Here is a 111,745-nt window from a genome sequence, read left to right on the forward strand (position 1 = left end):
ACGTGCATGCGTAGCTGGTTTTCCGGCTTCTCACAGGAACTCATTTCAGGCATTTCCATCTCCACGCTACACATGGGGAAATAGAGGCTCACAGAGGAGAAAGGACGTGGTCCAGGTCACACCTGTCCCTGGCCCTCCAGGCGGAGGAGCAGAGAGACCACCCACCTTGGAGCTGGGAGGGTTTAACACATAGCTTGAGCTCCCTCTTGTGGCCACAGTGGAGAAACTCCCTGCTTAGCTCATTTTTATTTTTTCCATCTGGCGTTCATTTTTCTCATTCAGTCAGTATTTCTTGGTCCTGTCCTGTGTGCCAACACTGTTTGAGGCTCTAGAGGTTCGTCAATATACAACACAAACACCCTTTCCATGGAAGAGCTTATATTCTTGCAGAAGGAGACGGGCAGTAACCCACGGGCATTACACAGTCACAGTCAGCTAGAAGATGAGAGTGATTTGGATAAAGGAGAAAGTGCAGCGGTGGTCCAAGAGGTCTGGGGGTGCAAAGCTCAGCAGGGGGAACAGTGTGGCAGTTGCAGACAGAGGGATGGGAAGAGGGAAGTGGCAGGAAGAGAATGCAGAGGGGTGAGTGTTGGGGCCACAGGTCCTGTGTAGAGAGCCCTGTTGGTCACCATGATTATGCTGAGTGAACTGGGAAGTAACAGAAATGACCCCAAACAGAATGTGCCTTCATGGAGCATTCTTCTTCCCAAACTTCCACTAGCACGCTGAGCTGCCTCTCACAGCAGGGGACGTGTCTTCCCATTAGACTTCAAACATCCTCAGCAATTCCCTGCCCCCTTCTTTCTAGGAGTCAGGATTCCTCAGCCTTGCTCAAGACCTGGATCTGGTGACCCCTAGAAACCCGTCCTGGAAGTCTCACAAGGCTCTTCACACTCACAGTTTGTGATATGATGACCCCAGAGTTGTGCAGTGCACTACCTACACAGCTGGACATGATGGTCCTGGTGCTCTTCCTCTGTGCTCCCACTGCACTCTGTGCTGACTATGTCATTCCACTGGGTGGTGCCATGTCAACTTCTCTCCTCTCCTCTCAATATCCTGTAAGCTCTTTAAGATAGGATAGGATCAAAGTTCTACCCACGTCCCTGGTACTCAGAAGAGGGGCTGAAACATCGGCCACCACTCATTAGCGCTCTACTTAACAAAACAAATTGCCCAGGTAGTTATGATTAGATTTCTATAAAAGGCTGAATAATTACAGAAAAGCTCTAGAAACTAGTGTATAATTATGTAGAGGCGCTGGCAGTGTGTAGAGACACGGAAATCAGCTAAGGAATCATGGTGCAGTCTCAGGAACCAGCTGGGTAATTGCACCAGGAGCTCCCAGAACCAGCTGGATAATTACAGTGGAGTCCCTGGAACTCAATGGGTGATTACCATGTACTCATGGAATCAGCGGTAATAATAGAAAGGTCCCAAATGCAGACACTGGGGAAAGTCTGGAGACACTTTTGATTGTCACAACCCTGAGGAGAGGGCGATGCTGCTGGCACTGAGGTGGGTGGAGGCTGAGGATGCACAGAACAGCTCCTCCCCCAGGGAATAACCTAGCCCCGAATGTCAACAGTGTTACCCAGAAAAAAACAGTGTTCCTTCGCCTGGTGAGTAGCAAACGACTCTCCTGAGAATGCAGGTGATATGGTTTGGCTCTGTGTCCCCACCCAAATCTCACCTGGTATTGTAATAATCCCCACCTGTCAGTGGGGGGCGGTGGCTCACACCTGTAATCCCACCACTTTGGGAGGCCGAGGCGGGTGGATCACGAGGTCAGGAGATTGAGACCATCCTGGCTAACACGGTGAGACCCCATCTCGACTAAAAATACAAAAAAAAGAAATTAGCCGGGCTTGGTGATGGGCACCTGTAGTCCCAGCTACTCAGGAGGCTGAGGCAGGAGAATGGCGTGAACCCGGGAGGCAGAGCTTGCAGTGAGCCGAGACTGCACCACTGCACTCCAGCCTGGGCGACAGAGCGAGACTCCGTCTCAAAACAAAACAAAAAATAAATAATAATAGTAATAAAAGACTGTTTTTAGAGCAGGTTCGGGTTCATAGTAAAATGAGGAGAAGGTAGAGATTTGCCATGTACTCCCTACCCCGACACCTTCATAGCCTCCCCCACTCCCAGCATTCCCTACCAGAGTGGTACATTTGCTACAATTGATGAGCCTACATCAACAGATCGTAATCACCCGAAGTCATATTAGGGCTCGCTCAGTCTTCCTGTTATACGTCCTATGAGTTCAGGCAAATGTCTCATGACAGGCATCCACCATCACAGTGTTGGACAGAGGAGAGCCATTGCCCTGAAATTCCTCTGCACACCTATTCATCCTTCCTTCACCCGACTCCTGGCAGCCCTGATCTTTTCCTGTCTCCGTACTTTGCCTTTTCCAGAATGTCATACTGTTGGAATCAGACAATACGTAGCCTTTTCAGATGGGCTTCTACTACCTAGTAATATGCATTTAAGTTTCCTCCGTGTCTTTTCATAGCTTGATGGCTTATTTCTATTTATTTATTTATTTATTTATTTGATACATATTTCTTTATGTATTATTTATTTATGAGATAGAGTCTCACTCTGCTGCCCAGGCTGGAGTGCTGTGGCTGTGATCTCAGCTCACTGCAACCTCCGTCTCCCAGGTTCAAGCGATTCTCCTGCCTCAGCCACCCCAGTAGCTGAGATTACAGGCTCGCACCACCACGCCCAGCTAATTTTTGTATTTTTAGTAGAGACAAGGTTTCACCATGTTGGTCAGGCTGGTCTCGAACTACTGACCTCAGGTGATCCGCCCACCTCGACCTCCTAAAGTGCTGGGATTACAGGCATAAGACACTGCACCCGGCATCATTTCTTTTTCTTTTTCTTTTCTTGTTTTTTTTTGAGGCAAAGTTTCACTCTTGTTCCAGGCTGGAGTGCAATGCTGCGATCTCAGCTCACCGTAACATTTGTCTCCCGGGTTCAAGCGATTCTCCAGCCTCAGCCTCCCGAGTAGCTGGGATTACAGGCATGTGCCACCACGCCCGGCTAATTCTGTAGTTTTAATAGAGATGAGGTTTCTCCATGTTGGTCAGGCTGGTCTTGAACTCCCAACCTCAGGTGATCCGCCCACCTCAGCCTCCCAAACTGCTGGGATTACAGGCATGAGCCGCCGCACCAGCCTCATTTCCTTTTAGTGCTGAATTATATTCCATTGTCTGGATGGACCATAGTTTATCTATTCACCTACTTAAGGACATCTCATGGCCTCAAGGAAGTCTGGTCTAGAGGAGTTAGGATGTTGCTCCCTGTCTTCTGACATTGTCTTCTTGTAATCATTCACTCCTAATATCTTTCTCCACTTTGTTCCCCAGTCTGTGGGTCCGGTGTTTGGCACTGGAGACGGAGGTAAATCCACCTGACCCAGGCTCCCTGGCAGCGCCGCTTCTGGTGGGGAGAGGCAGATATAAGAGCAAAGCCCTTCAGCCCAGCAGCAGCCACGCTGGGGCTCACACACCGCAAACACGGTGTTCCTCGGCGCCTTCGTAGGCCAGGCAGGAGCTAGGGAACGGGGATTACAACACAAAGGCTTTGCTCTCACTGAGTTAGGGTGCAGGCAACTTGAACATGGTCCCTGCCAAGACGTGACAATGTGACATGGGCTGGGTGTACTCAAGGGACCCTGAGCAACTGCTTTTGACTAGAGTCTCTGTTTGTTTGTTTGCTTATTTGTTTAAAGACGGAGTTTCGCTCTTGTCGCCCAGTCTGGAGTGCAGTGGCACGATCTCGACTCCCTGCAACCTCCGTCTCCCGGTTTCAAGCTATTCCCCTGCTTCAGCCTCCTGAGTAGCTGGGATTACAGGCATGAGCCACCGTGCCTGGCTAATTTTTGTATTTTTAGTAGAGATGGGTTCTCGCCATGTTGGCCAGGCTGGTCTCAAACTCCTGACCTTGTGATCTGCCAGCCTTGGCCTCCCAAAGTGCTGGGATTACAGGCATGCGCCACCACACCTGGCTAATTTTTGTAGTTTTAGTAGAGACGGGGTTTCACCGTGTTGGCCAGGCTAGTCTTGAACTCCTGACCTTGTGATCTGCCAGCCTTGGCCTCCCAAAGTGCTGGGATTACAGGCGTGCACCACCACACCTGGCTAATTTTTGTATTTTTAGTAGAGACGGGGTTTCACCGTGTTGGCCAGGCTAGTCTTGAACTCCTGACCTTGTGATCTGCTCGCCTCAGCCTCCCAAAGTGCTGGGATTACAGGCGTGAGCCACCACACCTGGCTAATTTTTGTATTTTTAGTAGAGATGGGGTTTCGCCATGTAGGCCAGGCTAGTCTCGAAATTCTGACCTTGTGATCCGCTCGCCTCAGCCTCCCAAAGTGCTGGGATTACAGGCTTGAGCCACTAGAGTCTCTCTGAAAAGGAATGGGAGGATGTGGCGTGATGCAGGACACAGCACCAGGTCCTTGTCATAAATTTGCTTTTGTTGCTACGATTTTTCAGCCTGGGATAAGTTGTTTCAAATCCAGTTGTACTCCCACCACTCAGTTAAAGCTTACCCTCTGACCGGGCGCGGTGGCTCACATCTGTAATCCCACCCAGCAGGTTGGGAGGCTGAGGTGGGCGGATCACCTGAGGTCAGAAGTTCAAGACCAGCCTGGCCAACATGGGGAAACCCTGTCTCTACTAAAAATACAAAAATTAGCCAGGTGTGGTGGTACATGCCTGTAATTCCCAGCGACTTGGGAGGCTGAGGCAGCAGAATCACTTCAACCCGGGAGGCGGAGTTTGCAGTGAGCCAAGAGCATGCCGTTGCACTCCAGCCTAGGCAACAGAGTGAGACTCTGTCTCAAAAAAAAAGAAGTTGAACTCACAGAAGCAGAAAGCAGAATGGTGGCGACCAGGGGCTTGGGAAGGGGAGTAAGGATTGGGAAGATCGTGGTCAAAGGGTACAAAATTTTACATAGAAAAAAATAAATTCAAGAGATCTGTTGTACAACGTGGCGACTAATCAGTGAAAATGTGTTATGTACTTAAACATTGCTAACGGTAGATCATGAGGGCTCTCACCACACTTGCAAAAATGACAACTATGTGGCCACGAACGGTGGCTCACACCTATAATCCCAGCACTTTGGGAGGCTAAGGCAAGTGGATCACTTGAGGTCAGAAGTTTGAGACCAGCCTGAGCAACATGGCCAAACCCCATCTCTACGAAAAATACAAAAATTAGCCAGGTGTGGTGGCACACACCTGTAATCCCAGCTACTCAGGAGGCTGAGGCACAAGAATCGCCTGACCTGGGAGGTGGAGGTTGCCGTGAGCCAAGATAGCGCCACTGAACTCTAGCCTGAGTGACAGAATGAGACCATGTCTCAGAAAAAGTGAGGTGATGGATATGGTAAACATCTTGATTATGGTAATTATTTCACAATGTATACTTATGTCAAAACATGTTGTACACCTTAAATATATCCACTCTTATTTGTCAATCATATCTCAATTAAGCTGGGAAAAAATTGGTAAGGCTACTTTTGGAAATATTTTGACACTATTTCAAAAAATTGAAACTAACAATCCCTATAGCACGATCATTCCATTCCTATATGTATCCTCTAAAAAAATTCTTGCACATATGCACCAAGAAACATGTAAAAAATGTCTGTTACATAATAGGGAAAGTAAAATAAATAGAAATAGAAAAGTAACTAAAAGAAACTCGTGTGTCCATCAACAGGTACAAAAATACAAAAACTGTGATGTAGACCTATATTGGAAAGCTTCAAACGATGGCATTGAAAATGATCTCACGAATCATATCAAAAAAAACTTCATGATTTTTGTTGTCATTTTTACCAAGTTTATTCCAATATGTGGTTTAGAGATACTATTTTAAACAAATAAGAGGCCAGGTACAGTGGCTCACGCCTACAATCCCAGCACTTTTGGGAGGCCAAGGCGGGCAGATCTCCTGAGTTCAGGAGCTTGAGACCAGCCTGGCCAACATGGTGAAGTCCTGTCTCCCTGTCTCTACTAAAAATACAAAAATTAGCTGGGCGTGGTGGTGGGCACCTGTAATCCCAGCTCTTTGGGAGGCTGAGGCAGGAAAATTGCTTGAACCCGGGAGGCAGAGGTCGCAGTGAGCCCAGATCACGCCATTACACTCCAGCCTAGGCTACAGTGTGAGACTCTGTCTTAGAACATAAAATAAAATAAAATAAAATAAAATAAAATAAAATAAAATAAAAAATGAATAAGAGAACGACAAACATAATTACTTCTGCAGAGGAGGAAAGTGGAGGATGAGAATGGAAGGAGATTCTGGGTAGATGAGGTGGTCGAGATAAGATTGTAGCTCTTAATTGGATGGTGGGCTAAGTGAGGCCATGTCATTAATGTTTCATTATTTAAGCTGTTTTATAGATTCTCTTTTATTGATGAAAAATACATAATATGTGTTTGGTAAAGTGATCAAACTTTCTTGATGAAGATATCAAAAGAGAGACCCAAGACTTTATTTTCTCTTTATTTCTATATGTATCAGTTGGCTACTGCTGTGTAACAAATCACCTCAAAGGGAGCAGCTTCAAACAACACACGTTTATTATCTCACGATTTCCATGAGTCAGGGATCTGAGCACAGCCCGGCCGGGTCTTCTTCGGCTTCAAGATCTCTCCTGGGGCTGCAATCAAGGGGCCAGCGGCTTTGTGGTCATCTCAAGGTTCTGTTGACTTCATGGCCTTGTTGGCAGTTCAGTTCCTTGCTGACTGTCGGCCAGAGGCTACCCCTCAGTTCCTTGCCGTGCAGGCTTTCTGCAACAGGGTAGCTTGTTTCATCAAAGTATGCAAACTAAGAAGGCAAAAAGAGTCTGCTAGCAGAATGCAAGTCACACAATCATCTTTAAAAGGACAGGATTACATGACGCTATAAATACCAGGAGGTGAGGATTATTGGGGACCATCTGGGAGGCTCCTACCGCACAAGGCAAACCTTATGAATATGTATGGATTATATATGTTGCTTTCAGGCTTCCACCAAAAATAGGATTGCCTTACAGCTCTACCAGCCTAGGACCCACCCCAGCAGGTGTGGCTTGCTTGTTTTAAGGGAGCAGAGACGGAGGGTTCCTTATATCCCACAGCCAAGCCCTACAGGCACAGCAGGGCAGCTGCTGAAGGTGGAGAGGGAGTCCAACCGGTTTTCTTACCGTGCTTAGGGCAGAAAGCATGATCTCTATTTTGCCATGTAAGACTCACCACTGAGCAGTCCCTCTCTTTCCTCTGTATTACACTGACACTTCACACAATCCTCTAAACCTCATATAACCTCTAAGCAGAGATAGGCTTCATACATATACTTCCAGTATAATTCATACTGGAATTTAGCCAGAATGCCACACTATTTTTCCTTGTTGCAGAGAGTAGCATCTGTCTTATGGGAAGAGTCATAGAAAGCCCTGCAGAGTTTGCTGTAAGAAAATAGGCCGGGCTAGGCGCAGTGGCTCACGCCTGTAATCCCAGCACTTTGAGAGGCCAAGGCGGGTGGATCACGAGGTCAGGAGATCGAGACCATCCTGGCTAACACGGTGAAACCCTGTCTCTACTAAAAATACAAAAAATTAGCTGAGATCGGGCCACTGCACTCCAGCCTGGGCGACAGAGTGAGAATCCCTCTAAAAAAAAAAAAAAAAAAAAAAAAAAAAGATGTGGTGGCTCAGGCTGTAATCCCAGCACTTTAGGAGGCTGAGGCAGGTGGATTATGAGGTCAGGAGTTCGAGACCGGCCTGGCCAACATGGTGAAACCCCCGTCTCTACTAAAAATACAAAAAAAAAAAAAAAGAAAAAAGAAAAATTAGCCAGGTGTGGGGGCAGGCACCTGTAATCCCAGCTACTTGGGAGGCTGAGGCAGGAGAATAGCTTAAACCTGAGAGGTGGAAGTTGCAGTGAGCCAAGACCGCACCACTGCACTCCAGCCTGAACAAGAGTGAGACCCCATTTCAAAAAAAAGAAAAAAAGAAAGAAAAAGAAAATTGTCACAATGGACTCATGTCATGCCTTTTCTCTAGAAGGAAGAATCGCAGTGAGTGTGATGGGATAGGTCTCCGGATCCATCACAGGGCTTTCCGTAGCGTCTCTTAGGACAATGTTCTTAAAGCTTTAATGTGAATACAAGTCACCTGGGGATCTTGTTAAACTGCAGATTCTAAACCAGCAGGACTGGGCTGGGATCTGCCTTTCTGATGTCCTAACAAGCTCCCAGGTGAAGCCAGTGCTGCTGGTCTGTGATCCACACCTGGGTTAGCAATGACCAGGTGAGGGGCATCAGCAGTGGAGTAACCTAGGGAATTGTGTGTCGAGAAAGACCACACTAGGACTAGGCTGGGGGCTCAGGCCTGTAACCCCAGCACTTTGGGTAGGCCAAGGCAGGAAGATCGCTAGAGCTTAGGAGTTCAAGACCAGCCTGGGCCACAGAGTGAGACCTCATCTCTACAATTTTTTGTTGTTGTTGTTAGCTGGGTATGGTGGTGCATGCATGCTAAATTTTTTGTTTTGTTTTTTGAGGCGGAGTCTTACTCTGTTGCCCAGGCTGGAGTGCAGTGGCATGATCTTGGCTCACTGCAACCTCTGCCTCCTGGGTTCAAGCGATTCTCCTGCCTCAGCCTCCTGAGTGGCTGAGAATGCAGGTGCCTGCCATCAGGCCTGGCTAATTTTTTTTTTTTTTTTTGTATTTTTAGTACAGATGCGGTTTCACTATGTTGCCCAGCCTGGTCTGGAACTGCTGACCTCAGGTGATCCACCTGCCTCGGCCTCCCAAAGTATTGGGATTACAGGCGAGAGTCACTATTCCCAGCCTTTTTTTTTTTTTTTTTTTCTCTTTCAGCTACTACTTTTTCTTTTCAGCTACTCAGAAGGCTGAGGTGGGAGGATGGCTTGAACCTGGGAGGTCAAATCTGCAGTGAGCTTGATTGCACCCCTGCACTCCAGCCTGGACAGCAGAGCAAGATCCTGCCCCCGACTCGCTCCACAAAAAGTAAGAGAAAGACCACACTAGTGCAGTGGTTCTGAACCAGGGACTATCTTGCTCCCCAAGGGACACTTGGCTATGTCTGGAGACACTGGTTGTCATAACTTTTGAACGGGGGCTATTCCTGGTATCTAATGAGTAGAGGCCGGGGATGTTTCTTTTTTTTTTTTTTTTTTTTTTGAGACAGAGTCTCGCTCTGTCGCCCAGGCTGGAGTGCAGTGGCCGGATCTCAGCTCACTGCAAGCTCCGCCTCCCGGGTTCCCGCCATTCTCCTGCCTCAGCCTCCCGAGTAGCTGGGACTACAGGCGTCCGCCACCTCGCCCGGCTATTTTTTTTTTTAAATTGAGACAGAGTCTTGCTGTGTCGCCCAGGCTGGGGTGTAGTGGGGAGATCTCGGCTCACTGCAAACTCCGCCTCCTGGGTTTAGACCATTCTCCTGCCTCAGCCTCCCGAGTAGCTGGGACTACAGGCGCCCGCCACCTCGCCCGGCTAGTTTTTTGTATTTTTTAGTAGAGACGGGGTTTCACCGTGTTAGCCAGGATGGTCTCGATCTCCTGACCTCGTGATCCGCCCGTCTCGGCCTCCCAAAGTGCTGGGATTACAGGCGTGAGCCACCGCGCCCGGCCGAGGCCGGGGATGCTTCTAAACAGCCTGTAGTGCCCAGGGCAGCCCCCACACCGCAGAACAATCTGTTCCCGCCAAGCAGAAAAGACACAGGAGTCGGCCAGCCATGGTGGCTCACACCTGTAGTCCCAGCACTTTGGGAGACCGAGGCAGACAGATCACAAGGTCAGGAGTTCGAGACCAGCCTGGCCAATATGGTGAAACCCTGTCTCTACTAAAAATGCAAAAATGAGCCAGGGGTGGTGGCGGGTGCCTGTAGTCTTAGCTACTTGGGAGACTGAGGCATGAGAATCACTTGAACCCAGGATGTGGAGCTTGCAGTGAGCAGAGATGACACCACTGCACTCCAGCCTGGGTGACAGAGTGAGACTCTGTCTTTAAAAAAAAAAAAAAAAAAGAAAGACACAGGAGTGATAATGAACCTCACTAGCGAGATAGAGAAGGAACCTGTTCTCAGAGCTCCTGGTTGTCAGCCTCCCAATTTCAAGCTTCCAAGTTTTGAATCCCAGCTCAGCACCCTACTACCTATGCCAACTCGGTCAAGTAATTTGCCTCCCTGTGCCTCAGTTTCCTCTTCTGTAAAAGGGTTTAATATCAGAATCTGATAGCACTGTTGTTAAGAGCAAATGGATCAGACATGCAGATGTCTTCTATGGAGAGAGACCCTAAGCAAGGTCAGTTAGGAAAAGCAGTAGGTGCTTGTAGGAGTATTAACCTGTATCAGTTCAGGGTCTTGGGTGGCAAGAAACGGAAAATGACTGACTGCTTTGGGCAGAAAAGGAATTGATGGCAAAGATATTGGGTAGCAAGTTATTGTATATAACAAAATAGCCAGAAGACAGGTTTGTGAATGTTCTCACCACAAAGAAATGATAAATGGTGCAGGGCACGGTGGTTCATGCCTGTAATCCCAGCAGTTTGGGAGTCAGAGGCAGGTGGATTGCTTGAGCTCATGAGTTTGAGATCAGCCTGGGCAACACAATGAAACCACATCTCTACTAAAACCACAAAAATTAGCTGGGCTTGGTGGCTCATGCATGTAATCCCAGCACTTTGGGAAGCCGAGGAGGGCAGGTTGTGAGGTCAGGAGTTTGAGACCAGCCTGGCCAACATAGTGAAACCCCTGTCTCTACTAAAAATACAAAAAATTAGCCAGGCGTGGTGGTGGGCACCTGTCATCCCAGCTACTCGGGAGGCTGAGGCACGAAAATCACTTGACCCCGGGAGGCGGAGCTTGCAGTGAGCCGAGATCAGGCCAATGCACTCCAGCCTGGGTGACAATGTGAGACTCCATCTCAAAAAAAAAAAAAAAAATTAGTTGGATGTGGTGGCACATGGCACGTGCCCGTAGTCTTAGCTACTCGGGATGTTGAGGTGGGAGGATCACTTGAGCCTGGGAGGTGGAGGATGCAGTGAGCGGAGATCGCACCACTGCACTCCAGCCTGGGCAACAGAGCCACAGTCTGCCTCAAAAAAAAAAAAAAAAAAGATAAATGCATGAGGTGATGGATATGCTAATTACCATAATTTTATTTTTACTAATAATTTAAACATTTAATTTTTATTTAGAATGGCACTAAATAATAATTAAACTGTGAGAAGTAACGAAAGAAGATGGAAGAAAGGAAGAAGTTTTATATTTTAATAACTTAAAGGGCATTTTTTTTTTTTTTTTTGAGATGGAGTCTCGCTCTGTCGCCCAGGCTGGAGTGCAGTGGCGCGATCTCGGCTCACTGCAAGCTCCGCCTCCCAGGTTCACGCCATTCTCCTGCCTCAGCCTCCTATAAAGGGCTTTTTTTTTTTCTGCTTTTGTGTGTGTTTTTATTTTGCACTGGTCCCAGCAAATTATGTGGTTAGTCTTGCTTTCAGACCAGTATTCCAAGGAACACTACCTTGGAAAATCCTGGAAAGAAGGAATGCAAAACAGTGAGCTGAACCCTTTTAAATTAGCTAATTTCCAGTTGGGTGTGGTGGGGGTGCCTGTAGTCCCAGATACTCGGGAGTGTGAGGCAGGAGAATGGCATGAACCTGGGAAGCGGAGCTTGCAGTGAGCCGAGATTGGGCCACTGCACGCCAGCCTGGGCGACAGAGTGAGAATCCGTCTCAAAAAAAAAAAAAAAAATAGTTAATTTCCTTCCCAGTCACAGGGCAATCAAAGGGCATTGTCAGGAAACCTGGCAAAGTGAGCAGACCTGAGCTCTGCCCTTTGGCTGTGTGGCCTTCTGAAAGTTTCCTAACCTCTCTGAGCCTCAGTCTTCCCATCTGTAAAGCAGGGCAGTAACTCGTATGGGTGTTATGAGGGATGGACATCACTTATACCAAGTGTCTACATAGGGAGCTGTCGGTATATGAAAGCTATTATGACTTCTATAATTAAGTGTTCTGTTTTGGCTGGGCACGACGGCTAACACCTGTAATCCCAGTACTGTGGGAGGCTGAGGCAGGCGGATCACTTGAGGTCATCAGTTCAAGACCAGCCTGGCCAACATGGTGAAACCCTGTCAGTACTAAAAATACAAAAATTAGCTGGGGTATGGTGGTGTGGGCCTGTAGTCTTACTTGGGCCCTTGGGAGTTACTTGGGAGGCTGAGGCATGAGAATTGCTTGAACCAAGGAGGTGGAGGTTGCAGTGAGCTGAGATCGTACCACTGCACTACAGTTTTATCAATAGAAGGAGACTCTGTCTCAAAAAAATAAAGAGTTCTGTTATTTCTGGGACCCTGTATTAGTCAGGGTTCTCCACGGGACAGAACCGATAGGATACATGTATATGCAAAAGGGAGTTTATAGGGAAAATTGGCTCACACGACTACAATGCCACATCCCAGCCCTTTGGGAGGCCAAGGCGGGTGGATCCCCTGAGGTTGGGAGTTCAAGACCAGCCTGACTAACATGGAGACACCCCGTTTCTACTAAAAATACAAAATTAACTGGGCCTGGTGGCGCGCGCCTGTAGTCCCAGCTACTTGGGAGGCTGAGGTGGGAGAATCGCTTGAGCCTGGGAGGCAGAGGTTGTGGCGAGTTGAGATTGCGCCACTGCACTCCAGCCTCCGGCCTGGGTAACAACAGTGAAACTCCGTCCTCAAAAAAAAAAAAAGAAAAGAAAAAACGTTCAGGTGTGGTGGCTCACGTCTGTAATCCCAGCACTTTCGGTGGTCGAGGTGGGCGGATCATGACGTCAAGAGATCGAGACCATTCTGGCCAATGGGATGAAACCCTATCTCTACTAAAAATACAAAAATGAACTGGGTGTGGTGGTGTGTCCCTGTAATCCCAGCTACTTGGGAGGCTGAGGCAGGAGAATCACTTGAACCAGGGAGTCAGAGGTTGCAGTGAGCCGAGATCTTGCCACTGCACTCCAGCCTGGGTGACACAGCCAGACTCCATCTCTTAAAAAAAAAAAAAAAGTCCCACGTGGGGCCGGGGCCGTGTGATGGGGGAACCCAATCTCTACCTCAAAGGATTGGACAGAGAGCACCTTTCCTTCCACAGAGGAAGGCAGAACCAGACTTCCCCTGAGACTCAGACTGACAGGCACCTCTCTCCAAGTGGCAAAAAGGTTCATACACAGAAAGCGGAAAATGACAAATTATGACTTGCCACTGTGCATAGCAGCCAAGGTGGTTCCCAAAATAAAACCTCTTCCCACACACTTTGTGACAGGTGCCCCAAGTCTTTTTTTTTTTTTTTTTTTTTTTTTTGTAATTTAAGGAGATCGACAAACCTGTGGGTGAGGAGGTTGGTAAAGGCTGAGTTCTTCTCCAACATCTTATTATAAAATTTTTTCAAGCATAGAGAGAGTTGAAAGAATCTTAGAATGAATACCCCATCCACACCAACCAGACACCCAGACTCAACCATTCACAATTTTTTTTTTTTTTTTTTTGAGACAGAGTCCTGCTCTGTTGCCCAGGCTGGAGTGCAGTGGCATGATCTTGACTTACTGCAACCTCCGCCTCCCGGATTCAAGCGGTTCTCCTGCCTCAGCCTCCCACATAGCTGGGATTACAGGTGTCTGCCACCATGACCGGCTCAATTTTTTTTTGTATTTTTGGTAGAGACAGGGTTTCATCATGTTGGCCAGGCTACTTTCGAACTCCTGACCTCAAGTGATCTGCCCGCCTCGGCCTCCCAAAGCACTGGGATTACAGGTGTGAGCCAACATGCCCAGCTAATTTTTCTATTTTTAGTAGAGACAGGGTTTCATCATGTTGACCAGGCTGGTCTTGAATTGACCTACTGATCTGCCTGCTTCAGCCTCCCAAAGTGCTGGGATTACAGGTGTGAGCCACCACACCTGGCCATTGCACACATCTTAAGTACACTATTAACTGTGTGTGTGGGGGGTGAGTATTTATTTATTTATTTATTTGTTGAGATGGCGTCTCGCTCTGTCGCCCAGGCTGGAGTGCAGTGGCATGATCTCGGCTCACTGCAACCTCTGCCTCCCCGGTTCAAGCGATTCTCCTGCCTCAGCCTCCCGAGTAGCTGGGACTACAGGCACTCGCCACCACGCCTGGCTACTTTTTTGTATTTTTAGTAGAGACGGCGTTTCACCATGTTAGCCAGGATGGTCTCAATCTCCTGACCTCGTGATATGCCCGCCTCAGCCTCCCAAAGTACTGGGATTACAGGCGTGAGTCACCGCTCCTGGCCTGAGTGTGTTTCAAAATACTGAAGCTCCTATGGAGACATAGAACACGGCATTGTCACAGCAAGCTCCCGAATGCACCTGCCCAGTCACATCCCGCCTTTACTTTCCTGGAGGCCACCACTCCTCTGATATTATTATTATTTTTTCACTATAGTCTAATTTCCACTGTTCCGGGACTTCACACAAGCAGAGTCATAAACTCTCAGAAAGCTAAGCTCTCCTCTCTGACGTCTTCCACTCAGCTCGGTGTCTCTGAGATTCCTCCGTGCCGCTGTGTGTGTTCACAGTCCCTTCGCTTTTACCGCGGCGCAGGATTGCCTTGTACGGGGTTCCGTCGTTTCTTTATCCTTTCTTCTGCTGATGAACACCTGGCCGTTTCCAGTCTTGGGGGTTCTTGTGAACACAGCTACCATTAACATTTTTTTTTTTTTTTGAGACAGTCTCGCTCTCTCGCCCAGGCTAGAGTGCAGTGGCGTCATCTTGGCTCATTGCAACCTCCGCCTCCTGGTGCAGCCGATTCTCCTGCCTCAGCCTCCCGAGTAGCTGGGATTACAGGCATTTGCCACTGCACCCGGCTAATTTTTTTTTTAGTAGAGACAGGGGTTTCACCATGTTGGCCAGGCTGGTCTCCAACTCCTGACCTCAGGTGATCCACCCATCTCAGCCTCCCAAAGTGCTCGATTATAGGCTTGAGCCACCGGCCAAGCCAACAACTCTTTCAATCACACCTTTCACATGCAAACCAACCAGTCCAGAGCCCAGCCCCCAGCCACCTTCCTTTCTGAGCTCTCACACTCAAGGCTGCTGTGCACCTGCCTTCATCACCCAGGGCCAGAAACCATACCGCTAGAGTAGTAGGATGTGGGAAAGTCACTTGACCCGTTAGACCTTGGTTGCCTCTTTTTTTTTTTTTTTTTTTTGAGACAGACTCTTGCTCTATCGCCCAGGCTGGAGTGCAGTGGTGCTATCTCGGCCCACTGCAAGCTCCGCCTCCCGGGTTCCCGCCATTCTCCTGGTTCAGCCTCCCGAGTAGCTGGGACTACAGGCGCCCGCAACCTTGCCTGGCTAATTTTTTGTATTTTTTTAGTAGAGATGGGGTTTCACCGTGTTAGCCAGGATGCTGTGGATCTCCTGACCTCGTGATCCGCCTGCCTCGGGCTCCCAAAGTGCTGGGATTACAGGCTTGAGCCACCGTGCCTGGCCTGAAATGCACAAATCTTAAGTGAGCAACACATGCAGACACTGGTACAAAACAAACCCTCATCAATATACGGAATGATTTCCTTTGTTCCAGAAAGTTCCCCCAGCCCCCTTCCCAGTCACCCTGACCCTGCTCACCCAGAGGCAACCACTGTTCTGATTGTTTTTGCTACCACATGCTAATTCTGTCTGTTTGGAAAATCATCTAACTGAACTTATACAGTACGTCCTTCTTTGTGTCTGACACTCAGCACAATAATTTTGAGACCTACCCGTATTGTGCATGCATTATTAGCTTGTGTCTTTCCATTGCTAAGTGGCATTCCGTTCTGTGGCTATATGACATATCTTGGTCCATTCACCTGTTGACAGGCATGCAGGCTGTTTCCAGCCTGAGGCTATTATGAATAAAGCTGCTGTAAACAGTCTTGCACAATTCTTAGTGTGGATACATATTTTCCTTTCTTTTGGGTAAAAGTAGAATTGTTGACCGGGTGCAGTAGCTCACGCCTGTAATCCCAGCACTTTGGGAGGCCAAGGTGGGCAGATCATGAGGTCAGGAGTTTGAGACCAGTGTGGCCAACGTGGTGAAACCCTGTATCTACTAAAAATAGAAAAATTAGCCGGGCGTGGTGGTGCATGCCTGTAGTCCCAGCTACTCGGGAGGCTGAGGCAGAAGAATCACTTAAATCCGGGAGGCAGAGGTTGCAGCGAGCCAAGATCGCACCACTGCACTCCAGCCTGGGTGACAGAGTGAGACTCCATCTAAAAACAAAAAGCAAAAAACAAAAAAGAGTAGAATTGTTGGGTCATGGGATAGGTGTGGGCTTAGCTTGGTAAGAAGCTGCCAGGCCTTTTCCTAAAGGGTTTGTACCCTTTACTCTCTCATCAATAATGTATAACAGTCGGGTGCTTTATTCCTGGAATCTGTGGATCTCAGGCCTGCTTTGGGCTGTCGGTATTTCACTGCGGTTGAATGCAGCTCTATTAGTCAGATTTGTCCAACGAAAGAAAACCAAAGAGCTATAGAGAGAGATACCAGTGGAGGTTTATTATGAGAACTTTTCTTACACAATTCTGGAGGCTGAGAAGTCCCACGACATGCTGTCTATAAGCTGAAGAACCAGGAAAGCTGGTGGTATCATTCGGTCTGAGGCTAGAGGCATGAGGACCACGAAATTTGTTGTCCTAGGGCAAGAGAAAATGGATGTGCCAGTTAAGAAAACACAGTGAATTCGCCCTTCCTCTGCTTTTTGTTCTATTCAAGCCTCCAGCAGATTGGATGATGCCCGCCCACATTGGTGAGGGAGAACTTCTTTACTCAGTCTACTGATTCAAATGCTCACCTCTTCCAGAAACACCCCCACAGACACATCCAGAAATAATGTCTTACCAGCTATCTGGGCATCCCTTAGGCCAGTCAAGTTGACGCATAAAATTAACCATGACATCAGCTTATTTAATAAACTGGCTATATCTGCATATTTGCTCATTTGCCTAATGAGTTATCTCTATCACGCTCTGTGAAAGCAGAGATTTTCATTCGTTTAGTTCACTGCTGAATTCCCAGGGCCTAGAACAGTGCCTGGCACCTAGTTGCTGTCCAGTAAATACATACTTGGGGAATGAACAAACCAATGAATCTACGGATTCTTTTTTATTATTAATAGATCCCAGGGCTTACTGAACACAGTCTGGCAGCTATTAAACATTTAATTGAAAGAAAAGAGGGGAGAAGGAAGGAAGAAGGAAGGTAGGAATGAAGGAAAGAAGGAAGGAGGGAAGAAAGGAAGGGAGAGAGGAAGGAAGGAAGGAGAAAGGAAGGGAGGAAGGAAAGGAGGAAGGAGGGAAGGAGGAAGGGAGGAAAAAAGGAAGAGAAGGAGGGAAGGAAGGAGGAAGGAAGGAAGGAAAAAAGGAAGAGAGGGAGGAAGAAGGAAGGAAGAAGGGAGGAAGAAGGAAGGAAGAAAGGAGAAAGGGAGGGAGGGACGAAGGAAGGAAGGTAAAAAGGAAGAGAGGGAGGAAGAAGGAAGGAAGGAGAAAGGAAGGGAGGGAAGGATGAAGAAAGGAAGAAAGGGAGGGAGAGAAGAAAGGAAGGAAGGAAGAAGGAGAAAGGAAGGAAGGAAGAAGGAGAAAGGAAGGAAGGAAGGCCAGAAGGCAGGAAGGGGGAGGGAGGGAAGGAGGGAAAGAGGAAGGAAGGAAGAAAGGGAGGGTAGGAGGGAGGGAGGGAGGGAGGGAAAGATCATAAGGATGACTGAACATCTGAAGGCTGAACAGCTTTATCTATTTATGCCTTTTCTGGTCATTTTCTTATCTTCTTGTGAATTCATTCACTTACTTTGCTTTCCTCCTATTTGGGAGATATGCCATCACCACCATAATTCAGTAGCACATGTTAAGCACTAGCTCAGCAAACACTTCCCGCGTGTTCACTCAATCTCACAACAGCCCTGTGGAATTAGTTAAGGTTACTCTCTCTTTTTTTTTTTTCTGAGACAGAGTTTCACTCTTGTTGCCCAGGCTGGAGTGAAGTGGTACGATCTCAGCTCACTGCAACCTCCGTCTCCCGAATTCAAGTGATTCTCCTGCCTCAGCCTCCAGAGTCGCTGGGATTATAGGCGCCCGCCACCACGCTCAGCTAATTTTTGTTATTTTTAGTAGAGACAGGGTTTTGCCATGTTGGCCAGGCTGGTCTCGAACTCCTGGCCTCAGGTGATCCACCCACCTCGGCCTCCCAAAGTGCTGGGATTACAGGCGTGAGCCATTGCGCCTGGCCAAGGTTACTATTTTCATCCTATTTATGTGAACCAAAAGCACAGAGAGTTGAGAAAATTATCTAAGGTCACCGAGCTAATAAAGAGCCGAGAGAGGAGGGTTGAAACCAGATAGTGTGACTGCAAAGCCTGAGCTCTTAGTCATGCCAATCATGAACTAAAGAATGTCCTTCATTTGTGTCTCTGTTCAAATATCACCCAAATGGAGACAGAGACATGCCCCGAGCACCTTCTGTTACATAAGTAGCAACCACCGGGCGTGGTGGCTCATGCCTATAATCCCAGCACTTTGGGAGGCTGAGGCGGGTGGATCACGAGGTCAGGAGTTCAAGACAAGCCTGGCCAAGATGGTGAAACCCCATCTCTACTAAAAATACAAAAAATTACTTGGGTGTGGTGGCGGGCACCTGTAATCCCAGCTACTCGGGAGGCTGAGGCAGAGAATTGCTTGAACTGGGTAGGTGGAGGTTACAGTGAACTGAGATCATGCCACTGCACTCCAGCCTGGGCAACAGAGCAAGACACTATCTCAAAAAAAAAAAACAAAACAAAACAAAGGAGCAACCACCCCATCCCCGCATCCCCACCACATCCACTCACATCTGTGTGTTGCTTCCTCTTACCTGATAGTACAGACTCAGCTCACTGTTCATTCCTCAATTTTCTACCTTCTCTACTCTGGCAGTTTTAGTTGTGCCAATGGGAAACTTTGTCTTTTTTGTTTATCCCTGTTTCTCTAGAACTTGCAGCAGTGCCTGGGACATAGTAGGCATCGATATGTGTGTGGGGGACAGACACATCTGTGGTCCTGATTTCTTGAGGAAGAAAGGAAGGAAGGAAGGAAGGAAAAAAGGAAGAGAAGGAGGAAGGAGGGAAGGAAAGAAGGAGGAAGGAAGGGAGGAAGGGAAGGAAAAAAGGAAGAGAAGGAGGAAGGAGGAAAGGAAGGAAGGAGGAAGGAAGGGAGGGAGGAAGGAAGGGAAAAAGGAAGAGAAGGAGGAAGCAGGGAAGGAAGGAAGGAGGAAGGAAGGAAGGGAGGAAGGGAAGGAAAAAAGGAGAAGGAGGAGGGAGGGAAGGAAGGGAGGAGGAAGGAAGGGAGGGAGGAAGGGAAGGAAGGGAGGAGGAAGGAAGGGAGGGAGGAACGAGGGAAGGAAGGGAGGAGGAAGGAAGGAAGGGAGGGAGGGAGGAAGGAGGGAAGGAAGGGAGGAGGAAGGAAGGGAGGGAGGAACGAGGGAAGGAAGGGAGGAGGAAGGAAGGAAGGGAGGAAGGAAGGGAAAAAGGAAGAGAAGGAGGAAGCAGGGAAGGAAGGAAGGAGGAAGGAAGGAAGGGAGGAAGGGAAGGAAAAAAGGAGAAGGAGGAGGGAGGGAAGGAAGGGAGGAGGAAGGAAGGGAGGGAGGAAGGAGGGAAGGAAGGGAGGAGGAAGGAAGGAAGGGAGGGAGGGAGGAAGGAGGGAAGGAGGGCACAGCACACGTGGTCCTGATTTATTGAGAGCCTACTACATGCTAGGCACAGGGCCGAGCGCTTGGAAATCTCTCCTGGCATTCTTACAGCCACTCAGTTAAGCAGGCAAGTCTCCCAAAGCTTAAGCCATGGGAAGCACATGCTGAATCCTTCAGCCAGGAGCTGCCCTTGCCTTCTGTCAGCAGAAGCTGGTCAGGAGGCCTTCCTGGAGGAGGCAGCATCACCGCCTGCCCCAAGCTTCCCTCCCATCTCTGTGGCTGCTCCTTCTCAGTCTTTTTGTGGGCCCCTCTTTCTCCACTTGTCCCTTTCATGCCTGTGCTACTCCATGCCTGGCTAGACCAGAGCTTACAAACCAGCCAGTCCAACCCACAGACAGGTTTTATTTGGCCCACACAGCATTTTTTTTTTTCATTTGAATTAGTTTTAACATTTAAAAGCTGAGGGATTTTGCTTTTAAAAATATCCAGATTTCTGCCTTCTCTTGGAAATTTGGAACATCTGGTGGTGCCAGGTCCCTCTTCCCATATGGCAAGCGTTGGCTGAAACGAAATAGCAACAACCATGTTCTCTGAGCTCCCCTCTACCAGGGGGTTTGCACACGTCCCAAGCCGTGAATGAACACCTGTAGAGCCTGAGATAGTTTGGGGGTGGTATTTGGCCAAGGGCTCTAGAAATACCCGAAGGCCACCTGGAATGACCGTTTTCCTCAGCAGAAACAGACCCAGGGAACCACAGCCAGAGAAGGTGGAGATAACACATTTCTGTCAGGCAGCAATGCAGATGTCCCATGCAGGAGGATGGATGTCCTAGGTTTAATCCATACAGGCTAAGCCATTCTCTAAAGAGGCTTGCCTTCTGGGGCCCAAAACACATGCGAGGGAGACAGAGAGGTGGGGACAGAAAGAGCTGGAGTAAAAACACAGAGAGAGAGAGAGAGAGACAAAGAGAGAGAGAGATAGAGAGAGAGACAGAGAGATAGAGAGAGAGAGACACAGAGAGAGAGAGAGACACAGAGAGAGAGAGACAGACAGAGAGAGAGAGAGAGAGACTCTATCAATTTAAAGTTTTTTTCTAGGGGAATAGCATATGTGGTGACTATGGGGTATGTGTGTGTGTGTGTGTGTTTCATGTAAGAAAGCAGCATGCTGCGGACATAGCAGTAAGAACAAAGCAATGAGCTCTCCCTGGAAGCTAATATAACTTACTTCTACTTAGTAACAGTTATCCCTTTTCTTTTTTAAGACAGAGTCTCACTCTGTCACCCAGGCTGGAGTACAGTAGCGCAATCTCAGCTCACTGCAACCTCTGCCTCCCAGGTTCAAGCTATTCTCATGCCTTGGCCTCCTGAGTAGCTGGGATTACAGGCACACGTCACCATGTCCAGCTAATTTTTTTGTACTTTTAGTAGAGACAGGGTGTTTGTTTGTTTGTTTGTTTTGAGACAGAGTCTTGCTCTGTCACCCAGGCCAGAGTGCAATGACGCAATCTCGGCTCACTGCAACCTCCGCCTCCCAGGTTCGAGCAATTCTCCTGTCTCAGCCTCCCGAGTAGCTGGCACTACGGGCGCGTGCCACCACGCCGACTAATTTTTGTATTTTTAGTAGAGATGGGGTTTCACCATATCGGCCAGGCTGGTCTCGAACTCCTGACCTCAAGTGATCCACCCACCTTGGCCTTTCAAAGTGCTGGGATTACAGGTATGAGCCACCACGCCCAGCCTGTTTGTTTATTTTTTGAAATGGAGTCCCACTCTGTCATTCAGGCTGGAGAGCAGTGGTGCAATCTTGGTTCACTGCAACCTCCACCTCCTGGATTCAAGCAATTCTCTTGCCTCAGCCTCCCGAGTAGCTGGGATTACAGGCACACACCACCATGCCAGGCTAATTTTTTTGTATGTTTAGTAGAGATGGGGTTTTGCCATGTTGGCCAGGCTGGCCTCAAATTCCTGACCTCAGGTGATCCACTGGCCTCGGCCCCCGGAGGGATTACAGGTGTGAGCCACCGGGCTCGGCCGAGACAGGGTTTTACCATGTTGGCCAAGCTCGTCTTTTTTTTTTTTTTTTTTTTTTTTTTTTGAGACAGAGTCTCGCTCTGTCACCCAGGCTGGAGTGCAGTGGCCGGATCTCAGCTCACTGCAAGCTCCGCCTCCCGGGTTTACGCCATTCTCCTGCCTCAGCCTCCCGAGTAGCTGGGACTACAGGCGCCCGCCACCGCGCCCGGCTAATTTTTTGTATTTTTTAGTAGAGACGGGGTTTCACCGTGTTAGCCAGGATGGTCTCAATCTCCTGACCTCATGATCCGCCTGTCTCGGCCTCCCAAAGTGCTGGGATTACAGGCTTGAGCCACTGCACCCAGCCAACCAAGCTGGTCTTGAACTCCTGACCTCAAGTGATCTACCCACCTCCACCTTTCCAGGTGCTGAGATTACAGGCTTGAGCCACCACGCCTGGCCCCCAGTTACCCCTTTTCTAACACCAACCCAGATTGTTCTCTGCAATTTGGGGTTCATGTTTCTCAGGTGGCAATCCAACATCCATCAGCCAATTTAGAAGGTTGTGACCAGATTTGTGTTATAAAATAGAAGTAACAGAGGATAGAAATTATCCAAGACCATTGCACATAGTGGTCTGAAACTTTTTACTTCGTGTGTGTGTGTGTGTGTGTGTGTGTGTGTACTAGATCATAACGTAAAATGTATTTCTCACTGTGGGTTGTGGCTCTATAAATTGGAAACCACTAATCTAGAATATTATTCTTACGGAAAGGGCTGATGCAGGGCCAAACGATGGAGGGCATAAACTTAGGGCTGAGGGTGTGATTTGATTCTCTGGGCAATATGAAGCCACTGAACTCTATTGGGTTGCAGAGTTACCACCAGCACCTCACTGTCCTGCACTCTGATGTACACACGCCCAAATGTGCACATCATGACATTTGGAATTCTTCCCATTTGCAAATCCTGCTGCTACAACAAACACTGGCTGTGGACATGATGCAAGAGATTGTCAGAACAAGAGTTTTAGAATACACTAATCTTAGCCCTAAAGCGTTAAGCCTTCATTTTACAGACAGAAAAAGAGAGACTCCAAGATGGAAAACTACTTGCCTAGAGTCATTCAGTATACCTCTGACTGCTCGTCTCAGGATCTTCTTCATCCCCAAGCCCCATGTAGAGCACCTGGCTGGGAATGGTGGAGAACATGACTCTAGTCAGAACCACAGGAAGCTGGAGAAGACCTGGGGTAGTGAGGAGAGGGTGTGTCTGTGTGTGTGTGTGTGAGAGAGAGAGAGAGAAAGAGAGATAAGGTGCCTATTCTCACTCTCCTATTTCATCATCAATACCATCACCAATATCACTACTCACCTCTTCACTGTCATCACCTCATCATCCTCCACCACCGCCATCCTCATCATCATTAACATTATCATCATGACATGTCAACATAATCATGTCTTCACCATCATCATCATCATTATCACCATCATCACATCCTCATCTTCACCATCATCACCGTCACCATCACCATCATCACCACCACCATCACCATCATCACCACCATCACCACCATCCTCACCACCACCATCATCATCATCACCATCACAACTATCATCATCACCATCACCATCATCATCACCATCATCACCACCATCATCACCACCACCATCACCATCATCACCACCATCCTCACCACCACCATCATCATCATCACCATCACAACTTTCATCATCACCATCACCATCATCACCACCATCACCATCACCACCACCATCACCATCATCACCATCACCATCATCACCACCACCATCACCATCATCACCATCACTATCATCACCACCACCATCACCATCACCATCATCACCACCACCATCACCATCATCACCATCATCACCACCACCATCATCATCATCACCGTCATCACCGTCACCATCATCACCACCATCCTCACCACCACCATCATCATCATCACCATCATCACCATCACCATCATCACCACCATCACCGTCACCGTCACCATCATCATGACACCGTATCACAAACATAATCACCACCATCATTATCATCATCACCACCACCTCCACTACCACCAGCATTCCTCTTTTCCCTAGTCCTTTCTTGTCAATCTGGAGCAAAATATGGAAATGGAGTAAGTGGAGCACTAGTCTCCCTTCTTTCACTCATCCCAATCCCCACAAGAGAGGCCACGTGTGTGGTTTTCAGATGGCAAAGTCTCATCCTGCCTTACAGCAAGAGGGGACCCCTGGGGCCAGATTCCTGAGCACCTAGTTTTGGCTGCAATAATGACAGTCCGGGTGATGATGTCAGGGTGGCCAAGTCTCCTCCCAGGGCTGGCACTTCCCCATCTATCAGTGTGGCATCGGAGGATTCCAGTGAGACGTAACATGGGGAGTGGCTGGAAAAATACTTTGTAACTGTACCGCGAATGCCAAGGGGCAGGGGTTCTTGTACACACGGAAGTAATCCTGAGTCAGTTTACAGGACGGGAAGGGCCCCTATATAGATGGCCAGGGTCCTTATGCAGGTAGAAGGGATCCTTATGCAGATATGAAAGCTTCTTATACAGGCGTGTGGATTTTTCAGTGCGTTCTGGAGTAGCCTATACACACAGGAGGGTTTGTGCTTAGAAGCTGTGTCCTTATACAGGTTAGGAATAAAAGTGGGACGGAGATTTTACACAAACACGGGCATCTTTTACAGGTGAGAGCACTTTCATACACAGAGGAATTTTTATCCGTGGAACTGGCCGCTCTTTGTAAAACGCTCTGTACTTACTAACGACCTTTACGCAGACATGAAGGTTCTCCATAAGGATAAAGGGATCATTAGGTTTTAGGGTGAAATAACAGTATGAGTGGCCTCTTATGGATAAGGAGGGCTGTTTTCAATCGCGGTGCAAACCAGCTCTCCGGATGCCACCGACGCCAGCAGCGCGGTACCTGCGCGGGCAGCAGGTGGGAGCCGCGACCACGGTGGGGGCGGGTGGGGGGAGCGGAGCGCCGGAGCCTCCTGACTCCCGCAGTCCCCGCCGCGACCACCAGGGGCAGCACCGTCCCCGCCCGGCCCGCGCCTCCCTCCCCCCAATCTCCGCCCCCCACCCCCTGCCTCCCCCCCGCTCCCGCTCCCCTGAGCCCAGCCAGACCCCGCGCCGCCCGCGCCCCGCTCGACTCCGGAGGCTCCCGCAGCCCCGGCGTCCGCCCCGCTGCCCCCTCCCCCGGGGGCCATGGGGGCGCCCCCGGGCTACCGGCCCTCGGCTTGGGTGCATCTCCTCCACCAGCTGCCCCGCGCCGACTTCCAGCTCCGCCCGGTGCCCAGCGGTTTCGCGCCCCAAGAGCAGGAATACCAGCAGGTGGGACCGGGCGCCAGGGCCTGGGGGCCAGGGCTGGGGGCCGGAGCTCCTGGGTCCCGAGGGAGGAGGGGGCTGGGTCACAGATCTCCTGAGCTCCCCCGGAGGCTGGGGGCCGGCCCGGACTTTGGGGTTGCGAAGGGAGGAGGAGCCTGGGGCTTCCATACCTGGAGGTTCTCCCGGGACGCGCGCTCGCTCGGGGTCCAGACCTCGAGCTCTCTCAATAAGGGAAGGCTGGGGGCCTGGACCCCTGAGTTCATGGAGTGGAGGGGAGGGGGGGGCCCGGATTCCCGGGTGTCTGATACCTGCCTGGGAAGCTGGCCTCCGGGGTCATCGGGAGGTTAGGTCTACTCTCCCTGCCCTAAAAGATGACCCAGCCCCACAGGATCAGAGCAGGTGAATATGTCCCAGATAAGGGGGGACCCAGGAGACAGCGGACCTGATAACGGTGGAGGGGAAAACGCTGGCTTCTGGGGTGCTGGGATGGGATTGAAAGTCTGAAATGGGGAAGGGGGCTCAAGGGGCTGAGTGCCAGGGCTGGAAAATGAAGGCGCGCTGGGAGAGAAAGCTTCCTGCCCGTCCCAAGAAAGAAGGGGTGGTCAGGACGCTGCAGGGGTGAGGGCCGAGATGAGGCTGGGTTTGGGGAGCCTCGGGATGACAGACCCGGGTCCCGAGGGTGGGGCCGGTGTGGGAACCTCACAGAAGCCGGGGTCCCTGGGGAAGGGACCCAGCTCGGGGCAGCTCCAACGGGCGAAAGAGCTGTCCTCTGACCCAGTTTAATTCAAGTCCTTGACTTTGAGATTAATGAGGAGAAAGGCTCGGCAGAGCTGGGCACGGGTGGGGGTGCAGGGAGTCCCGATGTGGCCCCAGGACGGGTCCTGGCCCTGCCGATGGGGCCTGAGTCCCTGGGCGCTGTCCTGGGTTGCTCCTGGGAAAAGGGGGCTGGGATTGGAGAGCTCAGGGGGCGTGGAGGGGGTCCCAGAAAAGCGCGGAGGGGATGCGTGCTGTGTTCTGAGCTATTTGGGTCATGGCTGGCACAGCCCTGAGCAGCTCTTCCCCGCCTGCTCCTCGCCCGCCCCCTCTCCCCACACACGGGGACCGCCGTCCCCTCGCCCACAGCCTCGCGATTATACAACGGCCACCTCCAACCCCGCTGCTCCACCGGCTCCGGCCTGGGCCCAGACTCACGCCCGCTCTGGCCCCGAGACCTCCCGAAGCCTTACGCGGGGATCCGCGGCCCCAGTCACCGCCAGAGGCACGGGTTTGGGGGAGCCTCACTCCGCCCCCATGGTCGGGGGTCAGGGTCAGGGTGGCAGGGATGCGCAGGCAGAGCCCCACAGCCGAGGGGGGAGAGGGGGACCCCTCCAGGGACGCGACCACCGTGGGCACAGCTGCAGACACAGCTAGGGCCTCTGGGACACTGGCCCGCGGGGAGGCACACAGCCACACACACACACACTAACCCGCATATGCACAGGCACACACACACGCCCACTTACTGCCAGCACACTCATATGCACACACTCACATATGCACAGGCACACTCAGACACGCCCACTTACTCCCATTACACACACACTCTCTTACTCCCATTACACACTCACATGCACTCACACACATGCACAGGTACACTCAGACATGCCCACACTTACTTTCATTACACACCTGCACACATACATATGCACAGGCACACACACACGTCCACTTAATCTTATTACACACATGCACTCACATATGCACAGGCACACTCAGACACGCCCACTTACTCCCAGTACACACTCACATATGCACAGGCACACACACGCTCCCATTACACACTCACATGCACACACTCCCATTACACACTCACATCTGCACAGGCACACACACGCCCACTTACTCTCATTACGCACATGCACACACACACATCTGCACAGGCACACACACACCCACTTACTCTCATTATACACCACATGCACACACATATGCACACACACATATACCCATTTACTACTCCCACTATGCACTCACACCCACATACAACACGCGCATATAGACACATGCATACACTCACATGGCTAGACCCACTTACACATACACAATCACACATGCACACACACACTGCACACAGTGACTCAACACACGCTCACATACACACATAAGCATTTACTCCCATATACAAGCACCCACTGCACTTATATATATATGTTGACACACTCATGCATGCACAGTTACACATACACGTTTATACTCCCATATACACACACATGCACACACACATTTATACATTTCACATTCACATATACACACACACGCACACATATATTGACTCTAACATTCATGTGCACACACACCCTCACATGCAGTCACGCATCCACACACACTCACCCACACTGTTACACACACACAACTGGACCCACTCACAGACCCAAGGAACTGTGCCCAGAACACGCAAATGCCTACAGATGTTCTCATTTGCAGACACCAGTGCACCCAGTAGGCACACTCAGGTGCATCCTCATCTCATGGAGACAACCCAAAGATAAAAACATCCAGTCTCACACCAGAAACACAAACACTGCACACACTTAGGACACACACACACCACTGTGCCACTGTGTGTGTGTGTGTGTGTGTGTGTGTGGACAAAGGCAGAAACACCATGGTTTAGGGGAAACAGCCTTGGCAAGTCCAGAAGTGTGACTCTGATCCCAATGTTGTCCCTCCAAGCTCCAGGGCTCAGTACAAACCCCCTGGGCCACTGTGGTCCTCTGGGCCTCTGGGACCGCACAGGTCAGCTGTAAAATCCCCGCCACGTGGACACCCTGTTATTCTGCAAGGCTTTCCCCACCGCAGAATGTTTCCACTGCTTGCCTCTGTCTTCCCGGGCCTGAGAGGCTCTCTCAGCCTCTGTCCTTGTGTGTCTCTGCTGTCTCTATAGTGTTCTCACGCTCTCTCTCCCTTACTCTCTTCCTCTCTGATTTGATCTCTTTTGCTCTCTGCCTTTTTCAGACTCATGCCCAAACCTTGTCTTATCTTTGTCTCTTTTTTTGGTTGTGTCTTTCTGCCTGCGCCTCCCTCCATCTCTCTCTCTCTCTCTGTTCTGTCTTCATTCTCCCAGTTTCCATTTCTGAGTCTTGCATACACACACACACACACACACACACACAAACACACACGTTGCCACACAGCCCCTCGCCCTGTCTCTGGGTGACAAGCTCAGGCGTAGTGGGGTGTGGCGCTTAGCAGCAGGGGAGACAGTGAGCAGGGAGGAGAGGGGGAGGAAGCACACCTCCCCCAGCCTGGCCCGAGGCACCAGGAACAGGTGCCCCCACACCCTCACCGGCCCCCTGATCCCACACGATTGTGGAGGGGCCTCGGGAAATGCTCCATTCCAACTGCTGGCTGCAGGAGGAAACCCAGGCTAGGAGAAGGGGTGGTTCCTGCTAAAGGTTGCACAGCCATTGGAGGGCAGAGCAGAACTGCGACCCAAGGCTTGGGGCCCCCAGTTGGAAGCTCCCTCCAGCAAGCTGGCCCTGACACCTGGAACCTCAGCTGCCAGCCTGGGAGGGGCTGGGCCCCAATCTCCCCCAAGATTAGGCCAGGGATGCCTCCCACCTTCACTCTGACGTCCCAGACCCCGACCCCCAAGCCACGCAGGAAGGGGGATCTGAGTGTGGAACACGCTGGTGCCCTCGGAGGCCTGATGTCACCCCCTTCCCCCAGGCCTTGTTGCTGGTGGCGGCCTTGGCGGGCCTGGGCTTGGGCCTGAGCCTCATTTTCATCGCTGTCTACCTCATCCGCTTCTGCTGCTGCCGGCCCCCCGAGCCTCCCGGGTCCAAGACCCCCTCGCCCGGAGGAGGCTGCGTCACCTGGAGCTGCATTGTCGCCCTTCTCGCCGGCTGGTAATGGGGCCCCAGGGTGGGTGGGCGGTGGGGACAGGGCTCCCCAAGCTCTCTGCTGGCCTTCCTGGGGGTGTCCTCCGGGGACGTGGAGGAAGCAGACAGGAAGGAGAAAATTCCCTCATCCCTCTCCCCGCCATTTGCAAGCCCGCTTCAGCGCGCAGCAGGAAGGACTCTTCCATTCGATGGATGGAGAAAGTGAGGTTCTGGAGAGGAAGTGAATCAAGGGCAGCCATCTGGTGAGAAGGTGCAGGGCAGTCAGATGGCTTGGTTTTGGTGGCTCTCCCACTGAATAGCCGTGTGACCTAAGGGAGTGATAGTCTCCCTGGGCCTCAATGTCTACCTCTGTAAAGTGGGTATTACCGTCTCGCCCACCTCCTGCTGGGGTAAGATGGAGAGAAAGCACAGTATCTGGCTTGCAGCTACTCTCAGCCAACGTTAACTGGTGATGTCTGTCATTCCGTCATTCACCAGCTCATTCATTCGACAACTATTTATTGAGTATCTACTATGTGCCAGATACTGACCAAGCCAGGCAAGGAGCCCCTCATGCAGCTTATGTTCTAATCAGGGAGACAGACGATAAATAGATACTCACCCTCCAAGAGCACCTCATCTGTGCCCAGACCTGAGCTGGTCTAATTCCTTCTCACAATAATGCTGCTGGATTCAGGGGTATCAGGCCCAGTTTCCAAAGAGGAAGGCTCAGGGACAGAGGGGAGGTCACCTTTCAAGGCCACGTGGCTTAAGAGGCAGCATGGAGATTCAGACCCAGGTTAGTAGGATCCCGTCACACCCCCCAAAGGGAGCTTAGGGGGCTTCCAATGTGAACACACCACCTACCAAGAGCAAGCTCTGAGCATAGCCCCCTCCCCAGCACAGCAGCACCCACAAGTTACAGACGGCTATCCTCTTCCACAGACGGCGGGGGGGCGGTCCCACAGGGCCAGCGGCCTGCCCCCAGACCCACAGTGGGCAAGGGGAGGGACCTGTATGGGTGCCCTGTATCCAGGACGCTTCCTCCTCTGGCTCTCTGGCGTGGGGGGAGACAGGGGAGGTGGACAAAGGCCCAGTGGGGGAGAGACACGGCCCCAGCCCCCGCAGCCTGGGGGGACCTGGGAACAAGAGGAGCTTTGTAGGACTCCAAACAATGGGGCGGGGACACTGGGCGTCCGACCCGAGGGATGGGGGTGGAGGCCCAGCCGGGGCTGGGAACTGTGAGGGTGTCAGGCTCCCGCCCCCTCCACTGCGGGACACCGGCCGGGGGCGGGGACGGGAGGGGTCTGGGGCCCCACATTCAGGCCCCACAATGGAGCTCTGTGTGTTGGCAGGGCCCGGGCGGGGGCACGGCTTCTGGCCCATCCTCCAGCCTCCCTCCCACATTCCCTTACTTCCCTCCCAGCTGGCCAGACGCTTGGGTCCCGGGTGGGGGAAGGCTGAGAGCTCCAGGCTCAGCGTCCCCCCCAGGAGATGGTGACAGCTGCCCCCTCGTGCCCTTAGGAACCCCCAGCAGGTGGGGGCGGGGGACGTCTCAGCACAAGGGGTTGACGCTGCGGACTCCGAGGACCCTAGGGCACCCTAGGACAGGTGCCAGGAGGGCTGCCTGCCTGGCAAAGGATGCGGGGAAGGGTGTGGGGCAGGCAGTCATCGGGAGGGGAAGACGGCCCATCCCGAAGCTGGGTGTGACTGGGGTTCTGCTCCAGGGAGGTGCGAGTTAAATCGGGGGCTCCCTCCCCCCTACCACTCCACCCACCATTAGCATCACAATGACGTCCCTCCGCTGGGGGAGTGAGGCCTTCCCGTTACCTTGGCAACCGATGGGGGCCAGCCTGAAGTCGCCCTTTTCCCACGGGCTGGACCAATGGGGTGGGGCTGAGAGATGGGAGGGGTGGATAAGAAGGCGGGGTGGAGGGGATGGGGTGGGAGGGGACGGTGGCCCCCGGGGTCCTGGGACCCGCTGAGATTCCTCTCCCTCCTCCTCCGCTCAGCATTGGCATTGGCATCGGTTTCTATGGCAACAGTGAGACCAGTGATGGGGTGTCCCAGCTCAGCTCTGCGCTGCTGCACGCCAACCACACACTCAGCGCCATTGACCACCTGGTGAGGGGCCAGCGACCAGTGGGACCCCAGACCCACACCCGGATGGGCTCCCCACACCCAAGGACAAAGGGATCCAAACTCAGAGCTAAGACCCCAGGCTTGAAGCTTAGGACCCCAGATTCGGAACTTCATCCTGAGACCCACGGACCTCAGACTGTCCACCCAACCCCCTACCCTGGCTGCAAATTGAGGACCTCACACCCGGGCCCAGCCCTGGACCTTACCTGAAACCCCCAAACCACACAGAAACCAACTACCGGGGACGCCAGCCCCTGTCCTCGGGCCAGATCCAGGGCCCCAGATCTGATTGTTGGCCCATAAGCAAGCTCAGGGACCCCCGCCCTGAGGCCCAGGTCCCCGACTTGAGGCTTCAGCTCTGACCTCAGCTCCAGGATTCTGGGCCCTGGGGCTGAGGCCTGGCCCCACCTCCGGCCTTAGATTCCATGTCCAGCTGCAGACCCCAGACCATGGGACCCAGACTTGAGACCCCAGATTCTGGGAGGCAGATGAAAACTTCAGACCTAAAGCTCCAGACTTAATCTCAGTCCTGGGGCTGGACTCACTACCCTGGGCTCAAGCTACCAACCGCCCAGAGCTCTGGATAGAGGCCACAGAACTCCATGAACTTGATGTTGGAGCCCCTCCCCAACCCCTTCCCTTCCTCAATCCTCAGATGTCCCAGACTCCAGATCTCAGACACCCGCTACTGTGCACCCCTCCTTCACCTCTAAAACCCCGGGCCTTGACCATGGGCTCCCCCAAGGATGTCCTTCCCAGACCTCAGCCCCTGTCCTGTCCCCAGGTGTTGGAGACGGTGGAGAGGCTGGGTGAGGCAGTGAGGACAGAGCTGACTACCCTGGAGGAGGTGCTCGAGCCTCGCACAGAGCTGGTGGCTGCTGCCCGAGGGGCTCGGCGGCAGGCAGAGGCGGTGGCCCAGCAGCTACAGGGGCTGGCCTTCTGGCAGGGAGTGCCCCTGAGCCCCCTGCAGGTGGCTGAAGATGTGTCCTTCGTGGAGGAATACAGGTGAGAGGCTGCTGCTGCTGCTCTTGCTCTCAGTGCCAGCAGCTCTCAGACAGAGTCCCCGGGGGCACAGTTGGCCATGTCTGGAGACAGTTTTGGTTGTGACAGCCGGTGGGGGGGGGGGGTGTGCACCTTCTGGCATCCAGTGGGTAGGGCCCAGGGACTGTTCATCACCCTGCAAGGCACAGGACCCCCCTCCCCACCCATCGGCAGGGAATGATCCAGCCACCATGTCAATTATGATGAGGCTGACAAGGCTCAGTGGCTCAGGCCTGCAATCCCAGCACTGTGGGAGGCTGAGGTGGGTGGATCACCTGAGGTCAGGAGTTTGAGACCAACCCGGCCAACAGGGTGAAACCCCGACTCTACTAAAAATACAAAAATTTGCCAGGTGTGGTAGCAGACGTCTGTAATCCCAGCTACTCAAGAGGCTGAGGCAGGAGAATCCCTTGAACCCGGGAGGTGGAGGTTGTGGTGAGCCGAGATTTTGCCATTGCACTCTAGGCTGGGCAATAGAGTGAGACTCCACCTCAAAAAAATAAAAATATGATGAGGTCGATAAACCCTGCTGTGGAGGGACAGATCATAGGACCCCATGGCCATCCTGACACCCATGTCCTCGCCCATTCACTCACCCACCCCCTCCATCATCACTCCACTCACTTATTCACACATGCATTCATTCCTTGACTCACTCATTCAGCAAGTCACTCTTGGACTCAGTCACTCCTGAACTAACCCAGCAGGTCACTCACTCACCCGTTCATCCGTGTGACACGTGCATTTTTTCAGCACTATTTTTTTTTTTTTGAGATGGAGTCTCGCTCTGTTGCCCAGGCTGGAGTGCAACGGCACGATCTCAGCTCACTGCAACCTCCGCCTCCCGGATTCAAGCGATTCTCCTGCCTCAGCCTCGGGAGTAGCTGGCATTACAGGCATGCGCCACCACGCCCGGCTAATTTTTGTATTCTTAGTAGAGATGGGGTTTCACCATGTTGGCCAGGCTGGTCTCGAACTCCTGACCTTGTGATCTGCCCTCCTAGGCCTCCCAAAGTGTTGTTCCGCACCATTTATTTAGCACCCTCTGGCGAAAGAGGCAGCGGACCTACAGGTTAGGAACCTACACTTGAAAGCCAGCCAGCCCCTCCCTAACCACGCGGCTGCAATCAAGTTACTTTGCAGGCCCCATCTGTGAAATGGGAATCGGGGCAGCGTCCCCCTTGTTAAATTGTTGTGAACTGTTGAGTTGGCATCTGAGTGCTGAGAAGGGCGATTGGCACAGGGAGAGCACCGCAGAGGTGCATGGGAAGTGCAGCCGCCCAGGTAGTGGGGCAGGGCAGTGAGCAAGTGGCAGAAATCCCTGCCACGTGGCTGCGTCCTCTAGGGGGCGCCAGCAAGGGACAAATGCAGAGCAAAACCGTCTGTAAGGTGTTGGGCCATGAGAACTTTGGAGAAAATTACAGAGGGGCCCGGGCGCGGTGGCTCACGCCTGTAATCCCAGCACTTTGGGAGGCCGAGGTGGGAGGATCACGAGGTCAAGAGATGGAGACCATCCTGGCTAACACGGTGAAACTCCGTCTCTACTAAAAATACAAAAATTAGCCAAGCGTGGTGGCGGGCACCTGTAGTCCCAGCTACTCAGGAGGCTGAGGCAGGAGAATGGCGTGAACCCGGGAGGCGGAGCTTGCAGTGAGCGGAGATTGTGCCACTGCCCTCCAGCCTGAGTAGTGGAGTGAGACTCTGTCTCAAAAAAAAAAAAAAAAGAGGCCGGGCGCGGTGGCTCACGCCTGTAATCCCAGCACTTTGGGAGGCCGAGGCGGGCGGATCACAAGGTCAGGAGATCGAGACCACGGTGAAACCCCGTCTCTACTAAAAATACAAAAAATTAGCCGGGCGCGGTGGCGGGCGCCTGTAGTCCCAGCTACTCAGGAGGCTGAGGCAGGAGAATGGCGTAAACCCAGGAGGCGGAGCTTGCAGTGAGCCGAGATCGCGCCACTGCACTCCAGCCTGGGCGACAGAGCGAGACTCCGTCTCAAAAAAAAAAAAAAAAGAGAAAGAAAAAAAGAAAATTATAGAGGGAGATGAGGTGGAACAGAGTCTGGCAGTTCATCAGGGGGACTGAGAAGGTGGCATTTGGAGAAGAGGAGGCAGGGGGCTGTGCAGTGTCCAGGCAGCCACCCTTCCCAACGGCCACCATGATGGCATCCTCATCGCTTTGACCATTAGTAATCATTCATTCATTCATTCATTCATTCATTCATTCATTCATGCGACGTCAGCTGGGGGCCCTGCCTGCGGGGCATGGGCTGAGATTCGGGAGACCTTCCGGGAGTGGGGAAGGCAGACTGGGGCTGAAAAAGCTGGAGGTCAAGACACACCTGCAGGGCAGCAGATGCAACAGACAGACAGGCCTAAGTTTGCGGAAATCCAGGTCCTGCACTGTGGTCAGGCCCAGGGGCCACACAAGCCGGGCCTCAGCTCCTCCTCCTGGGGGAGGGCAGGGAAGTGGGGGTAGCCATGAGGGTGACGCCAGGGTATATTCCGGGTGCACCACTGCGAAAGCACCCCACACTTGGGAGTCCCTCGAGAGACAAATCAGGGGCCCTCAAGGGAGTCTTGCAGCAGGCGGCACTTGTGAGGCTGGGGGGGAAGCAGCCAGAGATGAGGGTAAGGAGTGAAGCCCAAGCTTGTGGGGCCTGCAGAGAATGGCAGGATTAACTGGGCACTTACTATGTGCCGGGCACTGCACTGTTGTTCCCAGGGGGGGGTCCTTCCTCCCAGAACTCCATAGATGGTGGTGGGCTCCTTCCAAGGTAGCCGCAAGCCTCTTGTTCTCTGACCTGTGGTTCTTGGCCTCACGGATTCCAAGGAATGGGATCTTGGGCCATGCGGTGAGTGTTATAGCTCTATTAGAAGCCATGGGTCATGGAAGAGAACCGTGGAACCCAGCGACTAGCGTTCAGCTCGATTAGGACGAACCCAGGCACTGAGCAGTGCAGGAACAAAGGCAAGCCTTTAGCCCGATTGGGGGTAGCAATGGGCACCTGGCTGGATCAGGAGCACAGCAGACACCCTGCTGGATCCGGAGGGGTGGAAGTCAGTGGCGGGTCTGCGGCTGCGGCAAATAGCAGTGGTGGACGGCGAGTAAAACTCAGCTCGAGCCATAACAGACATGGACCAGAAGAGTGTGCAGTTGCAAGATTTAATAGAGTGAAAATAGCCCCCATACAAATGGAGGGGATCCAAAGCAGGTAGCCGTTGCAAGCTGGAATGCCGGGGTTTATATCCCGATCACTGTCCCTCCCCCTGTGCCCTCAGGCAATGGATGATTGGCTATTTCTTTACTTCCTGTTTTTGCCTAATTAGCATTTTAGTGAGCTCTCTTTGCTACCTGATTGGTCAGGTGTGAACTAACTTGCAGGCCCCGTGTTTAAAGGTGGAGGCGGTCACCTTCCCAGCTAGGCTTAGGGGTTCTTGATGGGCCTACGAAATCCAGCTGGTCCTGTCTCTCACTGTGGCTTGGGTGCTTGCACCTCCTGAATCGTGGTGGGCGCTTTGCAGATACTTAAGTATTAACTTTTTTTTTTTCGTTTTTGAGGCTGAGTCTCACTCTTGTTGCCCAGGCTGGAGTGCAATGGCGCTATCTTGGCTCACTGCAACCTCCACCTCCTGGATTCAAATGATTCTCCTGCCTCAGCCTCCCAAGTAGCTGGGATTACAGGCATGCACCACTACACCCCGCTAATTGTATTTTTAGTAGACGGGGTTTCACCATGTTGGCCAGGCTGGTCTCAAACTCCTGACCTCAAGTGATCCACCCGCCTCAGCCTCCCAAAGTGCAGGGATTACACTGCGCCCGGCCAAGTATTAACTATTAAATAACATCTCAGTTCCCTCTTTCCTGCTCAGGCTAACCTCTAAGTGTGTCCACGTGCCTGGCACTCTCTTAAGCACTTCTAGTCACGCATCCCACTTGAGGCAACATTCTCAAGCCAGTGGTGCTGTGCTCCCCACGTTGCAGGTGGGGAAACTGAGGAACAAGAGGCTAAGGTTACCCAGACAGAGTTACCCGGCCAGTTAAGCGGAGGGGCTGGGATTGAGACCAGGCAGCCTCTGCCTCCAGATGTCATGCCCTCAGGGGATGCGATGGGATCCTTGGTGCAGTCTGAGAAGGAATATCTCCACTCTGCAGGGCGTGGTCGGGGATGGGGAGCTCGGAGAGGACACATCACATGTCCCTGGTCCAGGGCATGTGTGTGCGGCCCAGCCAGGGGATAGTCCCAGGTGCTCAGGACCTGTATTCTAAACCTCTCCAGTGACCCATCTCCTGATGAGCCCATTTCACAGATGAGCTGGGCTGTGGCCCAGACACAGTAAATAGCAGGAGGCTGAGCTTGGAGGGTAGTGAATATGAGGCTGAGCTGGGGGTGCGGGGTGAACGTTGGTGGCGGGGTTGCTGTTCCGCCAGGGTGCCTGGAGGCAGGTTTGTGGTTTCAGCCCTACCATCTTGGTGAACGTTGGTGGCGGGGTTGCTGTTCCGCCCGGGTGCCTGGAGGCAGGTTTGTGGTTTCAGCCCTACCATCTCCCCTCCCAGGTGGCTGGCCTATGTCCTCTTGCTGCTCCTGGAGCTGCTGGTCTGCCTCTTCACCCTCCTGGGCCTGGCGAAGCAGAGCAAGTGGCTGGTGATCGTGTAAGTGTAGGCAGTAGGGGTTCACCAGTGCGTGCCTGGCACTCTCCTGGCAGGCAGGACCTCAGTCTTACAACTGTCCTACACGGAGGACGGTGGTCCTTCAGGGCTGGGTACACACGAAGAAAAGAGAGTCAGAGTAGCCCAGGAGGGAGGCAGAGACAGACCTGAAAACAGGCAGCCCTCACAGTATGAAGTATGCTGGAATCATGGCAGAAATAATCATTGTGTTTGCAATAAACATGAGGATGAGACCAGGCGCTGTGGCCCACGCCTGTAGTCCCAGCACTTTGGGAGGCCGAGCTGGGTGGATCATGAGGTCAGGAGTTCGAGACCAGCCTGACCAACATGGAGAAACCCCGTCTCTACTAAAAATACAAAAATTAGCCGGGTTTGGTGGTATGTGCGCCTGTAGTCCCAGATATTCAGGAGGCTGAGGCAGGAGAATTGCTTGAACCCGGGGGGTGGAGGTTGCGGTGAGCCGAGATCACACCATTGCACTCCAGCCTGGGCGACAGAGTGCAAAAAAAAAAAAAAAAAAAAAAAAAGATGAGGATGATGATCTATTGAGGGTCATGCATGCTGATTCCTTCAGATAAAGGAGTTACCATAAGACTCCATGTGGCCGGTCAGGGACCTGAGGCAGAGGGTGGTGGCCAAGTCCGAGGCTGAGTGGCCCTTAAGTGTCGTGGCAGAGCCGCAGGACCACGCTTATTTCACAGATCGCTCTACGCGCCCGACACTCTTTTCTGTACTCCCTGGAGTGCCTCATGCCCACCCTGTGAGGAAGGTGCTTCCTCCTCCCTGTTTTTTATTTTTGTTTTTTGTTTTTTTTTTGTTTTTTTTGAGACGGAGTCTCGCTCTGTCGCCCGGGCTGGAGTGCAGTGGCCGGATCTCAGCTCACTGCAAGCTTCGCCTCCCGGGTTCACGCCATTCTCCTGCCTCAGCCTCCCGAGTAGCTGGGACTACAGGCGCCCGCCACCTCGTCTGGCTAGTTTTTTGTGTTTTTTAGTAGAGGCGAGGTTTCACCGTGTTAGCCAGGATGGTCTCGATCTCCTGACCTCGTGATCCGCCCACCTCAGCCTCCCAAAGTGCTGGGATTACAGGCTTGAGCTACCGCGCCTGGCCTATTTTTGTTTTTTATTTTGAGAAGGTCTTGCTTTGTTGCCCAGGCTGGAGTGCAGTGGCACGATCTCGGCTCACTGCGCCTCTGTCCCCTGAGGCTCAAGTGATCCCCCCACCTCAGCCTCCAGAGTAGCTGGGACCATAGGCTCATGCCACCACTCCCGGCTAAGTTCTTTTTTGAGATGGAGTTTAGCTCTTACTGCCCAGGCTGGAGTGCAGTGGTGCGATCTCGGCTCACTGCAACCTCTGCCTCCTGGGTTCAGGCGAGTCTCCTGCCTCTGCCTCCCAAGTAGCTGGGATTACAGGCATGTGCCACCATATCTGGCTAAGTTTGTATTTTTAGTAGAGACGGGGTTTCTCCATGTTGGTCAGGATGGTCTCGAACGCCTGACCTAAGGTGATCCGCCCGCCTCTGCCTACCAAAGTGTTGGGATTACAGGCATGAGCCACCGCGCCTGGCCTAAGTTTTGCATATTTTTGTAGAGATGGAGTCTCGCTATGTTGCCCAGGCTGGTCTCGATCTCCTGGCCTCAAGTGATCTGCCTGCCTCAGCCTTCCAAAGTGCTGGGTTTATAGGCACAAGCTACCACACCCGGCCCTTCTCCCTGTTTAACAGAGGGAGAGACTGAAGATCAGAGAGGCTGGGCCACTTGCTCAGGGCCACACAGCTAGAAGTGCCAGAGCTGGGATTTGAACCAGGCAGGCCATTCCCATTGGAGGAGTCCCTGCATCCTCTCTGGCCCTGGTGGGGTGGGGCGGAGTTGAACTCGTGCCTCCATTGTCCCTGAGAGAGTGGGAGAGACCCTGCGAAGGTTTGCAGACAGGTAAACCTAGCCAACACGGGGCACGTCTGGGACTGGAGGCCAGGCCTTCAGTTTGGGGACCCCTGGGTGCCCTTCCTGCTTGTTGGTCACCCTACCAGTGCTGACACGCCCCCTGCACCCCTCCCCACCTGGAAAGTCCAGAGACTTTCAGATTTCAGCCCTGGAACTGTCTCCCATTCTCAGAGGAGACAGGGCAGAGCCAGAGGCTGACCAGGCTGTGGGTGGACTTGGGAACCTTCAGGGGAAGTGAGCCCAGAGGTGAGCAGTCACCGTCTCAGGGTCCTGGAGCTGGGATCCAAGCCATGACCCCCTAGCCCAGGGCCCTGCTCATACCCCACACCCTGCTCATCTGGGCAGGAGCCAGATGTCCAGCTGGACGTCAGCAGCCACCGGCCCACCCCCCACCACCGAACTTCTGTGTCCCTAATTCTGATCCTCCAGGCTCCAGAGGTGGGTGTGGGGTAGGGGGGGCGGCTGTGATGGGATTTGGGGTGTGGAAAGAGGCTAGGCTAGGAGATTAAGAACCCCAGGCTGATCCTCCCTCCCCCACTCTAGGATGACGGTCATGAGTCTCCTGGTTCTTGTCCTGAGCTGGGGCTCCATGGGCCTGGAGGCAGCCACGGCTGTGGTGAGTGCCGGGGCTGGGCCATTGGGGGCCTGGAGACTTCAACTTCTGGATCCTGGGATGGCATGGCTTAGCAGAGAAAGGAATTGGGGGGCACGATCACAGCTCTGAGGTTTAGGGCTGGTTTTCTGGGTCCTGAGTGGGTACAGGTTGGTGTCCTGGACGCTTAGGCTGTAATGGAGGAGGGGCTGGAAGCCTGGATTCCTAGGAACGAGTGAGGAGGGGCTGGGGGTCTGGACTCCTGGGTGCGAGGGAGGAGAGGCTGGGGGCCTAGACTCCTGGGTCTGAGGGAGAAAGGGCTGGGGAGTCTGGACCCCTGGGTCTGAGGGAGGAGGGGCCTGGGGCCTGGACTCCTGAGTCTGAGGGAGGAGGGGCTGGGACCTGGACTCCTGAGTCTGAGGGAGGAAGGGCTGGGACCTGGACCCCTGGGTGCGGAGGGGAGCCGGGGAGCCAGGCACTGCGTGCTGTGGAAATGTGGAATTGGGGCAGTTTCAGGTTTGAGCCCCTTTTCTGCTGCCTCACACAGGGCCTCAGTGACTTCTGCTCCAATCCAGACCCTTATGTTCTGAACCTGACCCAGGAGGAGACAGGGCTCAGCTCAGGTGATTTCCAAGGGCCCGGTGGGTCGGCCGGTTTGGGCAGTGCAGGCCCTGGCTTCCTGAGGCCTCCTCTGTGCCCGGTCCTGCCCAGGGTGGGGTGGGGGTACAGCCCGCCAGGCGAGACCCAGCCCTCTGGAAGGGAAGCAGGGCTCCTGGCCACTCCCCAGCTCGGAGCCCTCCTGGAGCCCCACCACCGCCCAGACCCTCATCCCTTCCGCTCCAGCTGGCAGCGCCTGTCCTGGTGCGCTGGAAAAGAGGGCGGGATTAATACGCTGGTGCCAGGAAGAGAGAGGAGGGTCAGGAAAGGGTGCTTCTGGGCGTCAGGAATGGGGGCTTTCGCCCCCTGGAGAAAACTGGGGAGCACCAGTAAGTCAGGGTTTCCCAGGGAGTACAGGGATGTGCACCAGCGCCTGCTCTGGCTGTGGCAGGAGCAGAAGGGACGCGGGGCTGGCGGGTCTCTGAAGGTAAGGCCATCTGGCTCCAGGAGGCCTCCAGAGCTGGGCTGAGGCCCCTAACCCTGCTAACCCCCCAGTCCCCGGCCTTCCCCCGGGAGGTCCCTGGGGGCCCAGGCTCATGGCCTCCTCCCCTCTCCTCCTCCCACTTCAGACATCCTGAGCTATTATTTCCTCTGCAACCAGGCCGTCTCCAACCCCTTCCAACAGGTTAGGGCTGCGGGCAAGGGAAAGGGGTGTTGAGGGAACCAGAAATCTGGACTCTGAAGGGAGGGGGAGGGGCTGGGGCTGGGGCCTGGACTCCTGGGTTCCGGGGAGGATGCAGGCCAGGGGCCCGAGTGCTGTGTCCGGAGGAGAGGAAAGAGGGCCGGGGGCGTCGACTCCTGGGTCCTCCTCCCTCCCTTTCTCTTTCTGCAGAGGCTGACTCTGTCCCAGCGAGCTCTGGCCAACATCCACTCCCAGCTGCTGGGCCTGGAGAGAGAAGCTGTGCCTCAGTTCCCTTCAGCGCAGGTCGGTGGGTGGGCGCTCCCCAGACACGTGGACCCCAAGGGGAAGGCGGGAGGGGCGCGGTGGAGCTGTGGGGCATAGGTAGAACCCAGAGAACCGGACCCCTTGGCCGTGTGTGGGCGGGGCTCTGGGTTGTGGGCGGGGCCGCAGAGCTGGGCGGGGCCCTATCTTGTGGGCGGGGCCAGGGCACTGGGCGAGCCTGACGAATGGGTGGGAAAACGACCTGTCCTCGCCCTGCAGAAGCCTCTGCTGTCCTTGGAGGAGACTCTGAATGTGACAGAAGGAAACTTTCACCAGTTGGTGGCACTGCTGCACTGCCGTGGCCTGCACAAGGTGAACCCCCTTCCCCTTCCCGATTTCTTCTCCCACGGGGAGTCTTGGGAGCCTCTGCCTCGACCCACAGAACTAGCTCCTTCCTCTCCTTGGACCCCTGCCATTGCGCCTGAGGATATCTCTGTATCCTGTTTATATGATTTATCTGTCCTATATCTATTCTCTGCCTGTCGTCTACCTACCTATCAAGCATTATCCACATTCCTTCCCTCCTCCCTCCCTTTCCCCCCTCCAACTCCCGCACTCTTCCCTGGGTCCCCATCCCACCCTCCCCGTCCATTCCTGCCACCTTTTCCTTCCTTGTCTTCTCTCCTCTCTCCTTCCTCCTGCCTCTCCCTCCCTCCTAGAGGCTGCCGCTCAGTGAGTTCAGGAATAAGACTGCCTGGGTTCCAGTCCTAGCTCTTGACCAAGGGCAAGTCACCTAACTTCTCTGTACCTCAGTTAGTTCCCTCACTTATAAAACTGGGATTGCAAGAGTGGGCACCTGTCCAGCTCCCCTGGGGCGTATGCTGTTCATACACTGGACAGGCAGGGGCGGGCAGGGTGCCCAGGAGGAAAGATATCTGGTGTCCTGCAGACTCCAGCTTGGGTTTTGCTGTAGGCTGCGTGGCCACAGGCAGGTGAGCCTGGCTGACTCTGCTTCCCACCCCTACCGTGAGGAAGGACGAGTGTTATTTTATTTTATTTTTTTTTACTGGATGGTCGTGAGGATCGAAAAAAAAAAATTCCCTTATAAAACAGTAGGAGCTGACCGGGCGCAGAGGCTCACACCTGTAATCCCAGCACTTTCGGAGGCCGAGGCGGGCGGATCACCTGAGGTCAGGAGTTCAAGACCAGCCTGGCCAACATGGTGAAACCCCGTCTCTACTAAAAATACAAAAAGTTAGCCAGGCGCGGTGGTGGCACGCACCTATAATCCCAACTACTCGGGAGGCTGAGGCAGGAGAATTACTTGAACCCATGAGGCGGAGGTTGCAGTGAGCCGAGATTGCGCCACTGCACTCCAGCCTGGGCGACAAGAGCGAAACTCTGTCACAAACAAACAAACAACACCAGTGAGAGCTGTTCGAAAACACACCCGAGGATGCCTTTCCCCGGCCAGTCTGCCCATCAAAGACCGCACATGTGCATAGCTTCACCAAGTACCTGACCCTGTTGCGTTTCACAGGTGGTAACTCATCGATGACTCATAACAATGCTATGAGGAAGGAACTATGATTATCCCTTATCCCACTGAACAGACTTAGAAGATGAGGTGCAGAGTTGAGGGACTTTCCCAAGGTCCCACGGCCAGCCAGCCCGTGCACACTGAAGAGAGAGGGACCTTCTAGAGGGCCCCACCCTCTGCCCCCCACAGCCAGGCAGTTGCCCAGTCTTGTCCTTTCTGCTTCTGGAATGCCTTTATCCATCTACTCTCAATGCCCAATGCCCCTACTGCAGCTGAGGCCTCGTTCTCTCTCCTGGAGAAGGAAGCATGGTCCCTTCCCCATCTGTCCCCCCATGGACCCTAGAATAGGGCTGCCAGATTCAGCAAACAGCAAACCACTCTGCTATAAGTATGCCCGGTGCAATGCTGGGGAGATACTTACCCTAGAAAATTATGTATCTGTCCTCCTCCTTCCCTTCCCTCCCTCCACAAAGGGGTCCGGGGGGCCTGTATTCCAGCCCAGTTTCTGCCTAGGCCACAGAAAACTGCCTGGACCCCGGTTTATCCTTATGGGCATCTGATATTCAAATTGAAGTGGAAGTCCTGAATTTGATCTGGCAACCCTACCCAAAAGGGATTCATCTACACCATACCTGGACCTGAGCTTTCCCTGGTCTGGCTCAGACGGACCCCTTCTGTGGCTCCCACTGCCCCCCACCCTTCTGAAATTGGCATTCCGTAAAGGGAGTGGGGAGCAAGCACTGAAGCCATGTTCAGAATTGCCGACTATTGAGCTGGGAAAGGTTGGGCCCCCACCCAGCCCAGGGCTGCCCTGATCTTTTGCATAAGGATAAACTGGGGTCCAGGCACTTTTCTGTGGCCTAGGCAGAAACTGGAATACAGGCCCCCAGACTCCTTCGTGGAGGGAGGGAAGGGAAGGAGGAGGACAGATCACTCTACCCTCCCCTACAGCTGCACCATGAGAACCTGGGCCTCCATCTCCCCTGTCAGGGCATCAGGGTCCTCACAGATTAAAAACCAAGAATAAGCAGCCAGGCCGGGCACTGTGGCTCATGCCCCTAATCCCAGCATTTTGGGAGACCAAGGTGGGTGGATCACCTGGAGGTCAGGAGTTTGAGAACCGCCTGGCCAACATGGCGAAATCCCATCTCTACTAAAAATACAGAAAAACTAGCCAGGCGTGGTGGCGCACCCCTGCATTCCCAGCTACTTAGGAGGCTGAGGCACGAGAATTGCTTGAACCGGGGTGGTGGAGGTTGCAGTGAGCTGAGATCATGCCACTGCACTCCAGCCTGGGTGACAGAGCGATCATCCATCTCAAAGAAAAAAAAAAAAAAAATAGAGGGGGCTGGGCATGGGTGCCTTGTGCCTATAATCCCAGCACTTTGGGAGGCCCAGTGGGGCAGATCAGAACTCCTTGAGCTCAGGAGTTCAAGACCAGCCTGGCCAACATGGTGAAACCCCATCTCTATTTTAACATTAAAGAAAAAAAAAAAATCAACAATAAGGGACATCAGGGATGAGGAAGAAGGAGGGTGTGCGCCGGAGCCTAAGTGAATCAGCTCCATCTCACTTCTGCCCTTTCCAGACTGTGTGACTCCGGACAAGTAGCTTGCCCTCTCTGGGCTGCAACTTCTTTCCACCATTGCAAAAGGCAGCAGCGTGTGGGGGTCAGTGTCTGCCTGGCAGGGCTGTTGTGAGGATGAAGGACAGTGTGCATGTACCAATACTCTCAAAACAGAGCCTCCATTGCCGTGACAGGTCCCTACCCCTGCCCTCACTGGCTTAGTAACAGACACCCCACCTCAACCAGGTGTTCCTGCCAGAAACTCAGGCTCATGCCTCCCACAGCCAGCTCCCTGCTCTTACCTCCCACAACCATTCTCGGAACAAGTTCTGTTGGCCCTTCCTCTGAAACCTATCTGGACTCCCACCACTGTTCCTACCTCCACCACTGTGCCCGGGTCCCCGCATCCTAAACGCCATGACTGCAGGGGCCTCTTCCCTGTCCCCCCTCGCCTACCCCCGTCTGTCCTGCATGCAGCAGCCAGCCAGCCGGGTGATCCTTTTAAAACACAATCCGATCAAGTTCTTCCTCTGCTTAAAACCCTTGGTGATTCCCCCTGGACACGGATTAAAATCCCTGCTCCTCGCCCTGACCTACAAGGGCCTGGGTGGTCAGTCCTGGATACGTCTGCCTCTGGCCTCAGCCCTTCCCAGCTTCCTCTGCACAGCCCTCTGCCTGGCTCCTTCCTGGAGGACCCATCCCTGCTGGTGGGGTCACCTGACCTACTCCCACCCTGCACTGACCCTCGCCCTCCTACCTCGTTGCACACACCACCCTCTGAGATGACCTTCTCTGTCCTGTTTACCGAAGTTTCCTGGTACTGGGGGCAGTACCACCATGCCTGGCTAGTTTTTCTGTATTTTTAGTAGAGATGGGATTTCGCCATGTTGGCCAGGCGGTTCTCAAACTCCTGACCTCCAGGTGATCCACCCACCTTGGTCTCCCAAAATGCTGGGATTAGGGGCATGAGCCACAGTGCCCGGCCTGGCTGCTTATTCTTGGTTTTTAATCTGTGAGGACCCTGATGCCCTGACAGGGGAGATGGAGGCCCAGGTTCTCATGGTAGTGGGGGCTCTGTCAACCCCCACTGAGTGCATTAGGCTGTGCAGGTGCTTAGCATTCGGTGAAGGCCGTTTCTGCTGATTTCTTGGGATGACAGTCATCAGAGCCAGCATTTGTTGGCGTGTTGAGTGTGTATTGTGTGTGTGGTGTCATCCTGAGCCACTGGTTGGTTCTTTTACGTGCCGTTCCATGTGCTGTAGCCCCCATGGGCACTTGACTGGGTGCAGAGTTGCTGTCGGTTGCCACACCGCGGGAGGGGGTCCTCCTGGCATCTGGTGGGTGGAACTGAGCGGTGCTGCTCAGCACCCCACAACACACAGGGCAGTGCCGTCACCACAGAGAATGATCTGGCTCAAAACATCAGCAGGGGCCAGGTTATGAAGCCCTCACCCCTGGGCCAAGGCGGAGCTGGCGGTGGCTGGCCTGCGGGCGCCTGGTACAGGAGAGGATGCTTCTGCAGGGGGTGCCGCTGCCGGGACGCAGAAGGGAAACAGGAGGGGCAGTTCTCAGGTTCCGGGGCAGATGAAGATGGAGGAGAGGGCCCAGGGCTGGTGGGAGATGCTGGACTGGTTCTGGATGTGGGGTGCTGGTGGGGAAGGATCCATGTGAAAGGGAGATGGGGACCTGCAATGACACGGGGTTGGGGGGGGTGTGCAGCTCAGGAGACGCCAAGTCTGGAGTCTGTGCAATTAATTCCTGAGTGCCAGGCCTATCACACCAACGACCCCACCGTATTCTCAGAACCGCCCTTTGACAGGGGAAACTGAGTCACAGAGCAGTCGGCTGACGCGTGCAGTACCACAGCTGGGAGGACAGCCAGACTGGTGTGCACAGTGTGTGCTGGTGGGGGAGGGGGTGGGGGCACCGCCCGATGACGCCCTCCCCTCAGGACTACGGCGCAGCCCTGCGGGGCCTGTGCGAAGACGCCCTGGAAGGCCTGCTCTTCCTGCTGCTCTTCTCCCTGCTGTCCGCGGGAGCACTGGCCACCGCGCTCTGCAGCCTGCCCCGCGCCTGGGCCCTCTTCCCACCCAGGTCAGGAGCGGGGGAGGGCAGGGTCCTGGGGAGCGGGGGCAGCACCTGGGGACCGTGGTTGGGGTGGGGGGTGCAGCCTCCTGATGGGTCCCCATCCCGCCTCTCTGCCATGCCCCGCATCAAACCCCAGTGACGACTACGATGACACAGACGATGACGACCCTTTCAACCCGCAGGTACTGGACTCGGGTCTGAGGGAGGAGGGGCTGGGGGCCTGGACTCCCGTGTCTGAGGGAGGAGGGGCCGGGGATCTGGGCTCCCGGGTCTGAGGGAGGAGGGACTGGGATCTGGACTCCCGGGTCTGAGGGAGGAGGGGCTGGGGGCCTGGACTCCTGGGTCTGAGGGAGGAGACGCTGGGGGTCTGGACACCTGGGTCTGAGGGAGGAGGGTCTGGGGTCTGGACTCCCGGGTCTGAGGGAGGAGGGGCCGGGGGCCTGGACTCCCGGGTCTGAGGGAGGAGGGGCCGGGGGTCTGGACTCCCGGGTCTGAGGGAGGAGGGGCCGGGGATCTGGGCTCCCGGGTCTGAGGGAGGAGGGGCCGGGGGCCTGGACTCCCAGGTCTGAGGGAGGAGGGGCCGGGGGCCTGGACTCCCGGGTCTGAGGGAGGAGGGGCCGGGGGCCTGGACTCCCGGGTCTGAGGGAGGAGGGGCCGGGGATCTGGGCTCCCGGGTCTGAGGGAGGAGGGGCCGGGGGCCTGGACTCCCGGGTCTGAGGGAGGAGGGATTGGGGTCTGGACTCCCGGGTCTGAGGGAGGAGGGGCCGGGGGCCTGGACTCCCGGGTCTGAGGGAGGAGGGGCCGGGGGCCTGGACTCCTGGGTCTGAGGGAGGAGGGATTGGGGGGTCTGGACTCCCGGGTCTGAGGGAGGAGGGATTGGGGGGTCTGGACTCCCGGGTCTGAGGGAGGAGGGGCCGGGGGTCTGGACTCCCGGGTCTGAGGGAGGAGGGGCCGGGGGTCTGGACTCCCGGGTCTGAGGGAGGAGGGGCTGGGGACCTGGACTCCCGGGTCTGAGGGAGGAGGGATTGGGGGGTCTGGACTCCCGGGTCTGAGGGAGGAGGGGCCGGGCCTGGACTCCCGGGTCTGAGGGAGGAGGGACCGGGGGCCTGGACTCCCGGGTCTGAGGGAGGAGGGGCCGGGGGCCTGGACTCCCGGGTCTGAGGGAGGAGGGGCCGGGGGCCTGGACTCCCGGGTCTGAGGGAGGAGGGGCCGGGGGCCTGGACTCCCGGGTCTGAGGGAGGAGGGGCCGGGGGCCTGGACTCCCGGGTCTGAGGGAGGAGGGGCCGGGGGCCTGGACTCCCGGGTCTGAGGAAGGAGGGATTGGGGGACCTGGACTCCCGGGTCTGAGGGAGGAGGGATTGGGGGACCTGGACTCCCGGGTCTGAGGGAGGAGGGATTGGGGGACCTGGACTCCCGGGTCTGAGGGAGGAGGGATTGGGGGACCTGGACTCCCGGGTCTGAGGGAGGAGGGATTGGGGGACCTGGACTCCCGGGTCTGAGGGAGGAGGGATTGGGGGACCTGGACTCCCGGGTCTGAGGGAGGAGGGGCCGGGGGTCTGGACTCCCGGGTCTGAGGGAGGAGGGGCCGGGGGTCTGGACTCCCGGGTCTGAGGGAGGAGGGGCCGGGGGCCTGGACTCCCGGGTCTGAGGGAGGAGGGGCAGGGCTCCCACAGTACAAAACCAATTCCCACTCCATTCCCTCCTCTCCCCTGAATCTTCCAGCAGGAATCCAAGCGCTTTGTGCAGTGGCAGTCGTCTATCTGAGCCCCTCCTCCCTGCTGGACTGGACCCTGGCTCCCCTCTTCGGTGAGCTTCCAAGGGACACCCCCAGCTCCTACAGCCTAGCCTCTGCCCTCTCCTCCTGCCCTCTGAGCTGCTCCAGGCATGGGCTGCGTGCTTCCTGCTGGGTGGATCACACGGGGCAGGCCCTCCCACCTGCATCACTGCCCCATCTCTCCCTCTCTCCGCAGTTCCTTCCCTGGCTGCCGGAGGAGACCCCACTAACCCAGCCTGCCTGGGCTCTGACCACTAACACTCTTGGCCACGGACAGCCCGCACAGGACCGCCTCCCTGTCCTTGGCCTTGGGAGTAGCTGAGGGGGCAGACTAGGGAGTAGGGCTGGCAGGGGAGGGGGCAGACAGCCTCACACCCTTCATCCCTGGCTGCCGGTCCCATCCTTGGAGGGACTGAGCTGGGGGCGGGGGACATGAGTCCCCCTGTTGCCCCCGCCACATCCCAGTGGGCTCTGACCCCCTGATCTCAACTCGTGGCACTAACTTGGAAAAGGGTTGATTGAAAATAAAAGGGAAGACTATTTTACAAGCAGCTGAGCCCTCCTTATTTCTCCTCTCCCTTGATTCGGGGCTGTGACATCCTCCCTGCTGTCCTCTCTCCCCTGGCCTCCCAGCCGCCAGGAATTTCTGTGCCTGTCCAGGCTCAGCAGGGGCTCCAAAGACATGGTTTAAAAAAAAAAAAAAAAATCAAAAAACAAAAAGAACCCTTTCTTCTGATTCTAAAAGTAATACATGTGTTCTGACATAGGAAGACACAGACATCTCTGGCACAGAATAGATGGCCTAGAAATAGATCTAAGTGTGTGTGTGTGTGTGTGTGTGTGTGTGTGTGTGTGTGTATATATATATATACACGCATGACAGAAGACAGATTTCAAGTCAGTGTGGAAAGGACGGTTGGTTTAGCAGCAGTAGTGACATATCGGCTCTCCATCTGGCCAAAACCTTCTATAGATAAGATGGGTGGAAGATCTGGATGTGTACAAGTAAAGGCACAGAATTTCAGGAGAAATTAGGAGGGTGGGTATGGTGGTGCATGCCTGTGGTGCCAGCTACGCGGGAGGCTGAGGCTCCTGGCTTGAGCTCGTTTTGAGGCTGCAGTGAGCTGTGATCGTGCCACTGCACTCCAGCCTGGGTAACAGAGCAAGACCCTGTCTCTTAAAAAAAAAAAAAAAAGACAAAAAACAGAGAGAGGCTGCCTGCGGTGGCTCATGACTGTAATCCTAGCAGTTTGGGAGGCCAAGATAGGTGGATCCCTTGAGGCCAGGAGTTTGAAAGCAGAGTGGCCAACACAGTGAAACCCCATCTCTACTTAAAAAAAAAAAAAATTAGCTGGGCGGGGTGGTACAAGCCTGTAACCCCAGCTACTCGGGAGGCTGAGGCAGGAGAATTGCTTGAACCCAGGAGGTGGAAGTTGCACCCACTGCACTCCAGCCTGGGTGACCGAGTGAGACTCCATCTCTGGGGGGGGAAAAAAGGAGAGAAATTAGGAGAATATTTGTATGTTGTCTGCATGTTGTATAACTGGGTAGGGAAAGTGGGGAGGGAGGAGTTTCAGCAAGAGATCATAAAACCAGAAAGGAAAAGATAGCTTATTTGACAAATTATAGATTGAAAAAAATGCCGTAAAGTCAAACGGCAAATTGATAGACTGGGGAACAGTGAGAGAGAGTGTGAGAGTGTGTGTGTGTGTGTGCATGTGTGTTAAAAGTTGTGATGCAGAAATATATTATTCTTAAAAGATATAATCTAAATATATTCTTAACAGATATAATCTACAAAAGCTTTCATAAACTAAGAAAAAGACAACCCATTTAAAAGTAATCGACTGAGATGAATATTCAATAAAGTAAAAATTCCAACATCAGTAAACAGACAAAAAGATTCAAACTCTACTAACTGGGAAATGCAGTTTGAAAGAATGAGAGACTACTCTTTTTCACTACCCAGATACAATAAAATTAACAAGAGTGCTGACGTCCTGGGCGGGCAAGGATCTGGAGGAACAGGCACTCAAAACACTTCTGAGGCTGCAAACTGCCACTATCCCTTAAAAAAAAAAATGTGCTTGTATGTGATCAGATCAAAACTGCATACACCCCATGCCCCAACAATCCTGCTTTTGGGAATTGATTTACAGAAAAAGACACACAGGCCTCTGAAAACTTATATTTAGAGCTGCCTGTTACAACGATACCACTTTGATCAGCTAAACCCTGAAAACAAACATCCAAAAAAAGAGAAGTCCGATAAATCACCTGACAGCAGGGCTCTTTCTGGAAGAAACCAGCTCTTGGCTGAGTTGAGGACGTGAGGGAAAAACCTGGCAGAGAGGAGATATCAGGGCAGGGTGTGGCAGACAGCAGTGGCAGAGTGGACCAACGGAGAGGGGCCTGCATGGTGAAGGGCCCAGCTTATCCTTGAAGACACTGCTGGGCCACCATCCTGGTCCTGCTTCTCATGACCTTCACGGATGTGGAAAGTCACTTGACCCATTAGACCTTGGTTGCCTCTTTTTTTTTTTTTTTTTTTTTTTGAGACGGAGTCTCGCTCTGTTGCCCAGGCTGGAGTGAGTGGCGCAATCTTGGCTCACTGCAAGCTCCGCCTCCCAGGTTCACACCATTCTCCTGCCTCAGACTCCCGAGTAGCTGGGATTACAGGCGCCCGCCACCACGCCCGGCTAATTTTTTTTTTTGTATTTTTAGTAGAGACAGGGTTTCACTGTGTTAGTCAGGATGGTCTCGATCTCCTGACCTCATGATCCTCCCGCCTCGGCCTCCCCAAGTGTTGAGATTACAGGCGTGAGCCACCGCGTCCGGCCTTTGGTTGCCTCTTTGATCAAATGGGTATCACAAATCCAAAATTCCAGAATCCACAGATCCAAAGAGCTTCGAAGTGAAGCCGTCCCCAAGCTCATTGGGCGGGAAAACCTGACTGTGTTGGTGGGAGATGACTCACAGACGTGACTGACCCCGCTCGGCGTGAACGTTCACACACTTCCCTGCAGAAAAGCTCACCAGGCTGCTGCCCACTGCTGTGCTGAGCACTGAGGGTGCCGTGTGCCCTGTGGAGTAGAGATCATACTACCTTTGAAACGGAAAAATCCTGAATCCCAACACACACCTGGCTCCGAGGAGATCAGGTTGGTGCTTGGTGACCCACGGTGCCAGATGCTGGTGTCCAGCGTGGGGCCCGCCGCGGCTCCGTGCCTGTCAATCATTTCTATCTTGTGCACTGCAAGGAGCGTTCAGAGGAAGCTTTGGATATGTGGGCTTGAGGTGGGGAATAAAAATCAACTGCAATTTCAGGGAGGGGTTCTGGGGACAACATCCGTTCACTCACTTTTTCCTGACCATGTGGGCTGTCTGCCCCGGGGCAGGCCCTGCTGCTGTGCTGACTTCTTTCCTCTCAAACACTGCCCTCTAGTGCCCCTGAGCCCATTTCCCAAGCACAGGCAACCGCTGACTGTTACTGTTGGGTGGGTGCAAAGTACCTTGAGATTCAGCTGCTTGATCTCCCATGCCAATGAGCCTGGGGGTGATCTTTTATCAAGAAGTTGGCCCCGGGCGCCGTCGTTCATGCTTGTGATCCCAGCACTACAGGAGGCTGAGGCAGGCGATCACCTGAGGTCAGGAGTTTGAGAGCAGCCTGGCCAACACGGTGAAACCCCGTCTCTACTAAAGATACAAAAATTAGCCAGGCATGGTGGTAGGCGCCTGTAATCCCAGCTCTTCAGGAGGCTGAGGCAGGAGAATCACTTGAACCTGGGAGGTGGAGGTTGCAGTGAGCTGGAATCGCACCTACTGCACTCCAGCCTGGGCAACAGAGTGAGACTCTGTCTCAAAAAAAAAAAAAAAAAAAAAAAAAAAAGAAGGCATTTTACCCAACCTTTACAAAAGGAAAATCCAGTGGTTATTTTTAGAATGTTACCTATGGGGGCTTCCACTCCGACCACGGTGGAGTCACAGAGTCTGGACTTGCTCTCCTTGCTGCAACGGCCCCCCAAAACCAGAGCAAATACAAGAAAACAACAGCAGTCAAGACTCTCACAAGAAAGTGATCCCTGAGGGATGGGAAACATCAAGAAAAGCCCTAAAATTGCCGCAGGGTCCTGTTACAAGTTTCCAGGCCATGGGACAGGGAGGGAACACTGAGGCGGAGCTGGGAGGACTCCGTGAGCAGAGGAGAGAGCAGAGTCTGAGCTTTGTTTTGAGAATGCAGTTATGGGCCGGCCGCGATAGCTCACCCTGCACTTTGGGAGGCTGAGGCAGGCGGATCGCCCGAGGTTAGGAGTTCAAGATCAGCCTGACCAACACGGTGAAACCCCGTCTCTACTAAAAATACAAAAAACTGGCCGGGCGCGGTGGCTCACGCCTGTAATCCCAGCAATCCCAGCACTTTGGGAGCCCGAGGCGGGTAGATCACCTGAGCTCAGGTGTTAAGAGACCAGCTTTGCCAACATGGTGAAACCCTGTCTCTATTAAATATACAAAAAATTCGCCAGGTGTGGTGGTGAGTGCCTGTAGTCCCAGCTCCTTGGGAGGCTGAGTCAGGAGAATCTCTTGAACCCGGGAGGCAGAGGTTGCAGTGAGCCAAGATCATGCCATTGCACTCCAGTCTGGGCAGCACAGCGAGACTCCATCTCAAAAAATAAATAAATAAAAATAAAAATAAATTATCTTGGACTTCCAGCCTCCAGAACTGTGAGAAATAAGTGTTTGTTATTTTTGAGTCACTAGTCCATGGTCCTCCATTACTGCAGCCTGAATGGACTAGAATGCCAGGGAAATAACCACCTGGAGGGACTGAAGGAAATAGTGCCTGAGTTCTGGGGACTCACACAGGGCTTGACAAGGTGTTGTTCCTGCCAGAAAAACCTCATAATTGAAGGAACACTGGGGAGAGCACTGAGAAGGGTCTTACGTCAACTGTGGGGAACAGACGGTTAAACACTGTTCTGGCCCCACCTGAGAAATTTTAAAAGCAAAACCTGAAAGGATCGAGCTGCTTCCACGTAACGTCACTGCATTCTCAAATTTTTGAATATTTACTGGCACACAAAAGTAACGAGCGCCTGACAAGGTAATACTGACATTGTCTAGTATCCAATAACAAAGTCACCAAATATGCAACAAGCAGGAAAATAGGGCACATCGTGAGGATAAAAATCATTCAACTGAAATGGGCCCAGAAGTTAGAATAAGTAGGTAAGAACATTAAAACCACTATTATAATGTACTCCATACGTTCAAAAGTTCTTTACAGATATAGAAGATATTAAAAAAGCCCAAATTGGATATCAAGAGATAGAAATTACAATGTCTGAAAGAAATAATGCACTGGCTAGAACAGCAGGTTAGACATTGCAGGGAAAAAAAGATTCATGAACTGGAAGACAGCATTAGAAACTGTCCAAATGAAACATTTAAAAAAATGATTTATTTATTTATTTTTTAGACAGGGTCTCACTCGGTCACCTAGGCTGGAGTGCACTGGCATGATCATGACTTACTGCAGCCTCAACCTCCCCAGCTCAAGCGATCCTCCCACTTTAGCCTCTCGAGTAGCTGGGACTACAGGCGCATGCCACCATGCTTGGCTAATTTTTTAATTTTAATTTTATTATTATTATTTTTGAGACGGAGTCTCGCTCTGTTGCTCAGGCTAGAGTGCAGTGGCGTGATCTTGGCTCACTGCAAGCTCCGCCTCCTGGGTTCACGCCATTCTCCTGCCTCAGCCTCCCAAGTAGCTGGGACCACAGGCGTCCGCCACCACACCCAGCTAATATTTTTGTATTTTTAGTAGAGATGGGGTTTCACTATGTTAGCCAGGATGGTCTCCATCTCCTGATCTCGTGATCCACCCGCCTTGGCCTCCCAAAGTGCTGGGATTACAGGTGTAAGCCACTGCACCCGGCCCATGGTTGGCTGATGTTTAAACATTTTCTGTAGATGAGGTCTCACCATGTTGCCCAAGATGGTCTCAAACTCTTGGGCTCAAATGATCCTACTGCCTTGGCCTCCCAAAGTGTTGGGATTACAGGCATGAGCCACCATGCCCTGCCACAAAAGGAATGAATATATATATTTTTTAAATGGAAAGAACACTAGTGAGTGGTGGGATATTCTAATATATGTGTAACTGGAGGCCCATAAGGAGAGAGAAAGGAACAGAGAAAGTGTTTAAAGAAATAACAACCCCAAATTTCCCAAATTTGATACAAACTATAAAACCAAAGATCCAAGAAACTCAACACACCCCAAGCAGAAGAAACACAAAAACCAAGACACATCCTAATCAGATTTCTTAAGACCAGTAATAAAGAGAAAATCGTGAGAACAGCCAGATGAAAAACAAAAATATTTTATAAACAGAGGAACAAAAATTAGGATGACACCAGATTTCTCACTGGAAACAATGTGAGAAAGCAGTGTAAGAAAATTCTTAAAGTAGCAAAAGAAAAAAGTAGTCAACCTAGAATTCTATACTCATTGAAACTGTTTTTCAAAAGTGAAGACAAGGCCAGGCGCAGTGGCTCACGCCTGTAATCCCAGCACTTTGGGAGGCCGAGGCAGGCGGATCCCGAGGTCAGGAGTTCGAGACCAGCCTGGCCAACATGGTGAAACCCTGTCTCTACTAAAAATACAAAAAGGAGCTGGGTGTGCTGCTGCACACCTGTAGTCCCGGCTACTTGGGAGGCTGAGGTGGGAGAATTGCTTGAACCTGGGAGGCAGAGGTTGCCGTGAGTCGAGACCACGCCATTGCACTCCAGCCTGCATGACAGAGTGAGACTCCGTCTAAAAAAAAAAAAAAAAGAAAGAAAAAGAACAGTATCATAAAAAATGCTCAAACCTCTCCCCACAAATGGTGCTGGAACAAGTGGACATCAACATGCCAAAAATAAATAAATAAAATCTAGACACAGACCTTAGTCTCTTCACAAAAATTAATTCAAAATGGATCATAGACCTGAATGTTAAATGCAAAACTATAAAACTCCTAGAAGACAACCTAGGAGAAAATCTAGATGACTGGGTTTTGTGAAATTTTTTTTTTTTTTTTGAGACAAGAGTCTCACTCTGTTGCCCAGGCTGGAGTACACTGGTAGAATTTTGGCTCACTGCAAACTCTGCCTCCTGGGTTCAAGTGATTTTCGCGCCTCAGCCTCCTGAGTAGCTGGAATTACAGTTGTGCGCCACCACGCCCGGCTAATTTTTGTATTTTTAGCAGAGATGGGGTTTCACCATGTTGGCCAGGCTGGTCTCAAACTCCTGGCCTCAAGTGATCCGCCCACCTCAGCCTCCCAAAATACCGGGATTATAGCTGTGAGCCACTGTATCCCACCATGATAAATTTTTTGATACATTAAAGGCGTGCTCCATGAAAGAAACTTACAAGCTGGACTTTATTAAAATAATAATAAAAAAACCCTCTGCTCTTTGAAAAACATTTTTAATATGATGAGAAAACAAGCTGCGGCCTGGGATAAACTATTTGCAAGAGACCTATCTCATTAAAGACTGTTATCCAAGATATACAAAGGGCTCTGAAAACTCAGTTAACAGGAAAACAATCTGATTAAAAAACAGGAAAAGAAGCCGGGCACGGTGGCTCACACCTGTAATCCCAGCACTGCGGGAGGCCGAGGTGGGCAAGAATTTGAGACCAGCCTGGCCAATATGGTGAAACCCCGTCTCTACTAAAAACACAAAAATTAGCCGAACCTGCTGGCACGTGTAGTCCCAGCTACTCAGGAGGCTGAGGCAGAAGAATTGCTTGAACCCGGGAAGCGGATGTTGCAGTGAGCCGAGATGGTGCCAGTGCACTCCAGCCGGGGTGAGAGAGTGAGACTTTGTCTTAAAAAAAAAAAAAAGGATTGTTTCTGGGTGTGTCTGTGAGGTGTTGCCAGCGGAGACTGACATTTGAGTCAGTGGAGTGGGAGAGGAAGACCCACTCTCAGTGTGGGTGGACACCATCCCGTTGGCTGCCAGCGTGGCTAGAATAAAACAGGCAGAAGGTGGGAGGGGCTGGCTTGCTGAGTCGTCTGGCTTTCATCTTTCTCCTGTGGTGGATGCTTCCTGTCCTTGGACGTTAGACTCCAGGTTCTTTGGCCTTTGGACTCCTGAACTTCTCCCTGTGGTTTGTTGGGGACTCTTGGGCCTTCTGCCACAGACTGAAGGCTGGCCATTGGCTTCCCAACTTTTGAGGCTTTCGGACTTGGAGACATGACTGGCTTCTTCCTTCCTCAGCTTGTAGACGGCCTGTGGTGGGACTTCGCCTGATGACCGTGTGAGCCAATTCTCCCTAATGAACTCCCTTTCAATATATACATATATCCTGTTAGTTCTGGCCCTCTGGAGAACCCTAATATAGATGGCAAATAAGCATAGGAAAAGATGTTAGTCGTATGTCATTAGGGAACTGCGCATTAAAACAAGACACCACTGGTCGGGTGTGGTGGCTCACGCCTGTAATCCCAGCATTTTGGGAGGCTGAGGCAGGTGGATCACGAGGTCAAGAGATCGAGACCATCCTGGCCAACATGGTGAAACCCCGTTTCTACTAAAAATACAAAAATTAGCCGGGTGTGGTGGCACACGCCTGTAGCCCCAGCTACTTGGGAAGCTGAGGCAGGGGAATCGCTTGAACCCGGGAGGAGGAGGTTGCAGTGAGCTGAGACCACACCACTGCACTGCACTCCAGCCTGGGAGACACAGCGAGACTCTGTCTCAAAAAAAAAAAAAAAACAACAAAAAAACAAGACACCACTACATACCTATTAGAATGCCAAATCCAAAATGCTGGCACCACCAAATGCTGGCAGAAATGTGGAGCAACAGAAACTCTCATTACTTGGTGTTGGCAATGTAGAATGGTACAGCTATTTTGGAGGACAGTGTGGCAGTCTCTCATAATCCTAAACATACTGGTAGAATACAAACCAGCAACAGTGCTCCCCAGTACTGACACAGATGGGCTGAAAACCTGTGCCCACAAAGAACTCTGCACGTACATGTTTATGCAGCTTTATGGATCATTGCCAAAAACTTGGAAGGAACCAAGACATCCTTCAATAAATGTCTTAACTACATGCTGGTTGTTATAACAAAATACCATCACACTGTGTAGCTGAGGCAGGAGGATCACTTGAGCCTGGGAGGTTGAAGCTGCTGCTGGGGGCTGAGATCGAGATCACGCCACTGCACTCCAGCCTGGGTGACAGAATGAGAGACCCTGTCTCCAAAAAAAAAAAAAAAAAAAAAAAAAAGTACAGTTTTAGTTTTTGCTGTAGTTGGGCTCCTGGAGTATGAACTCTGGATCCCAGCTGCAAGATGAGGAATCTGGAGCCAAGAGAAGGGAAATAATGAGTTTTCCAACTCATACGGCTGGTTAAGTAAAAGAGCTGGGATTACAACTCAGGTTTCCTGCCTCCGGAGTAGCTGGGATTACAGGCATGCGCCACCACGCCTGGCTGATTTTTTTGTATTTTTAGTAGAGACGGGGTTTCGCCATGTTGGCCAGGCTGGTCTAGAACTCCTGACCTCAGGTGATCCACCTGCCTCAGTATCCCAAAGTGCTAGGGTTATAGGCGTGAGCCACCGCACCTGGCCCACCCAAGATTATTAAAATAAGTGTTCAGAAGCAACGCCCTACTGGGCAGGCGCAGTGGCTCATGCCTGTAATTCTACCACTTTGGGAGGCGGAGGCGGGCAGGTATCCCAGCTACTGGGAGGCTGAGGCACAAGAATTGCTTGAACCTGGGAGGCAGAGGTTGCAGTGCGCTGACATCGTGCTACTGCACTCCAGCCTGGGCAACATAGCAGTCTCAAAAAAAAAAAATAAATAAAATAATTGATTAAAAAAAAAAGCAACCCCCTAGTGACTTCTTAGAGCAAATCATCAGATAGTTGGGGTAAAATTCTGAAGTGGATTAAGGGAGGGGTGCTGGTTTGCCTGGATGGTACATGAACATAGCCCTGGATTCGACCAAATATGTAACTGGACGACAGAAAAATAAGTACAGAGTGCATTAATCAGAGGCAACAATGTTTTGTACTTAAGTACACAGAAGACACCAAAAGAACAGTACTTTTCATGGTTAGACACATTTCTTAGGTATTTTTTCTATTTTGGGGTTCTTTTGTGATATAATTCGTCCTGTTTTCATAATTTTTTTTTTTTTTTAACTGACATGTAAGATAAATGTATCTAATTGTGGGCTTAATTGTAAAGAGTTTTCACTTTTAAGTTCCAGTCATTTCATTTTATCGCTGTGTCTGTTACAGAATGCTAAAAGAATAAGACATAAAAAATAAAAGTACAGTTATAAACACCTCTTTTAAAAGGCAGAGACTGTTCGCTTGGGCAAAAAAAAAGCAAGATCCAACTACATGCTATCTACAAGAAACCCGCCCTAAACAACAGGTAAAAGAAAGCTAAATGGAGCGTGGGTCCTGGCTTGGACTCTGGCATGTAAAGAAAACATTGGAGGAAAAGGTGAAATCCCAGTAAAGTCTGGGGTTTAGTTACACTAACGTATCCTGTCAGTATCTGTAACAAAGCACTTTTATTGATGCTTCTGATGACAGCATCAGATGAAACTGGGCATAAAATACGCTGGACTGCATTATGATCTTTGCAACTTTTCTTTTTTTTGAGACAAGAGTTTCACTCTTGTCGCCCAGGCTGGAGTGCAATGGCGTAACCCTGGCTCACTGCAACCTCGGCCTCCTGGGTTCAAGCGATTCTCCTGCCTCCACCTCCAGAGCAGATGGGATTACAGGCGCACGCGTCACCACGCCCAGCTAATTTTTGTATTTTTAGTAGAGACAAGACTGCACCATGTCGGCCAGGCCAGGCTGATCTTGAATGCCTGACCTCAGGTGATCCACCCACCTCGGCCTCCCAAAGTGTTGGGATTAGAGGTGTGAGCCACCCCGCCCGGCCTTGGCAAGGTTTTGAATAAATCCAAAATTATTCCGGAACAAAAAGTTTGGACCAAAAAAAAAAAAAAAACCAAAACCAAAACCAAAACCCAAAAACCAAAACCCAAACAAAAACAAAAACAAACAAAAGAAAACGACCCCCCACCACACACAGTAAAATAACGGAAAAAGATCTATGCTAGCATTAACAAAATAATACGTAGTTATGAAAATGGTATGTGCTTTTCAAGCTACAAGTTCATAATGGTACAAAATAAAGGAGGAAAACTGCCTCTTAAATCCTACCACTTACTGTGACACAGTGACCGGTCCCTGCAGCGGACTGGATAATTTGTATCCGAGTCCTGGATGGAAACAGGTGGCGCGGAGTTCAGAGAAATGCCTATGTACAGATTTGGTCCAATGTCTCAGCCTGACCTCAGTGACCTCTGGGGGTCCGCTCCGCGCCCACCCTTACACACCTGTGACCCCACACACTTCCACCCCAGCGCCCCTGCCAACTGCTACACCCATCCTCCTCCAACCGCACCAGCTTCCAGCCTCCATCCATCTGAACTCGCCGCGCCCCCTCCACTGCGCCCTTCCAGATTCATTGACTAGGGAAGCCCGCTCTTCCGGGGGAAGCTGTTCCTCACCCCCTTTCTTTATCATTCTCTCCCCAGGGCTTCCACATCACGGTGCTGTGGACAATCCCGGAACTCTTGTCACGCCAGTGTACATGGAGGAACAGTAATGGCTCCCACTGACTCAGTCAAAACAAGGTTGCGGCCGAGCGCGGTGGCTCACGCCCGTAATCCCAGCACTTGGGAGGCCGAGGCGGACAGATCACGAGGTGAGGAGTTCGAGACCAGCCTGGCCAACATGGTGAAACCCCGTCTTTACTAAAAATACAAAAATTAGCCGGGTATAGTGGCGCGCGCCTGTAATCCCAGCTACTCCGGAGGCTGGGGCAGGAGAATTGCTTGAACCCGGGAGGCGGAGGTTGCAGTAAGCCGAGATTGCACCACTGCACTCCATCCTGGGCGATGACAGAGCAAGAGCAATACCCCGTCTCGGAGGAGAACAACAACAACAACAACAAAACGGGGCTGCGTGGGAGGCAAAACCAGCTAATGCGGCCTCACTTGTCCCCTCGGGGCCACCGTCCCCACCCAGACTTCCGGCCTGCCTTAAAACGCTCATGCGTAAGTGCGTAGGCGGGAGGGCGGGCTCAAGCGTAGCTCGTGGCGGTCATTGGCTGTGCAGGGCCGAGCGAGGCGGGGCGAGGCCGCCGCGTGACGTCAGGACGCCGCGGTCAGGACGTCGAAGCCAAAGAAGACCAGAGCCAGCCGGGTGGCCGAGCTGTGTCGTGGCCGTGTTGGTAATCGCCTGGGTGGTTGTTGGCGTGTCCCTGCAGCGAAGGGTCCTGGTTGGTAAGGGGAGCGGCGGGCGAGCAGGCGGGCGGGGATAGCATCTCCTTTCGGTCTAGCGTCCCGCGAGCCCCGAGGCCTTCTCGGCTGTCGCAGCAGCAGACGCCGCGCGCGAGCGTCGACAGGGTGTGGCGGGGCAGGGGGCAGCCACTGCGCCTGCGCACCGGGCCTGGGGGCGCGCGTTCGGGCACTAGCGCGCGTGCGCCGTAGTCTTCCACTCCCCGTCCCTCTCCCTCGGAGTTCTTGGGGCCCCTCACTCTCCATTGACCGGGTGTTGCCCCGGGCGACGGGCGACTCCAGCGAGTCTTTCTGGGGCGTGGTGCGCAGGCGCGGCCTGGGCAGTGGCTCCGTGGCCAGTCTTGGGGATCCGGGCGGCCTCCTCCACCCGGCGTCCTCCTTTGCCTTCGCCCAGCCTGCGGGACGGCCAGGTGCTCCCGGGACCCCAGGCCTCACGTCTGGTGCCTGTCCCCGTTCTTGAGACCCGTCGGGGAGTCCTCTCCCCAGCCCCCAACTCCTGACCTTATTTCTGATCTCCGTTCTGCCCGGGGGCGCGTTTTCCTGTGTCCCCGCCACGATCCCTCGTCTCCACTCACGCCCTGTGTCCTGTTTAAGTTAAGCCTTTGCGTTTCTAGGGTTTTTCCCCAGCTCCAGACTCCTGTTCCTATCCCGTCAACTGGGGAAAATTCCGGTTCTCCTGCGGGATTCATTATCCTACTTATCGGTTACTCCCTCGCGGGAGTTTAGGCTTCGCCGTCCTCGCCCCGGAGACACTCCACTTTCCTTCCAGTTCTCTCTACCCCACTCTTAATTCCTTGAACATGTTTTGGGTCTTGTTTGGCATTTCCAAAGCTTTATGTCCAGACACCCAACCAAGGTGATCCCTTTTCTCTCCCAGCCCTACCCCTGCTTCCGGGAACCTCCCGTGGAAGCAGGCAGGGGTAGTCCCACTGAGGACTCCCACGTCGGTCTCCTTACTGCCCTTCCGAGACCTGTTTGAAATCAGTCTCTCGGTGCTAAGAACCCATTTCTTCACGTTGGGGTTCACGTCGGCATTGTCTTTTTTAGAGTTCTCGGAAACCTTTCCACCCTCTCAGCCTTAAGGGTTCCCTCAGACTCTTCTCATTATAGCATCTGTTCTCTTGGTTCAGGTTCCTTTCACAACCCGTATTCCCTAGAATTTTTTTTTTTTTGGAGACAAAGTTTCACCCTTGCTGCCCAGGCTGAAGAGCAGTGGTGCGCAATCTCAACTCACTGCCGTCCGCCTCCCATGTTCAAGCGATTCTCCTGCCTCAGCCTCCCTAGTAGCTGGGATTACAAGCATGTGCCACCATGCCCAGCTAATTTTGTATTTTTAGTAGAGACGGGGTTAGTCCATGTTGGTTAGGCTGGTCTCGAACTCCTGACCTCAGGTGACCCGCCTGCCTCGGCCTCCCAAAGTGCTGGGAGTACAGGCGTGAGCCACCACACCTGGCCCCTAGAATTTTTTTTAGAACTTTTCCCCCTTGGTGGAGGCACTCCCACCCTCTCGACCTTTCATCACACCCTCTCCTTGCTCACATGGATTTCAGACCCTTCTCCTTCCCTTTGGGAAGTCTGTTCTGGCTTCCCTGTTTCCAAATCCTTCGTTTTCCACCTGGAGCACTACGAAGTGGCCAGGGGCTTCTCCTCATACTCCAGCCTTTTTAGTCCACACCCAGAACTCTTCAGATCCTTGACCCCAGTGGCTTCTCTGTCAGCCTCCCCTTTTCTACTTGGCTTCTTGTGAGTTCATCTACTTTTCCTCCCCACTTTGTGACATGTTTTTAGCTCCCCCTTAAGTCTCCCTAACTCATTCTTTTTCTCATAGACAGTGAAAAAGCAGTCTGGCTCCCGAGGTCCACCCCTTATACCCCAAGGTCCAGATGGCGGCCAACGTGGGTGATCAACGTAGCACAGATTGGTTAGTGTGGCAAGAGGGATGGAGGCCGGTCGGGAGGGAAAGAGGAAGCAAGACCCAGTGCTATCCTCTGGGGTGGGACCTCACGTGGCCTTAGGGGAAGTGATGCCACAATCCCTGTGATTGGGGGTGGTGGTGAGGCAAACACAGAGGGAAGCATTCGGTTGTGTGGAGAGGGGCAAGCCTTACCTCTTGGAGCTTTCATTTTTCACAGTACAGTGCTTGCTTTGCAGAATTATGATGATTCATTCAAGCAAGTATAATTAGGAGGCAGATTCCCAACACTCAATAGATACTCATTTATTTGTTTTTCTGCAAATTCCTTATTTTTTCTCAAAATAGTGTGATAACCTGCCGACTGGGGTGATGTCAGACGGAATTCATTGATTCATGAAAGACATAGCCCTAGGAGGTGCCAGGGCCTGTGTTCAGTTCTGTGGGTTCTGTTAATTTTTTTGTTTGTTTGGTTTTAACAACTCCTGTGTGCCAGGCTCTGGGATAAGTACCTGAAGTGGGTGATCTCATTTATCCCTCCCAGAAGACTGTGAAGCAGAAACCCTTTATCAGCATAGTACAGATTAGAAAACTTAGGCTTAGATAGGTAGTGACAGTTAGATTTGGGATCCAGGGACTGGAATTTGCCTCCCAACTTGCCCACCTGCGTACAGTGGGGAGAACAGGTGTGACTTGAGGTCCTCTCTCTGCAGGTCTTCTCAGTACAGCATGGTGGCTGGGGCAGGCCGAGAGAATGGCATGGAGACGCCAATGCACGAGAACCCGGAGTGGGAGAAGGCCCGCCAGGCCCTGGCCAGCATCAGCAAGTCAGGAGCCGCCGGCAGCTCTGCCAAGTCCAGCAGCAATGGGCCCGTGGCCAGTGCACAAGTGAGAAGGACATGGGGCTGGGGTACCCTGAGCCAGTGGTCGTGGGAGAGAGACAGTCTGGCGTCCTCTTGTATCATTCGGACGGGGTGCTCTGAGGGGAAACATAAAAAGTTGTTCCAGGGTATCTAAGTCTGAACGGAAGAGTTCTGTTTCCTTGAGGAATCTAGGGTGTGATGTGGTTCTGAAGAGGGAGGCCATGCCCATGTCCCTGGTCTCTAACGTCTGTGAGTCTCATGGTGGAGACGGCGGCTCACTTTGCAGATACATGAACCCAGTTTCATCCATTGGCAATTACCCACCAGTAAACAACAGGCTTGTGCTTTGGGGGCCGCCTGTGGATTTGGGCTGCTGACGGCACGTGTGCCTCTCTGTTTCCACAGTACGTGTCCCAGGCAGAAGCCTCAGCTTTGCAGCAGCAGCAGTACTACCAGTGGTACCAGCAGTACAACTATGCCTACCCCTACAGCTACTACTATCCCATGGTGAGTGCCCAGCCGGCGGGGCGGGGCGGGGCGGAGTCTGCCGGGATGGGGCCCGGTGGTGGATGGACTGGAGATAGCGGTGATGACTGCTGGAAACCCTCTACTTGCCCATGAGGTGCATTCCAAGGTCCCCACCTTGAGCCACAAGGTCCTACGTACCTGGTTCTGGTCCCTTCTCTCCTCATGCTCATTCTGCCATGGCCATCAAAGCGGAGACCTCCTTGATGCTCACCCCCGCCAGGCCCGCTCTTGCTTTGCCCTGGCTGCAGTGCTCCCTGTGTTACCGCCTCTTGGAGGTCTCTGCTCAGATGCCGCCTTCAGAGAGCCTCTACCTGACACACTGATTGAAAGTAGCATTCCTGCCTTGCAGCCTGTCTCTCTCCCTTTCTTTGCCTTTTTATTGTTCATGATTCTTATTGCTGGATATATTATATATTGATGTCTACAGCCGGGCATGTAATTCAAGCACAAGCTTCATTAGTTCATGGGTTTTCCTTCTTACTGTTTGTCGTGGTGCTTAGAAAAGTTGGCACTCAGTATTGTTGATTATATTTTTCTGAGAACTAGCTAAGTGAGATGCGGGATTGATAGAGGTTTTTCTTTTTTTAGTATATGAGAGGGTGTGGTGCATTAATATAGTGGAGAGAGAAAGGGGTGAGGGATCAGTAGAGGGCCATGGCTGGTGTAGTTCCTGAGCGGGCTGGGGAAGTGGAAAGGGCAGGCCTCCCACTAAACCCTCCCTCCCTGCACCTTTGCAGAGCATGTACCAGAGCTACGGCTCCCCTTCCCAGTATGGGATGGCCAGCTCCTATGGCTCAGCCACACCCCAGCAGCCATCCGCACCCCAGCACCAAGGGACTCTGAACCAGGTAACACCCTAGCCCAGCTCCCATGCCGTGCTCAAGCAGAGGAAATGTAGATTTTTGAATGAGCTGTCAATGAGGAATGGCCTGTGCTCCTTAAACTGCTTTTTTCCTTCCAAGCAACTCCTGGTCTGAAAATGAGGAGGACAAAGCGTAGTGTTTGAACCCAGGGTGGGTTTGAGGCCGAGCCAAGGCCAGACCTGAGATGTTGAAAGACGTCTTTTTCCGCAGTGTGGTCACGCACACGGGGTGGGTTTTGCATTTAAGGTGCAGCTTGGAGGGATGGCCGGGCTAGTGCATAGGAGGCAGGTAGGCCTGAGTTTGAATCCCAGCGTGCCCACCCCGGTGTAATTACGTGCGCATCTCGGTCCGCGCTCGGAAGCGGGAAGGATGGCGGCCTCGTCCTCGTGCTCTATGAGTGTGTGCTCACGTGGCAACGCTGGAGTGGGTGTTTGTCGGTGGCTGTTACTCCAGCATCGACGCTGCCAGCTGCTGCTTCGTAGCTCAGGGCCCTGGGAAGTTGCTGAGTCTCTGAGCTGGAGCCTTGTCAGCTGTGAAAAGGATTGTTAACAAACGTTCACCTCAGAGAGCTACTGAGGACTCGGATGAGCACGTGTGGGAAGGTCACAGGAGGGTCGAGTGCTGTGACCACTGTGTCCTCATGGTGAGGGCTGAGTGCCACTCGCCAGCTCCCGAATCTGCCTCCCGTGCTTAGCGCCTGCTTCGTTCTGCAGCCCCCGGTCCCCGGCATGGATGAGAGCATGTCCTACCAGGCTCCCCCTCAGCAGCTGCCGTCGGCTCAGCCCCCTCAGCCCTCAAATCCCCCGCATGGGGCTCACACGCTGAACAGTGGCCCTCAGCCTGGGACGGCTCCAGCCACACAGCACAGCCAGGCGGGGCCCGCCACAGGCCAGGCCTATGGGCCACACAGCTACACTGAACCTGCCAAGCCCAAGAAGGGCCAACAACTGTGGAACCGCATGAAACGTAAGTCGGCAAAGCCGTGTGGAGGCTCGAGGGGTTGGGGCCCTTACAGAGCTCCTAGGTGTGAGGCATATGGTGTGTGCTGCTCCTTATTTCTGGGTGTTGTGATCGCCAGGCTTGGGGTGGGGCTGCTTTGGACCAGCACATGTGTGCTGGAGCCCTCCTCTAGAACCTGACCGCTCCTCCCTGCATTTCCACATCCTGCTGTCTCCTGGGGACCTCTGGATGTGCTGGGGAAGGGCCTAACTCTGGTTTTTGCTGCCCTCACAGCAGCCCCTGGGACTGGAGGTCTCAAGTTCAACATCCAGAAGCGACCGTTTGCTGTCACCACCCAGAGCTTTGGCTCCAACGCAGAGGGCCAGCACGGCGGCTTCGGCCCCCAGCCCAACCCTGAGAAAGCTCAGAACCACAGGTGACGTCTGCCCACTTGCCCCGTCACAGCCCCGCACACTGCACTCAGCGTCTGTGGTCCAGTGCCACTGGCCAGCTGCCCACCCCGAGCCTCAGTGTGCACCTCTGGAAAGGGGAGAAGGACCCTCCCTTGGGGGTTGCTGTGAGCACTGAAGGAGACAGAAGGAGAACATGGGAACGGTGTCTCGCTGTGTGTCGGCTCAGAGTGGTGCTGGGGATGGTCTTCTGAGTTTGGGAATTCTCTACAACCGAACCCCTCATCTGTCCTCCCGCAGTGGGTCCTCTGCCCGGGGGAACCTGTCTGGGAAGCCCGACGACTGGCCCCAGGACATGAAAGAGTATGTGGAGCGCTGCTTCACCGCCTGTGAGTCGGAGGAGGACAAGGACCGCACGGAAAAGCTGCTCAAGGAGGTGCTGCAGGCGCGGCTGCAGGACGGCTCAGCCTATACCATTGACTGGAGCCGGGAGCCCCTGCCAGGGTTAGTGTGGGTGGGGGACATAGGTGGGAGGGTGGTGCTGTGCGAGGCACGGGCCGGGTATGGAAGTAGGAGAGTTGGGGGTCCCAGGTACCAGGAGTTCCAAAGAGAAATGAACTGGAAAGTTGGATCCCAGGGGAATGAAGTCCTGGTTGGAGGGAGGCCAGTGGGGTGGGGTGGGGACCATGGATGCTGGAGAGGTGTGCATTGCTTAGTGGTTAAGCGCACCCTCTGGACACAGAAAACCTGGGTGTGCGTCTCATTTCTGCACTGTGATAGCTGAGCCGCCTGGGATAAGCCCCTTTCCTTTCAGAGATAGGTTGGTAGATTGAGGGAGGTGGTATTGGCCGTCCTGCCGGTGTCTGGCGGGGATGGTAATGCCCTGCCCTGCTGTATCCTCAGGCTGACCCGGGAGCCTGTGGCCGAGAGCCCTAAGAAGAAGCGGTGGGAGGCCCCTAGCAGCCTTCACCCTCCTAGAGGGGCGGGCTCAGCGACTAGGGGCGGGGGTGCTCCGTCCCAGCGAGGGACGCCGGGGGCTGGGGGTGCTGGTCGAGCCCGGGGCAACAGCTTCACCAAGTTTGGCAACCGCAACGTCTTCATGAAGGACAACAGCTCTTCGTCCAGCACAGACTCCCGCTCCCGCTCCTCCTCCAGGTCCCCAACCCGCCACTTCCGCAGAAGGTACTGAGGCTCCGGGCTGGGGTGGGGGTGTGTGGGGGAGGGGGGAGGTGTTTCAGGCCTGATCTTCCTGCTTCTTCCTGCAGTGACTCCCACTCAGACTCCGACAGTTCCTACTCAGGAAACGAGTGTCACCCTGTGGGCCGCAGGAACCCGCCCCCTAAGGGCCGGGGCGGTCGAGGGGCCCATATGGATCGGGGCCGAGGCAGGGCGCAGCGTGGGAAGAGGTGAGACTGGGTAGGGGCTTGAGACACAGGCCAGGGTGGAGGAGGGTACTGGGGACCTGTGGGAGAAGGAGGAAGAGGCTAGACAGGTGGATAGCCAGCTGCCAAAGAGGCGAGGCTGTAGGGTGGCTGGAGACACCCGTCCCGCTCACTGCCCTCACCCCTTCCTAGGCATGATCTGGCTTCCACCAAGCGCAGTCGAAAGAAGATGGCGGCACTGGAGTGCGAGGACCCCGAGCGCGAGCTGAAGAAGCAGAAGCGGGCAGCTCGCTTCCAGCATGGACACTCCCGCCGTCTGCGCCTCGAGCCCCTGGTGCTGCAGATGAGCAGCCTGGAGAGCAGCGGGGCCGACCCTGACTGGCAGGAGCTGCAGATCGTGGGCACCTGCCCTGACATCACCAAGCACTACCTGCGCCTCACCTGTGCCCCCGACCCGTCCACCGTGCGCCCTGTGGCAGTAAGTGCCCGGCTGGGCTGGGCAGTTCTGCTCTGTGAGGCCCTGCTGGCTCAGGACTTGGAGAGCCGAGCCAGGGAGGGTGGCAGAGGCCACATGGGGGCTCTGGTATGGCAGGGGAAGCCCGGCCAGGGAAGCCTCGGCCGGTCTGCGTTCTGAGAGGAGCGCGAAGGCACACTGCTGCCCCGGATCCTGCATGGTGGGTGTGCAGCTTGGCCAGCGAATCGCTTGCCCTCTGGGCCGTGGTCCCTGGCTTAGGTGACAGGGAGCACAGAGCCTTCTCCCAGGCCCATGGGCTGTGGGGCACGGGGGGCTGTGCTTCCCAGGGTTTGCGTCCTCACTGTTCTGCTGCAGAACATGTGAACAGCCGTGTGCTTACGGGGAAATGGGTGTGGGGTGGCCACTCTTAACCCATGTCTGGTGTGTTTTTTCTCTTTTTTTTTTTAATTGGTGGGGGAGAGAGTCTTGCTCTGTTGCCCAAGCTGGAGTACAGTAGTGTGATCTTGGCTCACCGCAACCTCCGTTCCCCGGCTTCACGCGATTCTCCTGCCTCAGCCTCCTCAGTGGCTGGGATTACAGGCGTGCACCACCACACCCGGCTAATTTTTATATTTTCAGTAAAGACGGGGTTTCACCATGTTGGCCAGGCTGGTCTCAAACTCCTGATCTCAGATGATCCACCTGCCTTGGCCTCCCAGAGTGCTGGGATTACAGGCGTGAGCCACTGCGTCCAGCCTTTTTTTGTTGTTTTTTTCCTTAATGTTGCAACTCTCCTACCAAATCAGTGGAAACCCTTGCCTACCGGACCTGAGCTGTACTGCGAGTGCTAATTCAGTTTCCTTTTCCAGGTTTTGAAAAAATCGCTATGCATGGTGAAGTCCCACTGGAAAGAGAAGCAGGACTACGCGTTTGCCTGCGAGCAGATGAAGTCGATCCGGCAGGATCTGACGGTGAGTCTCATGCTGGGAAGGGCCTGGCCCCAGCCAGTCCTGCCTCCCGCTCCTTGTGACTCTTGTTCTCGCCCCGCGGCCCCAGGTGCAGGGCATCCGCACCGAGTTCACGGTGGAGGTGTATGAGACCCACGCCCGGATCGCCTTGGAGAAGGTGAGCTGGCCTCTGCGGGCCTCCCCAGCCCCTTTCCTGCTGCTCTTCTGCCCTCAGCACCCTCACTCTGCTCTCCTCCCTCCATGCCTCTGCCTTGCAGGGTGACCACGAAGAGTTTAACCAGTGCCAGACGCAGCTCAAGTCGCTGTACGCCGAGAACTTGCCTGGCAACGTGGGCGAGTTTACTGCCTACCGAATCCTCTACTACATCTTCACCAAGAACTCGGGAGGTGAGGCCCAGTCCCCGGGACGGAGGCCGTGGTGCCCAGGGTTGAGCCCTGCTGACTTGACCCTCTTTGTCTTGGCGCTAGACATCACCACGGAGCTGGCATACCTCACACGAGAACTGAAGGCAGATCCTTGCGTGGCCCACGCCTTGGCATTAAGGACAGCCTGGGCCCTGGGCAACTACCACCGCTTTTTCCGGCTCTACTGCCATGCACCCTGCATGTCTGGCTACCTCGTGGACAAGTTTGCAGATCGGGAACGCAAGGTCGCCCTCAAAGCCATGATCAAAACGTATGTGGTGCCAAGCTCCCTTCTGCCCTTGCTCTTCCCATCCTTCTGCCTCACACCACCTCTCAGACCAGCTCCTGGCCACAGGCCTCCCCTAGCCCCTGACCCTTCTCCTGGTCCTTGCTCCCCCATCTTTCTCCATTCAGCCCTTCCCTCTCCAGTTCCTCTTGCTTTCCTTCTTGGCCACCTCTGTGTTCCGGGTCACTCCTCCCCGCCTCCCCACTGTTCCCAGCTCACTGCCTCTGGGGCCTCTTTTCCACCCCGTCTGTGCGTCTCTTCCTCCTGTTCTCTCCTGCCTGGATCCCCTAGTTCACTCCTCGCTCTGGGCTTCCTCAGAACCCTGAGGTCTCTGCTTTCTCAGCTTGTCGCTGTGCTCCCACCATAGAGACCATCCAGGCAGTCTCTGGTCTAACAGGACAAGGCCCTGTCCCACGCAGCTCCTTGGAGAGCACCAGAAACACTTAGGGAGACGCCTGCGATGAGGCCACACTGGGTGCGGTGCCAAAGGCCCCTGGTCAGGCCAGGCCCCTGCAGTGTCCTTTGTTCACTAGACATTGCTCTTGGCTCGCTGTGGATAGGGGACAGTTGCTTGACTCACGTTTAGACGCATGGTTCTGTCTGGTGATTGAGGTGCCCAGACGACGCTGGGCAATGTCAAGAGAGGTTTTCGGTTGTCACAGCAAGGGGATGCTCTTGGCATCTAGTGAGTGGAGGCCAGGGGTGCTGAGGCCAGGTATGCAGCCCCACCACTGCCACTGGGGCCCAGAGGTCAGTCTTGCCGAGGTGGAGAAATTCTGGTCGAAGAGGTTGACCTAGACTGGAGAGGCCTTGAGTGCCTGGCCAGGTGGCCCTCTGTTTGAGGTCATAGTCACAGCAGAGTTTGGAGCTAGGGAGGGGTCGTCAGCCTGGAGGGTGGGAGACTCATCCTGGAATCTAGTGTGGATTAAGCCAACTTCAGGGAGAGGCCGAGCCAGGGTAGGAGTCACAGGAGCAGACGAGCATGTGGCATGCCGTGCCCAGAGCTCCATGCCAGCTTGAGAAGTTAGAGGCAGGAGGCTGCCCAGTGTACTGCCATGATGGGCCCCATGAATGGCGGCTCTCAAGCTTCGGACTGCACAGGGTCCTGGTGAATCAATGCCTAATTGGCCTTGGTTGGGAACATAGCCGAGAGGCTCCTCGTGGGTGGGGCCCTAGTCTGTCATTGACCTCATTGTGTCAGCACCTTTCCCCCAAGGAGGCTGACGCTGCCCTGCCAGCTGAGACTGGGAGATGGCGTGGACTCTGATCCCAGGGCCTCCATGAAGCTCTGGCTTTGGAGCAGAAGCGGGTTCCAGGACTTAGTGCCCCTCACTTGGTGCCTTGGTTCCTGTGTGTGTGGAAAGGGTAGGGTGCACCGCCTGTGGAAGAGGGTTCAGGGAGCTCTGAGGACCTGGGTCATGCTAGATGCTTAGTCGTGTGGCTTAGCAGCGGCCAGAAGCGGCTGCTTTCAGTATGTAGTGGTGAGTGCTGGCTGGCACCCCTGTGCCTGGCTTCCCAGAGACACTGTCATGCAGGGCAGGGGAAGCAGCGAGGGCCGGGTCCCCACGGTGGCCCTGGCAGCCCTGCCAGCCCTGCCATCCCCATCCCCTGCCGCGTGTTGCTCCCTCCATCTGGCCCCTGCCCCTCAGCCAGCGGAGGAGCCCGCTGGGCCCTTCCCTGCCTGTCCCCTCTCCTCCCTGGCCCCCTGCACAGGTAAGTGAGGGCGAGGGGGGGCACAGCTGGGGGCTGGGGCCACTAACCCCACCCCGGGCCCCCCCAAGCCCCTGAGGTGGGGAGGCTGGGAGGCGGGTGGGGAAGCCAGCAGGTACTGTGCTGAGGAAATCCTGTGGGTACCCGAATGGGGGGCCTCCCCGCTCATGGGGCCCTCCCCTGCCCTCCCGCCCGCCCGCCTCATCACCTTCTCCTCTTGTCTCCATAGCTTCCGCCCTGCGCTGCCAGTCTCCTACCTGCAGGCCGAGCTGGCCTTCGAGGGCGAGGCCGCCTGCCGGGCCTTCCTAGAGCCCCTGGGCCTGGCCTACACGGGCCCGGACAACTCCAGCATCGACTGCCGCCTCAGCCTGGCGCAGCTGTCAGCCTTCTGAGCACCCAGCGAGGAGGGGGCGGGGGCAGGGGCTGCAGCCCCCAGCGCTGCCTTTGCGGATTCTGTTTTTGAGCCGTGGACTTGGGTTGTAAATTTATCTGTGGGGAGTGGGCTCCAGGAAGAGCCACCATCCCTGCCCCCGTTTTCCCACCGGGGAGTCTGTACAGAGATTTTTCTACGTTTTTATTTTTTGCCTCAGAGGGATGGGATTGGGGAGGAGGGGATGGGCAGCGGAGGGCTGGGGGCATGGTCTGCAGGCTCATCTGTGTCCGCCTTTCACTCCACTAATGCTGTCTCAGTGTTTTCTCTCTCTCTCTTTCGAGCTTGCACTCCGGTACCCGACCCGGCGCCCTGGCCCATCCCATGCCGGGGGGCCAGTGGAAAGAAGACAGGCCGTCCAGCCCGTGCCCGCCTGCGGCGGGGGCATCCAGCAAGCCTGCCCACCGCCTGCTGCCTCACCTGCTTCGCCACAGACTCTTGTTCCCAGCCCTTTGGGGCCTCCGTGTTTGGGGTGAGGGGAGCTGCTTAGAGACTGTGCCCGTCCTTGGCCCCCCACCCTGAAGTGCCAGCACCACCAGCACCAGATCCTCCGCCGCCACACCGCACTGAGGACACGCCGGCCGGGCCGCCTCGTCTCAAGTTGTATAAAGTTGTCTCCGTGTCCCCTCCTTCCTCTGCCCCAATGTCTCTTCTGATTTTTTTTTCCCCTTTCCTTCCCTCCTCGCTGCATTCCTCCCTTGGTTCAGCACAGGTAAAATGGTTCCCCTCCCTCCCTGCCTTCATGGATCACCAGCTCACGTCATGTTGCCTTCTCTTTTCTTTGTGTGTGTGTTTAAGTTATTTTTCTTCCTCCTCTCCCTTTTCTTTTTGGCCCTCCCTCCCTCCCTCTTCTGCCATGTAACTGGAGGATGTGCTATGAGTTTGCAAACAGCTGGACTGTCAGGCTGCTTTTTTTCCAGATGTTCCTCCTCTGCCTTCCCTTCCCCTCCTCTCCCCTCCCTTTCCTTCCTTCCTTCCTTTCCTTGGAGCACTGAGCACCATTTGGAAGCTTGAGAGAAACCAAAATTAAAGAGAGAGAGAGAGAGAGAGCGCACGCTCCCGCTTTGTCCCTCCTGTGTGGGCTGTTTGCATCCATTGTCTCCTCCAGAGGTTTGGGGGTGTCACTCCAGTGGGATCTCAGCCAGGGGCTGGAAAGGCCCCCGTGTCCTCCCCGTCCGGCACAGCCAGAGTGTCAGCAGGGTCTGGCACCCCACTTTCTGGCTGAGGGTGAATTCCAGCTTGGGGAGGTGGGCTTGGGAACCATGGGGCACCTTGCCCACGGTGAGGTGTCGATGCAGCTGCCCTGGAGACTGTAGCACTCTCAGCTCCTCGGCTTCCAGCCTCTGGCTCAGCATTTGTGCCATGCCTTCCAGTGTGGGAGAGGGTGGGCACAGAGCACATGAGGGCCCAGGAGGACCAGCTCCCTAAAGCTCAGCTGAGGGGGTGTGTTTAGCCCCAGGGCCAAGAGGATCGTCTCAGAGACCTGATGGTAGCCGCCGCTTCCCCATCGCCTGCCGGTAGCAGCAGGGCCAGCGGCAGGTGTAGGTTCTGGGTGGGCACAGGAAGTCGGCGCGGTGTGGGGCCACGTGGACCAGGTATTCCTGGGCCTTGGTCACTTCTGCTTGTAGCCCAGGCTGGGTCACCATGACGGCCACAAAATGGGGTGCGGTTGGCGAGGGGCTGCAACACTAAGGCGGGCCCCTTTGTCCTCGGGCCAGGTCCCAGGACCCCACTCGGCTTCTGTCTCCTCAGCGGGGCTCCCCGGGGCTGCCAGGGCCTGTGCTTCCTTGCTTCGCAGCCATGTGATCCTGGCGGCTGCTGTTGGCTTCAGTGCCTCCTCAGTCACTCCTGCGAGGCGTCCCCTTGGGGCCAGTGTTCAAAATCAGCAGCTGCGCCAAGCTCGTGCTCCTGGGCCGCCTCCAGCTCTCCGGCTTCCTCCACGCCTGGCTCTTGGTTCCCTGTGCGGAGCGGCCCTGTGCTCCCCCGCTCGGGGGCAGCCTGGGCCTCCTGCCCTGCCACCGCCGGTGTCCACTCGGCGTCCTCCGCCCCGTGGGCGCCCTCGCTGTCCAGCGCGTCCAGGATGGTGGGCCCGCGTCCCGCCGTCGAGCCAGAGCCGAAGACTAGGTCGGTGCGCGAGGCGCGGTCCCACACTAGGCGGCCGCGGAAGCGGAAGAAGCGCACTCGGTGCTGGGGCACGGCCAGCACGCCGGGCCCGAGCGCCGCCAGCGGCTCGTCCCAGCAGAAGGCGCTGAAGGGCTCCTCGCGCACGCCCAGAAAGCGGTCGACGTAGCCCACCGAGAAGTCGGCGGGGTCGAGGCGCGGGTCCCAGCGGATGCGCTGGATGACATCTGCGGCTGTGCGCAGCGGCGGCTTCTTGGCCCTGGCCTCGGGCTGCGCCTCGCAGTCAGGCGGCGCCGGCGCCCCAGGGTGGGGCTGGCGGCAGCGGGCGCCGAAGCGGCAGCGGCCTTCCAGGAAGAAGCGGCAGGCCGGCGGGGGCGGGGGTTCCGTGGCGGGGGCTTCCTGCGGCAACTCCGGCTGTCCTCTGGCCGCTGCCATGGGTGCGGGGAGCTGGCACGCCCGCCGCGCAGACCAGGTCACCCCGTACGGAAGGCGGCTCCGCTTGGAGGCACCGAGCTTCACCCGACAGTGACGTCAGCGGCCCGCGCTCCGGCCCAGCCCAGGGGACCACGCCCCGGGTCCTCGCGAGGACTCTGGCCCCGTCCTTCCCTCGTGGAGAGCCTGACACCGCTGCTCTGGGACTTCCCAGCTGCGCCCTCCCCCTGCGCCAGGAAAGCGAGCTCCGTAAAGGCTGCGGCCGTCTCGGTCTCCCGGAGCTCTTGGGAGCCTGGCCCCGCCCCTTTCCCGGTGATACGTGTGAACTGCCTCTTTCTGGGTGATTTACATGTAATGCCCCGCCCCTTTCCTGGTGATTACGTGTGCCTCGCCCCTTTTTAGGTGATTTACATGTAGTGCCCCGCCCCTTTCCGGGTGATTTACGTGTGCCCCGACCATTTCAGGTGTGTTACATGGGTGCCTCTCTCTTTCCCAAGTGATTTACATGTGTTCTCCGCTCCTTTCAGGGTAATTTACATGTAATGCCCCGCCCCTTTCCGGGTGATTTACGTGTGCCCCGCTCCTTTTAGGTTATTTACATGTGTGCCTCTCCCCTTCCCAAGTGATTTGTATGTGTGCCCCGTCCCTTTTTAGGTGATTTACATGCGTGCCCTGCCCCTTTCCCGGTGATCCTTTTGTGCTGCCCCTTTCCGGGTGATTTACATGTGTGCCTCTCCCCAAGTAATTTACATGTGGTGCCCCGCCCCTTTCCTGGTGATACATGTGTGCCCCGCCCCTGAGGGGGACGTCTCTAAAGAACCTGGACCCGCCCTCAGTCCAAGCGATTTACATTTGCGGCCGCGTCCCTCAGGGAAACTTAAGAGAACCTGGCCCCTCAGTCCAAATCATTTGCACGTTTCGCCCCATCCTTCTGGGACCTTAAAGAACCAAGATGCCAGCGGACCCTTCCCCCACGGAGACCAGGCCCCGACTGCTCTAAAAGGGTTCCCAGACACTTCCCCCTGCAGCCGCTCCCAGAGTAAAGGGCGGCCCCGCCCGGTCGGAGTCCACCCGAGGCGTGGAGGCCCAGGACTCCCGGGGCTACAGCAATCGGCAGCCCCGCCTCGGCGGGCTCTGCGGTGGCTGAGTCTGGCCCGGCCCCAGGACCAAGTGCAGCCAGCGGTGGCGCTCAGTATTTGACGAACGGGACTGCGGGAGCGGCCGCCTCTGCAAGCGGCACCGCCTGGCCTCGCCCCCGGGCTCTCTTAAAGGAGCCGCACCCCACCCCAGGGCAATCATCCGACCCGGACCAGATCTCCCGGTGACACCTCCGGCTCTCAGAGGCGCCAGGACCCTATCATTCATCCCTTCCCACGTGCAAAGTGAAAAGTCAGAGCCCGGGCACACGCCTTGGACGTTTATGTATACAGAAGTGGGGTGCCGGGCGGGAAAGGCGCAGGGAATGGGGGAACCTAGAGGCCGATGACGTCGTCCAGCTCGAGGTCCCCGCTGGGGCGGCAGCGGGCCTTGGGGGGCTGCGTCCCGGGGCGGGGTTCCGCGTCGGGCTTGGCGGCAGCTGCCTCCGGGCGCGCCGCGTCCATGACGCCCAGCACCGCGTCCAGCATGGAGGGCCCCAGATCCAGGTGGAAGGACAGAAGAGGGTCGGCAGGCGAGGGCGCCGCGGGCTGCGGGACGGCGGGCGGTGGTGGGGAGCGGGGGGCCCCCACGGGGGGCGCCCGGGGCTCTGGGGGCGGCCCGCCGCCGTGGCGGCTCAGGAACGAGGTGTCCCCGAAGGCGTCGCCGCCGCGCCCCACGTGCAGCGTGTGCCGGAAGTCGCCGAGCGGCGCGGAGATGGACAGGGCGCCGCGGTCCGGCCGCTTCTTGGGCTGTGCGGGGCCCAGCTGCTTCAGCACGGGCATCTGCGAGGGGCACGGGAGGGTCAGCGAGGCCCCAGCCCGGGGCTCGCAGCCGCGAGACTGCTCAAAGGACCATGGGGGACAGCTCCCGTTTTTTTTGTTGTTGTTTTGAGACGGAGTCTCGTTCTGTCCTCCAGGTTGGAGTGCAGTGGCACCATCCCGGCTCACCGCAACCCCCCCCCCACCTCCCGGGTTCAGGCGATTCTTCCTCCTCAGCCTCCCGAGTAGCTGAGATTACAGTCACCCTCCACCACACCCAGCCAATGTTTGTATTTTTGTAGAGACGGGTTTCACAATATTGGCCAGGCTGGTCTTGAACTCCTGACCTCAGGTGAGCAGCCCGCCTCGGCCTCCCAAAGTGCTGGGATTACAGGCGTGAGTCACCGCGCCCGGCCTCCCGTGTCACAGATGGGGTAAAATGAGACTCCAGGAGGTCCCATGGGCACAGCTGCTGAACTCACATTTGGATCGAGGTTTTCCTAACCTGACTCCAGAATTCCCATGACCACCACGCTATGCCGATCCTCCTAAGAGCGAATACTCGAGCCTTCCTAGAGGCCAAATAACAAATATTTCACAAACCCTTCAGAGTGCTTCCCAGACTTGACTGATAGAAAACTCCAGCTTGTTGGGCCGGGTGCGGGGGCTCACGCCTGTAATCCCAGCTTGAGAGGCCGAGGCAGGCGGATCGCTTGAGGCCAGGAGCTCCAGACCAGCCTAAACAACATGGCGAAACCCCAACTCTATAAAAAATGCAAAAATTAGCGAGGCATGGTGGCGCACGCGTGTCATCCCAGCTAAAGTAGGAGAATCGCTTGAACCCTGGAGGCAGAGGTTGCAGGGAGCCGAGACTGTGTCACTGCACTGGCCACTGCACTCCAGCCTGGGCAACAGGAGTGAAACCCTGGCTCAATGGAAAGAAAAAGAAAACTCCAGCTTGTCAAAGATGGAAATTCCCAGGCTCCTTTTCTGAAGACAGGGCTGACTTTGTCCATTGAGCAAAGCAGATCCTGCCTAGAGCCCACCAGGCACACAAGGAAGAGGCCCAGGCAGACTTTGCCTAGGGTGCATTTTATGATTTGAATTACAGTCCTTGGTATCTGTGGGTTCCGCATCAACAGATTCAATTGAACTGCTGATCAAAAATACTGGGGAAAAATACAGTAATAAAAAAACGAGTACAAGTTTCAAGCAATATAACACTTATTTGCAAAGCATTTACATTGTATTATGCATTATAAGTAATCTAGAGATGATTTAAAGTGTAGGAAAGGATGTACATAGATTATATGCAAATACTAGGGCATTTATATAAGAGACTTAAACATCTTCAGAGTTTGGTATCCATGGGGATCCCAGAACCAATCCCATCACTGCTACCAAGGGACAACTGTACCTGATCTTGAAAGACTACAACCTAATATTATGATGTCTTATGTTTTCTAAAATAATAATAATACAAATTCCCTAGCCAGGCACGGTGGCTCACACCTGTAATCTGAGCACTTTGGGAGGCTGAAGCAGGTGGATCACCTGAGGTCAGGACTTCTAGACCAGCCTGACCAACATGGTGAAACCCCGTTTCTACTAAAAAAAAATACAAAATTAGCTGGTTGTGGTGGTGCATGCCTGTAATCCCAGCTACTTGAGAGGCTGAGGCAGGAGAATCGCTTGAACTTGGGAGGCGGAGGTTGCAGTGAGCTGAGATTGTGCCACTGCACTCCAGCCAGGGTGACAGAGTATGACTGTCTCAAAAAAAAAAAAAAAAATCCCCTATGTTAAAAGATGGGAAGAATTGCATATATTTGAAACTGCACCAAATTAATTTTTTTTGGAGACGGAGTCTTGTTCCGTTGCCCAGGCTGGGGTTCAAGCAATTCTCCTGCCTCAGCCTCCCAAGTAGCTGGAATTACAGGCGTGTGCTGCCATGCCTGGCAAATTTTTGTATTTTTAGTAGAGACGGGGTTTCACTATGTTGGCCAGGCTGGTCTCAAACTCATGACTTCAGGTGATCCGCCTGCCTTGGCCTCCCAAAGTGTGGGGATTACAGGCATGAGCCACCACGCGTGGCCTAAATTCAATGAGAAATAGAACTGCAATCACAGCCTCTGCCCATATCCTGGTCATTGCATGTTTTGTATGGAACTTCTGGGAGGGACTCTGATGACCTTGTACTTTTGTTTTAACAGTCACTGTTATCGCAACAATAAAAACCTATTTCAGTTGAAGCCCTACCCTTTGCCAGCTGTATGAATTGGAATAAATTACTTTATTTCCCTGTCTATTTTTCTATCTGTAAGATAAATAAAATAACACTACCTTCCTTTCAGGATACATAGAAAAGTCTGATCAGAGAAAACTATACTTGTAATAGTGCTAACCTATTGGTAGTGCTAGCATTGGGGGGAAAATATTTCCCTAACAATAACTGTGGAACAAAAACTAGGTTGGATAGAACACTGATGTTGTTTGCATAGTAACAGGCACCCTGGGAAGTACTGGTGATAATATGGATGAAAATGAAAGCCAAAGGGATTTAAAATAATTGTAGATGGCTAGATTTGGAAGACTGGCCTCTGCCACACACACACACACACACACACACACACACACACACACACACACTTTACATTGATTTCCATGGGGAAACTAGTTTTGATTTACTACCTCTGCAGCATTTATCAAATTTCTCTGACCTCAACCTAGATGAATAAATATATTTTTATCGTTACCTAGCACACAGTGTCCGCTCCCTCCTTACCCATAATGGAAACAAACATTTTGAGAAACAAGATTTGTCTTGTTTTGAGACAGGGTCTCACTCTGTCACCCAGCTGGAGTGTGTGGTGAGATCTTGGCTTAGTGCAACCTCCGCCTCCCGAACTCAAGCGATCCTCCCACCTCAGCCTCCTGAGTAGCTGGGACTACAGGTTCATGCCACCACGTAGTGTTATTTTTGTATTTTTTTTGTAGAGGTGGGGTTTCGCCATGTTGCCCCGACTGGTCTCAAACTCCTGAGCTCAAGCAATCTGCCTGCCTTGGCCTCCCAAAGTGCTAAGATTACAGGTGTGTGCCACCAAGCCTGGCCAATACTTGTCTTACAACGTGGTAGATACTCTGATTTATTTATTTATTCCTTCCTTCCTCTCTCTCTTTCTCTCTCCTTTTTTCCCTTCTTTCTTTTCCCCTTTTTTTTTCTTTCTTCTATTTCTTTCTTTTTCTTTCCTTCTTTCTCTCTTTCTTTCTCTCCCTTTCTTTTTCTTTTTTTCTTCTTTCTCTCTCCCTCTTTCTTTCTTAGTCTTGCTCTGTCGCACAGGCTGGAGTGCAATGGCATGATCTCGGCTCACTGCAACCTCCGCCCCCCAGGTTCAAGTGACTCTGCTGCCTCAGCCTCCCGAGTAGCTGGGATTACAGGTACACACCACCACGCCTGGCTAATTTTTGTATTTTTAGTAGAGATGGGGTTTCACCATGTTGGCCAGGCTGGTTTCGAACTCCTGACCTCGTGATCCGCCCGCCTCAGCCTCCCAAAGTGCTGGGATTGCAGCCGTGAGCCACCGCGCCCGGCCCCTACTCTGATATTTTCTATTGTACTCGATTTTGTTTTTAAATGTTGAACTCAGCTCATGAATGTATCTTCTGGATCCACAGTTAAAAAATCCTCTCCAGCTGCGAACACAGCCTGTGATCTCAGCACTTCCTCTGCAGTGAGTCAGAGGTGAAAAGTGGAATTCCGAAAGCCCAATATGCAGGTTTGAATCTGGCTGTGCTGATTGCTGTGTGGCTCTGAGCAACTTACTTGACCTTTCTGACCTCATTTCCTTATCTTGAAAATGGCATGATAGGAAGATAATACTTCCCAGTCCTTTTGCAAGAATTGGTGGAATGATATACCCATGTGAGTCTTGGCACAGCACCCAGCACACAGGGAACGTTCAATTAGCACGTGCTCAATGGAGTCGCACTTGGGCTCATTCTCCCAGTGTTCCAGAGAAGGAAATGGGTGATCAGAGAGAGGACGTGACTGCCCAAGATCACAAAGCCAGCTCTGGGGAACTCTAGTGTCCAGAGCTGGCTCCCTCCACTCTGCTACCTCTTGACTCCTGGACAGCTCTCAGCTCCTGCCTCTGCTCAAACCCAGCTCCCAGCATGCATCTCGCATCCCCCTTCCATTGCCCTATCAGTGGTCACCATTTTCCAGCACCTGGCAACACACATAAAGTCTTGGTTTCTGACATGAAACACACCTGGGCTCAAATCTTGCCATTTCCTTCTTGCGGGATCCCAAACTGGCTTCCTCAACCTAAAGCTCAGTTTACTCCTCGAAAAACAGGGGTTGGAACTCCTGTTTGTGGCTGGGCGCCGTGGCTCACACCTATAATCCCAGCTCTTTGGGAGGCCGAGACAGGAGGATTGCTTGAGCCCAGAAGTTTGAGACCAGCATGGGCAACAAAGTGAGATGACCTCTCTACAACAATAAAAACAAAACATTAGCCAGGTGCTGTGTCATGCACCTGCAGTTCTAGCTACTTGGGGGGCTGAAAAGGGAAGATGACTTGAGCCCAGGAGTCTGAGGCTGCAGTGAGCTACGATCGTCCCACCACACTTCAGCCTGGGCAACAGAATAAGACCCTGTCTCAAGAAGAAAAGAAAACAAAAGAAAAGGAGAGAGAGAGAGAGAGAGAAGGAAAGGAAGGAAAGGAAAGGAGGGAGGGGAGGGACAGAAAAAAAGGAAGGAAGGAAGGAGAGAAAGAAAGAAGAAAGAAAAGAAAGACTACATTCAGGGGGCCAAAATTTCATTTCCCGAGTGCTTATCCTGCCTGAGTGCCTCCCCATGAATGAACTAATTTATTTAATCTTCAGGACAACCCCATTTTACAGATGCGTGATGGCTGAGACACAGAGAGGTTAGGTAACTTGCCCTGGGTCACTCAGCAGCAAATGCTGGGCACCAGATTCGGAATCCAGATGAACTCTAGCTACCCACAGAAGAGGATGGACAGGCCACCCCATGGGAAAAAAAAAAAAAAAATCATGTTCTGATTTGATGTGAACGCCAGGGATTTCCTCTGACACCCTTGATTGTCTTTTTTCCTTTCCAGTCCAGACCACAACAACGAGTTGGAAGTCGTTTTCGAACGCCACCCCTACGCCCTAGCTCTGAGACCCTGGGTAAGTCACTTCGCTTCTGCCAGCCTGGGTGTCCTCTTAAATAGAAGCCTCCGACCTCCCTCTGGTTGAGTCGTGTTTAAAGCAATGAGGTCATGCTTGGAAAAAGTCCCTCCCGCTGCCAGGCCTCGGGACAGAGGGGCTGTTGTTTGCGACCAACGTGGAACAGGCAGAAAGCGGGGCGCGACCGTGCAGCCCCGGGAGCCCCTGGCCTCGCGTTCTCCCCCGGCCTCCACCCACCCCTCTCCTTCCTGCTGGGGCAGGGCTACGGCTCCAGTTGCAGGGTGGTGGGCACAGCTGGTTCACCTCTGTCCTCTCTCAGTCCCGGCCCCGCCAGGACGGAAATAACAACCCGCTCTAGATCCGGCCCGACTGGTTCTCAGACCCGTGGGAGCTGCGGGGAGGCGGGTGGGGACCCCAGATGGGGAGACCCCCGGCCCGGTAAGGGCTTCACTGCGCGCTTCCTGCAGCCACGTGGCTGTGGCCGGGAATTCAGGGGCCGCCGTCTCCTGCGCTTTCTGCCCCCTCTTCCCTCCCGACCAGGACCCAGGACCCCTGTCCCCCACCGCGCCTTACCTCGCGGTCCTCCCAGAGCGGGGCAGGCGCGCGCTCACCACTGCGGCTCTAGCCTGGACCCCCGGTTCCCTGGCTCCGAGTCCGCCTCCACCTCCCTAATCCTCAGCCCGCGCCTTCTTCCTTCTTCCTCCGGGCGGGATCTCACCTGGTACAGAAAGTGTCATGAGGAACCCGGAGGGGGTTTCAGGGGCCAGGCATCCGGGTCCGCAGAGCCACCTCCTTCTTCGCCCTCAGGTCCCAGGCGTCCTAGCTCTTAGCTTTCTTAATCCCACCCCAGACCCGAAAGTCAGCCCCTTCTTCCTCAGACCCAAAAGCCAAGGGCCCCAGCCCCTCCTCCCTCAGACCTAGGGGTCCAGGCCCCCAGCCCCTCCTCCCTCAGACCCAGGGGTCCAGGCCCCCAGCCCCTCCTCCCTCAGACCCAGGAGTCCAGGCCCCCCAGCCCCTCCTCCCTCAGACCTAGGGGTCCAGACGCCCCAGCACCCTCCTCCCTCAGACCCAGGAGTCCAGACCCTCCAGACCCTCCTCCCTCAGACCCAGGAGTCCAGGCCCCCAGCCCCTCCTCCCTCAGACCCAGGAGTCCAGGCCCCCAGCCCCTCCTCCCTCAGACCCAGGGGTCCAGGCCCCAGCGCCTCCTCCCTCAGACCCAGGAGTCCAGACCCCAGCCCCTCCTCCCTCAGATCCAGGGGTCCAAATCCCCAGTCCCTCCTCCCTCAGACCCAGGGGTCCAGGACCCCAGCCCCTCCTCCCTCAGACCCAGGGGTCCAGACCCCCAGCCCCTCCTCCCTCAGACCCAGGAGTCCAGGCCCCAGTGCCTCCTCCCTCAGACCCAGGGATCCAGACGCCCCAGCGCCCTCCTCCCTCAGCTCCTGGAGTCCAGACCCCAGCCCCTCCTTCCTCAACCCCAGGAGTCCAGACCCCCAGCCCCTCCTCCCTCACGCCTAGGAGTCCAGACCCCACCCCTGGCAAGCCCTGGCATAAGGCCCCTTTACCTGCGCCGGGAACTAAAGTGTCAGCCCCTCTCGGGGGCCATGGTAGGAGCCCAGGCAGAAGCGGAATCACCGCCCAGTCCCCAGGCAGAGCGGGTTTTGGCACAGGCCACTCCCAGCCTTTCTTATCCCCCAAAAGTTTGCCTCTAGGATTTAAAGGACTAGAAAGCAGTGGTGGAAAAGCTGAGGCCCCTCTGGGCGGAGTGTGGGGGCGGGAGGAGGCCAGGACTGAGTGTGCAGGGGGAACTGGCAGAGGGGGTGGGGCTGGACAGGGCGCGCCCCCAGCCTGGCCCCTCCCCTGCCCAGCTTGGAATTTCCTGAAACTGGGGAAGTCTGGCTGTTTAGAAGAGTAATTTCTTCCAGATTGCAGCTGTATGGAGAGAGAGAGAGAGAGAGAGAGAGAGAGAGAGAGAGGGAGAAGGTCAGACAGTGAAAGCAGCAGGAGGATGAAGAGCACGGAGGGTGTCTGAGGCTTTGCGACCGCATCCCCTAGATGAACTTCCCTGCCTGAAGCCACTCATAGAAAGGTCATAGAAAGGTCATATCTCATTCTAAGCACCCGTGTCTACTGATGACAAGAGAGTGAGGTTTGGGTGTCAGGACAATTCCTTCAGGGCAGTGTGGGCAGGGAGAGAGCAGAGGGGGAGAGCAGAGTCCCAAGGCAGGAGGCAGCTCAGTGGGAAGAAGGTGAAAGCCCAGGTGGGAGGCTGGGTCAGTGGAAGGGAGGTGGAGGCCCAGGTGGAAGGCTGGGTCAGTGAGGTGGGAGGTGGAGGCCCAGGTGTGATGCTGGGTCATTGGGAGGGAGGTGGAGGTCCAGGTGGTAGGCAGCTCAGTGAAAGGGGAGGCCCAGGTGAAAGGCTGGGTCAATGGGAGAGAGGCGGAGGCTCAGGGGGAGGTTGGGTCAGTGGGCTGCGTCAGTGGGGGGGGAGGTGGAGGCCCAGGTGGGAGGCTGGGTCAGGGTCAGTGGGGGAGGTAGAGGGACGCCTAGGTAGGAGGCAGCTTGGTGAGAGAAAGGGGAGGCCCCCAGGTGGGAGGCTAAGTCAGTGGTTTTATCCCTAGCTGGGGATGGGGTTGTAGCGCTGGAGAGAAGATAGTCAATTTGCGATAACGAGGAAGCAGGCTTAAGCTGGGTCTTGAAAGATGAGTGAGCATTGATGGAACCCAGGAGAGCAGGATGGATATCGGAGCGGAGTGGGGAAGCTGGGTGGGGCAGAAGGTTCTCAGATGCCAGGTGGAGTTTGATTTGCCTGGAGAAGCCAGCCTGAAAGCCACTGGGAGCCTCACTTTGCCCTGCAGGTGTGGGGGAACCCGGAGGAATGGCAGGGAAACATCCAGGTGTTAGAAAGTTCCCTCTGGGGTCCCTGCAGGGGATGGAGTAAATCAGGTCAGGACTCAGCACCCACAGAAAAATGTAAGGAGGGAGGGGGCAGTGGTCACCAGAAACTCAATAATCAAAGAGAGAGAAATATATATGTATATGTATATGTTACCGACTTTTATGAAGTATTTTCTATTGATGTAAAATTAACCATCTTTTTTTTTTTTTTTTTGAGACGGAGTTTTGTTCTTGTTGCTCGGGCTGGAGTGCAATGGTGTAATCTCGGCTCACCGCAACCGCCGCCTCCCAGGTTCAAGCGATTCTCCTGCCTCAGCCTCTCAAGTAGCTGGGATTACGGGCACGTGCCACGACGCCCAGCTAATTTTGTATTTTTAGTAGAGACGGGGTTTCTCCATGTTGGTCAGGCTGGTCTCGAACTCCTGACCTCAGGTGAGCCGCCTGCCTCGGTTTCCAGAGTGCTGGGATTACCGGTGTGAGCTCCTGCACCCAGCCAAAATTAACCACCTTAGGGTGTACAGTTCAGTGACATTTAGTACATTCCCAATGGAACGCACCTAACTGGTACACTGGTAATTGTGTACCCATCCCTTCTATCAAGTTCCCAAACATTTTCATCACCCCAAAAGAAAACCCTATTAAGCGGTCACTCCCCATGCCCCGCTGTCTGCAGCCCCTGGAAACCACTCTCCTGTTTTCTGATTCTATGGATTACCTCTTCTGGACACTTGCATAAATGGAATCACACATCGCACAGCTTTACCTATCTGACTTCCATCACATAAGCAGGTTCATCCATGTGTAGCATGTGCCAGCGGTTCATTACACGTATTATGTACTTAAGATATATATAAAGGCCGGGTGCAGTGGCTCCTGCCTGTAATCCCAGCACTTTGGGAGGCCACCAAGGCGGGTGAATCACTTGAGGTCAGGAGCTCGAGACCACCTGGCCAACATGGAGAAACGCTGACTCTACTAAAAAAATACAAAAATTAGCTGGGCGCAGTGGTGTGTGCCTGTAGTCTCAGCTACTCAGGAGGCTGAGGCAGGATACTCGCTTGAATGCAGGAGGCAGTGGTTGCAGTGAGCCCAGATCGAGCCACTGCACTCCAGCCTGGACAACAGAGCAAGACTCGCTCTGAAAAAAAGAAAGAAAGAAAGAGAGAGAGAGAGAGAGAGAGAGAGAGACAGGCAGAAAGAAAGAAAGAAAGAAAGAAAGAAAGAAAGAAAGAAAGAAAGAAAAAGAAAGAAAGAAAGAAAGAAAGAAAGAAAGAAAGAAAGAAATGTATATAAGAGATCTATTTGTCACGTGTGTAATCCCAGCACCAGCACTTTGGGAGGCTGAGATGGGCGGATCACGAGGTCAGGAGTCCAAGATCAGCCTGGCCAACGTGGTGAAACCCCATCTCTACTAAAAATACAAAAATTAGCCGGGCATGATGGCAGGTGCCTGTAATCCCAGCTACTTGGGAGGCTGAGGCAGGAGAATCGCTTGAACCGGGGAGGTGGAGGTTGCAGTGAGCTGAGATGGTGCCATTGCACTCCAGCCTGGGCAATAGAGCGAGACTCAGTCTCAAAAGAAAAGAAAGGAGGGAGGGAAGGAGGGAAGGAGGGAAGGAAGGAAAGGGAAGGAAGGAAGAAAGAAAAGAGATCTATTTCACAGAATTGAATTGTGCAAGCCTGGAATCCATAGGGTAGGAGGGAAACTAAGGCGGGAGTTAGTGCTGCCATCTGCTGGCAGAATTTCTTCTTCCTCTGGGAAACCTCCGTTTTGCACAACGCCTTTCAGTGGCTTGGATGAAGCCCACCCACATTACTAAGGGCAATCTTCACTGAGGGCCCATGGACTGTAGATGTTAACGGCGTCTCCGGAATGCCTCCACAGCGACACCCAGACTGGAGCCTGATGGAATAACCGGAGATTAGAGCCCAGTCAAGTGGACACATAAAACTAACCTTCAGCCGGGCGCGGTGGCTCACGCCTGTAATCCCAGCACTTTGGGAGGCCGAGGCAGGTGGATCACGAGGTCAGGAGATCGAGACCATCCTGGCTAACACGGTGAAACCCCATCTCTACTAAAAATACAAAAAACTAGCCGGGCGAGGTGGCGGCGCCTGTAGTCCCAGCTACTCGGGAGGCTGAGGCAGGAGAATGGCGGGAACCCGGGAGGCGGAGCTTGCAGTGAGCTGAGATCCGGCCACTGCACTCCAGCCTGGGCGACAGAGGAGACTCCGTCTCAAAAAACAAAAACAGCAACAATAACAAAACAACTAACCATCACGCTAGGATAATCTCCCTGATGTAAGATCCACAACCTTAACAACCTTAACTGCATCTGCAGACATACTCGCGGGTCCCAGGGATTTGTGCGTGGACACCTTGCATGTAGGGCAGGGTGGGGGTGGGTGGGGCTATTCTGCCTACCACAGTGCCCCTCAGAGCTCAGGTCCTGGGAGCGGGGCGGGGCCAAAGCAGGGCCAGCTTCATGGGTTGCCCAGCGACCCATGTTTGGAGGGCCCTACACGTTTCTTTTTTTGTTTGTTTTTGAGACGAAGCCTTACTCTGTTGCTCAGGCTGGAGTGCCAATGGTGAGATCTCGGCTCACTGCAACCTCCGCCTCCCAGGTTCCAGCAATTCTCCTGCCTCAGCCTCTCCAGTAGCTGGGACTACAGGTGCCTGCCACCACGCCCAGCTACTTTTTGCATTTTTATTTTTATTTATTTATTTATTTATTTATTTATTTTTGAGATGGAGTCTCGGTCTGTCGCCCAGGCTGGAGTGCAGTGGCCGGATCTCAGCTCACTGCAAGCTCCGCCTCCCGGGTTCACGCCATTCTCCTGCCTCAGCCTCCCGAGTAGCTGGGACTACAGGCGCCCGCCGCCTCGCCCGGCTAGTTTTTTGTATTTTTTAGTAGAGACGGGGTTTCACTGGGTTAGCCAGGATGGTCTCGATCTCCTGACCTCGTGATCCGCCGGTCTCGTCCTCCCAAAGTGCTGGGATTACAGGCTTGAGCCACCGCGCCCGGCCAACTTTTTGCATTTTTAGTAGAGACGGGGTTTCATCACGTTGGCCAGGCTGGTCTTGAACTCCTGACCTCAGGTAATCCGCCTGCCTTGGTCTCCCAAAGTGCTGGAATTACAGGCGTGAGCCACTGCGCCTGGCCTTTTTGTTTGTTTTTGAGACGGAGTCTCTATCTGTCACTCAGGCTGGAGTGCCAATGGTGAGATCTTGGCTCACTGCAACCTCCGCCTCCCAGGTTCCAGCAATTCTCCTGCCTCAGCCTCTCCAGTAGCTGGGACTACAGGTGCCTGCCACCACGCCCAGCTACTTTTTGCATTTTTATTTTTATTTATTTATTTATTTATTTATTTATTTTTGAGACGGAGTCTCGGTCTGTCGCCCAGGCTGGAGTGCAGTGGCCGGATCTCAGCTCACTGCAAGCTCCGCCTCCCGGGTTCACGCCATTCTCCTGCCTCAGCCTCCCGAGTAGCTGGGACTACAGGCGCCTGCCGCCTCGCCCGGCTAGTTTTTTGTATTTTTTAGTAGAGACGGGGTTTCACTGGGTTAGCCAGGATGGTCTCGATCTCCTGACCTTGTGATCCGCCGGTCTCGTCCTCCCAAAGTGCTGGGATTACAGGCTTGAGCCACCGCGCCCGGCCAACTTTTTGCATTTTTAGTAGAGACGGGGTTTCATCACGTTGGCCAGGCTGGTCTTGAACTCCTGACCTCAGGTGATCCGCCTGCCTTGGTCTCCCAAAGTGCTGGAATTACAGGCGTGAGCCACCGCGCCTGGCCTTTTTGTTTGTTTTTGAGACGGAGTCTCTATCTGTCACTCAGGCTGGAGTGCCAATGGCGAGATCTTGGCTCACTGCAACCTCTGCCTCCCGGGTTCAAGCGATTCTCCTGCCTCAGCCTCCTGAGTTGCTGGGATTATAGGCACGTACCACCACGCCTGGCTTATTTTTGTGTTTTTAGTAGAGATGGGGTTTCACCATTTGGCCAGGCTGGTCTCAAACTGCTAACCTCAGGTGATCGGCCCACCTTGGCCTCCCAAAGTGCTGGGATTACAGGAATGAGCCACCGTGACAAGCCACCACACTTCTTTTTAATGCTCAGCGTTCACCAATTTGAAATTCCTTATGTTTTGAAGAAGGGACCCCGTGTTCTCATTTGCAATAGACCCCACCAATTATGTGGCTGGTTCTGGAGGGAATAGTGGGAAGGGCAGAGACCTGGGAGGAAGCAGCTGAGAACAGCAACGATGGAGAGATAAAAGGGAAAGGAACTCTGGACGATATCCTGGCAGCAGCCTGATAAAGCAAAGAGGGAGAAGAGAGAGGTGTGTTCCAGAAGCCTGGAGTGGGAGATGCATCGTCCCTTTCTTGTGGTTTCAAAAGCAGGCCAAGTATGATTTAAAAAAAAAAAAAAAAAAATGAGGGAGAGAGAGAGGTCCACTGGACTCAGTAAGAATCCAGAGTTCACTCGGGGCCTGGGTGAGAGCAGACCCAAGTGGGGTGGGCAGGCAGAGGTCAGTCTGCAGTGGAGAAGGCGAGAGAGAGAGAGGAGGCCAGGAAGGGCGGAGGGGTCAGCAGATAACCCTGGGTGTCCTCTATGAAGGGAAAGAGAGAGAGATAAAGTATCTGAAAGAACATGAAAGGTCAAAGAAAGGTTTTAGGTTTTTTGGTTCGTCTGGATACATTCCCAAATTTTTTTTTTTTTTTTTTTTTTTTTAAAGACAGAGTCTCGCTCTGTCGCCAGGCTGGAGTGCAGTGGAGCAATCTCAGTTCACTGCAACCTCTGCCTCCCTAGTTCAAGCAATTCTCCTGCCTCAGCCTCCCCAGTAGCTGGGACTACAGTTGTGTGCCACCATGCCCAGCTAACTTTGTGTAGAGATGGGGTTTCGCCATGTTACCCAGGCTGGTCTTGAACTCCTAGACTCAAGCAATCCACCTGCCTCAGCTTCCCAAAGTCCTGGGATTACAGACCTGAGCCACTGTGCCCAGCTGGTTCCTGAGACTGCACCATGATTCCTTAGCCGATTTCAGCGACTACATACTGCCAGTGCCCCTACATAATTATATGTCAGTTCCTAGAATCTTTTTGTAATTATTCAGACTTTTATAGCAATCTAATCATCACTACCCGGCAATTTGTTTTCTTAAGTCTAGTGCTATTGAGGGATTTCTAACATTTCCCTTTTCAATGTTTCAGCCCCTCTTCTGAGTAGCAGGGACATGGATGGAACTTTGATCCTATCTTATCCTTAAAGAGCTTACAGGATATTGAGAAGAGAGGAGAGAAGTTGACATGGCACCATCTAGTGGAATGACATAGTCAGCACAGAGCGCAGTGGGAGCACAGAGGAAGAGCACCAGGCCCATCATGTCCAGCTGTGCTGGTTGTGCACTGCACAACTCTGGGGTCATCATATCACAAACTGTGAGTGGAAGAGCCTTGTGAGACTTCCAGGACAGATTTTTAGGGGCCACCAGATGCTGGTCTAGATCAGGATGGAGGAATCCTGACTCCTAGAAAGGGGTGGGCAGGGAATTGCTGAGGATGTTGAAGTCTAATGGGATGAGCCATCCCTGTGGTGAGAGGGTTCCTCAGCTTTCGAGAGGAAGTTTGAGAAGAAGAATCCTCGTGAAGGGTGTTCTACTTGGAGTCATTCGTGTTACCTTCCAGCTCACTCACTCAGGGCACTCATGACCACTTCCCTTTCCCTGGCCCTCAGTCTGCACCCACCACACTGTTCCCCCTGCTGACCTTTGCACCCTCCAGACCACTGCTGCACTTTCTCATTTATCCAAATCACTTTCACCTTCTAGCAGGCTGTGAATGTGCTTATTATGCCCAAGGGTTACTGTCTGTCTCCTTCTGCAAGAATATAAGCTCCTCGACTGGGCATGGTGGGTCAGGCCTGTCATCCCAGCACTTTGGGAGGCCGAAGTGGGCAGATCACGAAGTCAGGAGATCGAGACCATCCTGGCTAACACAGTGAAACCCTGTCTCTACTAAAAATACAAAAATTAGCCGGGCGTGGTGGTGGGCACACCTGTAGTCCCAGCTACTCAGGAGGCTGAGGCAGGAGAATCGCTTGAACCCAAGAGGCGGAGGTTGCAGTGAGCCGAGATTGTGCCACTGCACTAGAGCCTGGGTGACAGAGTGAGACTTTGCCTCAATAAATAAATAAATAAGCTCCTCATCTGACTTCAAACTATACTACAAGGCTACAGTAACCAAAACAGCATGATTCTGGTACAAAACAGAGATATAGACCAATGGAATAGAACAGAGCCCTCAGAAATAATATCACACATCTACAACCATCTGATATTTGACAAACCTGACAAAAACAAGAAACGGGGAAAGGATTCCCTATTTAATAAATGGTTCTGGGAAAACTGGCTAGCCATAAGTAGAAAGCTGAAACAGGATCCCTTCCTTACACCTTATATAAAAATTAATTCAAGATGTATTAGAGACTTAAATGTTAGACCTAAAACCATAAAAACCCTAGAAGAAAACCTAGGCAATACCATTCAGGACATAGGCATGGGCAAAGACTTCATGTCTAAAACACCAAAAGCAATGGCAGCAAAAGCCAAAATTGACAAATGGGATCTAATTAAACTAAAGAGCTTCTGCACAGCGAAAGAAACTACCATCAGAGTGAACAGGCAACCTACAGAATGGGAGAAAATTTTTGCAATCTACTCATCTGACAAAGGGCTAATATCCAGAACCTATAAACAACTCAAACAAATTTACAAGAGAAAAGCAAACAACCCTATGAAAAAGTGGGCAAAGGATGTGAACAGATACTTCTCAAAAGAAGACATTTATGCACCCAACAGACGCATGAAAAAATGCTCATCATCACCGGCCATCAGAGAAATGCAAATCAAAACCACAATGAGATACCATCTCACACCAGTTAGAATGACGATCATTAAAAAGTCAGGAAACAACAGGTGCTGGAGAGAATGTGGAGAAATAGGAACACTTTTACACTGTTGGTGGGATTGTAAACTAGCTCAACCATTGTGGAAGATGACAGTGTGGCGATTCCTCAAGGATCTAGAACTAGAAATATCACTTGACCCAGCCATCCCGTTACTGGGTATATACCCAAAGGATTATAAATCATGCTGCTATAAAGACACATGCACACATATGTTTATTGTGGCACTATTCACAATAGCAAAGACTTGGAACCAACCCAAATGTCCATCAATGACAGACTGGATTAAGAAAATGTGGCACATACACACCATGGAATACTATGCAGCCATAAAAAAAGGATGAGTTCATGTCCTTTGTAGGGACATGGATGCAGCTGGAAACCATCATTCTCAGCAAACTGTCGCAAGAACAGAAAACCAAATACCGCATGTTCTCACTCATAGATGGGAATTGAACAACAAGAATACTTGGACACAGGGCGGGGAACATCACACATCGGGACCTGTCGTGGGGTGGGGTTAGGGGGGGAGGGATAGCATTAGGAGATACACCTAATGTAAATGATGAGTTAATGGGTGCAGCACACCAACATGGCACATGTATACATATGTAACAAATTTGCACGTTGTGCACATGACCCTAGAACTTAAAGTATAATAAAAAAGAATAAAAAATAAGCTCCTCAATGGCAAGGATGTTTGTTTTGTATATTGATAGACCGCTAGAGCCTCGAACAGTGTCTGGCACACAGGAGAAGACCAACAAATACGGAATGAGAAAAACCAATGCTCCACGGAAAAGAAATGAACTAAGTAGGGAGTTTCTCAACTGAGACCACAAGAGGGCGCTCAAGATACGTGTGAAACTCTTGCAGCCCCGAGGTGGGCGGTCTCTCCGCTCCTCAGCCTGGAGGACCAGGGACAGGTGTGACCTGGACCACACCCTTTCTCCTTTGTGAGCCTCTATTTCCCCATGTGTAGCGTGGAGATGGAAATGCCTGAAATATGTTCCCGTGAGAAGCAAAAAGCCAACAACGCATGTACTTGAATGTCTTCCAAGGGGTTATTGCATAGGTCGAAATCCATCTAATTGTGTATATTAAGTGAGAGGGTTTTTTAGTAGAACAATATATCTAAATAAACCTGCTAAAATGTAAATAAAATAAAAAATAAAACTTGCGTCCAACAACAACGGAGCCATTAAGCTAGCACAAGAAATCTGAAGGAGAGCAATCCAGATCCCAATAAATCCACAAATATATATACGTGTGTGTATAATGTGTATATATATACACACACATATGTATATAAATATATATACACACATATGTATATAAATATATATACACATATACACATATATACACATATGTAATACATATATACACATATACACATATATACATACACACACACACACACACATATATATATATATTTTTTGAGACAGGGTTTCGCTCTTGTTGCCCAGGCTGGAGTGCGATGGCGCGAACTCGGCTAACCTCAACCTCTGCCTCCCGGGTTCAAGCAAATCTCCTACCTCAGCCTTCCAAGTAGCTGGGATTACAGGCATGTGCCATCACGCTTGGCTAATAGAAATATTAATTACATGAAGTGACCAGTGAGCATAGTAATCCTGTGAAATTATTAAAACATAAAACTAAATGGAAGCTCTGGTTGAAAAGTGCAATATATTTCTAGCAGGATGGGAGACATGTTCACCAAAATCAATCGTGTGTCTGTATACTAACAAAAAAAAATTTAAAAATGAAGTGAGGAGAGGAATTTTATTTACAAAGCCTCCAAAGTAATAAAATGAGTGAGAAGAAATTTAGTAAAATAAATAAAGGATGGGTATACTAAAAATTACAAAAGATGCTGTGGAGAAGTTAAAGATCTAAATAAATGGAGAGGCTGAGCGTGATGGCTCACTCCTGTAATCTCAGCATTTTGGGAGGCCAAGGAAGGCAGGTCACCTGAGGTCAGGAGTTCGAGACCAGCCTGACCTACATGGGGAAACTGGTCTCCACTAAAAAACAAACAGACAAAAAGCAAACAAAAATTAGCCAAATGTGATGGGGTGCACCTGTAATCTCAGTTACTCAGGAGGCTGAGGCAGGAGAATCGCTTGAACCTGGGAGTCGCAGGTTGCAGTGAGCCGAGATCGTGCCACTGCACTCCAGCCTGGGTGACACAGCCAGACTCCATCTCAAAATACATACATACATACATACATACATACATACATACATACATACATATAAAAATGGAGAAACAGTTCATACATTCACAATAGCATCCAAAATAACAAATATAAGAAATAAAAATTAACAAAAAGTGTCATCTTGCAACAGTAACATAATATGAATAAACCTCACTGACCACATCCTTCCTCATTCTTAGAAAGGGAATCATGGTCGTAGTGGTTGACCTGTGGCCATGTAATTCTGTCCAAATATCCCTGAATGGTAAATGTGAAAACAGTAGAATGAATTCCCTTGAAAGTAAGAAAACAAGAAGAAATAAAGTCAGAACTCAAAAGTGTTTTTTAAGGGTTATTGGGATGGAATTTTGTTTGTTGTTTTGAGATGCAGACTTGCTCTGTCACCCAGGCTGGAGTGCAATGGTGTGATCTCAGCTCACTGAGATCTCCGCCTCCCAGGTTGAAGCCATTCTCCTGCCTCAGCCTCCTGAGTAGCTGAGATTATAGGCACCCACCCCTACACCCGGATAAGTTTTGTAGTTTTAGTAGAGACGGGATTTCACCTTATTGGCCAGGCTGGTCTTGAACTCCAACCCCTTGGGTGATCAGCCCACCTTGGCCTCCCAAAGTGCTGGGATCACAGGAATGAGCCACCGCGCCCGGCCACCACACTTCTTTTAATGCTCAACTGCCACCAATTTGAAATCCTTACATTTTGAAGAAGGGACCCCGTGTTCTCATTTGCAATCCACACCACCAATTATGTGGCCGGTTCTGGATGGAACAGCGGGAAGCGCAGAGGTCTGGGAGAAAGCAGCCGAGAACAGCAACGAAGGAGAAATAAAAGGGAAAGGAACTCTGGACGATATGCTGGCAGCATTTTTTTTTTTTAAACGGCCAGGCGCGGTGGCCCAAGTCTGTAATCTCAGCACTTTGGGAGGCTGAGATGGGCGGATCATGAGGTCAGCAGTTCGATACCACCCTGGCCAACGTGGTGAAGCCCCATCTCTACTAAAAATACAATAATTAGCTGGGCGTGGTGGTGCAAGTCTGTAATCCCAGCTACTCGGGAGGCTGAGGCAGGAGAATCGCTTAAACCCGGGAGGCAGAGCTTGTAGTGAGCTGAGATTGCACCAATGCACTCCAGCCCGGGCCACAGAGGGAGACTCCGTTTCAAAAGAAAAAAGAAAAAAAAAAGCTCCTCGATACCAAGGATGTTAGTTTTGTATATTGATGGACCGCTAGGGCCTCGAACAGTGTCTGGCACACAGGAGAGGGCCAACAAATATTGCATGAGAAAAATGAATACCGGATGGTAAAAAAATGAACTAAGCAGGGAGTTTCTCCACTGCGACCACAAGAGGGCGCCCGAGATACGCGTCAAACTCTCGCACCCCCAAAGTGGGTGGTCTCTCTGCTCCTCAGCCTGGAGGACCAGGGACAGGTGTGACCTGGACCACACCCTTTCTCCTTTGTGAGCCTCTATTTCCCCATGTGTAGCGTGGAGATGGAAATGCCTGAAATATGTTCCCGTGAGAAGCAAAAAGCCAACAACGCATGCACGTGAATGTCTTTTAAGGGGTTATTGCATAGGTCGAAATCCATCCAATTGTGTATATTAAGTGAGAGGGTTTTTTTTTTTTTTTAGTAGAACAATAATAGCTAAATAAAGCTGCTAAAAAGTAAACAAAATAAAAATAAAACTTGCAATGAACAACAACAGAGTCATTAGGCTAGAGCAAGAAATCTGAAGGATGGCAATTCAGATCCCAATAAATGCACGAAGTTAGAATTTTTTTTTTTTTTTTTTTTTTGAGACAGAGTTTCGCTCTTGTCGCCCAGGCTGACTTGCAATGGTGCAATCTCGGCTCACCGCAACTGCCGCCTCCTGGGTTTAAGCAATTCTCCTATCTCAGCCTTCCAAGTAGCTGGGATTACAGGCAAGTGCCACCATGCCCGGCTAATAGAAATATTAATTACATGAAATGACCAGTGAGTACAGTGCTATCCTGTGAACTTATTAAAACACAAAACTAAATGGAAGCTCTGGAGTTGGAAAGTACAACACATTCCTAGCAGGATGGGAGATATATTCACCAAAATCAATCATGTGTCTGTATACTAATGAACAATAATTTAAAAATGAAATGAGGAGAGCAATTTCATTTACAAAGCCTCCAAAATAACAAACTGAATGAGATGAAATGCAAAAAAAGAAATGAAAGACGTGGATACTAAAAGTTACAAAAGATGCTGAGAAGTTAAAGATCTAAATAAATGGAGAGACCGAGTGCGGTGGCTCACGCCTGTAATCTCAGCACTTTGGGAGGCCAAGGCAGGTGGATTACCTGAGGTCAGGAGTAGGAGACTAGCTTGGTAAACATGGGGAAACCTGATGTGTACTAAAACAAACAAATAAACCAACAAAAACTTAGCTCCAGCCTGGACGATAGAGCCAGACTCTGTCACAAAATTAATAAATACATACATACATACATGCATAAATGGGGAAATAGTTTATACAGTCACAATAGCATCTGAAATAATAAATGTAAGAAATAAAATGGACAAAAAGTGTTGCAAAGCATAACATAATATGAATAAACCTCACTGACCACATCCTTCCTCATTCTTAGAAAGGGAATCATGGTCACAGTGGTTGACCTGTGGCCGTGTAATTCTGTCCAAATATCCCTGAATGGTAAATGTGAAAACAGTAGAATGAATTCCATTGAAAGTAAGAAAACAAGAAGAAATAAAGTCAGAACTCAAAAGTGTTTTTGAAGGGTTATTGGGATGGATTTTTTTTTTTTTTAAACGGAGACTCGCTCTGTTGCCCAGGCTGGAGTACAGTGGTGCGATCTCAGCTCACTGCAACCTCCGCCTCCTGGGTTGAAGCCATTCTGCTGCTTCAGCCTTCTGAGTAGCTGGTATTATAGGCACGCACCATCATGCCTGGCTAATTTTTGTATTTTTAGTAGAGACAGGGTTTCACCATGTTGGCCAGGCTGGTCTCGAACTCCTAACCTCAGGTGATCCACCCACCTTGGCCTCCCAAAATGCTGGCATTACGGGCATAAGCCACCGTGCCCAGCTTATTTCTTATTATTGGATAATATTTGTATTATCACATATCAATTTATGATGATAAGTGCACTTAACATAAGATCTATCTTCTCAGCAAATTTGTGAGGCTACAAGGTGGTATTGTTCCCTGCACACAGTGAGCTGCACAGGAGACTCTAGGGTTTCCTCATCTTGCATGACTGAAACTCAGGAGGGAAACATGAGGAGGTATCAGTCATAGGAAAGAGATCTTGGTACCTTGCTTGTTCTTTTTTTTCTTTGTTTTTTTTTTTGAGACGGAGTCTCGCTCTGTCGCCCAGGCTGGAGTGCAGTGGCCGGATCTCAGCTCACTGCAAGCTCCGCCTCCCGGGTTCACGCCATTCTCCTGCCTCAGCCTCCCGAGTAGCTGGGACTACAGGCGCCCACCACCTCGCCCGGCTAATTTTTTGTGTTTTTAGTAGAGACGGGGTTTCACCGTGTTAGCCAGGATGGTCTCGATCTCCTGACCTCGTGATCCACCCGCCTCGGTCTCCCAAAGTGTTGGGATTACAGGCGTGAGTTGCCGCGCCCGGCAGCACCATCATTTTTAATGACTACACAGTATTCCATTGCATTGGGTGGGGGGGCATTGTTGAACATTTAAGTGTCTATTAAGTGATGAGCAATATATTTCTAATTCACTGCTCTTCATTCTACAAGTATTTACTAAACATCTATTATGTCCCCGGCCCTAAGTACTGGTGATAGAGTGATGATCAAGACAGAAGAGGTCCCTGGCCAAGTGAAGTCTCCATTCTAACTGCGGGAGGGGGACAGCGTACGAGTCAATGAGTAGATAATTAGAAAGGAGGATGAACGTCAAGAGAGAACGAAGACAAACCTCCTTAGCAAAGGGATGGGTGTCAGGGGAGTGGACTTCTTTCAACAGGGTGGTCTGGGAAGGCCCTTCTTGCTGAGATGGTGCTGAGCAGACCTGGAGGCTGTGGTGCAAAGCAGGAGGTCAGTGCATCCAGGCAGAGAGGAGGAGCCCTGAGGCAGGGAGGGACCTGGTGTCTTCAAGGAACAGCGGGAATGTCATGTGGCCTGAGGGCAGGGAGTGAGGGGCACAGGGACCAATGTGAAATTGGAAAGCTGAGTGAGTGTCCCGTGGGTCACAGAGTTTGGGTTTTGGGCGAAGTGCACTGTGAAGTCACTGGAGATTTCAATGGTAACAAAACATAATCCGATTTATGCTTTTAAAGGATCACTCTGGGGCCAGGTGCAGTGGCTCACACTTGTAATCCCAGCACTTTGGGAGGCCGGGGCGGGCGGATCACGAGGTCAAGAGATCGAGACCATCCTGGCCAACATGGTGAAACCCTGTCTCTACTAAAAATACAAATAAATTAGCTGGGTGTGGTGGTGGGTGCCTGTAATCCCAGCTACTCTGGAAGCTGATGCAGGAGAATTGCTTGAACCTGGGAGACGGAGGTTGCAACGAGCCGAGACTGCACCACTGCACTGCAGCCTGCAGCCTGGTGACAGAGCAAGACTCCGTCTCAAAAAAAAAAAAAAAAAAAAAAGATCACTCTGGCTACAATGTGGAGAGGGGCAACTGAGTAGCAAGAAATGAGCATGGAGAGACCAGCTAGGGGATGTTCCCTGCAGGAGGGGAGAGAGGCTGAACCTGGCATCGTGGTGCTGGCAAGCCGTGGCTGCATGAGGACGGATTCTGAAGGTAGAACAAGGGGAGAGGGTGAGAAAGAGAAGCAGTCAAGGGATTTCTAGGTCTGCAGCTTGTCCAGGTGGGTCGACCGGGAAGAAAACGTGGGAGAGCCACAATTTTAATTTTCTCATGTCAATCCTTCCACTGTTTGTTTCTGGGTGAGTATAAGTCAGTATGAATGTATATTCTGATTTCCCCAGTTCTTGGCACAATACAGACGTCATCCTGATGTTAATATCTAACTATACACTCTGGGATCTCTCCATAGATGTACATCGGCTATTTTCTTTTTCTTTTTTTCTTTTTTTTTTGAGACGAGTCTCACTCTGTCGCCCAGGCTGGAGTGCAGTGGCGCCATCTCGGCTCACTGCAATCTCCACCTCCCAGGTTGAAGCAATTCTCCTACTCAGCCTCCCGAGCTGAAATGATAGGGGCCCGCCACCAGGTCCAGCTATTTTTTTTGTATTTTTAGTAGAAACAGGGTTTTATCATGTTGGTCAGGCTGGTCTGGAACTCCTGGCCTCAGGTGATCTGCCTGCATCCGCCTTCCAAAGTGCTGGGATTACAGTCAGGAGTCACCGCGCCCGGCCCATGGGGTATTTTCAAATGTATTTCTCCCTGGTCGTCTAAATTCCAGAGTGACTGATGAGAAGTCTGATGTAATTATGATAATAGAAACTTAGTGCACCATTGTCTTTTCTCTCTCACCTATGATGTCTTCTTTATTTTCTTTTTCCTTCGTGATAATGCAGCTTGGTGAGTGCGGTGAGCCCTTAGGGTGGTATTTCTTCTCTCTCCCTCGCCTCACTGCTGGCTGGCTTCCTCCTGTCTGACCTTTACTTCTTGTTTTTCATTCCATCTATGTAAGTTGCATGTTCAGTGATTAATTTCCCAAACTTCATAATTTATTTCCTTCCTTCCTCCTTCCTTCCTTCCTTCCTTCCTTCCTTCCTTCCTTCCTTCCTTCCTCTTTCTTTCTTCCTCTTTCTTTCTTTCTCTCTCTCTTTCTCTCTCTCTCCCTTTCTTTCTTTCTTTCTTTCTTTCTTTCTTTCTTTCTTTCTTTCTTTCTTTCTTTCTTTCAGACAGAGTCTCTGTCACCCACACTGGAGCACGGTGGCACGATCTCAGTTCATTGCAACCTCCGTCTCCTGGGTTCAAGCGATTCTCCTGCCTCAGCCTCCCAAGTAGCTGGGACTACAGGTGGGCACCACCATGCCCGGCTAATTTTTTTTAGTAGAGATGGGGTTTGGAGTTTCACCGTGTTCGTCAGGATGGTCTCGATCTCCTGACCTCGTGATCCGCCCGCCTCAGCCTCCCAAAGTGCTGGGATTACAGGCGTGAGCCACCGCGCCCAACCCCAAACTTCATAATTTCTTAAAAAAAAAAAAAAGTGCACTTAAAACAACACACATTTCATTTTAAGTGTGATTTTTATTGCATGTAAGTTTCGATATGAATAACATTGTTCATTTCTAAATATGTCACAGCTTCTGTGTGTGTGTGTTTTTAACAGTCACTCAGAAGTTATGCAGATTTTTGTTGTTTTAAAAATGTGTGTTTTTTAAACGTTTAATTTTTGGTCTCATGTAATTTCTGTAGTCACAAAATGTGGTTTCATTATATCAAATCTTTGGAGTATTTTGAGACCTCCTTGGTGGATTGAGAAGTGGTCAATTTTTGTCGATTTTTCATAAGTTCCTGAAAAGAATGTGGGTTCTCCATGGGTGCTGTTTTGTGCATATAACAACCCACCAATAATGAAAATAACAATTATGATAACAACCATTAATAATCAATATTAGGCTGGGCGCGGTGGCTCATGCCTGTAATCCCAGCACTTTGGGAGGCCGAGGCAGGCAGATCACCTGAGGTCAGGAGTTCGAGACCAGCCTGGCCAACATGGTGAATCCCCATCTCTACTAAAAATACAAAAATTAGCTGGGTGTGGTGGCGGAGGCCTATAATCCCAGCTACTCGGGAGGCTGAGGCAGGAGAATCACTTGAACCTGGGAGGCAGAGATTGCAGGGAGCCAAGATTGTGCCACTGCACTCCAGCCTGGGTGACAAGAGTGAAACTCAATCTCAAAAAATAAATAAGTAAATAACAATAATCAATATTAGAACCCTTAGTAATGTCAGGCTCAGTCTGACTACTTTTCATTTTTAAGAAAGCATGCTTACTTTTGCCTTTCATTTTTCTATTTTTTTAAAAACTTTGTAAACATTTATGACGTACAAGTGTAATTTTGTTGTATGTACAGACTGCATAGTGATGAAATCCGGACTTCCAGGGTATCCATCGCCCAAATAATGTGCATTGTACCCATTAAGTAATTTTCTTTTCTTTTCTTTCTTTTTTTTTTTTTTTTCTTTTTTTTTGACAGAGTCTTGCTTTGTTGCCCAGGGTGGAGTATGGTGGTGCAGTCTCGGCTCACTGCAACCTCTATCTCCTGTGTTCAAGTGATTCTCCTGCCTTAGCCTCCTGAGTAGCTGGGATTACAGGTGTGCGCCACCACACCTGGCTAATTTTTTGTATTTTTAGTAGAGATGGGATTTCACCACGTTGGCCAGGCTGGTTTCGAACTCCTGACCTCAGGTAATCTGCCCGCTTCAGTCTCCCAAAGTGCTGGGATTACAGACATGAGCCACCGTGCCCAGCCGGCTATCAAGTAATTTCAGTGTGAGTACCCTTAACATAATTACACACTGAATAATCACAGCAGTTCTATGAGTTAGGCACCACTGCTTTTTTATTTTACAGAGGAAGAGGCAGAGAAATAGAGAGGTTAATAAACTTAGTTTAAAGTGGCAGAGCTTATAACTGGCACGACCAAAATTAAAAATCTAGAGATCTGGCCTCTGGAATTGTACTGATAATCATGCACTCATAACTTTCCCCGTACTTCCTATGTACTATGTCTATTCATTCATCATTCATTAAAAAAATATATAAATACGCATAAATATATATATAAATATTATATATATTTATGCGTATATATATATATATTTTCTGAGACGGAGTTTTGCTCTGCCACCCAGGCTGGAGTGCAGTGGCGCGATCTCGGCTCACTGCAAACTCCACTTCCCAGGTTCACACCATTCTCCTGCCTCAGCCTCCTGAGTGGCTGGGACTACAGGTGCCCGCCACCATGCCCAGCTAATGTTTTGTATTTTTAGTAGAGATGGGGTTTCGCCGTGTTAGCCAGGATAGTCTCGATCTCCTGACCTTGTGATCCGCCCACCTCGGCCTCCCAAGGTGCTGGGATTACAGGTGTGAACCACTGCGCCCGGCCATCAAAAATATTTATTATGTACTGTGTGCTAGGGAGTGTTCCAGGTGCATGGACACTCTAGGAAACACTGCAGAAAAAAAATCTATGGCTTCATGGGGATACATTGTAGTGGGAAGGCAGATAGTCTACAATATTAATAAGTAAGGCCGGGCGCGGTGGCTCAAGCCTGTAATCCCAGCACTTTGGGAGGCCGAGACGGGCGGATCACGAGGTCAGGAGATCGAGAGACGATCCCGGCTAACACGGTGAAACCCCGTCTCTACTAAAAAATACAAAAAACTAGCCGGGCGAGGTGGCGGGCGCCTGTAGTCCCAGCTACTCGGGAGGCTGAGGCAGGAGAATGGCGTGAACCCGGGAGGCGGAGCTTGCAGTGAGCTGAGATCCGGCCACTGCACTCCAGCCTGGGCAACAGAGCAAGACTCCGTCTCAAAAAAAAAAAAAAAAAAAAAAAATATTAATAAGTAAAATACGTGCACATATGCCAAAGCTTAATGATACACACTGAGGAAAGAAAAAAGGCAGGGAGAGGTGATATGAAATCTGGAGGGAGTGTTGCAACTTCAGACAGGATGGTCCAAGAAGGTCTGAAGGATAAGGAGATACTGGGGTTGACAGTGAAGGAGAGGGAGGGGGGAGCCCTGCGCCTGTCTGGGTGAAGAGCATTCCGGGTTGAGAATGGCATGTGGATAAGCCCGGAGGCAGATGCGTGCTTGATGATTTTTAGGAATAGCAAGGAGGTCACTGGGACTGCATCACGATCAGTGAAAGGCAGAGTTGGAGGAGATGCTATCAAAGCACCCGAGTTGGGGGATGGAAGTTGCAGTCGTGTCAGTAAGACTGAGGAGGCAAGCCCTTTGGAAGGCTTCTGAGCAGAAGAGTGTCACAGAGTGGCGAATGTTTTTATTGTATTGTGTTGTTATTTTACTACCCCCTTGCATTTTCTTATCAGCATACCTTATTTTATGAAATTAGACCTGCACTTGGGAGGGAGAGTCTGATTTTCATGAAGGCATGTGGTACGCTTGTGACGATGACGCCAGCATTCCGGGTCAGCGGCCGTCAGCCCTGTCTCCGGGACATCTTGGTGCAAGAGGCTTATCAAATTAATTAACTCCCTGAGCGTCAGTGTTCTCATCTGTAAAACTGGCCTAAGGATGACAACATCTTCCCACAGTTGTGAGAATTAAAGAAACTAGCCGTAAGGGGGACTCAGGGCAGTGTCTGGCATAGAGCAAGAGATTAGCAAAGTTACTTCTTCCTTCGATTGCCTCATGCAGTTCTGACTTCGGGAAGCGGTCTCACCGATATGTTCCAGACGAAAATATGATGATGCCACACGGAGGCTCAGAACCTTTGCCACTCTCTTGAGGGTAAAATACCAAAACTCTACTTGGCCTTTTAGAGACTCCCGCTCAACCCATACACATTCTCTTCTTCGTTATTTTTTCCATCTGGAATCCACTCAACTTACAACAGGCAAATTATCTCCGGATGGGGACTGTCACAGAAGCTGTCTCCTCGGCCCACGTCTCCCTCAAGCCCCCCACGCTGCTGTTCCCGTTGCCAGTTTGTCAGTCCTCAGCCCCTGGTTACACTCCACAGTGCAGGTGGCTTCCTTTCCCTGGGGCCAGCTCTCAGGGTCGAGTCCCTCTTTCTTTTTCCCTTTTCTTTCTTTCTTTCTTTCTTTCTTTCTTTCTTTCTTTCTTTCTTTCTTTCTTTCTTTCTTTCTTTCTTTCTTTCTTTCTTTCTTTCTTCTTTCTTTCTTTCTTTCCTTCCTTCCTTCCTTCCTTCTTTCTTTCTTTCTCTTTCTCTCTTTCTCTCTTTTTCTCCTCCTCCCTTCCTTTCTTTCCTTTCCTTCTTTCTCTCTCTCTCTTTTCTTTCTTTCTTATTCTTGTTCTTTCCTCTCTTCCTCCCTTCCTGTCTTTCCTTTCCTTCTTCCTTCCTTCCTCCCTCCCTCCCCTTCTCTCTTTTTCTTTCTTTCTTCCTTTCTTTCTCTCCCTTCTTCCCTTTCTTTCCTTTCCTTCTTTCTCTCTTTCCTTCTCTCTCTTTCTCCTTCTTTCTTTCCTTCCTTCCTTCCTTCTTTCCTTCCTTCCTTTCCTTTCCCTCCCTCCCTCCCTCCCTCCCCCCTCCCTCCCTCCCTTCCTTCTTTCCTTCCTTCCTTCCTTCTTTTTTTTTTTTTTTTTTGAGACGGAGTCTAGTTCTGTCGCCCAGGCTGGAGTGCAGTGGTGTGATCTCGGCTCACTGCAAGCTCCACCTCCCGGGTTCACGCCATTCTCTTGGCTCAGCCTCCCGAGTAGCTGGGACTACAGGCGCCCACCACCGCGCCCGGCTAATTTTTTGTATTTTTAGTAGAGATGGGGTTTCACTGTGATCTCGATCTCCTGACCTCGTGATCCGCCCGCCTCAGCCTCCCAAAGTGCTGGGATTACAGGCGTGAGCCACTGCGCCCGGCTTCTTCCTTCTTTCCTTCCTTCCTCTCTTCTTGCTCTGTCACCCAGGATGGAGTGCAGTGGTGCCATCTCGGCTCACTGCAGCCTCCATCTCCCGGGTTCAAGTGATTCTCCCACCTCAGCCTCCCGAGTAGCTGGGGTTACAGGCGCCCGCCACCATGCCCCGCCACCACGGGCTAGTTTTTGTATTTTTGGTAGAGATGGGGTTTCCCCATGTTGGCCAGGCTGGTCTCGAAATTCTGACCTCAGGTGATCCACCTGCCTCGGCCTCCCAAAGTGCTGGGATTACAGGTGTGAGCCACCACACCTGGCCTATAAGACGTTTGAATACTCAGATGTGTGTCCTCCACATTAGACTGTGAGGTCCGTGGACTTGTGTGGCTCATCTCTGACACAGACTCAAGCCCTTAATAGGTGCCTGGATATGTATGTTTTGATTCACACAAAAAGAACGTTGACCAGGCCTGATGGATGAAGGCTCACTGGGGAGGTGGTCCACTGAAGGTTGTATATTCTGGATGGGGTGTAGGCAGTGTCGCCGTCTTCTTCAAGTCTGACCTCCGGGTTGGTGTTCAGATTCCCCCTCCACACCCCACAGTCATGGTTGCCCGTCTGGATTTGGTGTTTGGGTCACAGATGACGTTCGGGCCGGGCATATGGATGATGATGTCTAAAGAGACAGTTCTCTCCTTTACCCCGGTCACGGGAAGGAAGAACGAAGCCTCATGGTGCCTTGCTGGGAGATACTTGATAAGAAACCACAAGACGGTCGGGACCGAGTCTCTGAGCACCGCATCCCGAGCATCTGCCGTCTGCACAGCGGGCCGGTGCAGGCAGCACAGTGCCGCTTACCATGGTTTCCTCCTGGACTTTCCCTTGACCAGTCTTGGCGTGGCAGGTGAGGGATCGAGGGATTGGGGCTGGGAGGCGGGGAAGACAGCTCTCTCCCTGGGCCCATGTCTGGTTAGATCAATGCTGTGGGGGTTTAGTGATTGAAGAGGGAGCAGACATGATGGCGGGAAGGCATTATCTGCCCAAGCCTCAGGCTTCGCAGCCCAGGCTGGGACCAAGAGCTTACAGACTTCATCAAGTGCAGATTTCGAGCGAAGTACTGAGCATTTTAAATCCAGATTTCTCTTCCAGAGCTGAGTCTGGGCCACAGGACCTGAATTCAGGAGGGTCAGTCTCTCCGGTAATGGTGAGGATCTGTCTTCTTGGAGCAACACAATGGACTCCCACTAGGAGAGTGGATGCCGGGTACCGAAGAACTGGGCTGAGGGGGTTACTTTGGCAGTGGTTCTGGAGTCTAAATTTCTCAGGGCCTGGAACTCATGAGACTCTAGATGCTGATTCTTTTCTGGAGAACTCCAGAGTCACCATCCTGGCTGGTCCAGACTCAACATTCCACGTGAAGAGCTCTGGGAACCTCTGGGGCTGGGAGCCTTCTGGGTCTGATGAGTCCCGTTGGGATGGAGAAGACGATCTTGACGTTAAAGATAAAGATTTCGGTGGGAGTCCAGGAAAATGTCCCAGCTGTCCGTCATACCCACAACAGCAAACAACTCAGGACGTTGCCACGGTCACTGCGGCAGCCAAAACCAAAGCTGGTGATCTGGGGCTGGACTCATACCCAGAGGTTACCCGGGTTGAGGTTCTGCATCCCCGGTTCAGAGAAAGAGGAAACGGAGTGGGCCGTGTGGACCCCATCCTTCATCGAACTCCAGAACGAAGGTAACTGGGAGGGGAGAAGACCACCATCCTTGCACAGAGCTGCTTCCCTCGGTTCTAGTGGTTTCTACAGCTCTCTGCAGGTAAGTTAAGATGTGCATGGGTTCCAGAGGGAATATGACAATTTTTCTCTTTAATATTACTTGAAACTTTGGTTTTGATTTCCTTCTAAGTACAGAGGAGTCAGTCACCCCACATGGCCCATCAATCAGGGTGTCACAACGTCATGCTCCTTGGCTGTACAGTCTCAGGTATGTTTCTTCTGGAGATTATTTTTCACATGAGGCAGAGATATGTGGCTGCTCACCAGAAAAAACAAAAAAATTCTGTACTTCCCCTTACAGTGCGTGCATTGGAACCTCTGGGAGGTGGCTACCCCCACCAAGGGACTTTTCTCCTAGTCTCCTTTGCATCCGTGTGTGACTGACCATAATGACTATTTATAGCCAAAAGTCTGGACAGAAATGATGTGCGTCAATCAACGTTGCAAGTGTACAAATATTTTCTGTGTCTCCTCTTTCTGTGTGAAGGATGGGACGCCATTGCCCAAGGGGATGATATGATGGAAGAAGCGGGTGTCCCTGAGTCATCCTGGAGATAAAATTCAAATTCCGCCCAGAGAAACCCTCATTGGTCATTTACGTGAGCGAGATGACAAACCTCATTATGTTAAGCCAGCGGTATTTTTTTTTTTTTTTTGAGACAGAGTCTCGCTCTGTCGCCCAGGCTGGAGTGCAGTGGCACGGTCTGGGCTCACTGCAAACTCCGCCTCCTGGGTTCACACCATTCTCCTGCCTCAGCCTCCCGGTAGCTGGGACTGCAGGCGCCCGCCACCTTGCCCTGCTCATTTTTTGTGTTTTTAGTAGAGACGGGGTTTCACCGTGTTTGTCAGGAGGGTTTCGATCTCCTGACCTTGTGACCCCCCCGTCTCAGCCTCCCAAAGTGCTGGGATTACAGGCGTGAGCCACTGCGCCCGGCTGGCATTTTAAGACTTACTTACTATAGTGGTGAGTGTCACCCTAACTCTTATCTCACAATAGTAGCTAAATAATTTGTGATTTGCTCTTTGATCCTGTCCCTATCATCATTAGACTCAGAGCTCTGTTGATGGCAGCGGCTGGATATGTTTTGTTCACTCCTGAATCTCAAACATCAAGCAGATAATAAGCAATTGATAAATATTGGTGGTTGGGCTTCTGAAGAAAGAATAGTCACACATTGATGTTTAGAAAAGTTTATAAGGGAAGTAGCTGAGTGCGGTGGCTCATGCCTGTCATCCCAGCACTTTGGGAGGTCGAGGCAGGCGGAATTCAAGACTAGCCTGGCCGACGTGGGGAAACCTTGTCTCTACTAAAAATACAAAAATTAGCCGGATGTGGTGGCACGTGCCTGTAATCCCAGCTACTCAGGAGGCTGACGCAGAAGAATCGTTTGAACCCAGGAGGTGGAAGGTTGCAGTCAGCTGAAATTGTGCCACTGCACTCTAGCCTGAGTGACAAGAGCGAGACTCCGTCTCAAAAAAAAAAAAAAAAAAAAGAAGAGAGAAGTTTATAGGGCAAGTGGCTTATCCGAGGTCACTGAGGCTGTGGGACGGGACGTCACAGGAGAAGCTCATTCTGGCTGACTTCCCAGCTGGTGTTCTGCACCTCTCTCAGTATCTTAGGAACCAAGTTACCACGACACACCTATTAGAGTGGCCAAATTCTAAAACGCAGACGATACCACATACTGGCATACTGGAGAGGACGTGGAGCAACAGGAACTCTCATTCATTGCTGGTGGGATTACGAAATGGTCCAGCCACTTTGGGAGACAGTGTGGCAATTTCTTCTAAAACTAAATATAGCCTTACCATAGAATCCAGCAATTACATTCCTTGGTATTTACCCGAGGAAGTTTGAAACATATGTTCACATGAAATCTGCATGTGGATCTTTACGGTAGCTTTATTCATAACTGCCCAAACTTGGAAGCAATCAAGATGCCCTGCAGTGAGTGAGTGGATTAACTGTGTGTCCAGACAATGGAATATTATCCCGTGCTAAGAAGATGGGAGCTCTCAAGTCACGAAAAGACGTGGAGGAGAGCTAAATGTTTATCATTACATGAAAGAAGTCAGCCCACATAGGGAATTCACTGTCTGATTCCAACTATGTGACATTCTGGAGAAGGCAAAACAATAGAAAGAGTGAAAAGTTCATTGGTTGCCAGAATAAAAGGCTTGGACAAGAGGAAATAATCCCAGCTGGGTGCGATGGCTCACGCCTGTAATCCCAGCATTTTGGGAGGCCGAGGTGGGTGGATCACGAGGTCAGGAGATCAAGACCATCCTGGCTAATGTGGTGAAACCCCGTCTCTACTAACAATACAAAAAAATTAGCCGGGCATGGTGGCAGGTGCCTGTAGTCCCAGCTACTCGGAAAGCTGAGGCAGGAGAATGGCATGAACCTGGGAAGTGGAGTTTGCAGTGAGCCGAGATCGCGCCACCACACTCCAGCCTGGACGATAGAGCGAGACTTCGTCTCAAAAAAAAAAAAAAAAAAAAGAGGAAATAATACCAGTGGAAATGGAGAAATGCAGGAACAAATGAAGAGCAACAGAAGAAGCTAAATATTTGGGTAAAGATAGGAATTTTCGATGATGATTTCATCATGAATGAATTAAGGAAACATTGATGCATGCTCATTCTACATTTGATGACATTGCAAACATTGTTTTGAAAACTACACTTTGCACTAAAATTAAAATTGAGTGCCTGTAATCCCAGCACTTTGGGAGGTCAAGGCAGGTGAATCACCTGAGGTCAGGAGTTCGAGACCAGCCTGGCCAACATGGCAAAACCCCGTCTCTGCTAGAAATACAAAAATTAGCTGGGTGTGGTGGGGGGTGCCTGTAATCCCAGCTACTCAGGAGGCTGAAGCAGGAGAATCACTTGAACACTGGAGGCGGAGGTTGCAGTGAGCCGAGATGGTGCCACTGCCCTCTAGCCTGGGTGACAGAGTGAGAGTCTGTTGCCACAACAGCAACGACAAGAACAAAATGACAGCATGGCTCAAGTGTGTGGGCTCACACTTGTAATCCTAGCACTTTGGGAGGACGAGGTGGGTGAGCTTGAACTCAGGAGTTTGAGACCAGCCTGGGCAACAAGACAAAACCCCATCTCTATCAAACAAAATAAAACAAATCAAAAATCTGTGGAGTGTGGTGGCACGTGCTTGTGGTCCCAGCTACTCAGGAGGCTGAGGTGGGAGGATTGCTGGAGCCCAGGAAGTGGAGGCTATAGTGAGCTGAGACTGTGCTACTGCACTCCAGCCTGGGTGACGGAGTGAGACCCTGTCTCAAATAAATGAATAAATGAATAAATAAAGATGACAGCCTACATATATATACACACACACGCCAAATAGATACATCAATGAGAGAACACTATATATACAAATGTACAAGGGAAATTTGAACATAAGACTTCAGATGCTGATTATGGTAGCTGAGGTAGGAGGGGGAAACGGTAGAGTATGTGCTACAGAAATAGTCATGCTTTATCAATTCTCTGATTTTCCTGGAGCATGTTGACTTCACGTTGATTTTTTTTATGTGTTCTGTAAAAAAAATTTTTCTTTAAATTGGCCCTTGGAAATTTACCAGTGGTGTGCTGGTAAAGGCTTGACCATCAGCTCTCTGAAAAAAAAAGCAAAAGGAAAAACAAAAAACAACCCTGACATGTAGCGTTTGCCGATTTCTCTGGTGTAAATACTCACACCACGGTTTTGACGTGAGTTTTACATTTGGTAAAAGCAAATTGCGCCTACTTTGAATGGAAGGATTGGGACGGAGATACGATTCCTGTCAGGCACTAACTAGGGAGCAAGCCTTGCCTCCTATTGCCTTGGCTCTCATGCAAGAAAAAAAAAAGTAAAATTTGTGAATCTGTGTTGCTTCCTCAGCCCCATCCTGGGTAAAATTGGAGACGTGTACAGGGCAGGGAGAAGCTGTTTATTTCCGTGCCTGCGGTTGGACCTTGTTAAAGATTATAGCTGTGATGCTAGCACCTGGGAGACCACATCCTGTGCATTTTTCAGTTTTGCTCAGTTCCTGACTCTGGTATAGCAGAAGCATTTTCACATCTACGACACCCGCTATGTCTTGGTAAACCCCGGAAGGGAAGGGAGGACAAGGTTAAAATACGGTTCCGAGGACCTGGTCTCTCCACAGCGCAGGCTGGAGGTGGGAGCCCGTGGAAAGCCAGGTTCATCCAGCATCGGAACCCGGGCCAGGCCGCCAAGGCTAATATTCAGGACAAAGCCAGGGGCAGGGTGGGAATCCTATGGAGATGACCATCGTCTTGAGGTCTTCCTTCCAGGGCTCCATCCGGGCCCGAAGATGGCGAGAGACGTGGGTGAGTCCCTGCTACCACCTCACCCTCAGGTTGCTTTTTCGGCTGAACAAGAGGCTTCTCCCAGGCAGGAAGGGTGGGGCACAGACACGTGAGCCAATGTGGATGACCTGGGGAGGGCTTTGCAGTTGAATCTCCTGAAAATGGCAAGAAGTGCAGACCTCCGGGCAGTCGAGACTCAGATTCTCTAGACACTTCCCTTTGGCTGAGCCAAGCCAGGGCTGCTCAGGAACTGGGGACCTTGAGATTGGATTCGATTGGAAGGAAAGACACAGGGTTGCAATGTGCTGAACTCTGTGAGGACCAGGGTTTAGCTTGAGTTCCCCAGTCTGTCCACGAGGTCCAAGCCTGAGATCACTACGGCGACCACATGTCAGGAGGAAGACTGGTCAGCAACGCAGTGACTGTGCTGGAATAGTTTTGAAATATTTGAACTATTCTAATGCAAACTCTTCTTTGAATGACGTTTCAAGTTGCATCTTATGTCATTTTATTTATGTAGTTGTTGTCTTTCCACTTGACATTTAATTGGTATTTAATTTGATTTAAGTTGCAAATATTGTGTGTGTATCTGAGTCTAGTGTGAGAATCATTACTCCATGCCTGTGCATCCCACAACGAGTAATGTTTTTATTTCTTTTTCTTTTCTTTTTTTAGATGGAGTCTTGCTCTGTTGCCCAGGCTGGAGTACAGGGGCATGATCTCGACTCACTACAAGCTCCGCCTCCCGGGTTCAAGTGATTCTCCTGCCTCAGCCTCCTGAGTAGCTGAGATTATAGGTGCACGCCACACCACGCCCAGCTACTTTCTGTATTTTTAGTAGATAAAGGGTTTCACCATGTTGGCCAGGCTGGTCTTGAACTCTTTATCTTGTGATCTGCCCATCTTGGCCTCCCAAAGTACTGGGATTACAGGCATGAGCCACCGCGCCCAGTCCAAGTAGCATTTTTTTTTTTTTTTTTTTGAGACGGAGTCTCGCTCTGTCGCCCAGGCTGGAGTGCAGTGGCCGGATCTCAGCTCACTGCAAGCTCCGCCTCCCAGGTTCACGCCATTCTCCGGCCTCAGCCTCCCGAGTAGCTGGGACTACAGGCACCCGCCACCTCGCCCGGCTAGTTTTTTGTATTTCTTAGTAGAGACGGGGTTTCACCGTGTTAGCCAGGATGGTCTCGATCTCCTGACCTCCCCAAGTAGCATTTTTGAATGAGTAAGCTGTGCTCTGCTGGATCTGTAGCATGCCTTGGACGTACACTTTCTCCAGCTGGGATCAAAGTCTTAGAGGAATGCAAAGGCGGAGGGGTCCTCTGAGAATATGGAGCAAGGACAGCTCTGTATCACCCCTTTTATGGAAAAACCCAGAGTAACTGCCCATGTGTTCTGTGACCTTTGATGTTAGTGAGTAGTGAGGAAACTCTTGGCTATGTTGGTGGTTTCACAGCTGTCAGAATTCACTGAGTTGCACAGCTTCAATGAAGGCAGTTTGTCTGCCAAGGATTCCTTGATAAAGCTGATTAAAAATCGCTGAAGTGAAAAATCGCTGAAGGAGACTCTCCTACAGAGAAAGCATCCTGCAAGTAAAAGAAGAGTCAGAAGCAGGAAAGTCACTCTCAGGAGCCACTTGGTTTGATGCTAAGTTTCCAAACAAATGTAGTATTCCTTGCAACCACGAGAAGCTGGAGAGTGATTTGAAATCATTCTTTTTTTTTTTTTTTTTTTTTTTTTGAGACAGAGTCTCGCTCTGTCTCCCAGGCTGGACTGCAGTGGGGCGATCTCAGCTCACTGCAAGCTCCGCCTCCCGGGTTCACGCCATTCTCCTGCCTCAGCCTCCCGAGTAGCTGGGACCACAGGCGCCTGCCACCTCGCCCGGCTAGTTTTTTGTATTTTTAGTACAGACGGGGTTTCACCGTGTTAGCCAGGATGGTCTCGATCTCCTGACCTCGTGATCCACCCACTCGGCCTCCCAAAGTGCTGGGATTACAGGCGTGAGCCACTGCGTCCGGCGAAATCATTCTTAG

General features: G+C 52.4%; 4 protein-coding genes, 2 long non-coding RNA genes and 1 pseudogene across 47 annotated transcripts; 3 read left to right on the forward strand and 4 right to left on the reverse strand.

Annotated features, from left to right (window-relative positions):
• Positions 1-6,715: 6,715 nt before the first annotated feature.
• Positions 6,716-29,672, reverse strand: LOC135968399 (uncharacterized). The gene is made up of 3 exons (XR_012428007.1): positions 29,578-29,672; positions 16,578-16,694; positions 6,716-6,853 (listed from the first exon to the last, which is right to left on the reverse strand). It is a non-coding gene; the product is annotated as an uncharacterized lncRNA (long non-coding RNA).
• Positions 24,588-48,399, forward strand: TTYH1 (tweety family member 1). 30 transcript variants are annotated; one of them, XM_065534879.1, is made up of 15 exons: positions 24,588-25,101; positions 28,804-28,982; positions 29,127-29,218; positions 30,968-31,079; positions 31,882-32,102; positions 36,694-36,789; positions 39,291-39,363; positions 39,887-39,962; positions 40,566-40,621; positions 40,829-40,921; positions 41,159-41,251; positions 45,938-46,080; positions 46,211-46,256; positions 47,797-47,880; positions 48,045-48,399. In XM_065534879.1, the coding sequence occupies exons 1-14, from the start codon at positions 24,603-24,605 to the stop codon at positions 47,836-47,838; spliced, it is 1,821 nt and encodes a 606-aa protein (XP_065390951.1). In that variant the 5' UTR covers positions 24,588-24,602; the 3' UTR covers positions 47,839-47,880; positions 48,045-48,399. The 30 variants fall into 30 exon arrangements, 26 of the variants coding, with proteins under 26 accessions (XP_065390951.1, XP_065390952.1, XP_065390950.1 ...); XM_065534880.1 differs by having other exon boundaries at positions 47,800-47,880; XR_012428003.1 differs by lacking the exon at positions 40,566-40,621.
• Positions 48,400-55,253: 6,854 nt separating this feature from the next.
• Positions 55,254-60,345, reverse strand: LOC123570332 (uncharacterized). Of its 2 annotated transcripts, none has more exons than XR_012428006.1 (2): positions 59,449-60,345; positions 55,254-56,231 (listed from the first exon to the last, which is right to left on the reverse strand). It is a non-coding gene; the product is annotated as an uncharacterized lncRNA (long non-coding RNA). The 2 variants fall into 2 exon arrangements; XR_006694436.3 differs by lacking the exon at positions 59,449-60,345 and adding an exon at positions 59,106-59,393.
• LENG8 (leukocyte receptor cluster member 8) lies at positions 60,115-72,444 on the forward strand. Of its 12 annotated transcripts, none has more exons than XM_005590330.5 (16): positions 60,115-60,225; positions 62,069-62,161; positions 62,866-63,040; positions 63,421-63,522; positions 64,281-64,391; positions 65,120-65,372; positions 65,640-65,781; positions 66,056-66,259; positions 66,659-66,937; positions 67,021-67,161; positions 67,330-67,615; positions 68,461-68,562; positions 68,648-68,716; positions 68,817-68,946; positions 69,028-69,235; positions 71,190-72,444. In XM_005590330.5, exons 2-16 carry the CDS (start codon positions 62,124-62,126, stop codon positions 71,350-71,352), a joined length of 2,403 nt encoding a protein of 800 aa, XP_005590387.1. In that variant the 5' UTR covers positions 60,115-60,225; positions 62,069-62,123; the 3' UTR covers positions 71,353-72,444. The 12 variants fall into 12 exon arrangements, with proteins under 12 accessions (XP_005590387.1, XP_073880835.1, XP_073880836.1 ...); XM_074024734.1 differs by having other exon boundaries at positions 60,115-60,221; XM_074024735.1 differs by having other exon boundaries at positions 60,115-60,173.
• LOC141409155 (uncharacterized) lies at positions 71,507-72,444 on the forward strand (annotated as a pseudogene).
• A 9-nt stretch (positions 72,445-72,453) lies between these two features.
• On the reverse strand, positions 72,454-74,038 carry LENG9 (leukocyte receptor cluster member 9). The gene is given in 6 exon segments (XM_005596067.5): positions 72,454-72,780; positions 72,783-72,860; positions 72,863-72,952; positions 72,955-73,053; positions 73,056-73,268; positions 73,271-74,038. Coding segments are annotated over 6 exon segments (1,425 nt in total). The 5' UTR covers positions 73,947-74,038; the 3' UTR covers positions 72,454-72,511.
• A 1,302-nt stretch (positions 74,039-75,340) lies between these two features.
• On the reverse strand, positions 75,341-82,808 carry CDC42EP5 (CDC42 effector protein 5). Its single transcript, XM_045380515.2, has 3 exons — positions 82,594-82,808; positions 81,605-81,749; positions 75,341-75,862 (listed from the first exon to the last, which is right to left on the reverse strand). The coding sequence occupies exon 3, from the start codon at positions 75,860-75,862 to the stop codon at positions 75,416-75,418; it is 447 nt and encodes a 148-aa protein (XP_045236450.1). The 5' UTR covers positions 81,605-81,749; positions 82,594-82,808; the 3' UTR covers positions 75,341-75,415.
• Positions 82,809-111,745: the final 28,937 nt, after the last annotated feature.

Source organism: Macaca fascicularis, chromosome 19 (genome assembly GCF_037993035.2).
Source record: "Macaca fascicularis isolate 582-1 chromosome 19, T2T-MFA8v1.1".
Taxonomy (NCBI): Eukaryota; Metazoa; Chordata; class Mammalia; order Primates; family Cercopithecidae; genus Macaca; species Macaca fascicularis.

What these genes read in the sequence shown, in the direction of transcription:
- CDC42EP5 (XM_045380515.2), bottom strand. Translation starts at nt 75,862, where the DNA reads ATGCCCGTGCTGAAGCAGCTGGGCCCCGCACAGCCCAAGAAGCGGCCG.
- TTYH1 (XM_065534878.1), top strand. Translation starts at nt 24,603, where the DNA reads ATGAGTGGCCTCTTATGGATAAGGAGGGCTGTTTTCAATCGCGGTGCA. An exon ending in AAGAGCAGGAATACCAGCAG is followed by an intron (nt 25,102 to 28,803) that starts GTGGGACCGGGC and finishes CCCTTCCCCCAG; the next exon opens with GCCTTGTTGCTGGTGGCGGC. An exon ending in CTCAGTTCCCTTCAGCGCAG is followed by an intron (nt 40,922 to 41,158) that starts GTCGGTGGGTGG and finishes CTCGCCCTGCAG; the next exon opens with AAGCCTCTGCTGTCCTTGGA.
- LENG8 (XM_015441616.4), top strand. Translation starts at nt 62,124, where the DNA reads ATGGCGGCCAACGTGGGTGATCAACGTAGCACAGATTG. An exon ending in AGGGCGCAGCGTGGGAAGAG is followed by an intron (nt 67,162 to 67,329) that starts GTGAGACTGGGT and finishes ACCCCTTCCTAG; the next exon opens with GCATGATCTGGCTTCCACCA. An exon ending in CCCGGATCGCCTTGGAGAAG is followed by an intron (nt 68,717 to 68,816) that starts GTGAGCTGGCCT and finishes TCTGCCTTGCAG; the next exon opens with GGTGACCACGAAGAGTTTAA.